The sequence below is a fragment of the Dermochelys coriacea genome, chromosome 22 (assembly GCF_009764565.3).
Source record: "Dermochelys coriacea isolate rDerCor1 chromosome 22, rDerCor1.pri.v4, whole genome shotgun sequence".
In the NCBI taxonomy this organism is placed as follows: Eukaryota; Metazoa; Chordata; order Testudines; family Dermochelyidae; genus Dermochelys; species Dermochelys coriacea.
This window is the reverse complement of record NC_050089.1, coordinates 13,083,087-13,227,265: the sequence shown is the minus strand read 5'-3', so window position 1 is coordinate 13,227,265 and position 144,179 is coordinate 13,083,087. Positions and strand designations below refer to the sequence as shown.

The following is a 144,179-nucleotide window of genomic DNA, read 5'->3' as shown; positions in this document are numbered from 1 at the left end:
CCAGGGCAGACCGCCTGAGGGCTTTCCCGCTCAGCGCCTTCTGCATACCCAGGGCAGACCGCCTGAGGGCTTTCCCGCTCAACGCCTTCTGCATAGCCAGGGCAGACCGCCTGAGGGCTTTCCCGCTCAGCGCCTTCTGCATCACCAGGGCAGACCGCCTGAGGGCTTTCCCGCTCAGCGCCTTCTGCATAGCCAGGGCAGACCGCCTGAGGGCTTTCCCGCTCAGCGCCTTCTGCATCGCCAGGGCAGACCGCCTGAGGGCTTTCCCGCTCAGCGCCTTCTGCATCGCCAGGGCAGACCGCCTGAGGGCTTTCCCGCTCAGCGCCTTCTGCATAGCCAGGGCAGACCGCCTGAGGGCTTTCCCGCTCAGGGCCTTCTGCATCGCCAGGGCAGACCGCCTGAGGGCTTTCCCGCTCAGCGCCTTCTGCATCCTCAGGGCAGACCGCCTGAGGGCTTTCCCGCTCAGCGCCTTCTGCATCGCCAGGGCAGACCGCCTGAGGGCTTTCCCGCTCAGCGCCTTCTGCATAGCCAGGGCAGACCGCCTGAGGGCTTTCCCGCTCAGCGCCTTCTGCATCGCCAGGGCAGACCGCCTGAGGGCTTTCCCGCTCAGGGCCTTCTGCATAGCCAGGGCAGACCGCCTGAGGGCTTTCCCCGCTCAGCGCCTTCTGCATCGCCAGGGCAGACCGCCTGAGGGCTTTCCCGCTCAGCGCCTTCTGCATCGCCAGGGCAGACCGCCTGAAGGCTTTCCCGCTCAGCGCCTTCTGCATAGCCAGGGCAGACCGCCTGAGGGCTTTCCCGCTCAGCGCCTTCTGCATCGCCAGGGCAGACCTCCTGAGGGCTTTCCCGCTCAGCGCCTTCTGCATCGCCAGGGCAGACCGCCTGAGGGCTTTCCCGCTCAGCGCCTTCTGCATAGCCAGGGCAGACCGCCTGAGGGCTTTCCCGCTCAGCGCCTTCTGCATCGCCAGGGCAGAACCGCCTGAGGGCTTCCCGCTCAGCGCCTTCTGCATAGCCAGGGCAGACCGCCTGAGGGCTTTCCCGCTCAGCGCCTTCTGCATCGCCAGGGCAGACCGCCTGAAGGCTTTCCCCGCTCAGCGCCTTCTGCATAGCCAGGGCAGACCGCCTGAGGGCTTTCCCGCTCAGCGCCTTCTGCATAGCCAGGGCAGACCGCCTGAGAGCTTTCCCTCTCAGCGCCTTCTGCATCGCCAGGGCAGACCGCCTGAGGGCTTTCCCGCTCAGCGCCTTCTGCATCGCCAGGGCAGACCGCCTGAGGGCTTTCCCGCCTCAGCGCCTTCTGCATCGCCAGGGCAGATCGCCTGAGGGCTTTCCCGCTCAGCGCCTTCTGCACTGCCAGGGCAGACCGCCTGAGGGCTTTCCCGCTCAGCGCCTTCTGCATAGCCAGGGCAGACCGCCTGAGGGCTTTCCCGCTCAGCGCCTTCTGCATCCTCAGGGCAGACCGCCTGAGGGCTTTCCCGCTCAGCGCCTTCTGCATCGCCAGGGCAGACCGCCTGAGGGCTTTCCCGCTCAGCGCCTTCTGCATAGCCAGGGCAGACCGCCTGAGGGCTTTCCCGCTCAGCACCTTCTGCATAGCCAGGGCAGACCGCCTGAGGGCTTTCCCGCTCAGCGCCTTCTGCATACCCAGGGCAGACCGCCTGAGGGCTTTCCCGCTCAACGCCTTCTGCATAGCCAGGGCAGACCGCCTGAGCGCTTTCCCGCTCAGCGCCTTCTGCATCACCAGGGCAGACCGCCTGAGGGCTTTCCCGCTCAGCGCCTTCTGCATAGCCAGGGCAGACCGCCTGAGGGCTTTCCCGCTCAGCGCCTTCTGCATAGCCAGGGCAGACCGCCTGAGGGCTTTCCCGCTCAGCGCCTTCTGCATAGCCAGGGGAGACCGCCTGAGGGCTTTCCCGCTCAGCGCCTTCTGCATACCCAGGGCAGACCGCCTGAGAGCTTTCCCGCTCAGTGCCTTCTGCATCGCCAGGGCAGACCGCCTGAGGGCTTTCCCGCTCAGCGCCTTCTGCATCCTCAGGGCAGACTGCCTGAGGGCTTTCCCGCTCAGCGCCTTCTGCATCGCCAGGGCAGACCGCCTGAGGGCTTTCCCGCTCAGCGCCTTCTGCATCCTCTGGGCAGACCGCCTGAGGGCTTTCCCGCTCAGCGCCTTCTGCATCTCCAGGGCAGACCGCCTGAGGGCTTTCCCGCTCAGCACCTTCTGCATAGCCAGGGCAGACTGCCTGAGGGCTTTCCCGCTCAGCGCCTTCTGCATCGCCAGGGCAGACTGCCTGAGGGCTTTCCCGCTCAGCGCCTTCTGCATCCTCAGGGCAGACCGCCTGAGGGCTTTCCCGCTCAGCGCCTTCTGCATCTCCAGGGCAGACCGCCTGAGGGCTTTCCCGCTCAGCGCCTTCTGCATAGCCAGGGCAGACCGCCTGAGGGCTTTCCCGCTCAGCGCCTTCTGCATAGCCAGGGCAGACCGCCTGAGGGCTTTCCCGCTCAGCGCCTTCTGCATCGCCAGGGCAGACCGCCTGAGGGCTTTCCCGCTCAGCGCCTTCTGCATAGCCAGGGCAGACCGCCTGAGGGCTTTCCCGCTCAGCGCCTTCTGCATCGCCAGGGCAGACGGCCTGAGGGCTTTCCCGCTCAGCGCCTTCTGCATCGCCAGGGCAGACCGCCTGAGGGCTTTCCCGCTCAGCGCCTTCTGCATCCTCAGGGCAGACCGCCTGAGGGCTTTCCCACTCAGCGCCTTCTGCATAGCCAGGGCAGACCGCCTGAGGGCTTTCCCGCTCAGCGCCTTCTGCATCGCCAGGGCAGACCGCCTGAGGGCTTTCCCGCTCAACGCCTTCTCCATCGCCAGGGCAGACCGCCTGAGGGATTTCCCGCTCAGCGCCTTCTGCATAGCCAGGGCAGACCGCCTGAGGGCTTTCCCGCTCAGCGCCTTCTGCATCGCCAGGGCAGACCACCTGAGGGCTTTCTCGCTCAGCGCCTTCTGCATCGCCAGGGCAGACCGCCTGAGGGCTTTCCCGCTCAGAGCCTTCTGCATAGCCAGGGCAGACGGCCTGAGGGCTTTCCCGCTCAGCGCCTTCTGCATAGCCAGGGCAGACCGCCTGAGAGCTTTCCCGCTCAGCGTCTTCTGCATCGCCAGGGCAGACCGCCTGAGGGCTTTCCCGCTCAGCGCCTTCTGCATAGCCAGGGCAGACCGCCTGAGGGCTTTCCCGCTCAGCGCCTTCTGCATCGCCAGGGCAGACCGCCTGAGGGCTTTCCCGCTCAGCGCCTTCTGCATACCCAGGGCAGACCGCCTGAGAGCTTTCCCGCTCAGCGCCTTCTGCATAGCCAGGGCAGACCGCCTGAGGGCTTTCCCGCTCAGTGCCTTCTGCATAGCCAGGGCAGACCGCCTGAGGGCTTTCCCGCTCAGCACCTTCTGCATCGCCAGGGCAGACCGCCTGAGGGCTTTCCCGCTCAGCGCCTTCTGCATCCTCAGGGCAGACCGCCTGAGGGCTTTCCCGCTCAGCGCCTTCTGCATCGCCAGGGCAGACCGCCTGAGGGCTTTCCCGCTCAGCGCCTTCTGCATAGCCAGGGCAGACCGCCTGAGGGCTTTCCCGCTCAGCGCCTTCTGCATAGCCAGGGCAGACCGCCTGAGGGCTTTCCCGCTCAGCGCCTTCTGCATAGCCAGGGCAGACCGCCTGAGGGCTTTCCCGCTCAGCGCCTTCTGCATAGCCAGGGCAGACCGCCTGAGGGCTTTCCCGCTCAGCGCCTTCTGCATAGCCAGGGCAGACCGCCTGAGGGCTTTCCCGCTCAGCGCCTTCTGCATAGCCATGGCAGACCGCCTGAGGGCTTTCCCGCTCAGTGCCTTCTGCATAGCCAGGGGAGACCGCCTGAGGGCTTTCCCGCTCAGCGCCTTCTGCATAGCCAGGGGAGACCGCCTGAGGGCTTTCCCGCTCAGCGCCTTCTGCATAGCCAGGGCAGACCGCCTGAGGGCTTTCCCGCTCAGCGCCTTCTGCATAGCCAGGGCAGACCGCCTGAGGGCTTTCCCGCTCAGCGCCTTCTGCATAGCCAGGGCAGACCGCCTGAGGGCTTTCCCGCTCAGCGCCTTCTGCATAGCCAGGGCAGACCGCCTGAGGGCTTTCCCTCCCAGTGCCTCCTGCCCAGTCAGTGTGAAGCGCTGCAGGGGCTTTTCTGCTCAGCATCTTTGCCCAGTCAGTGCAAACTGCCCAGAGGCTTCTCTCACCCAGTGACTCTTGGCCAGTCAGCTCGACGCAGCTCTGGGCTTTCCCATCCAGCACCTCTTGGCCAGCCAGCGCAGGGCTCCTGACGACTTTCCCGCCCAGCGCCTCTGCCCAGTTAGCTTGACCCACATCCGAACTTTCCCACCCAGAACTTCGTGCCCAGTCGGTACAAGCCTCCTCAGTGGTTACCCCGGCCTCTTGCTTCTGCCCAGTCAGCACAACCCGCCTCTGGGCTTTCCTGCCCAGCGCCTCCTGCCCTGTCACTGTAAGCCATCACACTGGTGTTCCCGCCCAGCGCCTCCTGCCCTGTCACTGTAAGCCATCACACTGGTGTTCCCGCCCAGCGCCTCCTGCCCTGTCACTGTAAGCCATCACACTGGTGTTCCCGCCCAGCGTGTCCTGCCCTGTCACTGTAAGCCATCACACTGGTGTTCCCGCCCAGCGTGTCCTGCCCTGTCACTGTAAGCCATCACACTGGTGTTCCCGCCCAGTGCGTCCTGCCCTGTCACTGTAAGCCATCACACTGGTGTTCCCGCCCAGCGCGTCCTGCCCTGTCACTGTAAGCCATCACACTGGTTTTCCTGCCAGCACCTCCTGCCCTGTCACTGTAAGCCATCACACTGGTTTTCCTGCCAGCACCTCCTGCCCTGTCACTGTAAGCCATCACACTGGTTTTCCTGCCCAGCGCCTCCTGCCCTGTCACTGTAAGCCATCACACTGGTTTTCCTGCCAGCACCTCCTGCCCTGTCACTGTAAGCCATCACACTGGTGTTCCCGCCCAGTGCGTCCTGCCCTGTCACTGTAAGCCATCACACTGGTGTTCCCGCCCAGCGCGTCCTGCCCTGTCACTGTAAGCCATCACACTGGTTTTCCTGCCAGCACCTCCTGCCCTGTCACTGTAAGCCATCACACTGGTTTTCCTGCCAGCACCTCCTGCCCTGTCACTGTAAGCCATCACACTGGTTTTCCTGCCCAGCGCCTCCTGCCCTGTCACTGTAAGCCATCACACTGGTTTTCCTGCCAGCACCTCCTGCCCTGTCACTGTAAGCCATCACACTGGTTTTCCTGCCCAGCGCCTCCTGCCCTGTCACTGTAAGCCATCACACTGGTGTTCCCGCCCAGCGCCTCCTGCCTTGTCACTGTAAGCCATCACACTGGTTTTCCTGCCAGCGCCTCCTGCCCTGTCACTGTAAGCCATCACACTGGTTTTCCTGCCAGCGCCTCCTGCCCTGTCACTGTAAGCCATCACACTGGTTTTCCTGCCTAGCGCCTCCTGCCCTGTCACTGTAAGCCATCACACTGGTTTTCCTGCCAGCGCCTCCTGCCCTGTCACTGTAAGCCATCACACTGGTTTTCCTGCCAGCGCCTCCTGCCCTGTCACTGTAAGCCATCACACTGGTTTTCCTGCCCAGCGCCTCCTGCCCTGTCACTGTAAGCCATCACACCGGTTTTCCTGCCCAGCCTTTCCTGCCCTGTCACTGTAAGCCATCACACTGGTTTTCCTGCCCAGCCCTTCCTGCCCTGTCACTGTAAGCCATCACACTGGTTTTCCCGCCCAGCGCCTCCTGCTCAGTCAACATGAGCCACCTCTGGGTTTTCCTGCCCAACACCTCATGCCCAGTCACCTCTGGGCTTTCTCGTTCAGTGCCTCTGCCCTGTCAGTGCGAATTGCTTCCAGGCTTCCCCTGCCCAGCGACTTCTGCCCTGTCAGCACAAGCTGCCTCTGGACTTTCCCACCCAGCCCCTCCTGCCCATCCTACCCAGCCCTTCTGGAGGTGGCTCAGTGTGAACCATCTCCAGGCTTCTCCCACTCAGCACCTCCTGTCCAGTCAGTGCAAGCCATCTCTGGGCTTTCCCACCCAGCGCCTGCTGCCCTTTCTGCATGAGCCGCGTCTGGGCTCTCCCACCCAGGTCATATCTAAAATACAGATTCTCTTCGGAGCAGAGGCTGGGGTTCTCTAGACTTTCTCCAACACTAGGGAGATAGGAAATAAACAATAATAATCTTGATTCACCCCCACTACTGGGGAGGAATGGGTGTCACCCCTACAAGATAGGGGAAAGCATGAAGGAAATGAGGGTCACGCACCCCTAGTGCTCTCACAGGAGAGGGCACATAGGGGTCTCTGTCAATGATGAGAAGGGGTGTGGGGGCTCTCTCCCCAGTGCTGGGGGGCAGAGGCAAGGAATGTGGGGGGTGACCCCATAAAAGAGGATGTGGGGAATCTCCCTGCAGTGCTAAGGGGATATGGGGGGATGCAGAAGGTCTCTCAGGGGTCTTGAAACTGTGGTCCCCTGGGGCTTAGGCAGGACTCCAGTGGTGGCTGCAGGGTCACCGAGTTCCAGAAGGCTTTGGCAAAGGCCATGTCACACTCAGAGGAGCTGGCGAAGACCAACTGTCTGGCCAGTGCAAGGGAGGCCACAGAGCCCCGGGGACTCCCCTGTACTGTCTCCTTAGAGCCCAAGAACCGCTGCCCCCAGGCTGGTGGGTGTTTGCACACTCAGCCCAGCTCCCCAGGGGAATCCACTTTGCAGCCAGTCCAGCCCTGCCCGGTCCTCTGTGTGCTGCAGGGATAAAGGAGAGACAGATTGGGTTGCTGCCTCTGACCCACAGCTGCAGGAAGCTTTGAATGTTTGGGTCTAGGCTGCTGGTGGGCAGGAATTTGGGCAATGCAGTTTCCTACATTACTTTACATTAAAGTGGTGTTGTAAGAGACATTTCTAGTCTAAAAACATGGGGCCAATGTTACCCTGTGCCTGGTGTTCTCATTTACACCTATGCACTATGAAAGCAAAAGGATTCCAAGGTAGCCAGGTCGCATTTCACATCCACCTGTCACTGCTGTATGTGGGTACCCCATGGGCAGGCAAATGGTGAATTGGGGCCTGGGTTTAATCTTTTTTTAAAATAATTGATTTTTAAGAGCTGGGCCCAGTGCATTAATCTGTGCATTAATCCAGCGCTGGCAAAGAGCATCACAGATTTGCCTGTCTCCCCTAGTGCAGTATTTGACCCAGAACTCTGTTCTAGGGAGTGCTGCCCTCGGTTTGTAGGCAGTTGGTGATATTATTGTACCCCTTAGCATATCTGGCATGGACAGTATCCATCAGAGGACACTGCTGATCTGGACACATTATGGGAATACAGGTATTTGTCATATGTGATGAGGCTCAATTAGAATATTGCTGCTGGAAATAAAACTTTAGACCTGACAAGTAGGGCACCATAGCACCATCAGCTGGTAGTTTTCAGTCACTACCAACCCAGGAGCCAGATTTCAACAAACTCTCCTGAGGTGATCTATACCATGAGATGATCAGACAACTAGTTCCCCACCAATCTAGCACTCATTAGTACTGCACAGTAGAATTCTTATCATGTTTTGTGGTTACACAAAACTCAAGGCACAGTCTCTTTGGAGTCAACAGGAGTTTTGCTGAAGTAAGGACCGGAGGATTTAGTCCAGAGTGTTCTATACAGGAATAGCACCACTGCTGTACAGTCGAAGACAAGTAGTGTTGCAATTGAAATGTTTACCATGATACTTTTGTTGTGCTTGCCACAATTCCCTCTCCCCTCTGAATGCCTCCTTGCACCTGGGCACAACAATGTCAGGGTAACTGCCTCAGCTTCCCCTCTCAGGCTCCTTAAAGATTCCACCAGACAGTCTCTTGTGTCCACTATTACCCCTTCCCAGGGCTAGGTTACTATTCTGCATAACACACATAGTCCTTGGAAGCCCCAAACACAGTTTATCCCACACACAGAATGCATGTAGTCCATGAGAGTGCCAAACCACAGGCCGCATAGCGCAGCTCTGGCATGTTCTGCCACACCCAGGCTGTTCTTTATCAGAAAATCCATCCTAGTCGGAGTACTTCTGCAGCTTCTCCGTGGCTTTCAAGCCATCAGGATAGTCCCTCTGCTGGTTTCCTAGGGTACAGCTCCCCTGCAATAATAGACTTCCACCGGCCCAGGTCAGCTGAGTCAGGCTCAAGCTGTGGGTAATAAAATTGCAGTGTAGACGCTCAGGCTGCAGCGTCAGTTTTGGGACTCTCCCCACTTGTGGGATCTCAGAGACTGGGCTCCAGCCCTGAGCCCAAACTCTACACTGCAATTTTATAACCCTGGAGCCCAAACCTGAGTCAGCTGACCTAGGCCAGCTATGGGTTTTGTACTGCAGTGCTGACATATCTTTAGCCCTTGTCAGCCTCCGAGTACTGGCTCTCCTTTTCAGTTCTTCACGAACACAGGCCCCAAGGCTGCTTCCCTAGAGCATGGCCCTTGTTCCATTCCGGTAGATGTCCTTCCCCCACTGACCTCCCGTCTTCTTTCAGGGACCTTCCCCTTGCTTAGAGCAGTCTTTCACTCATTTATTAGCCTCAAGTGCCACACCACTCTCTTAACTGAGTCACTATAGGACATACCTGTGCTGGCCCAGGTATGCTGGATCCACTTTTCTTAAAGGGGCCAGCCACCTTGTGACAGTGCTATTTCTTGCCCTTTTAAATTTGATTTATATGACCCTACTTTAAATAAATTAACAACTTCATTATATCATTCTGTATATGATAGTTACAGTTTGTTACAACTTGTTGCATATTAACTGTAGACAAGATAAACAGATGAACAAAAATAGAGGGACATCTAATACATTACTTCACAAAAGACCAAGGGAAAAATATACGAACAAGACAAAGAAAGATGGTTCACATGAAAAATATTACTTCACCTACCTTGTCTGTATGAACAATCAGCCTCAAGCTCACAATCTATACTGAGTTGTAGGTACGTAGGCTATATGGACACAGGCAAATCCCATGCCCTGTTGTTCACATGGGACCCCATTCTGCAAGGGGTGTTGAGCAGCCTGAACTTCTAATGAAGTTTATAGAAGTTGAGGGTGTTTTATCACCTTCCAGAGAAGCTCACCACTTCATAGGATCAGGCCCATGGTAAGGCTTCAGGTTTTGCTGTGGAGGAACTTCCATGTAAAGTTCCTCCATTGGGGAAAGTGAAGAGGGAGGTGATTCTCCTGAAGCAATTATAAGGTTGATTCTATTTCACTTAAATGGGTATAGATGGTGAGTAACTCCACTTAAGTCAGTGGGGTTAGACAGGTGTAAGGTTGGTGTGAGTAAGATTTGAAAAGATCTGCTCTAGGAATTATTTTGGGGCAGTTCCATGGACTGTGTTATACAGGAGGTAAGACTAGAAGATCACAGTGGACCCTCCTGGCCTTGGAATCCATGAATCAGAATCAGACCCTATGTTTGAAAATTGCAAAATAAAAAGATTTTCTTTCTGTATCCAAGGGTATGAAACATTTTAATATGCAGCTTTATTCCAGTTTAACAGCTATACAATATTGAGCTGACAATTAGATTGATGTCACTTGCATGTTTATGGGGAATCCATTATGCTTCATTTGCTCTGCTTTGTCTCTGCATTGTGCACCTCTACACAGGAGCCAGACTAAATGCCTTTTGTGTTGTCGCAACACTTCAGTATTCCAGACTTCCAGCAAGATGTATTAAATACCTTTTTACCTGGCTGTGTGGTTAGTGATTGTTACCTTTAGCAATCAGCTAACTACACTGCCTGGTAACTAGGCTAATGTACAAGACAGTTCATTTCCAACATCTGATTTTACTAAGAGCAGGTCTTGCCACTGAAATATGGCAGACTCTTGTACTATTAAGCTGAATTGATATTTCTTGATAATTAGTTCTTATAAGTTCACCAAAGTGGATAGGTGACATATGCTAACATGGTGAAGATGTATTTACAGAATAATACGGCATATGATCTCTAAGCATTTTTAGAAGTATCTACATGTTTTTAGTTTGTTAAATAAGAACTGATACATACATGAAGTGAGCTGTAGCTCACAAAAGCTTATGCTCAAATAAATTTGTTAGTCTCTAAGGTGCCACAAGTAGTCCTTTTCTTTTTACATACATGTTCATATCTTTAAGATAATTTTTAAAGTCTAATGAATTGGACTTGAATTCTTTGGCCTATTTTCTTTGCCCTTAGAATGCTTGTTGGTCAAATCTTGGTACATAAAGAATTGAATGTTTGAGATGTTTTCAAAAAGCCAAATTAAACACAACAGGTGAAATCCTGGGGCCACTGAAGTCAATGGGAGTTTTGCCACTGACTTCAATGGGGCTAAGATTTTACCTAAATTCTTCAACAATGCATTCTTTGTTGAACAGCTGACATTTCTGAAAATAAAGTTGTAAATGAAAGATGTGATGATTTATTCTGTGAGTTAGACATCAGCAGCTTGTAAGACGTGCTGTTCTCTGTGCCGAGGCTGTAGCAGGGAATTCTGTGCCTTGTTTTGATGGCAGTAAAGTTAGTGATTGCAAAGAGATGGATACAATCAGCTAACTACACTGCCTACAAACCAAACACTACTTCTGCGAGGAGAGCATTGCAGCTAAACCTAGAAAAAGACAGAAAGTTTCCAATAATTATTTGATCTCTCATTGAATTTCGTTAGATGCTCCTGTAATGCAAACAGTTAATAATGACAACTGAAACTCTGGGCCATATTCATCCTTGGTGTAATTCCACAGACTCCAAAGGAGTTACTCTAGAAATAAATTTGCGCCAGTAATTCCAACATGAAGTTGACTCACCACAAAGGAGTTAGTGCAAAGACATATTGAATCAGTGAAATATCATAAGTTAAGTGAGGAGAATATACAAAATGGAAATTGGAGACCATAACAACCCGATTGTACAACACTCAATCATGCTAGTGAGCATGAGATAGTCAGAGATTTTCCTCATGTGAGTAAAGGCACCCACAGAGGGAGAAGGCTGCAAAATTTGGGCCAAAGTGAAGTGTTTGAATGTAAGTAACATCCTACGTGGTTTATGGCAAATGAATACTGAATTTCTGAGACTTACTGAATCAAATTCATCCTTGTTGTAATTCTAGTGGCGTCAATGGCGTTACACTAGGGATGAAGTTCGCCAAATGTATTAGAATTGTGCCACTTCCTGTTAAAAGGTTCTTAGCAGATCATAATTATAATGACAGCACTAATGAAACAGCAATAATAATGGTAGAACCTTACCAGTTCTCAATTTGCTGACCGCCTAAACCTGATAAGCCCCACATGGGTCTCCCCCATTTCTCCAGAATGCTGAAGAAGCAGAGATTGTGCTTGAAGTGGCATTGGGGCCTCAGACTGCTATGACTTTGTTACTACTACAAACTACGCTACAGCATATTTCCTAGGAGAGCACAAAATATCATCCTAAATAATTACACCTAAATTATGTTCATCCAATAAATTAACAAACTCTGTGCAAAGTGCATGTGGGGTAATACCTTTGTTCTTTTCACTTGTATTCCTTCATGCTTGTTCATTTCATTTGCTTGCTAATTTGTATGATTATGTAATTTACAATGTCTCCTAATCTTCAATGCAAATTCTATTTTATTAATAATTTATCTGTTCTGCCCAATTAAACACCATCTTTGAAATGATAATAGGCTATACCTTATGTCTCAGACAAGATGTATACAATTAATAATACAATAAAATATTTTATGCAGGTTTACCTGACTCTTCCTTGTTTTGCAATGAGAGACACAATGGAGTTACCCCATGAATGAATTTGGCCCACAAAAGAGTAATATTTTACACGCTGTCCCTCATAAATGCCTCAGCTTCAAAGTATGGAAAAAAATTCAGGATTTGCCTATAAGGAGCTTACCTTGTAATAATCCTGATAATGAGTATTGCATTTATAATAAAATACTTCCTTGAAACATTCGAAGCTGGAAGAAAAGTGCTGGTAGCATCTGCTTTCTTCATTTTAAACATTTCCCTCCTTTTTTTCAGCCAGTAGCCCAGCCACCTATTCATTCCATGCATTGATTCTGAGCACTGTTTTAAAGGATGAACATGCAAGCTGGAAATTCTGGGGGTGATCCCAAGGCAGTAGCAGACCGTCCCATGTCTATCCATGAGAATCCTCAGCTAGACTGTCCACAGCGTTGGTTGTGGGGCAGCCCTAGGCCTGGAACCTTTGTATACACTCTGTCGTCATGGACACAGGTGGGGCTTGTGAATGGAGGATGGGTCACTGCTCTGAAATGGATGGCTTGACTTTATGATGGGAGGCTTTATTGTGCAAGAAGTTTCCATGGATAAAACAAATACGGAACCTAGACTGAACAGAAAGAGATATCACCACTCTCCTTTAATGGAGTGGCTACAGCTCGGGAGTTACAACTGGGACAGTCTGGGCTATGGTATTCAACATGATTCTTAACTCAACATGATTTCTGAGACTAGTTCATAGATTGCTTCTATCTAAGACTGGTGCTTCCCCAGTGCTTGTCTTCCTAACACCTTGTGTGCCAGCCATGGCTGTGCTCACCCTTTCGCTTTCCCTAGTTTAGTTTTCCATCCTCATGTTAGGTTTTTAAACAGCTCTGATCTCCAAGTGGAATATGAAAAAAAGTCTTCTAGGGCATAACAAGAGATAACGGTGGCTGCAAACAAAGTGGGAGAACCTAGGAATTAGATTTGGGATCTCAGTTACCCAGATGAAAATCCAGTGTGATCCCAGAGTGCTAAATAGAGAGGAGTGAGTCTTGTTTAGGACCAGAGTGAGTTCTGTGTAAATGGGGATGGGATGGACCTAAGGGGGCCACTGGGAATCAACCTGATTTTGTTAGACGTGTACAAGGTGCTCATATACTGTGTGGTAAGAGGCACATTAGAAAGAGATTGACAAATATATGGATGCACAGAGTAAGAGTCTCCCATGGAGACCTGATTTTATGGCCCTCACCCATCTGCAAAGCAAAAGCACCCAGGATGGTAGTAGCCCCTGGACCCACAGCATCTCCCTGCCCCCATCACCTGGTGGGCCCCTTCCCTCCTCATGCATCCTGTCTTCCCCACAGAGACCTCCCTTAGGCCTGGGCTCCGAGGGATAAGCCAGAACCCCTCAGGGTGCACACAGAGCCTCTCAGATCACTGTGGCATGGCCTAGCTCGCTGCAGAAACAGAAAGCAGCCAGCACTGGGAACTCAGACAAATGCATTAGACTCCACGACTCACTTTCCCCTGTCTTTACTTGAAGTGTTTTCTCTCCTCCTCTTCTCTCTTGGTCCCAACCTCCTGTCTGGTTCTTTTTTATTGTTGTTGTTTTTCACCCCTGCTGTCTCTGTCCTTGCCCATCACCGGTCCTGTGTACTCCACATTTCCCCTGAGCCTCTCCTGCTCATTGCTCCAGTCTCATCACTGCACTATCCTTCCCCAGTATTTCTTTGGCACCCCTCTGGCCTTGTCTCTCTCCCAGGTCCTGCATCCCACCCTTGTCCCCAGTCCTGTTCTCCCATCCGACCCTGTCTCTTCTACCACCATGTGCACCCAGCCTGCTGCTGCTGAGGCGCTCAAGGGCAGGAGGCAGGTGGGTAAAGCCAGCATGGCCCCATGGCCTATCCCGCTGCAGGCAAGGAAGCCAGAAGGAGGAGCAGCAAGGAAGGATTTCTAGCTCTGCAGTGCCCCATAGTAGATGGGAGGTGAAATTGCAGGAGAGAAAGTGTGCTTGTAAGTGGAGCTGGGAGGAGAGATGCTTGGCAGGTATGTGTCCACTGGGTAGGCGGACACTGGAGACACTAAAGATAACATTTTCAAAAGTGACTGATGACAGTGAGTGCCCAACTTGAGATGCCTTAACGGGCCCTGATTTTCAGAAAGTGCTAAGCACCCATCCTCTGAAAATCAACCCTTTAAGGTGTCTCAAATTGGGTGGCCAAAATCACTAGTCACTTTTGAAAATCATGGCCTGAAATGAGAATATGGTGTGAGTGTGTGTGTGTCGGGGGGTGGGGGGGAATTAATAGGCATAATCACCAAATTATTACAATAGCAGAAAAATGGCTAATGCTAGAGCATGGCATGAAGACTCTGTTTAAAGAAAGCCAACTATCAACTCTATGTTCTGTTCTTTGTTGTTTAATATAGGCTATGCCAAACCAGCAACAAACTCTTTGTCTTTTTGGTTTAAAAGTTTATTTGCATTTTCAGTTTCCAGGGACTGAAGTTCACATTTAAAGACCTAGCAATACATGGTGCATAATGGATTAAGACCATTCCCATGATGAGCAAATCACAATTCTTCCCTGATCCTTACTTTATAGTGTGAGTTGAATTAATAATATTAGAGGCCGTTCAACATTGCTACATGCCTGCATACAAACCTCATATGATCCCTTCTAACCACGGAAAACACAATCCAACTCACAGATATGGAAGTACAAACAGGCCTCAAACCTAAAGGTTTACAGCTAGGGCCATGGTACATTCATGTTCCCGAAGAAGAACATGTTCTGTGTTTGTTGAGCCCATCCTAAGTTAGTGGAATCAGCTCCACTATATCCTGTCTGAAAACTACCTTTATTTCTTGTACTGTACGCTTTCTTACACAACTTGAGCGCTCTTACATAGCAGGAGCCAAAGCCCACTGAAGTCAGTGGGAATCTTTTCCTTGACTTCAAAAATCTTTGGATCAGGCCGATATGGATCAATGTAATTAGCTTGGCTGTATCGCTTTATGCATATTGCATAATAAAGTCTACTATTTATGTTAATCTAATCTATCTAAAGCATCTTTAAATGTTTGGTTTATGGCTGCAATTAAAAATAATTTCTGTGTTGCTTCAGGAAGGAATTTTTTGCATTGAGATTGTTGAGAAGATTTAAATGAACGTGGCTTTTGTTAGCATCCTATTACCCACAACAATGCCAAAGTTACCCTGCCCTGCAGCATCCTGCTGCTCACAATTGAAACAGCACCTTGTGAAGGTGACGCTATTACTAACACATTATTGTATCTAGAGGCAGGTCAAGTTGTGTCTGAACAACAGGCTGAAATGCAGCCAGGACAAACAAATGCAAATGCCCTCCTCCCACAGGGATAAATTAATCTCTTAACCAGCAAGGATTTTTTTTCTCCAGAATGGCTCTTGCTAACTGATTTTATACCAAGATCATTAATTATAGGTCAGATGCCTTACCTGGAGTAGGGATCTCTCGTGCTTTATCAATCACACCTGTATGGGCAGATGCCTCAATAAATAGACATATGAAGTTTTCTTCCAAATAAAAAAGATGTGTTCTTTTGAAAAAATAATTCAGAACAGACAGAAGGAAGGTTCTTAAAAGTAAGTTACACACAGAGTGTCAGCTCCATATTCGTTAGCAATGGACTCTGTAAAATAATGTAACTGCAAAAATTCTACTGGGATGGCCCTAACCATAAATGTGTTTAGGAAAATAGTGCTAGCACTTGGTTTGGCCTGCAGTTACTAGAGAAACTGTGACTGACTCTTTTCCCTTTGTAGTTCATGCCTAGGCTTGCCTGGTGATCAGGGAGATCCGTAATTTAATCTAACTAAGAATGTTTGTGCTGAGTTAGGAGTCTGATCCAAAGCCCACTGAAGTAAATGGAAAGATTCACATTGATTTTAATGGGGTCTGGATCAGGCTTTATGTGCCCAGAAAGAGGAATGCAGTATTTTTCAGACAGTGATTTCAATAAATCATTTTTTTGTAAAGGGACCAAATGTTTCCCCATTTATCTCCTATGACTTGTTAATCAAAATATCTGGCTAGTCGTCATTCTTTACTTCTTTGCAAAAGCTGTCAGGATTCTAACAGTTTCTGGTAACATATAGCTAGAGTGGCTTTTGCTGGCTGGATCTTTCATGGGAATATTCTTTTCAAACTTTCTCTTTGAAGCTTGGTTTCTTAGCTGTTTATTATCCAAATATAGAAAACCAGGGCTGCCTCTCCTGTAAGTAAGTCAGTGACAAGTGGCGACAGTATAAATGATTTGAAATCAATGAATCTGCCTAACTTGGAATGGCAGTTTTCTTTCTCGCTGAAATGGGAAGCCAGCAAGTTGAAAAATTCTAAACTTTTCTGGCTCCCATTCAGTGATATAATTAACAAAAAGTGCTTCTATATTACCAAGTTGGCGGATGCTGTTAGAAGTGTTCAGTCAAGAACATTTAATACCTTTTATCTAAATCAGTGATAACCTCAATATTTTGAGTCATCAGGATGAATATAAAGTTGCCAAGAACTTTACTTAGTTGTCTTTTCTGTTTGACACATTACCTCTGAAGTGGCCAAGTTTAGCTGAATCAAGAGCCAGACGCTTCCGCCTTGACTCCCAATGAGTAGAAGCTTACTCTCTGAATAGTCCCATTGCTATGTGCTCTGTTGGTTTGGTTTCTCAGGTGCAGAGTTTGTTTACAGCTGATTTACAGTTTGCACATTAAATATCAGCACAAATAGCTGAACAAAAGGAGGTGTTGAGGGAACTTAGACTTCTGTTTGATTGTCCTTTTGTGGAATCCAGGCATTTGATTATTCTGCTTCACTATTTCATAACTCTCAGGGCCTGCCTGGACAAGTCAGAGAAAGTAATAGCCAGGAGACGGTTCAAAGTTCCATCAGCTGATGTGCTTCACCAACCCAAAACGAAACTGTATTTCAATGGGGAAGCTCAAAGAGAGTACCTGAATGATTGTTGAAATCTTACTGGTTTAGGATCTGATCCAGTGTTGAAGCCAATGACAAAACTCCTATTGATGTCAATGGCATAGGGCTGGACCCTGTACTATTATGCATACTGTATAATTTTAGATGGTAAATATCAGTTTATCTTTAATACTTACCCTAAATTAAAATAGGTTGAAATTTTACAGGGATGACCTAACCTAACTCCTAAACTGTTCTGATGTTACTCCATTTTACTTTGTCTATGCCTAAAATAAGATAAAGGTCCCCATGGGAAGGGCAAATATTTTTTTAGTTGCTAGAAGCTAATCCTTGTTAATTGTCTCTGTACAGTAGTAAAATGTTATCAGCAAGTGGCAGATTCCTGCCCTGAAGTATCTAGAGTAAAAGGTAGCAATGGGCACTACAGACCAAACCCAGGGTTGTCAGATGGCAGTCTGGGTTAAGTACTGAATGTGATAATACCAAACTTGCTTCCCCACCTGTTTTTCTCTACTACAAGTCTTCCCTGCTGTCTCCCTCCACTTTTGCCCACCCCTCCACCCTGTCCACAAAGGGCAGCCCTCTGTTCCATTTTTGATCCTGTTAGCAAAATCAGTGCAATTAAAAGATGCCCTCCATTTGGAACCTTCACACAACAGATATTTAGAAACAAAGAGAAACTGATGTGGTTGCAACTTTTGTCTGAGGCATTCAGCCCAAAAAGCTACCCACCAAAATCTTGCCTCTTTAAAGCTGTTTTTAATCTTTAGAATGCAGTTAAGGCCTCTGGCATGAAAGTCCAGTGTGCCACAGACAGTTGTGTCTAAAGGTGCCTGTTTGTGAGTGTCTTACTCCTTGCCCAGTGCAAATTTTGGTGTGTAATGTGCCATGGGATCAACTGAAAGTGAAATTCCCTACGGGCTCCACAGCAAGGAACTAATAGATTCCTGTCAATACTTGCAGGGAATTAGGGAAAATCAACATGGTAATACATTTTAATTGTTTCCTGCTGTCAAGCACCATCCTTCAGAAAGCCCTGAACTGACAGCTATTGCCATTTTATGTTATATGTGAAAGAGAAAGAATGACTCAAGCTTTATCCATATAACAAACAAAATCAATATTTGTCATCACACGTTGCTCTATGCATTGCAGGGCATTTCCTTGGAATGAAGGCTGTGGATAAAACATTCACCTAGGCTAGAGAAGATGGGGGTTCAATTCCTGGCTCGAAAACTGACTTTCTGAAGAGTCATTTCCCTTCCCTCTGCTTTAGGTTTCTCCATGTATAAAGCAGGGATAATAATACCTAGCTTTTACATAATACTTTTCATGAGTAGATGTTGAAGAGCTTCACAAAGGAGGTCAGTGTAATTATCCCCATTTTAAAGATGGAAAAACTGAGGCACAGAGAGATGAAATGACCTGTCCAAGGTCACCCATGGGCCAGTGGCACAGCCATGAATAGAACATAGGTAATCTGAGTCCCACTCTAGTACACTAGCTACTAGACTATACCACACAGCTATTGCGATGTGCTTAGGTGATATGGTAATAGAAGTCATACAAGTATGTAAGCAGGAAAGAAATAGGAAATGGAAAAATGATAAATCAGTGGAGGCTTATCTTCTCCTTTTCTATTGCTGTCTCTTTATAACAGGAGTTTAAACTGAAAACACTGGCCTTTTAAGTGGTACAAGAGGACATTAGTATAAAACAAGGAGTTATTTGTAAGTGGCAAAAGAAATCCACAAATACAAAGCCATGCATAAAATGCAGGTATAGGCTCCTGTTCTGCAAAGGCTTGGGAACATGCTTCACTTCACATACCTGACAAACCCCACTGATGTCAATGAGACCACTCATGTGTGTGAGGTTTAGCAAGTGATTAGATCTTTGCATGACTGGGACCTTAGATTTCTTCATATTTATGCATTTTTTATTCTAACCTGTTTTTTACCTTAGTCTTTCCTTTCTTGCTGTCAGACAATGGCAATGCACATCTTAGAGATAGCAATAGGTCCCAAACAGACAAAGAGAATCAGCTTCTTTCTCTATGTGCTATTAGCTAATTATCCAAACTCCTAAACAACAAAGGACTCACCTTTGAGAAAGTGCCTTCTTCTAAACCCTTTAAAAATAATCTCTAGAGCTCTTCTTTATACAAGTGTTTCAAAAATATCAATTATTATAAGTAACATAAAATATACATACTATTGATAGAAGTAAACAGTATGTTATTTTTAATGATAAATGCAGAATAATACAATTTTCAAAGATATATAATGACTAAGTTCAGGGTTACACAAGGAAAATAGCTAGTCTGTTTCAATTCTGTGTTAGCAGTTATAGAGAATAACACTAATGATTAATTATTTAATCTGGTATTGCTTCTCTTGATTATGTATATTCCCCACAGATACTAAAATTAATGGGTATTACATAGATAAACATGACTGAAGAAAGTACTGAATTAATCAAACGTACTTCAGAAAGGAAGCCTCACTGGTGTTGAAAATAGATAAATTGACAGTAGTTTTGAATGTTTGTAGTGTTGTTGTAGCTCCTTTGGTCCCAAGATATGAGAGAGACAAGGTGAATCAGATAATATCTTTTAATGTATTAACTCCTGTTGATGGAAGAGACAAATTAAGGAGCTGCACAGAGCTCTCTTCTAGCCTGGAAAAAAGCATCCAGAGTGTTACAGCCTTGGAAGAAAGCAAGTTGTACTCAGCATAATGGAACACACCTGTTCAGTTGTTAAACTCTTAACAGCTAGTTGAGTTCTAGTTCTATATACACCTGAAGCAGAAGATTGTTGAGTAGAAGATTGCAGCTTGTAAGAATAGGAGGTGATAGTTGGTATGTGTGATGGTGGCTTTTTTACTAAAACAACAAACAAGTTTTTGTCAAACCTATTTTGAATTGTTTATTGTAGTTAAAGTATATCTGAGAGTTTTAAAGTAACTGGAATTTTATCAGTTTTTATTGGATAGGGTTCATTTTAAAGGTAATATTTACTCTTTTATGGCATGGAAAAGGACTATATTACTACACAGCCTGTGTGGACTGAGGGTTAATGAAGTGATATAACTCCCTAATATATGTTGTTGACCCTTGACTCTAGCACACCAAAAATAATTGTTGGGTGGGAGCATTGCCTAGTCTTTTATTTCTCTAATCTGTATCTATTCTTGTACTGTGCTTAATAATTCAGTGATGAGTAATGTGAGTAGCATCTATAACTAGGTAACCTCTCTGTAAACAGGAACAATTTATTAGGCAAGACTAGATTACCTGAATATCAACTTTCCTGTATTCTACTCTAGTGTTTATAAGCTCGTTAGACCGACAACTGGTACTTGTTAAAGTAATGCTCATTCTTGGAGTGACAGTCTTTCTATTGGATTGCTCTAAATAAACTGAGACCACTAGCCTAGCTAAAATCCTTCATTATTAATTCATACAACTAATTATAGTGGTGACAACTTGTGACTCTTACAAGTTTTGAGATTTGGTGGCTTTTTTTTTAAATCCAGCTCCTGGAATTGTAATTGAAACTTTGCTTTTTAAAAAATGCATTTAGCTGGCATGATTGCAGAGAAGCTTGAAAAATCACCTGAGTGCACCCTAAAGGCTTCAAAAATCAAACCCCCATCTTCTTAAAAATCTCAATCTTTAAAGCAAAATGGTGGCTTGGGGGGAGGATCTGATTCATGAAGGTTGAACACTGGGGGCTGGCAATAGTGTAACTGACAAGTCTTCCTTCTGCTAATAAGGATGAAGAGGACAGTCATGCTGTTGCTTAATATTTGAGCCTTGTGTGACCAAATACTGCATTGTGACTTCCTGGTCTCTAGGATGTCTAAGATCTTTTTTTTGGCATTGCTTGTCTAGGCCTCACACCATCTCCCCTTATTGAAACTTAATTAGTACCTTAATGCTAGTTAGAGTTTCTTCAGCATAGTTCTCTCTCTCTCTCTCCAGTGATGGTCTAACAGCTAGTACATCCTCCTGCACTCCAGATTAAAAAAGAAAATGAAAGATGAAATTGCTGCCACAGTCTTTTTTATCACAAGGCTGGTGAAGAAGCAAGACAAACTGAGCAAGCACAAAACTGAGAAATTTGCAGCTAAGCTGACAACAATACTATTTGAAAAGTATAAGAACCACTGGTACCTAGACAACCCATCTAGGGGACAAGCCTTCAGGTAACAGACTTGGCCCTGTGCTTTTGGTGCTATGGTAAAAAGGGGACCAGTGTCTAGCAAGCTGGAATAGACAGAATGTAAGGCTCTGGGAACATCCATGTAAAGATGTAGGAACTACTCCAGGAATAATAATACAGGCTGTAGTAAAGGAAATGAGGCAAATGCTGAAAAAGCAATGAGCTGAAGAAGGTTTATGAAGAACTTTTTCTTCCTGTCAAGCTTGATAGGAGGAATGAATGGCCAAGGAATAGAGTAGATGTGGTAATGCAGGCTGGCTGCACGCTTAGGGAAGCTAATGATTTCTTGATAAGAATGCATGCATAACTGAGGGCTTGCTCTCATGGCAGAGTTAACTCAAGTTAATCTCCACTTGAGTGAAAGTGGCTACACTGCAAAATAACAAACGAGCAACAATGGTTGTGTTGGCAACTGATTTGTGCTAACTCAGGCTTCAGCCTGAATAGCCCTTGGGGCCCAGATAATCTGAATTTAAAATACCACCACACTTGACCTAAGGGTTTTGATGTGCGAATAGCATTTGAGTTAGCTGCAGTAAACCTAAGCCCTGTGGCATAATAGTCTCCCTTATTTCTTCTCTCTCTAGGTGTATACGGCTAAACAAACATCAGACAAGAGATCCTGTACTGGAACAAGCTTGTTATGAGAGTAATGTGGACTTTGATAACCTTGGCTTGCCAAGAGAGATCACCATATGGGTTGATCCATTTGATGTGTGCTGCAGGTGAGGCCTGAACTCAGGTGACTGTTACATCCTTGCTCTCCTCACTGTCCACAGCTACACTGCATACAGTAAAAAGAAAAGGAGTACTTGTGGCACCTTAGAGACTAACAAATTTATTAGAGCATAAGCTTTTGTGAGCTGCAGCTCACTTCATCGGAAGCTGTAGTTCACGAAAGCTTATGCTCAAATAAATTTGTTAGCCTCTAAGGTGCCACAAGTACTCCTTTTCTTTTTGCGAATACAGACTAACGCAGCTGCTACTCTGAAACTTCCTTCTTACAGTGTGTATGATAAAACCCAGTGTGTGTGTGTGAATCTCCCCACTGTATTTTCCACTGAATGCATCCAATGAAGTGAGCTGTAGCTCACGAAAGCTTACGCTCAAATAAATTTGTTGGTCACTAAGGTGCCACAAGTACTCCCTTTCTTTTTATAATTAGAAGGTTCACTTTGTTCTATTCTAAACTCTCAGGGGACTGGTGCTGGCTCCAAGTTCTCAAACTAAGGGCTTGCCTACACTGGCACTTCATAGCGCTATACCTTTCTTGCTCAGGGGTGTGAAAAAACACCCCCCCCTCAAGTGCTACAAGTTTCAGCGCTGTAAAGCGCCAGGGTAGACAATGCACCATTGCTGGGAGCCACGCCCCATGTGGAGGTGGGTTTTGTTTGTGGTTTTTTTTTTTTTTTTTAAGAGTGCTGGGAAAGAACTCTCCCAGTGCTCTGCTGCAACTCAACAAGCCATGTTAAAGTGCTGCCATGGCAGCACTTTAACATTGCCAGTAGAGAAGTTTTAGGGCTAGACTACAACTCTTCACCAACCCCCCTGTAGGAGATTCCTCCTACAGAGGAATCTCTTCAGTCTAGAATACAGCAGAACTGCCTGAATTAGTATCTTGCTGAGACACAAACGGGTAATGGTGACCTCTTGCCACTAATGGGAAAGAATAGCAGAATACTAAAAGCCTGGGGTTCTACCATAAAGAGGTATGTCATACCTGTGGGTCGGTGAGTAAATAGCAGTGGACCTCTACAGTATTAGTGCTAAGCTGTATTATGCAGTAAACTGCGCAAACACATTCTCTCTTCTCTCCCCCCCCCCCCCCCCCACTCTAGGTATGGTGAGAAGAATCTGCCTTTCACGGTCGTTCACTTTGAAGGTTCTGAGGACGACCGAGAACTCTCTCAACGCATCAGCCACGCTGTTGACAAAGCAACCTCCGATTATCATTCTGGCACCTCCTCAGATGAGGAGGGCTATACCAAGGAAGCTAAAGCTATCCCTACAGTCAGCAATCCAAACAGTGTCTATCAGGTAAGATGCTGGTGGTGTATCCTAGCCTCCTCCTTTCCTCCTCTAAAGGAGGAAACAGCTAGTGTCTGGCCTATAATATGACCTACTGGGGAAGACTGACCAAGCTATCCCACTCGAGTTCTTCTGTCAGTACCGCTGTAGACACCTGTACTGCTCTTGATCCTCCTGTCACTCCAAATCAACAAATGTGCATGAATAAGCAGTGACTTTATCTCTACATTAACTGTAATACCTGAGAAGGAACTTGAGGCCAAGCTCAATACAAATCTCTAATCTATTCTTATTCACCCCTTCTTGTGAACTGTTGAGAATAGGCTACTTCCACTGTAATTGAATTGTCTCATTAGCACTGACCCGTGTCCCCCCCCCCCCCTTACCCCCACTGGGTAAGACAACTCCCGTCTTTCCATGTGCTACAATATGTATTTTTTTTTTGTTTTTTTTTTTTTTTTTTTTTTTTTTTTTTTTTTTTTTTTACTCCATGCATCTGATAAAGTGGGTTTTAGCCCACACAAGCTTATGCCCAAATAAATGTTAGTCTCTCTAAGGTGCTACAAGGACTTCTCATTGGTTTGTTCTTAGTTCAGTGACTACTGCAAGCTGCCCATTCAACCATGGTCTCGGTATCCTCACAAGAAGACTACACAACCACTGGACTTCATCAGGCAAGTGTTTACTATCCCCAGCCACAAGGGCCTTCAAATGCTACTGGCCACAGCTGTTTTTTCTGGGACCTCGACGGATCGATATCATTGGGTGAATACCAACCGATAGAGCAGTGCCTGTACCACTCTGACCTGGCTCTTATGGGTCAGTAAAATACTGGACTCTGTGGTAGGAAGCTTGATGTTTCCACAAAACCAATCCAAACAAAAAAGCACTTAATTCTGCCTTCTCCTGTCTGTTTTATTTCTCTCTCTCTCCCTAATTTTATGGACCTGAAATGTAAAGATTTTATTAAACTTTTAAGTATTTTATATTGGTCTGAATAAGAGACACTGAAAACTAGTAATTCTATTTTGTAACTTAAAAAGGGAAACATGGAGATTAATAAACTTAGTTGTGGTTTTTAAAAATATTGCATTTGTGATTTATCACCAGGTGTGTGAATGGTGAATGCCCAAAAGAGTCTTCCTCCTCTACTGAAAGCTCTTTATAAGATCATCCTAAACTGATATTTTCTTAGGATAGAACTCACCAGAAATTTGTATTTTTTTTTAAGAGATTTAATGACCAGTAGACAAGTATATGGGACCTAAACATGCTTTGTGGTGGAGATAACGCAGAAGCCTACCTCTCTATCACAGCTACAGCCAAAAAAAAATCCTGTATTTGATCTGGAATTCTCCTGCAGCTCCCAGATGTCTGGGAGGGTCCTTTTCTTGTGCTCAAATGTAACCAAAACAAATCCTGCTTATTACATAGTGTTTCTTTGGTGTGTGCAGCAAGGATAGACACTGGCCTTGACTCTCATCTATGCATAGATTTTTCTTTTACATATATTTTTAGTCATGCAATTGTTTCTGAAACAAAGTTTGCTGTTGATTAATAGGCTCCACTTGATCCCTCCACAGAAGGTAGGGAGACTCCATCTTTTGTTGTAAATTGGGCAGTATTTCTATTTAAGTCCTCAAGGGGCCTACAGAGTTAATATATTAACAGCAATCTAACAGAGTGCTTCAGGAAACTATCCAATAAATTAACAATCTCAGTCTGGTAGGTGATTTACTTACAGTAGCTGGGAATGCCAGTGCAATGCTTCCTTCACTTCTGTAGTACACTTCAGAGCAGGGACACATGCCACTTCAGTTCTGACCTGTTCAGGTTTTTTTGTTTTCAAAAACTTGTTTGCATCTTCACAAATTAATGCAATTTATAAATTACAGTTTAGTTTGATCTAGGAACTCTAAAAAGGTATATTTTAATAGGACACTACAATCAAATCACCCAATTAAGAATATAGAAGCAATTGGATACAGTTGTGTCAGCTGTTTGACCGTTTTAGAGCAGAGACAGTCAATGATTCACAACCACTGCAACAGAAACAAATCTCATTCAAATCCATATACAAAATGCTCTTCTGTGTTGCTGATCTCCTGTGTGATGCCATCTGCTCCTTTTCCTTCATATTCTTGTTTGTATCACACCAGTGTAAATTAGGGGCTGACCCTGCAAGGAGTTGAGGGCACTTGAGCCCAGAAGCTAGGAGCTTAGATACCTTTTGAGGCTCTAGCCTTCAGCTCACACTGAAGTAAATCTAAGCGAGAGGTACTCAGCACCTTTCAGAATTAGAATTTCTATGGGACAGGAAACTGTCTTCCTATAAGTTTAAAGGCTATGGATAAGTGTGACTGTCTTCTTCAATGTTTTTAGTGGTTAAAACAGAACTGAGGGGAGTTCTGTTTTAAAACCCCACCTGCATTCCTTTGCTAAGTTGACAGTTAATGGAGATTTCACATGCTTGTGCAATGACAATAACCAAGATATCTTGACTGCTTATTAATGGATATTTCAGAAGAAATCAAGGAGTTGATTAGCCTTGGGTCCTGTCTCTTAAGGTACCTTACATTCTTTTAAATCAGATTTAATAATGAGTGAGTTTGGAGGAGAGGAAAACAAACAATGCACCTGTCTTGGAATAAACTTTTTTTTTTTTTTTTTTTTTTTTTTTGCTTGGTGTAAAGCCAAGCTTGAAGTAAGTCACTTTTTTTTCCTTTGTTGTTAATATTACTTAGAAACCTCTCTGCCTTTTGCTATTTTCCCTTCTAATATTTCCATTTGCTTTACCAAACAGTCTTTTTTTAAACTAATTATCTCAAACTGACCAAAGAGCAAATCTTCACTGGCTGTATATTTTAAAAAACGATGTTCTTCCTCTATGACTTTCACCAACTCCTCAGTTAATGTATCCAACTTATCTTCCACTTCCGAAAGGCTGAAGTAAGAGCAGCTTTCCTCTTCTGAGCTGAAGCAATAGAAGCAAATGCTTATGACTTAAAATAAGACACAGAATTGCCACAGCTAAAGCAATATCCCTGCTTCTGCCATGGAGCGGGGGACTAGGATGAGGACTATTTGGCAGAAACTTAATCTAGATAAAACATTGGTGGGAGGATGGAGAGAAACAAAGGAAAAGGTTGACAAGTCACTTTTTGTGACTTAGACTTGAAATTCAGAGCCCAGAATTGCTGCGGCATGTTCACTGTTGAACTGTAAGTCAGTGAAGTTCTACCAGCAGAGCATTTGGCCTGCTGTTCTTTATTCATCCCATTGTGTCTGAGACTCTCAGACACAGAAGATCAGATCCATATCACATGGTGAGGGCAGGACCAAATGAGGGGTCTTGGAATAGACTTGCTTTGTTCCAGAACACTGAGATTATTTGCATGGCACTTATTAAAACATCTAAAAATCATTCTCACCTTATCCTTGCACCAAAGTAGTTCTCTTTCCTGCCCGCTGAGATGTGGGTGAAACACTCTTTCTTCTTTACAGATGGTTTATTCTTCAGCAAGTTCTCAAGATTTGTATGGAGTAAGAGGTTCCTGTTCCTCTTCATGCACCAGATGATAAGGATACAAAGAGAGGACACGTCGGCATTGGTTTTAAAAGCCCTTTATGGACTCTGTCTGAAGTTTATCTTCAGACATCACTTTTTACACTGCCCTGGGATATTCTGAATTCCTTCCCACCCAAAACATTTTCAGATGAAATGTCGGCTTTTGAGGCAGTCTGAAGAAGACTTGCAACAGAAACAATGATTCTCTCTTCCGTAACCCTGCTATATCTCTACGTCTAACGAAACCTGAGTCATTCTAGTTAATCCCTGCAGGTTTGTCCATTCAGAATGTAACTTGGGATGTTAAGATGCTAAGCAAGCAGATGAATGGAATTTACCATTCCTTTTAAAAAATACTGGGCCAGATCCTTAGTGGCTGTAAGTCAGCATAGCTCCAGCGACTGCAATTGACCAGCTGACGATTTCATCCACTGCTTGTTTGAAATACAACAGCCCTTCAACCATGTCAAAGATGTTGTGACAGGCCTTATTTACTCCGGTAGAAAACTGGATAGAAGGAGACCTTTATATTGGGGTTTTTTTTTGTTTTTTTTGAGCAAATATTCTTAATGAAAGTCCGCCAGCAAAGGTTATTTGACATGGAAAACAAAAGGAAGTTGCTGGGGTTAGAAGCTTCATATGATTTACAGTGTGTTTATGGTTCAGTTGCATGACTTGAATGCTAAGATGTCACATTTATTCTTTTAAATACTGAATGCAGCAGGGGTTTGTCTGCCTTTGGGACATTGTTGCTTGCTTTAGTTCTGAAATTTATGTGACAGTAGCTTTAAATAAACCCAGCGTACAGATTGGACAATTGGTTAGTTCCACTGCTGTTAACCCTAACCCTAAGGATGTCTTAGCAAGCTCAGCACTGAGCAGTCCTCTGACTATATTGAATATGTACAGCATTTAGGGTGAAATTCACCTCTGTGCAGAGCCAAAACTGAGCACAATTTAAGTCCCACCTGAGAGCTTAAATGGTGCCTAGAACTAGTGCTGGCCCTCTGCACAAGGCTGATTTTAGTGAGCAATGATGTGGGAAATGTGAGTTTAAGATCTGATTTAGAATTCCAGTCTGTGAAGCAGTAAGAAGGTTGGGGACACTGAAACATATCAGGGTTCATAACCTTTCTACTTACCTCCTCTGATGCCTTGATCTCCTTGGAGGATTTTACTTTTGCAGCTGAGAGCTGAGAGATGAGATTTAATTTCTCCTCAGAGAATGGTTCTCCCTTCAGCAGAATCTCACTTATCTTCACAGAGGATTTATTGTCCTGGAGAACTGCTGACATCTGGAGTCTAAGGGAGAACATTTCACTGAGACAGGCCTTTAGTGCCTAGACATGGAGATAAATTATTTTTAAAAACCTGAATGCATTTGTCCAAGAAATATTTAAAACTAACATTCATAAAAGTAATAATTAACAAGGAGAAGGGAGAGGAAAAGGAGAGTAGATGGACAAGGGTTTAGAACAATAACTTTTCAGCTCCGGAAGCCTAGATTCAAATCACAAAAGAAATGAGTTTATTTGCTTTAAGTTAGTCCTTGGAGAACGTGTGTGCAGATCACAAATGCACCACACAATGTGGGTTAATATGGCATTCTTAACAGTGTCTCTTTAGGAGACACTCATGATTAGAATATCAGGTCAGGCAGGAGCAGAACTGGCAGAGTTGCGTGTAAGGTACTTGCACTGTGCTGGGATCTGGGCAACGCTGCTAGTCCAACCTTTTGCATGAGCACCAGGCAGTCCTTTGGGGAATCTCCTCTCTATTTGTGTGCCCGAGGTGATATCTGGGTTGATAACTGGTATCTCCAAGATCCAATGGCTGGAAATTAAAGCTAGACAAATTCAGATTGGAAATAAGGCTAAATTTTTAACTGAGAGTAATTAACCTTTGGAATTATTACCAAGGATTGTGATGATTTCTCCATCACTGCCAATTTTTAAATCAAGATTGGATTATTTAAAAAAAAAATTCTAACTTCAAACAAAAATTATTTTGGAGAAGTCCTATGGCCTGTGTTATCACGGTGGACCTGTTTGGCCTTGGATTCTATGAATCTCCAGTGGCCCAAGCTGAATCCCACACACACAAATCTAGATAGCGGCTAAACTCTCTGGGCCAGGAGTGGCAATATGCAGGTACTATTTTCCAGTGCTACCACAGCTCAGAACTCTGCATATGTTTCCCCAACCACTTGAGACTTCCTTGCACTGAGCAGTAGGTTGCTAGAAATATAGTTGTCCCCAACGCTACCACCCAATGACAGAAGCATGTTGCAGGTATTTCTGAATCAGTGTTTGTATTGAAGGGATGAGTATACATTGCTTTGGAGCTTTCTGCTGGTTTACAATACGGTGCCAGGTAGTTTGAAGCAGTGTTCTTTGGATGCTTTTCCAGCATTCTGTTGATAGCATCTCCAGCATGATCGTCATATGTTATGTTATTAATGTTCTCCAGGAAACCCAAAGACTTGTTTGCATTGCAGTCAACAGGTAAGCATCTTATCTCACCTCCCTCCTTACTGCTTATTATTCCAAGCAATACCATAAGGTGCCAAAGAGAGCCCTGGTTTTAATAAGGTAAATCTTTGCAAAGAGTTCATGCCTTAATGTAACTGGATATATAGTGTATCATTATACCTGATAAAACAGTCTCTGAAACGCAGGGCTGGAGTCTTGGCTGAGGTCAGCAGCAGTGATGTGAGCCAGACAGTGCACCAGCAGCAGAATGAAGCTGCCCACACAACCCAGATACTCTCTTAAAATGAATAATTTGTTCTCTGAAATCTGAGAAGGAAATAAAAATATCCAGAGCAGAGACAACAAGACAGCATTAGAGATGTGAGGTGATGTTTACAGTTGGGCTGCTACTTTCACGGACATTGGACAGACTATTTAGAGTCCATTGGGGATAAACATATGCACAACTGCCAGAAAGTGCAACTATTAAAAGGTTTTATTCAGGAGAGGCTGGTGTGTACCCTGACATTTTTCTCTCATGAGAAACACACTTTCAGATTATTTTAGTGGGTGTGAAGACTTCTAGGGAATTTCCTCTTCCCCAACTATACCGTGATACAAAACCTCACCTCTTCCCTCAGAATCCCTATATAGAAATAAGTAGTAGTTACAGGTCAGATTTTGTCCCCTTTACTCATAGCACTCTTACTCCACTGAGTTCAATCAAGGCTAGTTGCAGAGTAAGGTACTACCCAATGTGAGTAAGGGTGGCAGAATCTGAATTGAAAAGGTTTCTTTCGAAAACTGAAACTGATTGTTGTTAGTTTCAGAGGGCTGGTAAAATTATTGTATATCTATGAGTATGACCCATCTATGACACAAAGTCCCCTGACCACTATCTTAAAGAACTCAATAAGCTTTACATCAAACACTAACTGGGACATATCACTGGCAGATGAGAGGTGGTTCTTTCACAGTGACATTTTTTGTTTCTTGGTTAAGCAATCTTTTCCTAGAAGGAATCAAATGTTCCATGACTTGATAAATATGAAGTGTATTTGCATTTCACTCCTTAATCCACAAAATGTAATAGATCTGAAAATATTGAGGATGGTGACAAGGATCTAAACTGACATACCTGATGATAGAAAGAGTTTTGGAAGGCATTGCCTGTGGTGTTACTGAGAGGTATGCTGGAGGCAACACACAGGTTAATTTCTGGAGCCTAAAGGGAAAAATAATTGTTTCTGTAAAAATGTGTATGTACTTCATATCTTCAAAGTCAGATGGATTATTGGGATATAAATTAAATGTCAGCTTTGATTTTCAATAGAAGCAGAGCCAACAAATAGTGCATGAAAATGGAGAGTGTTTAAAATGTCCCCAGCATATCACTGGAGTTCATCTTACCAATTTTCTGATTAAATAAATCAAAGGGTACTTGAGCCCAGCAGCTCTGGTGGTTAGCACACCATTATTATTATTTATTTATTGTATTACAGTAGCTTCTAGAAGCCCTAACCAAGATCTGTGCTAGTGCTGTACAAAGACAGATATAAAGGTATGTCTACACTACAAATACTACAGTGGTCCAGCTGCAGCTACACTACTGTTGCTCTGTCGTGTAGACGCTTAGTCCAGGGATAAAAGGGTTTTTTCCATCACTGTAGTAAATTCACCCCCTCAAGAGGTTGTAGCTGCATCTACAATAGGTTGATCTAACTATGCTGCACAATTAAATTTTTCCCAACCCTGAGCTAAGTCAACCTAAGTTTTTGGGGAAAAGCAGGCCTAGGAGATCCCCTGTATCAAAGTTTAAAAGCCAGACAGACAAAGGAAGTATTATGTCCATTTTATAGTGGAACTGAAACACAAAGAGATCAAGTGACTTGACCAAGGTCCCACAAAGAGTCTGTTGCAGAGGCAGGAATTGAACACAATCCCCTGAGATCCAGTCCAGTACCGTAGCCATTCTTCCAAGCTACTGTAGCTGAAACACGGCTTTGACTCTTTTGAATCTCTTACTCACTGAGCATTCTCTATCCATCCTTCACCTACAATGGATGGGTTTCCTGCAGTCCATTGCTGGTTTTATTGGTGCTTTTCTACAAATGCATGCTTCCTTCTGAGAATGGAAATATTTTCTTGTAGTATATTAAACTTACATTGATATGAGGCCTGAGAAACTGGAGAATGGAGATGCCATATTGGTATATTACAAACTCTCTTGCAGAAAGTGTTGGGGGATGAACAGGTATTAGTTCACCTTTGTGAGTCATCAAAGCATCCAATATATCCTGAAAAGAACTTCCTCTGTCTGCAGAGAACAACAGCATTTCAACAGACTCACTTATTTTTGTTTTACGTTTGTATTTAGCTCCAATGTACATTTTCTTTTATCATGAAATATTAAGGGACAAGAAGAATGTGCAGGTGGAGCTTTCTGGGCAAGACTGATTTCATTGCAAACACTTTTAAATGACACACACCACATTTCTGGACTATTTATACAACATTTAGTAATAGAAATGACAAAGACAACAACAAAACACACTAGACAATTCCACCGCATACTCTTCTCTCCTGGTAAGAGGATGAAAGAAAACAGAATGTGACAGATATTAGTCACATCCTTCAATGCATTACTGGAAGGCACTCAGATGCTGTGGTGATGAGCATGGCGTAAGAACTTATATAGAATAAAATACCCAATTGTCTATTATCTATTTATTACTGTTGTTTTATTTAATTCTGGGGCTATTACATTTGCACTCAGACTCTGCATTATACATTGTGATTATTTAGCCCTAGTCAGTGGAATCTTTCTGTTCCTGTTAGAGAGAAATGAAGTAAGTTGTTTACTTGAAAGAATGAGAGTCGTTAAAAGGTAAATAATAAGAGCACTTTATGCATGTAACCTGTGTCACAAAGAGAAGATGGCTAGATCTGCAGCAATGCCCTCAGATTTACTTAAAACATGACCAGACTTACCCCTGTATTAGAAAAAAGCCCAAGGCTTGTTAAGCACATAATTGGTCAGTGAATGATCTACTACAGGTTTCAGAGTAGCAGCCGTGTTAGTCTATATCCACAAAAAGAACAGGAGTACTTGTGGCACCTTAGAGACCTTCAAATTTATTAGAGCATAAGCTTTCGTGGGCTACAGCCCACTTCATCAGATGCACAGAATGGAACATATAGTAAGATATATATATATACATATACATACAGATAAGTTGGATAACTTCTCCTAATGTTTATAGCATCGATGTTTAATAGGAAATAAAGCAACTCTGATGTATCATGCCTTCCATCCAAGGATCTCAAAGTGCAAAAAGCTTTACAACTAACCAAATTTCATCCCATCTAGTAAAACTGGTAAGTGTTATTATACAACCAAGGCACCGAGAGGTTAAATGACTTGCCTAAGGTCACAGAGTAAGTCATTGGCAAAAGCAGGAATTGACCCCAAACTCTCAGATCCCCCTATATTTACCATTAGTCCATTCTTCCACCACAGAATAAACGTAAGTGACATTAGGACATCTGCCCTGCTGAAGATGAGTTAATCCCAATACATATGAGTAGTGGCCAACTCTAAGCTTATATACAAAGGCATCTGATGAAGTGAGCTGTAGCTCACGAAAGCTTATGCTCAAATAAATTTGTTAGTCTCTAAGGTGCCACAAGTACTCCTTTTCTTTTTGCGAATACAGACTAACACGGCTGCTACTCTGAAACCTTATATAGAAAGATATCTCCCAATGTTTTACTGAATTGTGCTAAAAATGTACATTAAAAACAGAAGTGAAGGAAATTTACCTTTTTCCGGCAGATGGCTTTTCAGAAGCCCAACTGCCATTGCATGAGCTTGGAGCTGGTCATTCACATCTTTCAGAAGAGTGAGAAGTGGAGAAGATTTCATATATTTGGCTTTATCATCATCTACACAAATAAATATAAGAATGTAACTGTGAAAAATAACTGTCTTTTACAGTGTGTGCATGAGGCAAACAGTAAACTCATATCCTGGAATAAAACAATTTACTGGTGCAGGGTTGAGAAACCCATTTAATTGTTTGCCCAAATATAAGTGCTGGTTACTAAGAGATTTTAATATAACTTGAAAAGAGAATTCTCTTCTCTGCAGTGTTTGTTATGAATAAAATGGGTAAAATAAATATCTCTTATTTTCCACAGCTCCTGCTTAGAGTGCTTAGAAAATACTCCTGGCAATTTATTAAATTTTTTATTAAAGGCACTCTGTTTGTCAATGATACAGTTTGATTGATGAAAAGAGAAAAGAAATTTGATTTAAAACATTTTAAATATATTAAAAATGATTTTCTATAAGAGGACCAAATTCTGTTTCCTATCATATTAATGGGAGTTTTGATAATTAAGGAATGCAAAATTTAGCTTCATGTGTTTATGTAACTATTGTCTACACCATGGCTACTTTTTGTAGATAGGGAAGCATCACACAAAGGTCATAGGATACTCGTTTGATACAAAATGATGTAGCATGGATGGAATTACACCGAAGGAAGTATATGACTCTCAGGGGGCTATATTATTCAGATTTACTGACTTAACAGTAGTCTACTGTGTAAAGGGCTTACCACACAGAAGAGGTGACCTGAACTGGGGATTCAGGAGAATAATCCTTGATGCCAACAACTGTTCAGTTTGCTTCAGTATCTTGACATCTATGAGGCCAACATACATGTGTTAGTGAAATTCTCAAAAAAAAAATTGTAGAGATGCTCATACTTGCTTTACATAATTATTCCTTCTCTTATTCCATAATCGAGCTATGATTTTTCTATTTATAATCTAGAGTCACTTTATTAGTAACTAGTTTTAAGATGGCCAAATCTTGATTTCTTGACTGGGTTCTCTCACTTGGGAAGATTAAAGATACAGGAGTGGATCAGAGTCTACCAAGAGGATGGGGTGGGATATCCTTGTGTGGAGCTCTGATGATTGATGGATCTTGAACCACTCCTGGAAAGTGCATAAGGTTCCTGACAGGGCTGACACGAGTGCACTGGGGCCAGTTTGACTGAATGGTACATTCCAAATTCTTATTTGTTAGCTGAATCTGCATATGCTGCTGCACTCAGGGGCCTTTGTGCCTTGCAATTGTTTCCAATCTCTTACCCTATTTACTTATATTCCAGACTGTAGGTGACACAGAGAAAAGGACTTTATATCATCTGGACCATTTATTTGTACTTATGAGATTATGCTAACTCCTATCACCTGTAATTGATGAATGAATACAAATGACTGGATCTTCTCTAAAGAGGGAACAAGGAGAAGACAGGAAAGACTTAGTGTATTGCCTAGTGGTCCCTGGAACCATAGGCAATTGGTCTTGAATGATTCATTCCCCCAATCCTAATGAATGAACTCTGCTCATTGTTCCAAGGAAGGTGAAACCCTGGTACCCCTCAAGTCCCTGTTAACTTCTCCTATGGCAGGTGCGAAGGGAACCTTTCTAAAATTTGGTGATTCAGTTCAACTCTATGGAGGTGAGTGAACCACACCCTGGTTAAATATTTAATTTATTTGTATCATAGATACTTCTGGCATCCAAGCAACTGTGCATTCTCACACCTAAATCTTAAGTCATGCAGATTCTGCCAGTCCAGTTCAATCTAAACTCTGTTTAGTTTTTAATTTCCAAGAATGCCCATGTGTTTTTTCCCTTACGCCGAGAGCTGAGAGACTGGCATCTCTTCAGATGATCACATAACATCTCACTCATCCTGTACTGTACTTGTGATCTGAATGTTTATTTCATTACAAAAGCATCAATAACACCCAGGATACACATTACTTGCAACGAGGAGTTATGGATCAGCTACATTTTCTGTTGAAAAATCAGACCTACTCTCTGCTAAGAGAGAGAGAACCTGGTCTTCTGCCTGGCTGGGTTTCTCTTTGGCCAATAAGGATGCAGCTACAGATGATGGAGGGCTGTTTTCTTGCTGCTTCTCTTTTTTCTTCTCTGCCTGCTCTAGCCTTCCTCTCAGTTCTCCTGGGGTGAAAAGCCTTTTGCAGGAAGGCCACAGTTTCATTGTGTTTCTCATCATTTTCTAACAAGAATTGTGAGAAAAATGTAAATGTTTGTAAAACATAATGGGTGAGATCTCTGGGAAATACAATCTCACGCTCCATAAGACTCTCCCATAGGACACTACCCTGGTATAAGGCTTCAGGCTCTCTCAAAGTATGTTAGAAACTCCCTCTGTATAGCATGCTATAAGACATATATCTGCGCCTCAGAACCATCATACTATCACTCTGCATATGGATGAATTTCATAACCATACTTATGGACAATTACCAACTACTGTAACCCACTTATTTTCTGCAAATTTCATTCATCCATACATGGTAATCATAAAATTATCTATCTATGGCATTTCTGGAGCATCCATCATCATCATCGTTTCTAAGGGATATAGAACTTTAAAACTTAAGTATCTAAGAACTCCCTATGGGGGATTTCCACTGCATATGTTGTCATACTGCAAAATGCATATTTTGGGACTACGGCATACATCCTTCATCCAGCTCCTGAGCTCTCCATGATCCAGCTGATCCTGCAGATTCACTCTTTCATCTAATATTTGGCATTGGTGAGACTCTTCCAGCTGCAGCTGCTTTGCTTGGAAAATCTCCCAGATAACGTTCCCTTTAAGTATTTTATCTTCACTTTTAAAGGTGGATTTTTTGATCTGCAGGGAAGAACGTTTTTTTGTCAAACACCTATGTTTCTTCCTGTAAAAATTTTACCACTGATGACCACAATACTTCTGCTTATTGGCAGTTAAGATAGTTTTCCTCTAGATTTCTTAAACTATGAAATACCTGCCCCCACCCTTAAACTGGAGTTTATAATTCAAGCATTAACTGACTGTATGATGATGTAATGGAGCCACTGTGACATCCAAATCTGTATCATGTTGTCTGGGACAGATACGGGGGGATTCTGAGCTAATTCATTACCATTATGTCATGAGGATGGTTGATACAGCTCTATTCAAACACATCTGGCTTGGCCCTTTATTTCTGAGCCAGTTTCAAAAAAATGTGGCCTCTACACATGTTGATTGTGTAGGAGGCCCTCACTTTCCCTAATGTTTTAGGCTATGGGGCAGAACTTAGAAGCACTGTATACAATCAGGGCCAATAAAAGGCAGGGAGTGAGCAAGTGTGAAGCAGCACTATTTAGAGTGAGAATGGTTATTACTAGAGATGGGACAACCAATGACAGAAAATCCGTGTGTTTCCCTTCAAAGGAGAAGGAGGCGCCATGGAGTAGAAAGGCCCGAACTTTTCTTCCCACATGTCAATGTCTCTGTTCTCTAGTGGTAGAAGTCAGTCATGTGTATATGGCCAGGACAAGGCACATGCACCACTGAAGTCCTATTTTGAGGGTAGATGTGCAGCTAGTTATTATAAGCATGGCTCACTTCCCAGAGCAATAAGTGGGGGTATGGAAGAAAGGAGGCAGTAAGCATCATCATGACCCACTGTAGCCTGCGCAGTTGAGGGCTTGCCACAAGTATCTGAACTCCAGCATCACAAGCTTTAAGTCTCTGTTACCAAATGATCAGATTGAATTAAGCCCAAAGGGGATATATAAAAACAACAACATAGTATACAGTATAATCTATATTATATAGGCTGCAGTTGTTACTTAGGTATCATTACACTCCTGGACATGCATGTGGTGCAATCAATTCAGTTTGAAAAGATACAGAATTTGCTGTTTTTCTACCTGTAGTGGATCAAGATTGCTTGAAGTATTCTTAGTTCTTTTATCACCCAAGAAGATCTTGAGCTGTTCTTTCAGCCCCCTTATTTTCTGCTTTCTGAATTCCTGTAGATCATTGGCTGTGAAGCCAGCTTCATCCACAGGCTGCAGAGTATACATACAGAAAGGCAAAAAAGAGAAAAACAGGAATTTTATTCACAGAAAGAATGTTGTTATTATATAACAGTAACAAAGATAATTGCTTAGCTTCTTTCATTTAGGGATCTCAATGTGCTCTGTTAAAATAAATTAATGCAGACTCACAATATCCCTGTAAGTTGTCTTCAGTGTTGTTGTAGCCTTGTTGGTCCCAGGATATTAGAGAGACAAGATGGCTGAGGTAATATTTTTTTTATAAGTTGGTCCAACGAAAGATTCACTTCATCTACCTTGTCTCTATAATATTTCTGCAAGATATTATAATGCCATTCTACAGACATATTAAAGGAGGCACAGAAAGGCGGGGTATGGATCAGCGTTCATGTTGTGCTCCCTGTCAGTACCTGGCCCGGGCCAGGGAAGCTAATGATCCAACTACTGGACCAAATTCAGTGATGAATCCTGGTCACGTGCCACTTGAGGCACGCTGCGCATATGCTAAGAAGAAGAGGCACAGACAGATGAAGTGACTTGTAAGAGACCACGCAGGAACTCAGTGGCAACTCGGGGTCTAGAACCTAGAAGCTCTGACCACCCGTCCCTGACTCTAAAACTGAACATAAGCCCCTCAACAGTTTTGGTTATTTGAAGCCCAGTGCAACATAATTGATACTGATCCATTTAGATTGTTGTTCTCACAAGTTGAAAGTTTTAAATAGAGCCATGGCTCAATATAAAGCTATACAAAACCAGATCTGCACAAACAATTGTGCTCATTTCAAATTATCGCATGCATTCTATTGTTAGGTGCCAAGATGTTACTAAGAACTTTGTATTGGCTGTTAAGAAAAATGTTGGAAGCAAACAGAACTTGAGAGTGGATATTTTGGTTATTATCATTAGATAATTTATTTTCAATTTTACCTTGTTCAAAGAGTGGTCTTTCAGACATTTGGTTATTTCCAAAAACTGTCTCTCTCTCAGTTGTAATAATCTGGCAGCTTGTTTCAACTCCAGCCCTGAAAGCTTGTACTCTATGTTATCTTTCAATGATGATGCCCTTCATATCATCATCAACCAATAATCCCTGAAACACAAAAGGCCCATGTGTTACATGGATACAGCCACCCACCATTACCTCAAATATTCCACAGCATCCATAACATGGAACATAAGTAAAACACCCTGCTCCTTTTATTGGTCATTTTAGTTTCTAGAAGCCAGCTCACTGAGAACTTACAGAAAGGTATAGGAACTGCAGGATCTTCCAAAATTCTATCAAGCACAATTGGAATCAGATTATAATACTTACCACTTATATGGCACCTTCTGTCCATAGATCTCTAAATGTTTAACAAAGGTGAGAAAGCATTATTGTCTCCATGTCATAGATGGGCTAACTGAGGTGGAGGCCTGCATTTGCATAAGTGGTTTCTAATTGTGGATACCTCCATTTTTGGGTGTGTAGAAACCTAGGCTGGGATTTTCAAAGGAGCCTGACATAAATCTACACATAAATAAATTATTAAATAAAAATAAAGGAGGTAGGAGCTTAACTCCCATTGAGACTCATTTGACAGTCCCAGCCTTAGGGGCTAGTTTTCAGAAGTGCTTAGCATGCACAACTCCAGGTAAAGACAACAGCTGTGAGCGCTCAGCACTTCTCAAAATTAGAACTTTCCTAAGTTTATCTGAGAGGCTACTACCTCCTCCACATTCAGATCTCTCCTGATGACCCCCCAGCTGCCATAGTGCCTATGAGAAGTGTGATGTTCACAGCTTACACACAGAAAAATTAGATACGAACAAACCCTCATGCTGGAAGGTTGCAACGTAACACTACTTTATTTCTTAGAATTCAGAATGACAACATACAAGACCCAAAACCAGAGAGAGACAAAGCAGGCTACTCCCTTAAACAGAGAGGCACAGCTCACCCCATCTTATTCTAGGCTATTTGTCTATAAGCTGATTCAGACAATCCAGATCACAAGGCTTCCCTCAAAACTACTTATCCTGCAGTTAGGATAAAAAAATCCCTCACACTTAAAATGATAGCTTGTTATTTTTCACACAGTTTCCAATACATCTTGGGAAGTTTGTTGATGCCAATGACGAGCTTAATGAGTAATTTGAGACAAGTTTACACATCATATATATATATATTTGTTAACATAACTGTATATATGTTGTGCCCCTTCCCGCATCCTCTGTTTGTTTGTTTAGGCTGTGAGCTTAGTGGGATAGGGATCATGTATTCTCTTATGTTTGAAAACACTTGCACACTGTTGGGGTTGCCAGGTATAAATAACAACTAGGGGTAAAATTTTCAAAAGTGCCTACATGATTTAGAAGTGTAAGTCCCACTTTCAAAAGTGATTTAGGCACTTTGGAGCCTACATCACATTTCATTTCTATGGGATTTAGGCTCTCAAATCACTTTTGAAAATGTTACCTCTTAGGCATCTCTAATTGGGTACCCAGAATTAGAAGCCACACTTGAAACTCTGGCCCAAAGTAACTTGCTCATGGGCACAAAGCACGTTACAGTTGAGAACAGACCGGAGATATCTTGAATCCCAAACCTACATCATATACAGTGAACCATACTACTTTTCAGAAGATTTCAGGTACAGTTTGGCATGTGTAAATTGTTACAGAAATGACGATATGATATCCTGTAATCTGGAGCCGCACATTTCTATGAAAGGAAACAATCCTTGAAAAAAATCATAGAATCATAGAATCATAGAATATCAGGGTTGGAAGGGACCCCAGAAGGTCATCTAGTCCAACCCCCTGCTCAAAGCAGGACCAAGTCCCAGTTAAATCATCCAGCTAGGGCTTTGTCAAGCCTGACCTTAAAAACCTCTAAGGAAGGAGATTCTACCACCTCCCTAGGTAACGCATTCCAGTGTTTCACCACCCTCTTAGTGAAAAAGTTTTTCCTAATATCCAATCTAAACCTCCCCCATTGCAACTTGAGACCATTACTCCTCGTTCTGTCATCTGCTACCATTGAGAACAGTCTAGAGCCATCCTCTTTGAAACCCCCTTTCAGGTAGTTGAAAGCAGCTATCAAATCCCCCTCATTCTTCTCTTCTCCAGACTAAACAATCCCAGCTCCCTCAGCCTCTCCTCATAAGTCATGTGCTCTAGACCCCTAATCATTTTCGTTGCCCTTCGTTGTACTCTTTCCAATTTATCCACATCCTTCCTGTAGTGTGGGGCCCAAAACTGGACACAGTACTCCAGATGAGGCCTCACCAGTGTCGAATAGAGGGGAACGATCACGTCCCTCGATCTGCTCGCTATGCCCCTACTTATACAACCCAAAATGCCATTGGCCTTCTTGGCAACAAGGGCACACTGCTGACTCATATCCAGCTTCTCGTCCACTGTCACCCCTAGGTCCTTTTCCGCAGAACTGCTGCCGAGCCATTCGGTCCCTAGTCTGTAGCGGTGCATTGGATTCTTCCATCCTAAGTGCAGGACCCTGCATTTATCCTTATTGAACCTCATTAGATTTCTTTTGGCCCAATCCTCCAATTTGTCTAGGTCCTTCTGTATCCTAACCCTCCCCTCCAGCGTATCTACCACTCCTCCCAGTTTAGTATCATCCGCAAATTTGCTGAGAGTGCAATCCACACCATCCTCCAGATCATTTATGAAGATATTGAACAAAACGGGCCCCAGGACCGACCCCTGGGGCACTCCACTTGACACCGGCTGCCAACTAGACATGGAGCCATTGATCACTACCCGTTGAGCCCGACAATCTAGCCAGCTTTCTACCCACCTTATAGTGCATTCATCCAGCCCATACTTCCTTAACTTGCTGACAAGAATGCTGTGGGAGACCGTGTCAAAAGCTTTGCTAAAGTCAAGAAACAATACATCCACTGCTTTCCCTTCATCCACAGAACCAGTAATCTCATCATAAAAGGCGATTAGATTAGTCAGGCATGACCTTCCCTTGGTGAATCCATGCTGACTGTTCCTGATCACTTTCCTCTCCTCTAAGTGCTTCAGGATTGATTCTTTGAGGACCTGCTCCATGATTTTTCCAGGGACTGAGGTGAGGCTGACCGGCCTGTAGTTCCCAGGATCCTCCTTCTTCCCTTTTTTAAAGATGGGCACTACATTAGCCTTTTTCCAGTCATCCGGGACTTCCCCCGTTCGCCACGAGTTTTCAAAGATAATGGCTAAGGGCTCTGCAATCACAGCCGCCAATTCCTTCAGCACTCTCGGATGCAATTCGTCCGGCCCCATGGACTTGTGCACGTCCAGCTTTTCTAAATAGTCCCTAACCACCTCTATCTCTACAGAGGGCTGGCCATCTCTTCCCCATTTTGTGTTGCCCAGCACAGCAGTCTGGGAGCTGACCTTGTTAGTGAAAACAGAGGCAAAAAAGCATTGAGTACATTAGCTTTTTCCACATCCTCTGTCACTAGCTTGCCTCCCTCATTCAGTAAGGGGCCCACACTTTCCTTGGCTTTCTTCTTGTTGCCAACATACCTGAAGAAACCCTTCTTGTTACTCTTGACATCTCTTGCTAGCTGCAGCTCCAGGTGCGATTTGGCCCTCCTGATATCTTTCCTACATGCCCGAGCAATATTTTTACTCTTCCTCTGGTCATATGTCCAACCTTCCACTTCTTGTAAGCTTCTTTTTTATGTTTAAGATCCGCTAGGATTTCACCATTAAGCCAAGCTGGTCGCCTGCCATATTTACTATTTACTAATAAATCATACAACTCCTAAAACATAAACACATGCAATATAACAACAAAAAAGGGCTTTACATCTATGACAAGCTCGCACAGGTTTCTTTCTTCAGACTGTGTCCAAAAGTCTGCCTTTTGAAATCTGCAGCTGTCTTGTAGCACTATTACTGTTTGCCGCAAGTGTCTCTGAGATAGGATAAAATATGCCACATGCTCAATATGATTTGGTAACTCCTGTCTTTCAGCCTCCTGGATCACTTGCATTTCCTTGGCTTGCACCTAGGAAGAAAACATTGCAAACTCTTTAAGACTAGGTTCCCTGTAAATTACTGAGTGCTCTGAAGTATTCAAATTCTGCCGGCAAAAGTTTGAACATAGCAGTCACAGAAAAAAATAAATTAACTGTACTGAAGGACAAGGGAATCTATACAGTTAAAAGCCCTGCAGAATTCACTCTTACTAAATATAGAAACCTGATGGAGCTGGACAATCCTTGTTACCATTTTTTTGTGTGGATAATACATGAATCAAATGTTTGCAAACCACAGACAACGTTACATTTGACACAATGGCCAGATACATGTGCTTTCCCATTACTTTAAAGCAGCATAAACAGAGAGAGATTAACACAATAGCAATTGTACCTTTTCTTCTGTCTGGATTTGAAGCTCCAGTCTGAACTGTGTCTGCATATTCCTCAGTTCAGTCGCTGACTCTTCCTTTACACCAATAAGTAAGTCCCCTTCTTTGTGGTACTTCTGGAGAAAAGCCACAGCTCTCTCCATTTGCTGCTTCTCAGTAATCTGGGCCACCTCTTGGGCCACAGATTCTCCTGTAGCTCTATAGTGTAAAGTGTTCAGAATCCTTAACACACCTTCTGGACAGGTCTGTCTCTTAAGAGAGAAAACATAGTGATATGGAAAAATAAATGTTCCTTGGCTGCTACACTCAACATTTTGTTTCCAGCACTGAGTTGTGTAACTCATGAGGCAGAGTACATTATACTGTAACCCCCCCTCTGTGGACATGCACATTCTATCCCACGCTTTCTGATTGAAGAGGATCAGGGTGCAGAATATGTTTTGTGAATTTATGTGTACACAGTAAGCATGCACAGTGTGTAGATGAACTCCTAAATGTGGAATAAGCATAGATGTAAATGGCACTACAAAAGGAGTCAGGGAGTAGCTCAAACTTTGCACATGCCTGGCAAATCACGCCCCAAACATGCCTGGCTTTAGAAGGAGGGAAGATGGTTTTGTGGTTAAGGCATGGGAATCAGGATTATCTGGGTTAGATCTGAGTTCTGCTAAAGACTATGTGTGGGTCACTTAATTTCTCAGTGCCACCGTTTTCCATCTGTAAAATGGGGATAGATACTTCCTGTCTCTCTTTTCTGTCTTGTTTATTTCAGATAAACTCTCCAAGACAAGGACTGTTTACTTTGTGTATACATGGTAGGTAGCACTATGGGGACATAAGGTACTACTGTAATACAATTACATTATAATGAATAAAAATAGTTCTGATAGTATTTTTGTCAGCAAGTAGCTGTCTCAGGAATTCTCCCAGGAAACTCCTGCTGCCTCTAACTGGCAACTGGCAACAAGACGTGATTGTCTCGGGTGCAGATATGAACCCCAGAGACAGGAATCATACTGAGGAAAATCTGTGTGGAGAGATCTGGGAAGTTGGGGAAAACTTTTAGAGGCACAAATGGCAATTAGGCACCAAGCTCCCAGTGAACAGCAGAGATCTGGGTACTTAAGTCCTATTTGTAACTTTGAAAATGGCACCTGTTGTGCTTAGCTTGTGACAGCAATGTGGCTGTGAGGTGCAGCGAGCTTTATCCTTTTGTAGCTGAATTCTAAACAATTCAAGTCTCCTTTATATTTTCGAACTCTGACTGGAAAAGGTCTGAATTTGAATGAGCCTTAGCATGTTCATGTAGCATTTTATATTCTCAAGGTATCATGCAGACCTTAGCAAATTGGCATTAACTTCTCATGTGAGGATAGCGAAGTGGAGGGATAATGAATGGGATATACCTGAAGTTCATTATAGAGATCCAATACTCTATAGAGACACACTTGTTTCATAACTTCTAGCTTTACTATTTTGACTGCTGAAGCTTGTAATATTTGAGTTGCTGAGTCTGTAGCTAGCTCTGCTTCCAAAGACTGTGCTTCCTGTTGAGTAAAAGAGACTAAGATGCTGAGAGCTTTCAATGTAAAAAACATAGAAGTTCATTCCACAACCAGATTATCTTGTGGATGGATTTACCTCATTGTACCATAAATACATCAAATACTTTCCACAAATTGTTGTCTGTGATGGGGTTAATTTTTGGATCAGAAATAAAATTACTGTTTGGCAAAACTAAAGGCTGAGAATTCAAATCATGTTTTTCTGACACATGCAGTCAAATCCAGAACCTGCTTTTTTACAGAGAAAAGAACAAACTATTAAAGTGATAACTGACTTACAGTTATGTAAATAAGACCCTTGAACTCACATCTTTTTTTTTAGTGACATATCTGATGTGGGAATCTGTGATTTGCAAATCAGCACCAAGCAGTGATAAATGATGTAGAATTTCATCTAGAGAACGTAAGTGGTCTTTGGGTGTTACTAGATCCCAGCTGAGCCCTGACTGCTTTATTTCTTTCCAATGCTTCTGATAGAGAGCTTGTTCAGCACACTGGTGGCATTCAGCTAACTCCTTCAGAAATGTGTCCCAGTCGCTGGTCACATCCATTTCTTTATGGCTCTTCATTCCCTGAAACTACAGAGATACTTCTTCTTCAGCTTAAGACCACGTAAATGAAAATAATCAATTAAACTCTAGCCAAGATTTTTAAATATATGCACCATACATTAACTCCATATAAAAAAAGGTGTTCAGCACCCTGAGGCTTATATTGAAAATCAGGCCACTTAAGTAGATGTCTATCTATAGATATAGAAGCCTAATTTTAGACCCTCAATTTTTAAAAACATTGGCCTCCAAGTTTTGCATTGAAATGGCCAGAGCTTCAGGTTCCCATGTGCTATGGGAGATACTCTATCTCTGTGAAAAAAACGAAAGCCACTCAGAAAGGAAATAAGAAAACTCTCATTTGTCATACTCTGAATGAAAACTTCGGGCTTACTCAGCACCAGTCTCACCCAATTTTCTTTACATTCTTCCTTTTCCTTAGCTTTGGCTGATTCATAAAAGTAGCAGATCATGTTTATTTCTTCCATCATTAAGGACAGCTCTAAATGCACCAATTCACTGGCATGCTTTTCTAAAAATAACCTGCCAAAACAGCAGAAATAAATTAAGCATGACAAGAAATGATCAGACATTTATATGCAGCCTTTATCATGAAGGATCCTAAAGCACTTTGCAAGCTGATACACATTCTATATGGGGGACAAGTGTCGTCTACCAATAGGATGGATTGCAGTGACTGTTCAAGTTCAAACAGCATCACCACATAACACTTCAGGATGAAACGCAAATAATACCCGTAACCAATTAAAACCACAAGGAGGATTTAAAAAAGAAGAATTAATATTTCTCACCTTGTCAGGATTTCTTGCTGTACATGGGATCCCCCTGGTAAGAAAAAAGAGGGCAGCACAGGTGACAGTGTGGCAGTTGGAGCAATTTCCTGGTTTTCTGCAGTCCTGAATGCCTCAGACTGAGCTGTAGATGCCTTTAAGGTGCTTCTTGAGGAGTATCCTTCAGGAAAAAACAAAAAGAAGTAAAGGACCTTTACATTTATTTCTGAATTCCGGGCTCTTTTCAGCACATTCAAGCTCCCTCTCACAATTCTTTCTACTAAATATATTGAAAATATTAATATCTGTCACTCTGCAGTACTCTGTCCTAATCCAGTAACAGTCTGGGACAGAAGATAACCTATCTAGATTTGTTCACTTTTCTGGTTATCTGCTCATTCTAGTTTTACCACTCAGAAGAAACATTTGTAAACAAGTCATTTTACAGAATACAAGTAACTTTGTAGCAAGAGAAAATGTACTATATACCTGTCACTAAATCCTGCAAGGTTCACAAACCTGGATGTAAAAGTTCCTGAAACCTTTATTGCTTTTTCAATCAGGAAAGCAAATCTTGTTTGGAACACTTGCCTTTATCTAATTGCATATAAATAAGCTTCAACAGCATGTACTAGCGAGCACTAGTCCCAACATTTGATATAAGGCTCATTCAATCTAATTTCCATTGTAGTGAAGATGACACAATCATGAATGATTAATTGCATATGAAGAAGAATTGGAAGGGCACCAGTCAACTGATGTTGAGCTACAGACTGATGAATAAAGAGGTAGCTGATGTGACAGATGCAGATCGAGTACCATCTGGATCGATCTCTAGCTAGGTCCTTTAGGATGGTCTGGCTGGATGTTCACTATATGTCTATGGTGCTTGATCTGCAAAGATGCTACATCTCTTTGGAATTTGCCTTAATGATGACGACAATTGTGAGATAGATGTTGCAAGAAAACACATTAGGTTGTTATAAGGGAATGGAATTTGTGAGCCCATGCTTATCTATTCTGACTCTCTTTCTTGGCAATTCTTAGCACTCTATGCAAGCTGATCCCTCCTCTTCTTATCTTGCAAATATTATGTGACGGTTTTCTCATCCATGCTGGAAATAGTCAAGCAATGTTAGCTGAAATATCGCTACAGAAATGGGAATCAGTGCTGGCTCAAGAAAGAAGAGGAATGGCCATTTGATTCTTCTTGCATTAATTATTTTAGTGCAGTCTTGGTATGTATATAATCACCAATTCTTTCAAAAGTGCTGACAAATCTTAAGGCTTTTTTGGCTGCTTCCACGTTTTAACTGAAATTTTCAGTGTGTTCCAAAGAGATTGATGAATGATAGAGAGTGAAAGGAACTAGACACTTTAGCTGCCATCATTTCGGCCCTGATTCACCAAATTACTTAAGTACATGCTTAAATTTAAGCCTGTGAGCAACCGCATTCCTATGCGTATGTTTTTCTCCTATTGACTTCAATAGCATGTAAGCACATATCAGGTCCTTAATCAGTGATTCATTACTAGTTACTTCAGTATTCATAAAACAGCTATACCTTTCCAGTAAAAGAATGAAACCACACTAAATCTGATTATACTGAAGATATTACATGGAAGAGAAGACCTTTGAAAAACTAATCATTCAATTCCCAACCTTACAGTTAATGATCTTAGCAGAGACTGTGGCTGATAGGAATTAAGAAGAAAATATACTCGTTACAGATCTAAAAAAAGAAGAAAAAATCTTTACATTTTAATTTGATCATTCATATTGAGAGACTGGAAAGGAAGTTGAATTATGAGAAAGGGGAATAATAAAATAGAGGAAAGAAACAGTTATTAAATTGCTTTGGAAATTCCACTGTTTTTCTCTCTCAGTTTGCAGAGAGACATATTCTATATTGACTAAATGTTTGCATCCTGAAATGTATCCAACATTTTGACAGCTTGTATATTTCAGCTCTGTTTGTCAGTAAACAGCCCTTAGAACTTTTATGTAACTACAAGTCTGGTTACATCACAATTTACAGAATGCTCACATGAGGGAAAGTAAAAGCTTTGCCATTAATTTCTGTGTTTGCACAAGGCTTTTTACTGCCAAGCTGAGGGTAGGGCCTACATTCTGTAGCAGCCTCTAGTTATACCACAGAATGAATAGAGGTGGAATGGAGACAGATGCACAAAGATTACATCTTTCAAGATTTCCCAGGATTGAAACCTTCTAGATAGGGAAAGAAGACCAGACCCTCAAAGGTATTTAGCCATCTAACTCCCATTGATTTAAAAGATCTTGTACAATCCAATAACTAAACCAATCCTCAGGCCTGAGTAAAGATGCAAGAAATCAAGTACTCTGTCTGTCATCATGCTCCTAATCTTGTTCTCTTGCAAAAATGTGGAAGAGGAAACTGCCATCCCCCAGAAGTTAATACAATCTACTGTACATTATGATGAATTCTCAGCATATACATTATTCTGCTCAGAAATCTGCAGTTTCACCTTCCTTTACCAGTAGAGACTGAAAATCTCTAAGATTTAGACCTTATTTTTTCCTTTGAATTTTAACTGACAGTGTTTTGATTCTGACTGTCTGGCCTATAGCAAGAACATCATTCTGATGAAAACTGACTTTTTGCCTCTGGAAACTTCCAGAAGGATGGGAGATTGTGAGAGAGAATGTTCACACAATGCACTTCAATTTTTGAATAGTCTAATAAAAGATTATCTGAATTTTACAGACTTTTATGGTTGTAAAGACAGGCTCTGATCCTGGAAACAGTTGACACAAATGCTTCATTTTACACATCTGAGCAGAACCTTTGATTCATGGGACTCCTCAAAAGTATAAAATTAAGCACATGCTTAACTTCCTGCTGCAGATTGGAGCTTCAGTCTGTAGCACATCATAACTTATTCACTCTGGCAACAGTTTTTCAGTTGGAATAAAATGAAATTATTGACTGTACCTTTACCTGATTGAAGAATCAGTGTCTCAAGTGACCTATCATGCCTTTTGTTTTCCTCCAGTGTCTGAACCAGAGACTTTAACAATGGAATCAGTTTTTGATGGATGACTGCCCGTGTGCCGTGGGGGACACCAGCAATACCATAAAATCTTGTCCCTTGGTAGTTTTCAAAGCATTGTGATGTCCCAGAGAGAAGAGCCTGAAATAGCACAGATCAGACAATGACAAACACACTTGCTGTTCGCATGTGAGTCATTAATACCACTGGAAATGCAGCCTGTCACTCTTAATATTTCCACACAATCCTTGTACATGCAAATCACTTTATAACAGGACTAGGAGGTGCGCACTGTGCTACAAGCTTGCCTAATCACAAACAGTTTAAAAGCTTTGGGGACTCCTAATGGGTGTCTGGTGGGTGGTAATGGGCCCACAGCTCCCATCTCTTTAAACTGTCCACGTTCCTGAAGCTAGTGTAAAGGGTTTTAAGACAAAAAAAATAAATTTTATTTCATGTGTTTAATGTCCCCAGTTTACGTGGGATGCATCTGCAAGTGCTATATACATGGTCAAACTCTCCCTCTCCAACACTGCAGTATAATAACCTTATTTCATTTAGAGTAATAAGCTGGAGTTCAGATATAGATGACAGACTCATGGGGAATGAAAAGAAGCTGAGATGTAAGGGGAAGGGGAACTTCCGGAGACCAAACAGCATAAGGCATTTTGAAGTAAGGGAAAGAGAAGAGGGGAGGTGTTCAGACATGACCACCCTGATAACTCCAGTGATCATTTTTTTAACTGAAGTAGCCTAAAATAGATAGGCTATGTAAACTGGCCACTCAAAAGGACAGAAAGCCTGAACCAAACCCCTTGAAATCAATCGAAAGACTTCAACTGATGTCAACAGGGTTTGGTTCAGGATCTAAATTTTTCTGGACACAGCCCTGAATTAAAACATTATAGATACCAAGGGTGGGATTTTCAAAAGCACCTCTGTGATTTAGGACCACAAGTTCCATTAAAAGTCATTTGGATTTGTGTTTCTCAGTCATGCAGGGTATGTCTGGACTGCAATAAAACACCTGCAGCTGGCCCATGTCAACTGACTCAGGCTTGTGAGGCTTGGGTTGCAGGGCTATAAAACTGCAGTGTAAACATCTGGGCTCGGTATGGAGCCAGGGCTCTGGGACCCACCTCCTGGGTTCCTAGCAGGCACTGTCACGCTTTATGGGAGTACCTTTAGGAGGAGGATGTTCACCTGTTATAAATGTACATCCAAACTGACATTGTGCACATCATTCTAACACTGCTGCCAAAATATTACATTTTTTAATTGAATTTTTATTTAGTACAAGTTTCAAAGTCCATGATAAAATAATTTTTAAACTAATTCTTCCAACTCTCAAATAGGGTGATTTCTTTTTCTGGGTGTCTGATTCCATGCTAAGATTTTATTCTAAGAACATACTAACAGCCTGTTGTTGCTGGAAAATTTGAGTAATACATAACATTATCTCAAACCTTCAGCTGAAGTCAGTACCTTTGCCTGCAGAGCCTGGATGTCCAACAAGTCCCTGAGATATTCCAGTCTGCTGTATGCAGACTCCACACTGACCTGTTGTTTCATTATATGTTCCTGAAATTCAGCAACATGATGTAGTATGACCTAAAAAAATGGTATGAAATATTAGCAAATGAGCAAGCAAGCTGCCTAAATTAAGGATTGCATTTTTCTTATGATTAAAATAGAACTTTATCTATAAAGCCTGTGTGACTGTATCGAGAATAGTGCACTCAGTTCTGGTCATCTCATCACCAAAGCTATCCAGACAAATGCAGAGTTCAGGGAATAGTAACAAAAATGATTAAGGGGCCTCAAGGGACTAATTTAAGAGAAAGACTGAAATAAATAAATATGGCAGCTGGGCCAAGCAGTGACATGGGACATTGGTAAAAGCCTGTAAGAATTTTAAAGGTGTAAACATCAAGGAGGTTTGTTTTGGACAGAATAAGTCGGAGTAACAGAGTAAAACTAAAAGGAAAAGCTTCCACTCAATGAAATCTGATACGTGTTGGATGAAGACCTGACCAACACACACACACAAGAACGGCCATATTGGGTCAGACGAAAGGTCCATCTAGCCTAGTATCCTGTCTTCCAACAGTGGCCAACGCCAGATACCCCAGAGGGAATGAACAAGTAATCATCAAGTGATCCATTCTCTGTCGCTCATTCCCAGCTTCACGCAAACAGAGGCTAGGGACACTATCTCTACCCATCCTGGCTAAGTCACAAGTCAATAAAAAGAGAAAAAGAGTCCTATTTATGTAACTAGTCACTCGACTGAGCTATGGATAGCGGTTGAAGCTTCATCTCTACATACATGTAACAAATGACTGGGAAAGCTTTTGACAATTAGTCCCCAGGGGATGATCTTTCATGATCTAATTGGTCTTTTCCAACTCTAATATCTATAATGCCATGTAACAGGTTTCATGTTTTTTTAAACTGCTAACATGAAGAGGTTCTGTACCAGTCAGAAACATAATGCAAAACATCGCATTTGACAATTCCTCTAACTCCTAATTTCAGTCTGGCCAGTTTGACTCCTAACTAGCACTGTTTCACAATCAAACTGGATTTTTTAACTCAAAGGAAATATGGCTTTACCACTGGTAACAGCATCATGCTATATTTTTTTGTACAAGTTTAAAATTGATTATCTGAGCAGTAGCTGTATAGGGCGACTGACTTTTGTTTAATATCATTCTGCTCATTTCTTCTTCAGCCTGGTCTGTGGATAAGGGAGGAGAAGGCCCTATATGAGATGAGAGGTTCTTTGGGAGTTAAAACTGGCTTAATCACAGTTTCATATTTTAAAATGTGCTTTCAAGGGAAACCATAGTTTCCTGTAGAATAAGGTTAGTGATATTTACCTCAACCTGTGACCTCACCTTTCTGGGCTTGAATCTGGGTGCTGTCTCTGTGTTAAAGTTCTTGCTCCTTTGCCATGCTTTCTCCTTCATCTGCCATTGTAATCGGCCTTCCTCCAGCTGCATCTTTTTAATAAATTGAACAATTTTTTCCAGTGCCTTCCTGATCACCTGTATGACTCGTACTTCTTGCTCTTTTTCATCTCTCTCGGCTGTAGGTACAGAATGTTAGCAATTACTCTCAGCTTGGAAACTGAGTCTCAATGAGTGGTTATATAGGGGAAGCCATTGAATTTCTGAGACAGATGAAGGGCATGGATTAAATGCCCTAACAGGAATTTTTAATTTCTGATTCTGTTGACTCTGTGGCATGCTGTACAAAAATGATTTATCTGTCAAGTCTGTTCACTTGCTATTTCCTCTTTCAACTTTTTGGACACCCCACGAGAACTTGCTTTAGATTTATTCAGAGTGTGAGTTCTACCAATCACAGTGCAGTAAAAAACAAAACAAAAGAAAACCCAGCCTCAATGAGTCTGACATACAGAGCCATTGCATGGCAATTGGCAGGATTTTGCATGGGATTTTGAGATTCCAATAGAACTGAAGAGACACTGTTCAGGTCTGCAGTGAGATTTCTCAAGATGAGTGAAAATCACCCCTGTGCAGACCGTCAGCACAAAGTCTATGTGTAAGCGGGAGAATGGTCCTGCTATTGTGGGGAACTTTCCTAGCTTCTGCACTACCCCGGTGGAATCGGATAGTGAAAGGATCTGAGTGCTCGCTCCAACGCCCTTTACCCAGATGCCTGCCTGCCCTTGAGGACTCCCTTTTCACTCTCCCATGTGGCAGAGTCCTCATAACCCCGATAAGGCAGGGCCCAGGATTCTGGAAGACAAAACCCCCAGTCTCGTCGTGGTCACTTAGGACAGGGGCAAGGGTGTCCCCACTCCGGGGTGCTCTCTCCACACCGGCCACTTCCTCAGCCCAGTGAGCACGACATTCAGTTCAAACTAAATACAATTGATTAAATGGCAAAGACTGGTATGAAAAATAAGGGAGAGGAATGGGAAAGGTTCGAGGAAACCAGGCACGGGGAAACTGCCAACAGCCGTCTCTAGGACGTTCACCGTCTGTTCCTCACATATCTCAGGCCTCCCCATCAGGCCCTGGCTGTGCTGTGGTGATACCACGGGTCAGACACCTTCTCTGGCAGTGGCCACATGCCCTCAGGCTCTAGGTGACAGGGGCTTTCCCCCCAGCATCGCCCCGCCCGCCCTCTGAGTCCGGCCTGCAGGACATCTTGCCTGGTGCCGTCTCCCTGCGCTGGGCCGGCTGCCCTGGATCCCCCTCGCCCTCCCCAGCTGCTCACCGCCCCCGGCTCTGGTGTGACTGGTTGCACGGCCGGCGTCCACCCCCCAGCTCTGGCCCCGCAGCTCCCCGCTGTAGCCCAGCCCCGGCTCACCATCCCGCTCCAGTTCCCCAGCTCTGCCTCCAGCTCCACTCGGCCTTCTCCGGCTCCCTCTCCCCTTAGCTCTGCTCTCAGCATCCCTCGCACGGGGGACGGGAGCCCAGGCCTCCCTGACCTGGAGGGCGGGCCTCTCCCCATTGGTCCTGGGCACTGTCCGTCTCAGGATCTGGATTTCTCATTGGCCCTTCCGCTTTCTTTTGGTATTGAGAGAGGACCAACCAAAAAAACCTCACTCAGTTTAGTAAGGGCCCAACATATGCATCACTTCAGTCCCATTTCAGCTCTATTTTGAGTGGTTAAGTGGGACTTAAGTATTGTACCAGCCTTGCTCCAGCCCTCTGCACAGGGGTGATTTTCACACAGTATGTACAAAAGAGCCTCACTTTCTTCCCCTGAAAGCCTCTGCTTCCTACCTTTAGATAACAAAGATAGTTCAGAGCCCAATAGGCTGCTCAGATCCCTGGCAGTTCTTCTTTGAGCTTCCTGAAGAGAGGATTCCTCAAGGAAGTGACAGGTTTCCTCAATGTCTTTTAATTTATCCTTGTGCCTTATCTGTGAGAAGCAGGACAGAAAATATGAAATAAAATTACAGCCTCACCAGATGTTCCCATAATCACTGATGTTATCTCCTGTGACAGAGAAGCCTAAAAATCCCACCTGTTCCAAAACGTTTGTATAAAGCTACAGATAACAGGAATAACTGTGATAGCCATGTTGTGAATACATAGTTAGAAAGAATAAGGCTTTTATCTATACTTTCTTTTCCTTCTAACCTCCTCCCTTAGCTAACAGAGCATACACAGTCTGTCCTAACATCTGTCATCTCATTCCCCCTCTGTCTGTTCTTCCCTTCCCTAGTCCCTTTCTCTTTCCCTGATTGCATTTTGATTGATTGATCCAAAACTCACTGAAATTATTGGGAATTTTTCCATTGATTTCAGTGAGCCTTAAAACAGATCGATTCTGAGTTTTTACTGGAGATTACTCTGTTACTGTGAGGCAACAGCTACTAAAACAATAACGACTGCAGGAATGGGCTTGTCTACACTGGGGATTTTTGCACAGGTATAACACACTAATGTAGCTGCACCAGTGAAAATACCAAGTGTATTGGTGTAAAAAATGACTTGGACTGACAATTTGCACTAGCACAGCACCGGGTACATTGATGGAAAAATTCAAATGTAGATGAGCCCACACAAAGCATACATGTTGAGTCAAAAAGAGATCCAACTATATTTCTAAACATCAGCTTGAAAATTTGGCAGACAGTGGATTCCCTTAAGCACTTGAGAAAAAAAATCCACTGAAGAATTAGTTGAAGCCAGTTACAAAGAGGATCCACTGCACCTTCTGTGCCTTTCCTTCCTTTACAGCATCAAGGACATCAAGAAATACAAAGTTTAGCTCTTTAAGAAGCTCTTCTTCCCTTTCTCTTTGGTGGTGCCAGTACATTTGTCTTGAATTTATCTCCTTTTCCAGAATGCTCAGCTGAAAAACAACAAAAGCAGCAGCTCAGGTTTTCAGTGTTCTGAAGGAAGGTCAGAAACCTCTGTATCGTGTGTGATTCTCTGTGCCAGTGAGGAAACCCTTGTTCCACGATTTCTACAAATTCTTCAGCCTGACAGGACAGGCATTTGCTTTTCGTTAGAGAGATGAATACTTTGCAATAGGAAGTTTGTGCAGGTTTACAGCTTTCACTTTAGAAGTTTATGCTTCAAAGCTGTAATGAAGGTACATGAATTTCAATAGGGGACGTGACAAAGTAGATGGAGAAAGAGGGGTAACAAAGAAATGAGAAAAATAAAGTGCAGAGGAAGGGAAAACAGTAGGATATTGGGAGGGTAGGTGGGAGCAACAATTAATTTATTTCTGATCATTTTCAAGTATCAAGTGTTATAAAACATGTAAATTAACTTTTATTGAACTGTGGGAAAATATAAACTGGGAAACAGACTTTACAGTTTCCTGCTCCAGAACTTAAAACTACCTGCCACAGAATGGATCCTTAAGATGTTACAGAAGTCTGTCTACCCTGGTAACACCTATTCAAAAATAAAGATACTAAAACTAGGAGGCCTCCAATACCCTCTTTAGAGAACTATCTGCCCTCACCCCCAAACGCCACTCAGTGCCCCCAAATCACATAAAACCATCCCAAACCCACTCTCAGAAATGTTTGGTAACCAAGTCCCTTGTAAATAGGTAACAAATGTCTAAAACACTCTAATTACCAGATCTGGGTCTGCTGTTCCTCTTGGTAAAGCTCCTAGGGACTGAACAATAGGAATTACAATGTTTGTCCAAGGATCGGTTTGAGCACCTATAACTGGGCCAGTATCACCTGTAATAGGATCTATGGTTCTGGCACCAACTGTGATAGGGACAAGACCTACAGAAAGACAAAATAAATAAATATATTTTTTAGAATTCAGAGGATGAGGAGAGTGAGCCATTTAATTTTTGTGCATCCAGTTCAGTGATTGACATTTATTAAACCACAAAAAGAAGTGACTATGATCTTAAATAGCCCCTTGATAAAACAAATCTCTGAGCTAGCCCTGCAGCACTGAGCTGCCAAGTACATGGCTGAGTTCAGGTCCTAAGCAAATGTCTCTTGTCCTGAACTGGCATGAATTGGGAGCACTGTGGGGGCAGTGCCCCCAGCCCTTGGGGCTGTATCTCTAGTTATCCCCTCTGGCCCATTCAAGCAGTCATATCCAGCCCTCCTGAGTCAGAGACAAAAGTGGGGACTTTTAGATCACCCACTGGGACTAAAGAAGTACAAGGATGTGCAGGCAGAATACGTTTCCAGAAGTGAAAGGCCACTGCAATGGCCTAACACTCTTTCACCATTAAGTTGAAGCTGACTGTTGTGTACAGGTCCACACCACACCAATCAGAATTTTGCATTCAAATTTGTATGAATGCATTAACTTTTTCTTTGTCACTGCATGTTACTGATTCTGAAAGTAACACAGATATTGGTGACAGTCCTGCCACTGCCTCACTATGGCTTTATGTTGTGTGATCCGGTTTCTTCCTCCACCTTTTCCATCTGCATCTTCCATGGTTCCTGCTAGTGGGGTTGGGTGCCCAGTGTTCCAATCACATTCTACTCCTAGGATGGGCACCATCAAATCTGACCCACCAGGATCTGGGATTTTCATTCCAAACACTGCAGGAATCCACATCTCTGTACCAGGATATTTGATAATCCCTAATTCATTTGAAAAAGAAGAGAGGAAGATATCAATATGTGCTGCTAAACTGAATGGGAATTGTTTCTTGATGGAAATAGCCATTTAACTTTTAGCGGCTGATGAATGCACAATGAATCTCGTTAGTTTGGCTACAGTATCCAAATGAGGCCTGGCTGAGCTCAGAGTGTAAAGATTTGCTAAAGACAGCAGGTATTTGGCATATGTTTCTCATCCCACTTTAGTCCTAATATGGCACAGAATGCTTATGCTATTTTGGGCCAACTTCTCTGATTATGTGATTTGCTATAGCTCCATTGATTTCAAAGGAATTTCATCCATTTACATCAGTGAGAATCTGTCTCTCAATCATTAAAATAGGCTCAGATTACTTTTGTTCTAAACGATTGTTTTTCAGTAGTTTTTATGCAAAGTACATACCCAATTTGCCTCCATTACTTTTGAGGCTTGAAGCTATTTCGTGTTGTTTCTCCAAATTTCGCAGCCAGTGCATTGCATGATAGAGCCTAATTGACAATGACTTTTTCATGTCTTCTACTGCAGCCTTCAGGACTTCCTGCTTGTCTGCTGCTAAGGACATATCTTCACAAATTGAGTCTTTATACTGCCTCAGGGCTTTAATCACATGGATCTGGGCGACAAGAGTGTTCGCTTCCAACAGCGCCTGATAACCTCCTGCATGGGGCAGCACTTTATCTTGTTTAAGGCAAGCTCCATGTATCCGAGCAGTCTTCCTACTCAGAGGTTCAGAGAAGGAATCTCCAAGAAGCAAGAGGCTTCCTGAGGGTCCCATCAGCCCCCCAACTGGGACCAAATCTCCTGTAGTCAGGGAACAGTGAAAAGAAATCAGAACAACACCCGACTTTATGGACACTGATCCTGTTCCATTAAAATCAATGGCAAAAAAATCATTTATTGCAATGGGAAGAGGACATGGTCCTAAATGAGCATGTAAAATAGACTCAAATGCTGATGTCCATTGTTTACAATGATTTATAACTTTAAAATATCTTAAATGTATTGTTACTTTGACTCTAGAAAATTGTGCTGCATTTGTCAAATTCAAATGTTAACAATAAAGTTGGATAATAATACATAGCTCTATAGTGCTTTTCATCTGTAACTCTCAAGTTCTTCACATAGGGAGATAAGTATCATTATTAGAGGTGGCAGGAAACTGTTTTTGTGTCCTATGGATATTTTTGAAAGTTTGAAAATTTTTATTGTTCTGAATCAGAAAGAAAAGTTGAAATCCTGAAAATTTGTGTGAATGAAAAACCAACAACTATTTTGGTTCAGGTCAATCAAAATGTTTTGTTTTGATAATTTTGAAATGTTTCTTTCTTATTTTTATCTTCTCTCTCTTTTTTTAACAACTTTTTAGTTTAACTAAATTAGATTTCAAACAAAAAGTTGTTGGAACCAGAAAAATGGACTTTTTCATTTAAAAATATCAGAATGAACATTTCAATATTTTGAAGCTTTTTTTCAATATTTTTTCTAGTATTTCACAACAGTTTTGGTTTCAATGCAAAGGCATTTTTTGAGGAAAAAACAATTTTCAAAAAATTCCTGACCAGCTCGAATTATTATGCCCACTTTATAATGGGGAAACTAGGCCGATTTGTCGTAGACTTGTCCAAAGGTCACCCAGCAGGCCAGTGGCAGTGCCGGAAAGGTATTGCACATTCCAGGACACATTTCATTTGCAATTATCTGATGTATAGTACTGCAATATGATATGAGCCAACAAGGCCTGTGTTCGACATAGCCTGACTCCCTGAGACAGAGAATAAGGAAAACGTAATTGTGGCTTTGCTGTTTGATGTTTCTGGCATTTCTATGCATCTTGTTCTGTAATACTGGCTGTAGAGTGATATTCCCAGCAGAGCCTGTGGGATATGTAGTGTTTTAGGTAACCATTAAGGTGCATTAGTGTTGAACTTTAAGAACTGACTTTCTAAATGAACAGTCAATCAAGAGAATAACTTCCCACGCACTAAAAACCGCTGTAGAGGGGTCTCTAATCATGGACTAGAACACGCACCCTTAACTCCACTGTAATAGCAGGTATGAAACCAAAAATTTGCAACATCTTACAAGATCCTGCAGGGAAATCCTGTGTCCCCTACAGAGAGTGATTGGAGATCTCTGCTCTTGTTGAAATTACAAATATTTTCACACGTATCTCTGAATCTCAGGAACTCTTCCTGCTTCTTTGGTAAGGAAATTCATACAGACTCTGACTATACTTTTTTGCCTTCTATCTAAAGGGTCAGATCCTCAGCTGGGTTAATCAGCATAGCTTCACTGAAGCCAGTGTAGCTATACCGATTTACAATAGCTGAGGATCTGGCTCTAAATTATGTATATTGTACCACCCCTTACTAAAGACAAAAACAATTCCACTTTGGCTGCCTCATGCCTTCAGTGTGGATACAACTTGTTTGCTCTATTTTTGAGTATGATATGTTTTCTAAAATTAGCTATGAAGAACATAAGTGTTTGGAAAATGCTTTCTATAAATCTAGAGCTTTTGGCCCCAAAGACCTAAAGAATGATTTCGTGCTGTTTTATGATATAATAGAGAAATTGAACTATCTCCAAGAGTCAGATCAACGTTACTAGTTTTTGTCATATAATTAATGACTACAGCACCTCTTAGTCGTCAGTCACAGCTTCTCTTTCTTTTTTTAGTCATCTTTATGGAAAGTGGGGCAGGTTATTGATTTTTAGGACAATAATTTCTGAAATAATATTCTGGGAAAGTGCAGGCTTTCTGTCTGTGATACTTTGAGTCCAACCTAAGCCGCTATTCATCTGCTTATGGTAGTATCTCATTCATCAGAAGAAACCAAATGTGGGGAGGTGAGGTTAAAGGTTTGAATCTAACGCTTCTGCCATTTTCAGGATTAGTAAATTGATGATAGGTTGCATCTGCACAATGTGTCACTTTGTGCTATACATACACATACAGCAGAACTGTCAGTGTCGCTAGTTGATGTTGGGGTATTTTGAACAATATTTGAGGTCTTAATTGAGCCACCATGGTGGGCTATTGAGTTTCTCTGTCCTTTTTTAACTGTTTGACTATTCATTGATAGTTCCAGTGGGAACTACAAGTTCTATAGACCTTATAGATGGGACATCTTCCTCCTCAATAAGGTTATTGCAAACATCCACCCAGTGACGAGCTATGGGAGAGGTATGTGAGGGATGAGGGAAGGAAGAAACAACCTCACTTTGGATTTCCATCCCAAGAAACATGAAGATCATTTACCTGTGTTATTATCCAAACTGACTCCAAGTATTGGGACAATCTTTCCTCCCTCTGGTTTCAATCATAGCCCTCCAATTTCAAGAGGCATCACTGTTCCTGTAAGGGGATTCATATACGTCCCACCCAAGGACAGTTTTTGTCCTGTCTGGGGATGGATTGTAACTCCTAGCACTGGGACTTCTATTTCTGTAGCTGGATCTAGCATGAGTCCTCCCAGTTTAAACACTCTGTCAGGTTGTAAGCTAGGCAGGTTAGTCTTCACTGGTAAGCCAGTCCTTGGAGAGACAGGATACGAAACATAGGGGAATATGGGTACTTCCGATTTACAAAGCTCACCTAAATTTTGAAACAGAAGAGATTTGACACTTTTACAAACTATTTTACTCTTCAGTGGATAAGAGAATTAATCCCCACACTAATACCAGTCTTCTGCATTAGAGCTGGGAACAGAGGCATATTGGGGATTTCAAAGGATGATCATTTTTACAAACTTTCTCTTTCTTCATATGAAGAATTTAAATGAAGAGAATGAATTCCCTTTCTGTGGTTGACATACTTTCCAGCTTAATTCCTGCTTTTGCCACTTACTTAACATGAGAGTTCTTTAGCATATAATATTTTGTACAATTGAATGAACAGAAAGGAGAGAAAAAAAATAATCAGAAACAGGAAATATTTAAACATTTTGCTCTATATAAGCCTGGCATGCTCAGTAAATCCTGTCCATGGCAAGGCCCAATTCATGGTGAACAAAATCTCCTTCTAGTGCCAAACAGGCAATGAGGTGGTCACAGGTCAACCTGCATGTAAGGTTTTTGTTATAAGAAAAAATATAGGTAAGTGTATTAGGCTTTACTAAAATCCCTACCATGGATGCATTCCTCATGTAGGTAAGAGGATATATTAATTATCCCCATGTGTCCCTTACCTGAAGCGGAGTCAACAGCAGAGATCAGTTTAGAGCTAACTGGATCATATCCAACATTACCAGCCACAGGGAGCACTTTTCCAGTCTCGGGGTGCAGGAACTGATCCCTAGACACAGGCATGGGGCAGTGATTGACCAACAGCATGACACAGTCTGGGCTGGGAGTTAAGAGTCCAGTTGTAGGATCCATGTAGATGATGTCAGGTGCCCTCACATAGCCATCTGAGTCTGAGAGCAATAAGTGACAGATGAGAAAAGCAAATGAAAAACACCATCAGATCCTCCATTAAACCCTAGGGTTCTGAAATTCCAAATCTGTCTGTCTACAGTGGGATTCCAATCTTAGGTTCAATCAGAAATCTATGGCTATTTCTTTGTGATAGGTTTCAGAGTAGCAGCCGTGTTAATCTGTATTCGCAAAAAGAAAAGGAGTACTTGTGGCACCTTAGAGACTTACGAAAGCTTATGCTCAAATAAATTTGTTAGTCTCTAAAGTACTCCTTTTCTTTGTGATAGTTTGTCTGTGATCAGAGATCACATGTAGGTCAGAGAGAGTAAGGAAGGAGAGTAAAGGCTTACAGACAGATCTTTTTATCAACGTTAGCAAATGTTTTGTATGGGAAGAGAGTTACAGTGTCTCCAATCTTTATTCTTCTCTCCCCTCAATACCTATGCATGACTCCCATGAGGCTAAAGGGACTTATGCAACCATATGAGTGTGGCTAATAATCTCAGATTTCTGCACATAAATTCATGTTGCCCTAATCTGCAGTATACATGGAATGTCCAAGGTAGATTTTATGTTTTAATTTTATTTAAGAAGATTTAAATAATAGCAAAAAAATGCCTATAGTAGATCTCTAGGCATCATAATATTTAATTAATTTCACAACAGCAAAACACACCCAGCAACATTAAAAACAAACAAACATTCAAACAGGAACAAATTAACTCAGCTCAGCTACAAAATAGTTCCTTTCCCTCTCCACTGACATCGAATCACTAACAAAGGACATACAGTTATACACAGACACCTAGCAGTGTGTTTATCAAAAGCCTAAGGAAGAAAAATGAAAATGTTATGTGGCAGTTATCAGAAATGTTTATCTGAAGAAATTCCATAGATGGTTATGCTTGCATAACAACACAACAAATCCTCTTTTTTGCTACATGAGCAACTGAATTAGCCAGCAGCAATGGTAGGCTGTTGTCCTATTATATGGACCAGCCACGAGAAGAGGGCAATGAACCCGTGGGTTACTGGTTCATTGCCCACCTGTATATTTTCACAGTTAAAGTGATAATAGCTCTCTTTGAACATACACTAACTAGTTGCCAGAGTTTGTAGTTACCCAGTAGCTCCTCCTTGGTGAGGAGCCTGGTTTTATCTTTGTTCATGAGATGAGCTCCTGTTCCATCTCCCAGCACACCCCATGCCTTGAGTCTGTGACTCTCCTTTATTACTGCACTTGACATTCTGTTGCTTGCAGCGTCTATCTGGGCTAATAACCTGAAACTCACAAGATAAAGATGGATGTCAGTAATCTAAATACAAGGTAAAACTGTTTCAAGGCAGAATGGCATCCATTTCAGGAAAATCCTGGAGCAGGCACATAATCCATCTCTGAACATCAGCACCATCACAAAAGGGATTTTAAGGACTGAGGAAACATATGCTTTTTATCTTCCCTGCTTTTAAAATCATTTTATTAATATTTCCGTGCTGATTCTGACACAGGGACCAGGCTACTCAGACCATTGTTACCTGGTTTTCTGGGATGGCAGGCATGACAGGACAGTTCTTTGGAAGCTGAGGTGACATGGCAAATGGGAACAATTCATTAGGAAGCATGGAAAGGAACCAGAATAATTTTGGACCTTAAGGTCTAACTGGGCTCTTCTGAATATCCCCAACTCTCCTTTTCCATGAGTTTTCCTAGCTCTGCTTTCCATTAATATGATTTCAATAACCTTGTGGTATCAGTACTTTCAGACCCATGCTGGTGCTGGTTACAAACCAGCCCACTGACTCAGTACTATACAACTACTTTGTCTGTCTAAAAACAACAACACTTTAATGCAAAGTTCTAAATCAAGTTACTCACCGTTGGTAGTCTGGTTTAGACCACATGGCTCTGTTCACTCCACAAGCCATCTTCTCTGTCAGTACCTCCACCAATCTCACTGCCTCTCTCAGGGCAGAATTGAACATGACACAATGCTCTTCTTGGCATTTCAAATCATGGTGTAATAAGTTAAGTTGTTTATTTACAATCTCATCATATTCAGCAGCCAGCTGTTTTCTGTGCAGTATCTCATCTTCTGCCTAATTGTAACGTAAAATGCAGACACCACTGTTTTTCAAGACATGAACTGAGACTGCAGCTGCTCTGTACTTTACTAAAAAGGTAACAACTGGAGGAAAAAGAGTAAATTTTGGCCAATAGCTCCAGTAGGTTGGGTAATAATTACCAGGAGGTGTCCTCACTTGAATGGTCTAGTGATTCAAAATATTGGTCCGTACCTGCCAGCTAGAACTTAAGGGATCAAGTTCACTTTGTTTCTATAGCTTTGAACTATATGTTTGTACATATATGTGTCTCTCTGTGTGTGTGTGTGTGTGTGTGTGAGAGTGTGTTTCTATTTATAAACTGCAAAATCGTTACATTTCCTTCACAGGTTTTTCAGAACAATACAGCCAAACACACTATCTGTGAACAAGATGGAAGAAGAAGCTGCAACAAAATATACATATATATACACACATGAATGACATTTCCAAAACTGAAAGCTTGGTCATTGCAAGGGAGAAGATATGGTCTTCCACAGGTGGGGAGAGAGTAGCATCAGACACTAAGTAAAAAAAAAAAAGCACACACCAGAAAAGTGAGTAACCTTCAGAAATATGTCTCTGTATTAACATTGAATTTTGTTCCAACAATTTTAGAGTTTTTAAATGATCTAGTATATCAGTCACATACTTTGCAGAAATATTATTTGCCTGGTAGTTTATGAAAATATGATGCCATTACACAACAACAAAAATGAAAGAATCCACATGACCATGTCTCATATTATGAAAATACACGTAGCCAAGTTGAGGTTTTCAGTTTCTATGTCTATGTATAAACAAATCTAAGAAAAACTGAGCTCTACCTGATATTTTGCTCTCATATAGGTCCCCATCATTATGCTGTCATAAGATTTTGCCTTCTCTGGGATTATTAACCTCATTATCCAAAGCTCTCTGAGTGAAGCTATTTCCGTCATAAGTTTGTGATACAAGATTTTCAGCTGAGAAGGAAACAAGATGAAAAATAAACAAATGAAGTTGTAGCTGTTGTTCTGGACCCTTCTTAATGCTCAAAGGCCACTGAATTTCTAGCACGAAATACATCTTTGAATGATTATATTCCATACAGGCATCTGATTTTTCTTTAAATATACCAATACTAGATGACTTCACCTTGATTGGAAATCTTTGCTGCCAATACAAAACCCTCTCCATAACAATTATACAGTAAGGCAATCATTTCGCTGCCTGATTTTGGGAGACTAAGCTGTTTGCAGCAGGGATTGTATTTTTGTTCTGTGTTTGTACAGCGCCTAGCACAATGGTGTCCTGGTGCGTGAATAGGACTCTTACGTGCTACTTCAGCACAAATAAATAATAATAGTCAGGACCTCACCATACTTCGGATAAAATTCCTGAAAGTAATCTTCATGAAATGATCATCCTTAGATGGATGTTGCAGTATTAGAAATGCTGAGTGGCTGACACTACGATGCCATTCCTGGCAAGACCCCCTTCAGGAAATGATGTCAGAGCAAAGGAGTTCTTGGGGCTGTCTTAGGCATGTAGGTAATTTGGGGCAACAAGTGTTTTTCAGTGTGTACCCTCTTTATGTGCCTTTCTTCTCACAAGATCTTTTTACTAAATATCATATTATTTAGTAAACATTTTAGTATTTCCCACTCTTTAGTGCAGCTAATGTGGCCTTAAAATCAAAATGAACTATGTGCATTAAAATATATCTACAGATACAGTAGCATGCAAACATTTGTCTTATACAATTCTCTCATGCTACACTGTACCCACAGACTGTAATTCTAGCTCCCCCTGCTGTTCTTAATCCATACAGATGCATGCTGTCATACGCTGCAGATCACTGGCCTGAATCATCATCATATTAACCCCACTGATTTCAGCTGTGTTACACTGGTATAAAACTGAAGTAACATAATGCATATGGTTCATTTTGATTGTAAGGCTACATTAGCTGCACTAACTGCATTAGCTGTCTGTCCACATCAATGTACCGTTTTAATTCTCCTAAATTTTATCTATGGCTCTTAACCCTTGTTACAAAGAAAAATAAGACATCATTACTCCAATTTTTCCAATAGAAATTGAGGCAGAGAAGTGAAGTGACTTGTCCAAGATCACATGTTACCTCAGTAGCACAACTGGGAATAGAACTGAAATTACCTGACTCCCAGGCAAATGCCCTAAACACTGGCCTATGTTTCATAAATACAGCTTATATGAATGATTATTATAACATATTAATGACTTCATGGTATAGAAGATAGAATTTGGAGTGAAGTATATGCCTTACAGTCATACCCTAATATAGCAGTAATACTGCACATGGTTGCTACGATCATCTGTACATACATGTGAGTATGATAAAAAAAACAAATAAATCAGTTACCTCTTCTTTAAATTGGCTCAGTTTGGCTGTGACTGACAGAGACTGCATGTGCAGAATTTCAAAGAAGACCTTGGTATTGAATGAATCCAGGTTTATCTGTTCTTCAGACTCCCAGATTTCACCTGTTTCTAGGAAGAAAGCTGAAATGAAAGTATTTATTATTACTTTTTAAAGAGGATCTGGAATAGAAAATTAAATGACCACAAAATCTATCTCCAGTGATCTATTGTAATTCAGAGGAGGGAAGGAGGCAAGTCAGAATATACAATCCAATGAACATAATTAGAAATAGGATTCTGTCATGAATACGTCAAATAAATTTGATTCAGCTCTTTGCCTGAATAACTGTTTATTATGTACTTTAAAAAAAATTATCTGACCTTCTGTCTCATCAGCGTTGCCACAGTTTTCATCCAAGCTGCCTTTGTTCTTTAGCCTGGGATGACATTTTTTAACTGAAATCACTGTGGATCCTTTGGAGGAATATTTGTCAAGATTATATTTCAGCTGCAGCCTTCGAAATGGAGGGCAGGTAGTTCCTTCTTTGGACCAACCCAAGTCTTGACAGAGAAGCTACAAAACACATTGAAACCAAGTGAACAGGTTACACTATTACATATTACTATTTTTATACCATTGTTCGTTCAACCAACAGGCTACATCATCACATGCAGGACCAGATCCTTCGTTGGTGTGAATCAGCATAGGTCCATTGAAGACAAAGAAGTTATGCTGGTTTACATCAGCTGAATATCTGGCCCACAAATTCTAATCTAAAGCATTCACATGATCTGTTCTAAAACCCAACAAATGATTAGTCTTAATAGATACCACATGAGTCAAGAGACAGGAATTGCAGTCATCAGCAGTTTGAATCTGCTGACATATGAATTAATAAATCATCTCCACTTTTCCATCATTATCCTTTATTTATTTATTCACTAGTAGCAGCAACAGGCCCCAATCAGGATGAGGACTCTACTGTATTAGGCACTGTGAGCATATGGAATATCCCTGCTCTGAACAGCTGCTACTCTGAAACCAATCTAAAAGACTGTATCACTGTTTTTTTTATTGTGGTCCTAATCCTGTATTTGTTGCTATCACTGGGAGTTTTCCCCTAAGGAGCCCAGAATTTGGCTCTGTGTTCACTGGCACTTGAAAGGCTGATTCATTAAAGACAAACCTTAACAGTAGCGAGCTAGGGTTAAGGTGTAGGCCTCTCATCTGTGAAACAGTCATGCAATTCACGAAGAAACATCTAAAAACCCGCTGACTCCTGCCAGCCTCTGGATGATGAACTGGAGAAAGGGAGCCACTGGTAAAAGAATTCTCCCTGTCCCCACCCACCCAGTGGCTGGATCACATCATTGTTCCCAATTTAACACAATCCTTGTAACAGAGAATGAGCATTAGGGTAGTGGCTGAATCACTTGTATCTTCTGGGACCATAAGCATGATTTATAACCCCAGGAACTCTCAATATTATCCACTTTTTATCTATCTCTCTGCTATATTGATAGTGCCAGTCAGCGTAGCATCTAGGTCTTGGTCTACTGAACTAGGAAGCATGAGTGAAATTCACCCTTCTATGCAGCTCTTAAATACTACTTAAGCCCTTGCATTAGGGCATAATTGGTGCATAGGGCTATGCGGGACCTTTGCGCAGAGATGAATTTCAAAATGTGTATGCAACATGTAGTTTAATCCTAAATCCAAAATCTGGAAGTGGTGCAGTGGAAAGAGGTATTATATCATTTTTACTTACAATCAGCAACAGGCAGGTAATAAGGAAAATGAGAAGTCCTGTTATTAATCCAATAATAGCTGGCCAGTCAGGTTTCAGAAGAAGGTTTGGGATTCTTGCAATGCCCACTTGTATGACATGCCTGGGAGTTGTTGGGAAGAACGGCCCATCTTCATAACACTGTCCACCATACGGCATGACTCTAATATACTTCATGGAATGAGCATACATGTAAAAAGAGCAGGTCAGACATATGCAACTTTGGCTCTATCCATCTGAATGCAAATGGTAGATTTGTATTTTAAGCAGAGGGTCAGATCTTCACTGACCCCTACCCCCACCTCTTTACACTCAAATGTACTTCATGAACACACACATTCACAAGCCTCTGTACTCCTACATGTGCACACACCCCAACACACTTTGTACCAACTCAACAAAATGTACGTAAAATACAAAGAGACTCATTATCATTTTGAAGTTTCCTCTGATACCATACCATTGTGTGGAACTTGAGACACTCCATTGAAAATAGCATGATAAAAACAAAAATAGAATTTCCCAAAACAAACCATTTTTTTGTCCTGGTTACTACTGAGCCCAAGGACATAGGTGCCAGGATGCTGGAATTGGTACAGGAAAAGGAGGAAGTTGGTGGAGGTCAGTTTGATTTCCTCTGCCAGGCTGCGGAATCCTCCCCAGTCAAATTCATTATTTGTGTTGTACAAGTTGTTTCTAGGAGCAGAAACAAAAGTTGGCTCTTGACATCATCTGTTTGTAAAATACTCTGCAAATATTGTGCATAATTACAGCAGAAACTTGCTAATGCACAATAATGACTGGGAGACAACTTGCAAATGACTCGATCCCATGAATAGGTAAGTGTAAAGAATGAGGGAATTATATATAGTACTTTTTACAAATATCATATGCCCGTCAGGTTATCTGCCTGAATGCCAGAAAGTATTGAATCAAAGGAGGAAAAGGGGAAATCACAGGAAATGAAACAATGACAAAGATAATGTTTGGGCGATCAGTGGAAAGAAACTACCTGTCTGGCTCCATGCAGACTAGAATGGTTTATTCTTCATAAGGCTAAAGCCTGGGATCAAAGGGGATCTTAAATCTCAAAGAGAAGGGATTCTGGTGTTAGTTAGTAGAGAGTAGTGTCCAGGTTGTGACAGGGAAAAGCTGGCAAGAGTGCAGTCTACTTCTCCCTGCCAGAGGTGGAGTTGGTGGGATTGAGTGGTGCTTCCAAAAGCTGTCAAGGAAAATTTAAGGTTTAAGTCAGACCCAGGCATTTCAGCCTTTTTCTGTTTTACCCTTTGCTCTATATGCTCTGTACCTTTAGGGAATGTTTTGTTTTGAAGACACTGTCTGTGTCACTGTGAACTTGTACTGTCACAGGCACCCAAAGGAAAGCTTGCAGAGGTGCCTAACTGAGATTTGTCCTATACCATTAACATGATTGGGAACCAGGGGGCTGCAGTGCAGAGATCCAGTTTAAGAGTGGCTGGACCATGTGGTCCCTCCCAGAGAGAGGTGCAGGGCATCAGGCCTGTCATCTTAGGGGTGCAGTTGCGAGGAACTAAAAAGGGTCTACAGTGCAGTTCGCCTTGTACCCATGTGTAACAGGCCAGCCTGACCCTTTAAGGCCAGAAGGCTTTGGGCTGGTCAGCTCTGATCCATTAGCCCTGCCCTGCTACACCTGTGCTGGCTGAAGTGGCAAGCACAAAGCAGACATAGGCCTGTGGAAGACTCCAGGTAGAAAGGCCTAAGAGTGGCAGCTCAGGAAAGAGTAGGGAGCAACCAACAGGAGCCCAGGAGGGGCTGAGTAGAGAAAAAGACAGGAGCCTGGGAAGGGTGAAAGCTGAACCCAGAGGGAGGGCAGAAGAGTGTGTGAATCAGAGAGAAGACAGACCCCTTTGGAAGGATGAGCTGGGGCCAGTTGGAGAGTGGGTCAAAGACTTTGTGTTTTGTTTGTTTTGGACTTGCATACCCTGGAAGGGGTGGAATTCTCTTTATGGCTTAGCCAGAGGGCCAAGTCACTGCAGCAAGATTGTTGTGGTAAAACTGAGGGACAGATGGCTGCAATCCCAAGTCTTCCTGTGAGGGGGCACTCTGAGATGGTGAGTGTTGTAACACTGTGACAGTGAGTAAGGATGAAATTCATCCCTGTGCAGGGGGCCATCAGAAAGCCAAAGCAGGGCTGAAATGGGAGTTAAGTGGTGGATAAGACTTGTGTTGGCCTGCTGCACAAGAGTGAAGTGAACAAACCCAACAATAAAAAAGCAAAGAGATAGCATCACAAAATACACTTTGGTCACTTATTTTGATAATTGCACTTTAGTTTTAATTATTTGTGAAGATCTTTCCTTAAGTACCAGTATATATTCGCAGCCAGTTTTGTAAAAAATAGTGCAGATTTAATAATAATTGATTCCACTCCCATCCACTTAGTTTTCTGTTCTTAAATCTGTGTTGAGAGATGTGGAAAAGCCAACCATGTTTTCTATGGATCAGATAAATGTGGATTAGCAAAATTCTATTGGGTTTCGAATGTGTACTTACACATCATACACTGGATAATGTTCTTTGGAAACAATGAAGAGGATGGTAACGTTACCATTGATGCATGTAGTGGGATTTAAGATGCCTGTAAATGTGATTTGCAATGTAGAGTTGGAAGGCCTCTGGCTTTGAGTCCAGTAAAACTGAGGATCTTCCTTGCCAGTCTTTCCTGTGGAAACAGAGATCTCAGTGGGCTAGGATCTTACTCTTCATGGCTGTTTGTATACATAATGGTCACAGGATATTGTATTTCCTGCTTATTTTACAGTTAAACTCTATAGAGCTGAATCTTGTTTCCAGACTAAACCAAGTTTACAGTCAGGGTGGCAGATAAATGTTGATTCTCTCTCTGGCTCTTACCTGACTTTGTGAAACTGTGCACTGTTCTTTCAACCTTGCTAAAATTGCTCTTCTAAAAATGAGGCATTAGCTGCATGATTTCCAGCTCTTATAGCATTTCACTGTGTAACGAAATGATACTCTTGCATTTTACTGCAATTGGTTCATCCATAGATTTGAGGCTGGGTAAGCATGAGAAAACTGACTGTGAGCACCCCTCTTGCAAGGATATAGGGACCAGGCAATTGCAATGGGAGTTTTGGGTGCTTAGAAAATAAGGCTTGTTACTCAGATTCCTCAATAAGGATTTAGATGCCTAAATGTAGGCACCCATGTTTAAATTGTTGACCTTAATATTTTGAAAATAATAATAGTTCCAACTCATGTAGAGAATCATTTTGCCAACAGAATCACTAGGACCTTAGGATGTATAAGCCAGAGACTCCTATATCAATTTTGCAAGGGGCTTGTGGAACCAATACAAAATTTACTTGACATAGTAACAGTTAAAAGAAAAGGAGTACTTGTGGCACCTTAGAGACTAACAAATTTATTAGAGCATAAGATTTCGTGAGCTACAGCTCACTTCATCGGATGCATCCGATGAAGTGAGCTGTAGCTCACGAAAGCTTATGCTCTAATAAATTTGTTAGTCTCTAAGGTGCCACAAGTACTCCTTTTCTTTTTGCGAATATAGACTAACATGGCTGCTACTCTGAAACCTGTCAGTAACAGTTAAAGTGAGAGAGAAGGAAGGCATAGATTTACTGTAGGGAACACAGCTGTGGGCATTCTGCATGTGGTGATATCTGACCTGGGGGAGAACGGCTTGGCAATACTCTAGTGAAGACAGGGGATTGATTCAGAGCCCACTTAAGTCAATTGAATTCTTTCTGTTGATTTCAATCAGCTTTGGATCAGGCTTAGAATGAGGGAATCTCTCAGGGGATATGATGAGGTGGAGGAGGACAAGGTCTATATGCTTTGAATATAGCTATTAACTGTTCACTGCAGACACAGTTCAGAATAGCAGAGAATTAATGTTGGTAACCAAAGGCAAATCTTACAGAAACTACGTTTTGCAGCCTTGCCGCATAGCCTCACCTGGAGTTGCTGCTGACAATAGTACACTTTTGTCAGGAGATGAAATTTTGTTTGGCACAATGAGCTTGTGCAGCAGTTCAGGGTCAGGATTGTACACACCCAAAAACCCTTTTCCTGAAATGATATAAAAGCATCAGTCATCCGCATTTTTATCATACCAGAACCCCTATTTCCTCCCCCTCTGAGGAGGATCAATTTATCTCACCTCAAAAATCAAGCTTAGAAAAACTGAAATAGAACTGTATCCAGAGTGCACTGGGCCCTTTTTGGCTCTGTAATTTCATTCAGGGCCTGTGCTCTAAAAGGCATGTGCAGTATCCATGTGCTTCAGATTCTCTTTGGCACTACAGGGCCAGATCTTCAGGTGGTAATTGATGCAACTCAGCTGAAGTCAATCGAGCTATGCTGATTTACACCAATTGAGGATCTGGCCCAGATGGTCAAATGCACCACTCGTGTAAATGGGCACAATTAATGCTAATGGAGCTTCGTTTGGTTACACAAATAATGCATTTGGCACACAGTTTTTATTCCAGAGTAATGGAAAAATATACATGCATATGTACATTTAAATCTACTTGCTAAATGCACATTAAAACATGAGGCATAAGCATCCCCAAGCAGAATCTCTACAGACAAAGGATCTGTGAAAGGGATCGTCTGACATGTAAACCTAGTGTTCTTCATACTTTGCGTATGACGCTTTAGGGAAGCCGAAAGCTTAAAAAATGTCTGGTCTTACATGGTATTTAACAAGTACATAGGTGGGATCTTTGCACAGGGGTGTGAGTTTCATCTAGAGTGCTGACACTTTGAATTAAACTTTTGAGTCTGAGATCTCCATTCTAGGAAATAATCCATTGAGGCTCTTTAAAAGGTATTTTGATGAGTACCTTGTTGTTTGCCATGTCCAGTTGGTGTGGTTCTCTGTCCCATTCTAGTAATGGTCAGGCCACTGAGGGTATGTCTACATTGCACCCTAAGGGCTGTGGGACCTGGGTTTGTAGACTTGATGCTTCTAACCACATCCTTGAGCATCCACAGTGCATTGTAAAACTGGGTTTATAATTGCTGGACTCAGGTCTCACAGCCACGCTAATGTGTCCATACTGCATTATGCTGACCTTCTGACTCAGGTCACTGGCTTGTCCTGTATCCACCTGAAAAATGATAGGGGTTGGACCTAAGCCTCAGTGGGATTTAGGTTCTGACCCACCCCCCTAGCAGAGACCTCAGATCCAGGTCTTGAGTGCTTGTTTACTTAAGTTGGACAGATTTCTGTGTGGATGGAAGAAGGGCTTGGGCTCAAACCCGAGTCAGAGCCTGGGATTAATGTGCAGTGTAAACATACCCCTAGAGTGACAAGCCAACTACAGCCTTGGCTCACAGAGATTGGTCTTTTAGCTCAGGCAGTACACACTTGTACATCAAGATCCAGCAGTCTCAGGTTCAATCCCTGCTGCCAACAACCCCCCAGGGATGTCAACATTAGATTTATAAAGGCCATTCATTACCTATATAATATTGTGAAATCTGTCATCCCCTTCCTTACCATTTGTTTTCACCATGTATACAGGATAGGAAGACATACTGTGCTCAGTAGGGCAGGGATTCTTAGCTGGGGAATGCAGCACTTGTAGAACTGCTTTTAATTGTTCCAAGAAAATGGCAATCTGAAAATAAAAGTTGAAGTTGGAGGTTTACTAATATAATATCTTAGCCATAGGCCATTCCTCATAATACAATAAAGAATTACAAACTGCAAATCAACACAAATCCAAATAACAGATTTTAAACACACGAATTAAAGAAACAAAATTAACTCTTCCCTAAAATCAGTTAAAAGAAAGAGTACTTGTGGCACCTTAGAGACTAACAAATTTATTAGAGCATAAGCTTTCGTGAGCTACAGCTCACTTCATCGGATGCATTTGGTGGAAAAAACAGAGGAGAGATTTATATACACACACAGAGAACATGAAACAATGGGTTTAACCTCAGCCTGGTCCAGTCCACACAAGAGATCCACTTCCTGGACACTACGGTGCTAATAAGCGATGGTCACATAAACACCACCCTATATCGGAAACCTACTGACCGCTATTCCTACCTACATGCCTCTAGCTTTCATCCAGATCATACCACTCGATCCATTGTCTACAGCCAAGCTCTACGATATAACCGCATTTGCTCCAACCCCTCAGACAGAGACAAACACCTACAAGATCTCTATCATGCATTCCTACAACTACAATACCCACCTGCTGAAGTGAAGAAACAGATTGACAGAGCCAGAAGAGTACCCAGAAGTCACCTACTACAGGACAGGCCCAACAAAGAAAATAACAGAACACCACTAGCCATCACCTTCAGCCCCCAACTAAAACCTCTCCAACGCATCATCAAGGATCTACAACCTATCCTGAAGGCCGACCCATCACTCTCACAGATCTTGGGAGACAGGCCAGTCCTTGCTTACAGACATCCCCCCAATCTGAAGCAAATACTCACCAGCAACCACACACCACACAACAGAACCACTAACCCAGGAACCTATCCTTGCAACAAAGCCCATTGCCAACTCTGTCCACATATCTATTCAGGGGATACCATCATAGGGCCTAATCACATCAGCCACACTATCAGAGGCTCGTTCACCTGCGCATCTACCAATGTGATATATGCCATCATGTGCCAGCAATGCCCCTCTGCCATGTACATTGGTCAAACTGGACAGTCTCTACGTAAAAGAATGAATGGACACAAATCAGACGTCAAGAATTATAACATTCAAAAACCAGTTGGAGAACACTTCAATCTCTCTGGTCACTCGATTACAGACCTAAGAGTGGCTATCCTTCAACAAAAAAGCTTCAAAAATAGACTCCAACGAGAGACTGCTGAATTGGAATTAATTTGCAAACTGGATACAATTAACTTAGGCTTGAATAGAGACTGGGAATGGATGAGTCATTACACAAAGTAAAACTATTTCCCCATGGTATTTCTCCCCCCCCCCCCCCCCGTTCCTCTGATATTCTTGTTAACTGCTGGAATTAGCCTACCTTGCTTGTCACCATGAAAGGTTTTCCTCCTTTCCCCCCCCTGCTGCTGGTGATGGCTTATCTTAAGTGATCACTCTCCTTACAGTGTGTAGGATAAACCTATTGTTTCATGTTCTCTGTGTGTGTATATAAATCTCTCCTCTGTTTTTTCCACCAAATGCATCCGATGAAGTGAGCTGTAGCTCACGAAAGCTTATGCTCAAATAAATTTGTTAGTCTCTAAGGTGCCACAAGTACTCCTTTTCTTTTTGCGAATACAGACTAACACGGCTGCTACTCTGAAACCTAGTACGTGTGGCACCTTAGAGACTAACAAATTTATTAGAGCATAAGCTTTCGTGAGCTACAGCTCACTTCATCGGATGCATTCTGTTTTTTCCACCAAATGCATCCGATGAAGTGAGCTGTAGCTCACGAAAGCTTATGCTCTAATAAATTTGTTAGTCTCTAAGGTGCCACACGTACTCCTTTTCTTTTTGCGAATACAGACTAACACGGCTGCTACTCTGAAATCTGAAACCTAAAATCAGTTACATCTTTAAAATCACCACCCCGAAAATATCTGAAAATTAGATTTAGAAAAATTAGAACTCCCTCATTTCATTTAAGTCAAAGGTAGCCTTCTTCTCAGACACTTTTTTCTCACTTCTATGGCCTACCAGGCAAATAGGGTGACAGCCAATACAACTGAAATATTTTCACTATGTAGCAAGTATTCTAATTTTGAGGTGATGTGGTAAAAGGCACCAGGCCCAGGAAGAGAGAGAACCATTTGTTTCTCAAGTAGCAGTACAGGTTACAAGCTTGCTAAGTCTTCAACCTGGCCAGACCCATATGGACAAAGACAATTATGTCTCTCAGTACCAGCACACCTCTTTTCCAAATTGGCCGTCTGCATAGATTGGAAATTGAGACCTACAGACCCCACCATCATATTGTTCAGAATATCCAAATACTGAAAAGTTTATAAGTGACATGAATTTCACATACCAGCTACAGCTGCAATACAAGACCAGATGCAAAAATACATCAGACATCTAAAGCAGAATTTATTTTTGTTTTGCTCCTACACTTTAAGACATCACTCCTTTTTTTTTTTTAAAAAAAAGGATGATCTTCAATTATAAGGCTGACTGGATATTAAAAAGTCAATATAAATAGATGCACTGGAAAAGTTACAAGAGAAGCACATTTACCTGGCTCCCATTTCTGTAAGTGATAGAAAGTTGAGCATTTTTCCCTTTACAGACAAACTGCAGAATGTCTCTTTGTTGTCTTCTACACTGAGAGTTACACACAGTGTTCAGATTGTCTGCTTGACAAACGCAGAGGCCAAGAACCTTGTCATAGCCTCGATAGTCTTCAGGAAGGGCACAAACCTGCAGAGAAATGAACAAAGAAATTCTGCCATAAAAGTGTGAAAACAATCTGAATGTTGGGACTCTAATCAGGACCTCTTGGGGAAAAACAGAAAAATGCAGAAGGAAATTGGGCAGTTGTTTTGTCATGCTGAAAGAATCTGAACTTCTTATTTCAGGTAGGACAGGAGCAACATGCAGGAATTCAGAGCATGTTGTGAAAACTCCAGTGACACTCTTTGTTCACGCACAGTCTATATGCAATGCAGAAATGGTCAGAAAGTTATGCATGGTTCCAGGATTTCGATGAAGTGAGCTGTAGCTCATGAAAGCTTATGCTCAAATAAATTTGCTAGTCTCTAAGGTGCCACAAGTACTCCTTTTCTTTTTATAAAAAACACAGTACCTTATTTGTACAGTATTTCATCCATTCTTTCTTAGTCAAGCACTGTCCTTCCTGGTTTCGGGAAGTTGTATCTCTACAAATGTCATATACTTGTCTAACACAGTGTCTCCTCCCATCCATTAAAGTCTTATAACCTGGAGCACATGGACAGTGAGCATCACTGAGCTGTAAGAAGAAAGAGATTTATTCAGCATGTGTGGTCTTCCAGGCAAAACTGCTTCTACAGACTACTTATATCAGGATCTCACTTTATTGGACAGATGTAAACTGAACCTTCGGCTTTCAAATACATGTTCTTTACCTTCCATCAGAGGAGACAGAATAATGCAACCAAGAGAAACTCAAAACAATACAGAGTTCCAGAATGTGAACAGGGAGACATGGGGTCTGCATATGAATAGTCGGTTGTAGGGTTGAAGGGTATAGCCAGTAAAGAAGGAGAATTATTATGTTTAGTAGTGCATACTAGGTATATTGGCAGGGTAATGTGAGAGCCCAAGGATGAAATAATAGATGGTGCTTTGGGCAGGATTGAATTACATTGGTAGGTGTGTGTGAGCACTTAGGACTAAAACAACAGTGGTCCTGAAATGCTTTGGCAGACCTTTGTCTAGAAGTTTGCACAGTGTTTGACCAATGCTTGGATCTAGCCAGTTCTGCCATTTTCTCACTTTCATGAGTACTAAAGTTCTAGAGCTCAAAGTAACAAAAACCCCTTATTTTGTTTTAAAATGAAGCATTTCTTAAAGTGTTAGCGTGATTAAGCATGATGTAGTCAAAATTCTCAGTGTGATTTGGTCACAATAGGTTATTAGGAAATAAAATTGAAACCCAAACTGATGTTTTTAAGTGTAAGCTTTTTGTGGGCAAGGTCCATCTTTTCATTATTTGAGGGTACAGTACATAGCACATGGGGGCTTCAGTCTCTGAATGGGTCTTGCGAGTGATGCAGCAATTCAAATAATAAGTAATAATAAATAATAATAATTTAGTTATTTAAGAAAATGGTAGAATCTTTTATTAGAAATAAAACTAAATTTCAACCCTTCCACTTTAAATTGTTCTTTCACAATCAGAAGGAGCTGGTCCTATACCTGAAACACACGGCCTTCCCCATGGCAGACACATGTTTCTTGACCCTCCTTGGGTTGCACAGCTTCTGAGCCACATGGAAGACATGCCACTTGACCAGGTGTGGGATTAAAGAAATTCACGGGGCAGTTCAGGCAACTGTGTGAAGTCAGAGGTCCTTCTACAGAACGGAAGGTGCCAGCTGGGCACGGGACTGGTAGAATGCTTCCTTCAGGACAGAAAAAACCTTCGGAACAAAGCAAAGAGTAAAACTTCATAATACAGGTACATTAATTAGTGTAGTTACAGTATAAATGTATTGTAATTAAACTGTAGTTCTAATTTTTGATGCAATTAAGCATATCCCAATTCTTCAATTAAAAATGCTTGCCCATTGCATAAAATAAGAAAATGAAAATGCTTGACCCCCCCCCCCCACCCCGTCTTGCCGGCCTCTTTCTCTATGGAAAAACAAAGGGCCTCACTTGTCTGGCCCTTAATTTCTGATTCTAAAGCCTTTTGTATCCACAGTAACACAGGTAGGCCAAAAAGAATGCCTTTCCAATGAGATCAGAAATACTGAATAAATGTGGAAAGCTTTACTTATTCCTGCAGTAGTCATGCTAAACCTTCCAGCCAATCATGGATTCTGTCTGTTACCTAATCATAGTGATAATGATCAGATGCTATGTCAGAAGAATTTCACTCTTTTGAAGGATATTTTTTAAAAATTCAAGAAAAAGGATTGTGAGAACATTTAAATAGTTTCTAGCAAATGGATATTAGCCTATTTCAAAATACCTGCTGGACAGACTGACTGATTGTGTTGTCTTCTTGTACAGAAGATTCCATTTTCACAATTTTCATTGTTCTGAAGAAGTTGCAAATCCCCAGCACAGCAAGACAAGCTCAAGAATATGGATAAAATAAAGATGAGACAGGCCATCTTTCAGTGGCACAGAGCAGAGAAATGATCAGTCCTTTAAACCTTGGTTACTAACATGCATACACCCTGGAAGGCTTTTGCTTCAGCCATTGAATATTTTATAGGGAGCGAAAGTTAAGACACATGAATGTATTAATATAAAACATCCATGGAAGATACCTGATCTTATTGTGTTTCCCTCAGGGTCATATAACAGAAGCAGGATCCTGTCCAATGCAAACAGCTAGCAAGTGAAATATGAATACAGTACTGGGCTGGGGACAAATGCTTAGCTGTTTTTATCTGCAATTCCTCACCATTCTAGTCCAAGGATCTCATTCCTAGTTGCTGAACTTTGTGACTAGAACCTGAGCTTTTGGGGAATGATCATAACTGTCCCTCTTCGTCTTAAACTATGAATCCCCACTCTAAATAAATCTGAATTCAAAGTAAACTACCATAAATTTAAGCATGATGAACTTTGTTTTAGTTTTGGGGCAGGCTACATACTTTACACCAACAATTCATTATTATTACCTTACTTTATCTTTCTTCCCCCTCCATCTTGGCTAGATTTGTCACCCAAAGTCATTGGCATAGATTTGAACACAATACAGGAGTTGTGTCTCCTGTCTCCCAATGCTTTGTCTTTTTGCATCCTTTTACACTTTTTAAACAGCCTCATGGAAAGTTTTGCAGGACCAATTGTCCAGCAAAAACTGGATTTTCATCCTCTTAGTAGGTTTCCACAACAGGTGGCAGCATTGCTTCTTGTATAGACTGGTAAAAGATCATCTGCGCCACAATTAACTAAAGATTGAAGTGGCTGCATGCTTACTATAATTAGTGATAATTTAATTGCTTTAAACATTGTCAAAACAAAAGCAAACAAAAATAATTTGGATGGTTCATCCTTATGTTTTATTTCTGTTGTTTATTGCAACAAGCAGATCTAGATTATAGATTCTCTTCACCTTTGCTGTGACAAGTGTAAGGGTAATATTTTAAAAAGCATCTACGGGCAGGATTTTCAAAGGTATTTATGCTCCTAAAGATGCAGATAAGCACCTATTGGAATTTTCAAAAGCACCTGAACACCTAACTCCCCTTGACTTTCAATAAGACTTATGCCCCTAAGTGCCAAAGTCAAAGTCCTATTACCAAAATGACTTGGGCACGAAGGCCCAGATCCTCAAAGGTATATAGGCACTTTCAATGGGAGGTTCCTACATATATTTGAGCACCTGGGCCTACAGTAACATTTTCAAAAAAGTCTCAGTCCCATTTTCAAAAGTAATGTAGGGCTTGTCTACACAGGGACACTCAGGAAAATGAATCCAAATTAACTGAAGGCCTGAATTTAAAGTGGATTAAATTAATAACGCATGCATTTTTAACAGTGAGAGTAATTATCACTGGAACAATTTACCAAGGGTCGTGGTGGATTCTCCATCACTGACAATTTTTAAATCAAGATTGAATGTTTTTATAAAACCCTAAGAATTATTTTGGGGAAGTTCTCTGGCCTGTGTTACACTGGAGGTCAGAACATAATCACAATGTTCCCTTCTGGCCTTGGAATTTATGAATCTGTTCCAGCGTTGTATGTGCATTTCCTAGGGTAATTTTTAACAAATTCCTTCTTGGGAGACTTTGAAGGTCTCAACCAGTCATTGTTCCATGTACATTATAACTGAAAGTATTATTTTTATTCTAAAATGTTTGATATAAAACGACATGTCGTCTTCCAACAATTGTGACATATTGATTGCAGTGGTGAGACAATGACTTCTGGTACCATTAGTGCTTCTGGCTCACTTATCTTAAATTAAAATTATTTTATTTTTATTACAATGCTGTCAAGAGCCCCCAATTGAGATCAGATCCCTATTATGCTTATTGCCATATGTGTACATAGTAAGAGACAGTGTTTGCCCCCAGAAGCTTATAATCTAAAACCAGGTCTACACTACAAAGTTTGTCAACATAGCCCTGTCAGTCAAGGGTATGGGAAAAAAAAGATACACATAGCTGATATAGCTATGACAACAAAACTCCCAGAGTAGGCATGATAGACAGAAGAATGATTCTGTTAGCACAGCCAATGTCGTTCAGGGAGGTGGTGACAGAAAAACTCCTTTCTGCATAAGCTGTGTCTACCCTGGGGGTTCTTCCAGTATATTTACACCAGTATAGCTATATTGGCAAAGCAAGTCGAGGCCTCAGTAGAGAAGAAAGAAAAGGGTAGTATTATTATTCCCATTATATACATGAGGATCTGAGGTACAAAGAGATCAAAGTCCCAGTCCACAAATCTGAGCGTGCATGTAACTTTACACGCGCAAATACTGCTATTGATGACTGGGCTAATCAAGTGTATAAAGTTATGCACATGTTTGTAGGACTGGGGTAAATAACTAGCCCAGGATCGCACAAGAAGTCTGTGGTAGAGATAACTGAACTCAGATTTTCTGCATCCTAGCTGGGTGCCTTAAATGCAAGACCATCCTCGTTAGCACTATTTTAAACAATAGAATAGTGGAAGCTGGTTATAACGTTAGAGATTTTTTTCTCCTAGGAAGGGTTGTGCTGGACGGGCCTCCAAATCATAGGTATGGCAGCAGCATCTGCAAACATAATGCGTATAGCATCAGATGAACAGACACTGAGAATCTGGGAGAGATTTGGTTTTATAATGAAGAACATGGAATAACTCAAGATAGTGGCTTATACAGGTTTCAGAGTAGCAGCCGTGTTAGTCTGTATTCGCAAAAAAGAAAAGGGGTACTTGTGGCACCTTAGAGACTAACAAATTTATTTGAGCATAAGCTTTCGTGAGCTACAGCTCACTTCATCGGATGAATTCAGTGGAAAATACAGTGGGGAGATTTATATACACACACAGAGAACATGAAACAATGGGTTTTATCATACACACTGTAAGGAGAGTGATCACTTAAGATGAGCTATTACCAGCAGGAAGGGGGGGAGGAAGGAGGAAAACCTTTTGTGGTGATAATCAAGGTAGGCCATTTTCAGCAGTTGACAAGAACATCTGAGGAACAGTGGGGGGTGGGGTGGGAATAAACATGGGGAAATAGTTTTACTTTGTGTAATGACCCATCCACTCCCAGTCTCTATTCAAGCCTAAGTTAATTGTACCAGTTTGCAAATTAATTCCAATTCAGCAGTCTCTCGTTGGAGTCTGTTTTTGAAGTTTTTTTGTTGAAGAATAGCCACTCTTAGGTCTGTAATCGAGTGACCAGAGAGATTGAAGTGTTCTCCAACTGGTTTTTGAATGTTATAATTCTTGACGTCTGATTTGTGTCCATTCATTCTTTTACGTAGAGACTGTCCAGTTTGACCAATGTACATGGCAGTAACTCTTTCATGATTATATCTCCTTTCCGTCTCTGCAGCAAATATCAATACCTGAGGCTATGGGCCTGAACTGATGAGATAAGATTTAATTGTGGAAAAGCTATCAACAATTGGTGCTAGGTTACTCACTGTACAAACAAAGATACAATGTCTCATTTCTCCAGAAGTGACACAAGGGGCTGTGGTGTGTGCCAATCGGTCACTTCCCTTGCTTCTGCTGAGAATGCTGGAAAGAAAATACTTTAATGGGAGGAGGGAAAGCTTAGATCCCAGTGGAGATGGATGCTGTTCTAAGGGTGGAGGTTGATTCTGTTTTAGGGAGCGCTTCTTCTGGTTGTTTTTATTCAATTGTTTTATGTCCAAGTTCTCTTGAAAATACTAAGGCGGAGGGGAACAAAGAAACTAAATAGGAATTTTTGTACCAGGAGGGAGTGCTTTTGTCTTAGAGCAGCAGCTGTCATTTAGCCTTCTTCCCTTATTGTCTCTAGTATGCTGGAGATCAAACCTGATATATTAATCTTGATTGCAAAACAAACAAACCACACATGTACCAAATTGCCAAACCCTCAAGAAACACATTTGCAGTGTTGACAACCTCAAAAGTTCAAAAATCAGGAGTCATGCTCCCCAGAATCATGAGATTGGCTTAGAAATCACATTTTTTATTTGTATTGTGTTTTTGTTTTTAAATTGGGGTTCTTTTTATGGTTTTTGAGCATTTAGCATGCCCTAGAGTCACATTTTCAAGCTTTCCTTTGAAACCATGAGTGCTAGAAACTCACTTTTTTTAAAATGCAAGCTGAGAGTCTCACATAATCACGATTCCAGAAGTCAGAGATTGAAGTAAAACATCACATATTGTGAGACTTTTGCTAAAAGTCATAAGAACAACAACATTACATTTGTTCTGTTCACATAAGCATCAAAAAGCTCAGACTCTTATCCAAACCTCTTGGGACTCCTTTCCTCTCCTCTCCTGTGATCTCCCAGTAAGTTCCTGGCTCCTTTCCTTCCCCACTCCTGACAGGGCCTTCTGATTCCTAACCAAAGACCAACTAGAGATGCCCCATATTATTTGGGGTTTGGATCGTATTGGGAGCTGGGGGTGTCTGGGTGCTAGAGACAGGAGCACTTGCTAAGCTGTTTTCAGTTAAGTCTGCAGCTTTGGGGGCATGCATCAGACCCTGGGTCTGTGTTGCAACAGATTAGCATATCTGGCTCAACAAGACAGGATTCCGGAGGCCCAAACTGGCAGAGAAAATGGGCTCAGAGGTAGTCTCAGCACATCAGGTGACAGTCCCAAGGGGATCTCTGTGACCAAACCCATCACACTTCCTATCTTTCCTATGCAGTGGGATAGTTTCCTCTTGTGCCCTTAATAATGTCTCTTTGAAAAACTGCCAACTGTCTTCAACTGTTTTTCCCCTTAGACTTGCTTCCCATGGGATCTTACCTACCAACTCGCTGAGTTTGCTAAAGGTTGCCTTCTTGAAATCCATTGTCTTTATTGTGCTGTTCTCCTTCCTACCATCCCTTAGAATCATGAACTCTACCAGTTCATGATCACTTTCACCCAAGCTGCCTTCCACTTTCAAATTCTCAACCAGTTCTTCCCTATTTATCAAAATCAAATCTATAACAGCCTCCCCCCCAGTAGCTTTCTCCACCTTCTGAAATAAAAAATGGTCTCCAATACATTCCAAGAACTTGTTGGATAATCTGTGCCCTGCTGTGTTATTTTCCCAACAGATGTCTGGGGAGTTGAAGTCCCCCATCACCACCAAGTCCTGGGCTTTGGATGATTTTGTTATTTGTTTAAAAAAAGCCTACTCTACCTCTTCTGCCTGGTTAGGTGGTCTGTAGTAGACCCCCGACCATGACATCACCCTTGTTTTTTACCCCCTTTATCCTCTTCTACCTCTTCTGGGGTCACCAACACTTTTAAAAAATCAGCAATCCAAAACTTTCACCCCATCTCTTTCCCCTTTGAGAACCTGTCAGTATCCTTCCCTTATTGAACTCCAATGAATACACATGGTGGTGGTCAGACAGAGAAGCTCTCACGCTCCCTCTTCTATGAGCTCCAGGCCTGGGGCCTTAAACAATGAAGCAGCTGTCAAAGCCATCATCAGATTATCCTTGCTTTACTTCCCTTCCATGCAGAAGAAAAGACCCTACCTTTATACAGCTTCCTTGGTCTACATGTCCCCTGTAATATAACCATCACAAGGACTGGTTTCTTGGCTTAAATCAGGAACAGGGTGCAGCTAGAACTTAAATTGCTCTTGAAGGGAGAGCTCTCCCAGAACTGAAGAAGAGCTTTGTGTAAGCTTGAAAGCTTGTATCTCACACAAACAGAAGTTGGTCCAATGAAAGATACTACTTCATTCACCTTGTCTATCAGGATAGGCCCAACAAAGAAAACAACAGAACGCCACTAGCCATCACCTTCAGCCCCCAACTAAAACCTCTCCAACGCATCATCAAGGATCTACAACCTATCCTGAAGGACGACCCATCACTCTCACAGATCTTGGGAGACAGACCAGTCCTTGCTTACAGACAGCCCCCCAATCTGAAGCAAATACTCACCAGCAACCACACACCACACAACAGAACCACTAACCCAGGAACCTATCCTTGCAACAAAGCCCGTTGCCAACTCTGTCCACATATCTATTCAGGGGATACCATCGTAGGGCCTAATCACATCAGCCACACTATCAGAGGCTCGTTCACCTGCGCATCTACCAATATGATATATGCCATCATGTGCCAGCAATGCCCCTCTGCCATGTACATTGGCCAAACTGGACAGTCTCTACGTAAAAGAATGAATGGACACAAATCAGACGTCAAGAATTATAACATTCAAAAACCAGTTGGAGAACACTTCAATCTCTCTGGTCACTCGATCACAGACCTAAGAGTGGCTATACTTCAACAAAAAAGCTTCAAAAACAGACTCCAACGAGAGACTGCTGAATTGGAATTAATTTGCAAACTGGATACAATTAACTTAGGCTTGAATAGAGACTGGGAATGGATGAGTCATTACACAAGTAAAACTATTTCCCCATGGTATTTCTCCCTCCCCCCCCCCCCACTGTTCCCCAGATATTCTTGTTAACTGCTGGAAATAGCCTACCTTGCTTGTCACCATGAAAGGTTTTCCTCCTTTCCCCCCCCCCCCCCGCTGCTGGTGATGGCTTATCTTAAGTGATCACTCTCCTTACAGTGTGTATGATAAACCCATTGTTTCATGTTCTCTGTGTGTGTGTATATAAATCTCTCCTCTGCTTTTTCCACCAAATGCATCCGATGAAGTGAGCTGTAGCTCACGAAATCTTATGCTCTAATAAATTTGTTAGTCTCTAAGGTGCCACGGGTACTCCTTTTCTTTTTGCGAATACAGACTAACACGGCTGCTACTCTGAAACTTGTCTGTCTAATATCCTGGGACCAATATGGCTACAACACTGCATGCAGTTCTCTCAGTGGCAGAGATAAAGGCAAATTTCTTTCTAATAGTTATTTTTCTTGACTTTACTCTTTACGGAAATAAAATGAGAGAGAGCATCCAATGTAACCAGGGAGCTCAAGTTCCATTGCTCCCTCTTCTTTTTAAATGAGTGAAGGAAAGTGGATGGGAGAGCAGAAGAGACAATTAAATGCAATATCTTATTGTAAAAAGGAGAGAACTTAGTAACTAATTACATTGTTTAAGCCTGCTCAATGTATCTCTTAAGTGGTAGAGCAAATACCTCTTATGGGACCACCCCACTCTATTCCACTGTGGAGCTGATAATTCAGACCTGTTCTTAGCCCAGTTGTTGCTCTAGTATAACTATTTCAGTTAGAGTGTGTGTTTTAACCAAAATTGTTAAATTGGAGACAACCTCTAACACAGACACAGTTGTATTAATATAAAAATACTGTATATTGGTGTATCTTATTCCCCTCCCTTTGTTGATATGACTTTACTAACATAAAACACCATTTATACTGCTTTCGGCAACCATATTAGAGGAGGTAGGACCTCTTTAACTATAGTGGTACAATTAAAACAGTAGAACTTGTGTGTGTAGACAAGGCAACTGAAGGATGTAGTGATGTGAGTGAAACCTAAACAAAGATGATTTCTGCTATATTCGTATTGCATTTCTGGGAATTATTGTTCAAAAATAATTTGTAATTCTAATTACCTTATTCTCTGCATAACAAACTGAGTGAGATGTCAGCATGTTTGTAATGGCTTATGGTTAATAGGGCAGTTCAAGAAGATTGGTCTAGTTTCCTGTATAAAAGGTTAATTAGGGTTGTTAAAGAAAGAAGAGAACTTGTTCACATAGCTGCAGGTAGGGTAACACCCTCTCCTAGAGGCACATATGCAGACCTATCTCTGAGTCATGTTCACATACATTATTACTTTCCATCTAAATGTTATTTTCCAGATAATGTTTACAAGAGCTTGTGGCTTTCCTTGTAAAGGAAGCCAATTAATGCTAGATGCTGTTCTGTTTGCATTGCACAAGTTCACTGAGGGAATATTTAGGAGAAGCTTATGTATGTCAAAAGCTGACCAATTTAAGAGCTTGATTGTGACATTATGCACAGCCCTGAGCCAAGGATGGTGTATAAGTTGCATCACTAAAGAGTAGCACTGGAAGGCATTATGACTCTGAGAATCACAATCCCCCCCCCCCACTTCTCCTACCCTCAGAATGGAAGTTTCTGTTATTGGCCTTTGGCAGCAGTAAATTACTGTTCCTTCCCCTTCTCTGGCTCAGCTGTGCTGGCCATGGCATTGGGGGAGGTAGGATCAACATTCCATGTACTCACCTCCCACCTATTCTGAAAAAGAGGTAAGCAGGTGCATAGTCCCCTTTAGTTCTGTGTGTTGGACCCAATGTCATGTTAGCTCATGTAGAGGTGTAAAGGGAGTTCTTACTTGGTATATAGTCCTAGTCAAAATCTGGCTTGTACAAACCCCAATATACTTTGTGATGAATTCATTATGGATGCATCATTGTCATTACAATACACAGTACATTGTTTTGCCATTGAGTTTCTGTGCTAAAGTGCATCTGATAATATTAGCAAACTAGGGAGAAATTCTTCTCACTATAACCGTTCATATACATGGCAAGTGAAAATCCAACATCAGACATATTGCATAGTTTATGTAAATATACTTGACATGCACTTTAACTGTGTTTGTGTATTTTATTATAGGCGACAACATGTCTGGCTGAGAATTCTAAGAATTGCAGAGTTCCAGAGAAGCTGATTATCTGGCATTCGATCATGGCAGAAATGCCTTTATGGGTGAGTAATGATTCCAGAGAAATGGAAAGGTCACATTAGCTGTGACTCAAACACATACACCTGCAGACATTAGAAAATGATTCCTCAGCGGTTGCCAAAGTACAAAAGCCCTTAGCACGCATGGGTCTAATTACTGTTCATCTCAAGATCTGAGTTTTCTAGTGTCTTACCAGCATGTGAGCAAAACAATTCATAGCCAGGTATTTCTTGCTTGATTAAAATGGGACTTCACCACAGACTGTAGAAAGGTATAAAAATATGTTTATGCCCTCACTTCTAGTAAAGTATTATATAAAGAGAGAGATCTGTACAGGAGGCATAACCTCAGCCCTTGTGATGTAATAGGTAGAAATAAACAGGATAAATTAAGGGAGCTGTGGCAGATTTAACTCTCAGTTTCCATGTAATTGTGTATTTAATGCATTGTAAAAACTCTGGTTTAGTTTCACTCTTTTAATGCTCCAAAAATGTGTGTGGTTTGTTAAGGTCAGGTTGTAAACTGCTTGCTCCCACTGGTGTCCAGTTACTCATGTGAGCAACTGTTCACCAGTGAGTGGAAAGGCTCACACTCAGGCCATTAGTGAGCAGCAGTGAGAACTGGCTGGTTCCATAAAATAAACATATTCATAATGAATGGCACCTAAAATTCAAAACCTGCCACTAAACTTTGTATTAATTGATGTGGCATACTTTCCTGTGCTTAGATCTCTGTCACTGGTGAATGTTTGAGTGAGGTCATACAATAACCAGGAGACAATGGCATTTTGGTTCCTATTCTTTGCTCTCATCACGTGAAATGTGGTGGTTATTTTGGATACCTCATTGCACTCCAGCTTTCCAAAATTAAAGCTCCTTGGAGACTTATGGGATCATCACAGCTGGATCTAAATGACAAAAAGGCATAAATAGAGGCTGGATTTGACCCCCCAAAACAGACTCCTCCTCAATATGACAGTGCAGCAAGGCCTAGAGCAATACCAAAGAGCCTTCCTGGTAGAGAAATTGGACAACATTTTCACAGACCCTCCTTCCCTGAGAGATGATATCTCAGACATCACATCCCAGATGGCTGACTCGGAAGATGAGCTCCAGAGAACAGCCATTGAAATAAAGGAGAGAAATGTGGAAATGTCTGCCCCAAAGATGACAATGAATAGAAATTGGATGACTTGGAAACCAGGGCAAGAAGAAATAATCTTCATATTTCAGGCATCACAGAGAGTTTAGAAGGTAAAAACACCCTCACTTTTCTTCAGCAACTGCTCCCAGGTCTCTTCCAGATAGACCCACTGCTGACCGCTGCCCGCTTTGAGGTAGAGCTCAGCAAGTGGGTTTAAAAAAAAAAAGGCGGGAAAATGTTCAGCTCAAGGCTGTGGTACATAAACTGCTAGTAACAAAGGCAACTAGTTCACATTTGTGTGTTGAATCCTATCGCCCAGTCACAAAGACCAGGATCTCAGACCTGAATTGATGCATTTAGGACTGAATCTTGCAGGCCCTTGAGTGCCATGGAACCAAGCTGTGCAGTGACTCTCTCCTCAGGAGTGCTTGGAGGAGAGCTTGTGGGAGATTTAGGAGGAAGGGGGGAATGACCAGTGGGTCTATGAACTGTGTGGAAGCACTGTATCACAACACGGTGTGTGGGGGTTTGTGGTAGGGTACATCATATCATAGCCACTCCTACAAGCTAAGGGACTTGCTCTCTGTTCTGGGTGGAAGAGTCTTTCCTCCCAACACAGAGTCCCCGGGCGATGCTCTGGAACTGCTCCCTATGAAGCCAGTCGGACTCTGGGGAAGTCTTCTTCTGGGAGCAGACTGTCTTCAGGACACACAGCTCACACAACTTCCACCTTCCTGGGTCTGACCTTGGAGCATTCAGCATCCTCTGCCCCTCCGTGTACTTCCCACAGCGAGTCCACCCAGATTTGCATGGTTCCCCCACTCAAAGATCTCAGCTTTATTCAGGAAATTAGAATTTCAGCCCAAATGCCTCCTGCCAGCCAGTTCCATTCTCAGTGCATTTCATCAGGCCCTTCCGTGCAGCCATAGAAACACACTTTGCTTGAATTGAATCATATCGTTTCCAAGTTTCCTGAATCACAAACGAAGCAGAAAACAAATATTGTCCGACAGCTCCAACAGAATCTGTGTTAGCCAAGACCTCAGCCTCCTCCCTGGCTCAGAACCTTGTCTCTTCTTACTCTCTATGCAGATGAGCCCATCTGCCCTCATCTAGTGCAGCTAGATCTGGGGTGGAAAAGAAGGGAATGGGGAGCTTATGCTCAGGCTGTCTTCTCACAGAAATCCGTGGGTAGACTTTTCCTCCTGAAAGACAGCTGCTGTCTGTTGTTCTAGAAGTGGCAAAGAGAGGTTTTTATTATCATTAACGTGACTTCCCATGATGCCTAAGGTTTTCTAAATTAATGTAAATTCTCCTCTTTCCTGACTTGCTTGTGATTTGAAAAAGTAAATCCTCTGTGCTAGTCAGGAAATTGTTTTTTTTTTAAAAAAAATCATAATATTGGCTTTTGCTTTGCAGTTGATTATTTAGGATATGGTATTTTTCAACTGAAGTTGGTTGCATCAGGGAGATGCTGTTAGTTTTGGCACTGGTCACTTGTCATATAGTGCTTTGTACATCAGCTGTTCTGTATACATTACAATGCATGGTCTCCAGGACATATTCTTTGGGATGAAAGGAGAAAGGGATCTGGATTCTCTTCTGAGAACAGTCCCCCTTTCACCATGCTGGTATTACAAGGGGGCCAAAAAACTGCCAGATCTCCCCAAGGGGGGATTCCCCAGAAGGCGCAGAACTGGTATAGCCAGGTTCTGTACCACCATGCCTGCAGCCCTTGGCATAGCATGTGGGAAAGGGGTCTGCCAGAGCACAGTTCCTGGGTGGGCAGTTCCGTGGTGGAGGGCAGAAGCAGTCACTGTAGATTAAAGCAGCTCTGAGGCTGCTTTCTGCTTGGCTGCAACTGGTATAAAACTGATTATAAAATCAGGGAACCACAGGTGGCTTTTTGTTGCTGAACAGAACTGCATGCTGCTGAGAATGTGGGTCAGAATCTCTTCTCTGACATTTCTTGGTTCCACTTGCCATATTGCATCTTCCTTCATGCTGAACCTAATGCCTGGAATAATGTCTCTCTTGTTTGCCATGCACCCTCTCACTCCTCCGTGAAATCCCTCCAGTCTTGTCATCCTCCATAATCCCCTCAGTCACCCCCTCCTGAACCATTACCCCATAACTTGTGAGTATTTGTCTAGTAGTCATAGATAGACTGCAAGCTGTTTGGGGAGCCAAGAATATGCTTATCTCTTTTTTGCAAGGTATTATGGAAACAGATGGCACTATACGTGTATGTTAATAATATTTTCTGAAGATTACTAGAATGACATCCCTGTGAGCCAAGGAAGCTATTCTGCAAATATCTGCACCCTAGCACTGCTAGGGAGGGAAGGATTGTATCTGCAAGGGTTATTACATCTGTGATTGTGTGAAGTAGCTTCACTGCTCCTCCATGTCCTTAGAATAGGGCGACCAGATGTCCTGATTTTATAGGGACAGTCCCAATATTTGGGGCTTTGTCTTATATTGGTGCCTATTGCCCCCACCCTGTCCTGTTTTTTTTTCCACACTTGCTATCTGATCACCCTAGGTTGGAAGGGGAGGTTTCCTTCCTCCGGCTGCTCTTGCCTACAGTTCCCACGGTGTGGAGGGATAGACAACCTCAGGACATTATTCTTATAGGAGAGAAACTAATATTAAATACTAAATCTCCGTGAAAGGAGACAGCCGTGAACTGACTCAAATTACTATAGGATTTTGTAAGTCAAAGGGGATCATATTCACCCTGTCTTTTGTTTACATTGCTCGTCTTTTTCTCCCAGTCCTAACCTCTGAATGCAAATAAGTCCAGTATGTAATAGTGCTGTTCTGTAGGTATATAAATCCTCTGCGCAGAATGCAGCAGTTCACCCGACTCTTCTTCAAGTCATAGCATGTCTGCAACAGTTACGTAATGAACATCCTCTATCCTGATGCAAAAATTCCCCAGAAGGCATTTAAAGCATTACATCTGATCCAGGTGCTTGTTTTGTCGCTTTCTGTGCTACAGTTTGACTTTTTTTTTAAATGCCAGGCCCCTGCACTTTCTCTTTGTCTTAAAGTAATACTGTGTGCTGGTTGGACTTATATGGTGCTTTTATATCTGCAAAGGACTTTAGATACACAACTAATCGGTCCTCACAACAGACCTGGGTGATAAGTCAGCAAGTGATGATATCCCTATTTTACCAAGGGGGAAATGAGGCAGAGAAGCAAAGTGACTTGTCTAAGGCCTCAGAGGGAGGCAGTGTTAGAGCCAGGGTTAGAACTCAGAAAGTCATGGCTCCCAGTCTTTTTGTAGCTAATGTGGAATAAAGATTTTATAGACAAATTTGAGTAGTTCCAGAAAGGTAGGCAAATGCCACAATGGAATATGTTATATGAACATCTGCAATTTGAGATAATTGACTATTTATTGCCCACTACTTATGCCATTTGAATGAACCCCAGTCAGAAACCCGCTGCAAGTGCAAGGAATTTATAGAACTCTTTTCCAGCCAAAGATTTTCATTCTTGGAAGATAATGCCTTTCAAAAAGGGAATGCCATCAAATCCAGAGGAGGCAGATAAGAGAGTAGGTGTCAAAATGCCTCATAAACTTTAGCGTTTAGCTAGTATTCCTCAAGATAACCCATTCAGGAAACATTTCTGCCTCTTCTTCCATTGCATGGTATTCACCCCAAAGCTAAAAAGGAAATTTAATTAAAACCAGAATATGGCAACTATGTGAGGCAGCTCAGAAATCCCAGGGTAGCTTTCCATAGCTACAGGAATTGGAAGAGTCCTGCAAAGCCTACCATAAAACATCCTTAATGAACAATCTGGTCAACACTCCTGTTGGAACCTTAACAGGTGCACTTCTTGGCTTCCTGCAGTTTTAACTATGCAACCTTAATGTTGCTTGAAAATGGCGTTTCTTTGTATTTAAGAAAAAGGAGTACTTGTGGCACCTTAGAGACTAACAAATTTATTTGAGCATAAGCTTTCGTGAGCTACAGCTCACTTCATCGGATGCATCCGATGAAGTGAGCTGTAGCTCACGAAAGCTTATGCTCAAATAAATTTGTCAGTCTCTAAGGTGCCACAAGTACTCCTTTTTCTTTTTTTGCGAATACAGACTAACACACCTGCTACTCTGAAACCTTTCTTTGCATTTAATAGTTTGTTTGATTTTTGCGCTGTAAATCCTGAACCTATTTTTGCGCTGTAAATCCTGAACCTATATTGCAAACCCATCTTATTTCTTTATTACAAAGTCTTGGGAGGGGCTATTTAGTTAAGTTCAGAAAGACTATAGCACCTTTTGATGTGATCCTCTGAATCAGTAATGAATCTGTACCAAGCATAGTGTCAGGGAATTGCATTGCCAGAGGGTGTCTTTTTTCCAAAGAGATGTAAAAGAGAAATGTTGAATTGGAACAACTGTGGTCATTAAAGATCCTATACTCAACTTCTGTATGAATCAGGGAGTTAACGTAAGTGTCCTGGCCGGATTGCAATATTGGTAATTATGTACTGCCTCCCCAAATTCCGCAGTTAGATACTGTGTTCTTCACTTCCTGTCAAACTATTGTGTTCTTCACTTCCCATCAAACTATTGTGTTCTGTGCTGGTGTTAAAGATCTACAATGTTCTACACAGACAGGGTTGCATTTCAGTGGTAGAGAAAGTGAGCCCTTTATATCTCATATCTTACCCAATAGAATTGGTATGAGGCTTTATAAATGTTTGTGAAGTATAGAGATGATTAGATAAAAGTTATAGAAGTGCAATATATTTTTATGAAAGAGAATTCCCATTCTAAGCCTTCTTCTTTCCCAGGAATGCCCCCTTTTGGCCTGAAATATTTTATGTGATTGATAGTTAAAACAGCCTCTCGCATTAATGAAGTCTCTGTTTCCCTGATTCACAGATTAGTTTCTGATCTGAAGCTAGAAATTTTTAGACATGATTATAAAATACATTTAAGTGGGTGAGACAAGGGAGAGAAAAAAAATCTTTTTAAAAGAACATCTTTCCTATTTCTATGTTCCAGTTCTTTAGGAGGTTCTCATGTAAAAGTGTGAGGAATGAAAAAAAGGAGCACATTAAGATCAATTTTATTGCTTGAATTTCACATAATATAAGTAAGTTATAAGAACTGCATTATTTGAAGAGTTGGTATAGGAAAGTTTATAGGTTCCAAACAGATTCCTTGCAAGAGTGACTATCTAAAAACCAAGACTCTCTGTTCAGACCAAAGTCTGGTTTAAGAATGGTTTCAGAGTAGCAGCCGTGTTAGTCTGTATTTGCAAAAAGAAAAGGAGTACTTGTGGCACCTTAGAGACTAACAAATTTATTTATTAGTCTCTAAGGTGCCACAAGTACTCCTTTTTCTTTTTGGTTTAAGAATCTCTCTCTTCACTTTTGGTAACGGTGCTATTACCCCTTTTTAATAATGACTAATTTAAGCAGATTGTTAGTGTATCAGATGCTCTTATTTCCAAGTTCCTAACTATCTTTTACTTTATAATGTAATGCAACACTGATACCAATAGGTAACACAGTAAATACATGGGTGTGAAAGTATCAGCATTTATTGACAATGAGAAATAGTGGAACATAATTCAGTGCACATTAGATAAAGTTCTCACTGAGTCTTCATGCAATTAAAATACAGCCTATAAATTATATATTTTACAATGGTTAATTCAGTTTTGAGCATAATATTTAATAAGTGATACAAATCAAAGGTTCAAGTTCTGCCCTCACATATATAGATCCCATGGAAATAAGGACAGTACTATGTTCTTATTGTACATCTTGATTCTGTACAAGTTAAAATCTCTATTATTATGCTGCCTCATTTGTACTTTTTTAGTTGTATTCCAGGATTTAAAGGCCATTGAAGTCAATGAAAGTCTTTCCATTGACTTCGGTGGGGGCTAGATCTAGTCCTTAATTCTTATTTCTCAGTTTAATAAAGTGATACAATATTCCTGAGTTCTATCATGCATGTGGTATAAGAAAATCAAGATTTATTGTATATAGTGGTCTCTGAAACATTCACCATGATCTCTTCTTTTAAAAAGCAAACTAAAATTTCAAAATTTTGCAAATCCTAGAAAAGCTTAATTCCACTGGTAGGTTCAGGTTCTCTGTCCCAAAGCCTAGAAATGAATCCTGCCATCCTTCATCCAGGCTAGAGTTAAAGTGCAAACAATAGTAAAGATTGATGAAATAAAATAGAAAAGAAACCAAATTAAGAAAAATAGTTCTATTTTGGGTAAAACTCTGCAAGAAAGACCTCATTCAATATCCAACACTGAGGAGATGTATGGAAATCAGGGAGTGAATATTCAACATACAATATAATACAGAATAATTTATTTTAAATATACGCAGTTATAATTCTTATTCAGACTGTTCCTCACTCTGCGGGAAAATACAACCTGAATATAAAAAAATCCTGATATAGGAAATTGTTTAGCTGATTAAAAGGTAAGAAGTTTAGGGCCTGATCCATCATCCATTGTACAGTAGCTCTCAGAGTTTTTAATACTCAAAAATATTCAATGAGAGGAATGAGACCCTTTAATAAAAACAAAATGCAAAGACATAATTCACATTGGGGGAAAATAGATCACATTTGTAAGTACTTGTTACCTGTACCCTGATTGTACAAGTTTACACATGAATAAAATTTCTCCCATTTATTTCAAAGAGGGAGGGATATATGAATTGATTGCTGTGGATCAATCCTTTTATGAGTTATATATTGCTCTATATGAAGCAAACAAAGAAGTTTCATAGAAACCAGCTAATTCACAATCAGAGTTTACCATAAAGTGAGACTAAATCTGGAGATAGGTATTGAGGTTTTCTGGAAGTAGTTACTAAGTCTCTAAAATTTCCTAACAGATCCCCAATTATTCTGTGATAACAGTTTTGATTTTTTTTAAATTGAAAGTTATTTGGTATAAAGATGACACTGAATATTGTGAATAAATATGGAAGAACATTTTCTTCTGTTGATCATATAACTTAATAGTTCCAGACTACTTACATATAAAGTCTTCTACTGTTATAAACTCTGATTGTATCTTTAAAAAACTTGCCCATAGTTGAAAAGACGTGGTCAGTTACAGGAATTTTTTTCAGTGCGTGCCTTAAAAATCTGTGATAACCCCATCCTTGGAGTTCCCATTGACTTTACATGCCATTGCAGGTGTGTAGCATCTCTGAAAATTAAACTCATATGGTAGGGAATAATCTTGTACTGGCACTTAGAGGGTTGGACTCCAGAGATCTATGGTCAATATTTTCAAAATTAGGCACCTATATTGTAAGGCTCAATTTTCTGAGCTCACACAACTTGAACTGGCTTCACAGGGAGCTGTGAGTGCTCAGCACCTTTGAAAACTAGGCCTCTCTAATTTCTGTGAGTCCAATTCTGGGCTCTCCGGGGGTGTTTTCATCAGCAGCTCAAGTTTTAACAAATTCAGAAGACTTTTACTGTCTGTTTTCTGGCTGTTCCTCAGCAACAGCTGCGGAGCATGAGATGGGGATAATGAACCTACTGGCACATCCCTAGAAGGCAAACAAACAAACAAAGCATTCAGTTCAATAGTAGCTGTCTTGTTTTATTTATTCTACATTATTTTTCTGCTTGTCTCTGCAGGCAAAGGTGATTTCAGTGAAGTGCGGAACTCTGGGCCTGATCCAAAGTCTTTTGGAATCAGTAGGCATTTTTCTCCTTGACTACATTGGCTCTGGATCAAGCCATATGATGCTAACATAAACTTACTCAAGTTCCAGGAAGGTGGGTGTGCGCAACCCTGCCCACAGCTGAAGGCACCTTCCCCAGCCTAAATGGAGAAACCATGAAGCCCATGGTTCAGCTAAGTTCAGGGGACAGCAAATGATCAAACAGGAACAAGAATGAGGGTTACAGAGCGGTAAGTAAGGATCCTGGGGTGGGAGGGTGGAAGACTATTCTACAGGTGAGCACTGGGTTGCCGACTTTCTAATTGCACAAAACCAAACACCCATGCCTTGCTACTGCCCTGCCCTACCCCTTCTCTGATACCCCGGCCCCACTCACTCCAGCCCCCCTCCCTCTGTCGCTCGCTCTCCCCCACCCTCACTTACTTTCACTGGGTTGGGGCAGAGGGTTGGGGTGAGGGCTGCAGCTGGGGGTATGGGCTCTGGGGTGGGGCCAGGGATGATGGGTTTGGGGTGCAGGAGAGAGTCTGGGCTGGGGTCGAGGGGTTTGGAGTGTGGGAGGGGGTGAGGGGTGTGGGCTCAGAGAGGGAATTTGGGTGTGGGACAGGGCTCAGAGCTGGGGTAGGGGGTTGGGGTGAGGGAGTGGGTGTGGTGTGTGGGCTCTGGATGGGGTGCTCAGGTCTGGGGTAAGGGATTGGGATGTGGGAGGGGGTGTGGGCTCTGGGAGGGAGTTTGGGTGTGGGAGGGGGTTCCGATCTGGGACAGGAGGTTCGGGCTCCAGCCGGGCGGCGCTTACCTCAGGCGGCTCCCGGTCAGTGCTGCAGCAGGGCTAAGGCAGGCTTCCTGCCTGCCCTGGCTCTGCACTGCTCCTGGAAGCAGCCACCATGTCCTGCCCCTAGAGGGAGGCACAGCCAGGCAGCTCTGCACGGGTGTGGCTGCCGTGCCCGCAGGCACTACCCCCTCAGCTCCCATTGGCCACGGTTCCCGGCCAATGGGAGCTGCGGTGCTGGCGCTGAGGGTGGGGGCAGCACACAGAGCTTCCCTGATTGCCCAGCACCTAGGAGCTGGACATGCCGGCCACTTCCAGGAGCCACGCAGAGCCAGAGCAGGCAAGGAGCCTGCCTTAGCCATGGTGCACCACCCACTGGACTTCTAATGGCCCAGTCAGTGGTGCTAACCAGAGCCGCCAGGGTCCCTTTTCGACTGGGCATTCCTGTTGAAAGCCAGACACCTGGCAACCCTAGGTGAGCAGCTTCTACACTATAGCTATTCAGTTAGGATGCCCTTAACTATGCAGCACAGTTGCCTTCATCACAATTTACCTTTAACAACATGGCCAAAGTGATTTGAGGATAAAGAGGAAGGAAGCTCAGACATTTCTTGTAAATGTGGAAGGGTCCCTCCACTCAGTACATGCGGCAAGCCACAGTCCTGTACAAATGAAGCATCCAAAACAGTCAAGCATTTTCGGTCATCCTCATGAACTCATTTCCTCACTATGGATACGTTCAGGTCCTGACATGCAGGGGCCAGATTCCTTACTCTACTCTAACCCCAAGGGGACAGAAGATGCCAAGTTCAGCAGTCTCTTAATTTAGTGATAAAGGAGTCCATTAAAATCTGGGTTGAAATTATTTTTATTGCCCCCTCCACGTTTATTTCCTAAGGAACACAAATATTAAGGAGGCATGTTTACTGTTGTACATACACATACAATGAATAATCACATGTATTGGCTTCACATTATTATTATGTTAATTGTCTTGCTAGCTTTACAGGAATCTTTGCAGACAAGAGGCTCTTATGAGGCATATTCAGTCAATGAAAAAGTCAGAAAGGGACTGAGAGGGATTCAGAATTATTATTATTAAGTAAGTTCTGATGGTTTGTTGCTCTGCCCTTGGCAAGACACAGACAGATTTAGGGTGAAATTCTGGCCCTACTGAAGTCATTTGCAAAACTTCTATTGGCTTCAATGGGGTAGGATTTCACCGTTGGACCCAATTCTGCAGACAGTTAAGCACCTGAGTTAGTGTTTGCAGGGTTGGAGCCTTGGTTTCCACCCCAAGGCACTTACAACCTAAGAGTCAGGCAAAAATTTTACAAGATGCACTAAGACCCAGAAGATAATTTCAAATATTTTCTATTTTTGTAGTGTGGGTTTTGGGTGGTGCTGATATTTCAGCGACAGGGGTTAGAATAAATATTAACAAAATAACACCTTGTCTGTATTAAGACAATATCTCTTATAGATAACTGTTTGTTATGGCAACTTATGAGGACATGAAAGTCAGCAGGAAAGAATTATCCTGGTGCAGCTTCCCTGTGCTGGCCTCCTCAAAAGCCTAGGTGCAGAGTGTGGTCAAGGAGTGGGGATGGAGACTCTGCTGCAGCCAATGCTGCAACCCATTGGCAGTCCTGGTGGGGAGGGGGAATGCTTTAAATTTGAGTAGGCCCTACAACAACCCAGAATAGGGAGGATACAAAGGTACATTAAAGCCACCATAGTGCCCTTCCCCCTGAATTGTACCTTTTTTGGTTGGGCTCCCTAGATGCACAGCTCGAACCTCCGCCATTGTGTTTTAGACATTTATAGCTTAACCTATGGTGGTTTCCTTATTGGATATTAACTCTATATATCCTGTGCAATTATCTTTTCACCAAATTAATGGAATTACCTCCTGAAGAAAGTCCTCCCTTTTGGGGCCATGAGATTGGGGGAAACATGTCATTTCCTTATTTTCCTGGAATTTTACAAAGTGAGTGACAGTTTGATATGATTTTGGTTTCTATGAAAAAGGGAATCTAAAATTAAGGGAGGGAAATGAAAGCCACCCACAAAAACAAGCAAGCAAGTCATTTACCCTGATATTGACACTCACCTGCAGCCCAGAGTTTGCTCCCATTTGTAATAAACAATTAATTCCCTCAAGAATTTGATCTTTGCGCATTTGCAGAAACTTTCGCTTGTCAGTGTGGTTGAGGATTTTTTGAGACTCCCTCGCTAATGCAGTGTGAGCAAGAACTGCACAGTGCAATGGTGTTAAACCTGGATAGGAAGAACCACAATGACATCAGTCACTTGCTAGGGACTAAATCCAAATGCTTGGGTATTTTGACTTTAACAAAAACACCAACAATTAGATAATATTCAGCTCAAGCTTTCTTCCCAGGCTTAGCTATTCCCAGGGGTCTTCTGCTCATCCCTCACCCTGAAGCTTCTACCTGTAGAGAACCATTTCTACCTTTTTTATATCCCAGTGGCATAGCAAAGCACTAGCTTCAGTGAGCTGGAAGAATTCAGCCCTTCCCAGCAGGATCAACACAATGGGGTTGCCAACTTGATATTTCCTACCTAATTTCTGGGGTTTAAAATTACTTAGGTTAGAGTAAAGCCAGAATTTGGAGCCTTGGAGGAGTCTGCAGTAAGCTTCACTGTGGTTAAAATTGCATCTCTTACCGTAATCGTCAATTTGATCCACTTCCACATGCATGCCTCCTTCTTTACATTTTTTCAGAACCTGAAAGAAGGAGGATGCAGAGATTGTAAATATTGATTGTGGCCTCTGGGCACTGCCACAGTACAATAAAACAATAACAATAGTGACACCAGTTCATCTCTGCTGGGATGGTTTCTCATATCTATAGAGACGTCTCACGTTTTGCATGGCAGAATATGCATGTGTCTCCTGCAAAATGCAGGCAGAAAAATCCAGTGCATATGATAGTGTAATTACACTGTATCTCTAATTAAAGCTCTACTTACATCCAAAACCCTTAAGTACCCATTCTCTGCACACAAATGGAGTGGTGTTTTCCCAAAACTGTCCTGTTCATTGACATTGGCTCCCAGGGAAATCAAATCATTGACCATCAGGTACTGGTTCTTTTCAGCAGCTAGATGTAAAGCCGTCTAATAATAAGAGAGAGAGGGAGAGAGACTTTACAGTGGAAAAAAAAATGAAAAGTCTTTAACCAGCATGGATTAGCAGCTAGGGGAAAACATTGGGAGTCAGGACTTCTAGGGTCTATTCCTGGCTCTGGGAAGGAAGTGTGGTCTACTAGTGGAGGGGAGTGGTGTCAGGACTCCTGGGTTCTATTCCTAGCTGTGCCACTGACTTGCTGTGTGATCTAGTGCAAATCATTTCACCTCCCTGCACCGCAGTTTCCCCATCTGTAAAATGGCAGTAGTAATACCTGGCTGACTGGGGTGTTAGGAGTTTAAAATCAATGTTTGGAAAATGCTTAAGGATCCTTTAATGTGTCAGAGAAGTGCCCGATTTTCTTTTCCAGTTAGTGTCCTACCCGTTTTGCTGCATCCTTCTCATCAATTTTGTTTAGAGATGCAAATCTCTGTGCAAGTGCATAAGCCAGTGCTCTCCTTCCTTGAGTGACAGCCTTATGCAGGAGCCTGGAATAGGACAGGGTTTGTTATGCATTAGAACATTCAGCAAATGTGGGCAAGGTTTCTCAAATAACTGCAGGGATGGTATCTTAAAGCAAAAGGAACAATTTTTTTCAGTGTGTAAAATAAGGCATCAACAACTTTGGGGACAGTTCAGTATTTCAGTCATTTATTCTTTACTCTCTATTAACTGAGAGGGTGAGGGTGGGCACACACACTTTATAGGTCTGTAGGCTGAGATCACTGCACATACCAGGGGCTAGTTGCATCCCTCCATTTCACCCTACATGCTCCCTGTGCACCAGTCTCCCATCCCTCTGTATTTCAGAGACACACTCCCCCAAACTCCACCCTGCCAGGGGTTGTGCGTGCACCGCATTTCCACGTCCTCCCTTACCAGGGTTCTCTGTAGGGTTGCCAATTGTGGTTGGACGTATTCCTGGAAGTTTCATCACATGACATAATCTTTAATGAAAGATTAATCTTTAATTTCTGGAGACTCCAGGACAATCCTGGAGAATTGGCAAACTAGGTCTCTGGTATGGGACAGGTGGGGAAATGTAGAAACTTCCGTCCAAAACCAAAAAATAACTCCTAACTCCGGCTGCAAAACAATGTTTCTCTTTTTAGGTGAAATTCACCCCTCTGCAGAAGCAAGCTGGGAATCACACCCCTAGCTTGCTGTGTAGATTTAGTCTTTGTGTAGAACAAATAGATCCTAGAACATGCATGTGGTTTTTGCCATATCCAACCTGGCATTTGCACCTTTTGTGGACATAGTTAAAGATTACCAATGAGAATTTGGCCCTTTAGGTCCCATATGAACAGGAATTGATGAATATTTTAATTTCTTGGTCACAGGACATTTTGTGCATCTGTTTAGGGGGATGTAAAAAAAGGATTGCAGAAGATGTTGGCGCTTTAACAGTGGGTGGCTTATTGTAAGTAATGGTAATGCAATTATAGTAACAAAGGTAAACAGAAAGAAAAGGAGTACTTGTGGCACCTTAGAGACTAACAAATTTATTTGAGCATAAGCTTTCGTTAGCTACAGCTCACTTCATTGGATGCATTTGATGGAAAATGCGTCCGATGAAGTGAGCTGTAGCTCACGAAAGCTTATGCTCAAATAAATTTGTTAGTCTCTAAGGTGCCACAAGTACTCCTTTTCTTTTTGTGAATACAGACTAACACGGCTGCTACTCTGAAAGGTAAACAGCAATTTCTACAATGTTATTGCTGTATTCATGAGCACTCTTCGGCATAGCACTTGGTCCACTTGCTACGTTTTGTTTCCTGTAATGTTGCAATCCTGTAAAATGAGATTGTGTTTGGATCCCTTTGATTGTGTTTTAAAGACAATCAAGAAGTCTCATCCCTGCTGAGACTAGGCCAGTTTTAAGAAAGGTGGCATCTGTTTTACATCAGCTTCCTTAAACTGGCTGAGCTGTGAAGGAAATCAAGTTATTGGGGTTTTTTTTGGGGGGTGGGCTGGGGCGGGAGGTCTTGTTTGTTTGCGTAAACAAATATTTGCTCTTTAAACACACTTTATTCTACTGAAATGGGTTCAATAACCTTGTTGTCTTCGAGTCAGTTCCAGAGCAGCAGCCGCTCCCAATTCTTTGGAAGTCTGCTGCCTGCACACTACATCAAAACTTACATACATTGCTAATCTCCTCACCCATTTTTGTTGCCAGCTACGAAAAAAAGTAATTATTCATAGTCTGTTTGCAGCTTGGTAAACAATGTTAAGGAGTTTTTTTTATTGCAAATCAGTTTCTCAGGAGCATAAAGTAATTGTTTCAGAACAGGTGCCTTTGATTACATTTTCTTCTCGCTGCTCACAATTCAGTCCTTGGCCTTATTTACACTGGGATGCTGTCCTGACTTCAGTTGTCAGTATCCAGAAAGTGGGCTAACTACACCAGTGCAAACCTCTAGTGTGGACGGGCAAAGTTACTATCGGCACCGGTAGAACTTGGCCCTACCTAAAAACAGGTACATCTGCACTGATGCAAATTACAGTTTGCGCTGCCTTCACTGAAGCTTTGTCTATGCTACAAGTAATACTGCGGGACAGCTGCAGCTACATTGCTGTAGTATAGATGCTTGCTATCGCATTGGATGGTGTTTTTCCACTGCTGTGGTACATTTACCCTCTCAAGAGGCAAGGGTGGTGTCTATACCGGGGCTTAGTTTGGCTCAACTATATCTCTAAAGGGAGTGAATTTTTCACATCCTGAGCAATAAAGCTAGGTCAACCTAAGTTTTAGGTGTTGATCAAACCTAAAGGTTTCCACAACACCAGTGGCTGGAATTGGATCAACTCCCCATTGTCAATAAGATTTCAGAAAAGAGAAAGCGATATATATATATTAAAAACAGTCACAGACCTGTTCCCATTTTCATCAGGTGCAAGCAACTTGTCCACTGGGATATTTCTCAGGAGACTCTCCTCCCAGTATAGTTGGAACTGGAAGAAAGAGAGGGCAGAAAAGTCCTGCTCTTCAAAAGAAACAGAGGTTGACTTTAAATGTCCCACATAGTCCTGGGAGGTTGCATCAACTTCCAGGAACTCCTCTGAATGATGTCCTGGTGGATTGTAGCAGAAAGGTCTGTCCTGTGCAGAAGGCTCTAGGAAATGTCCCTGGGGACTGATAAATGGATCCTGCATCTGCCAGCTGTTCTGTTCCTCATTTTTACTCGGAAATGATATTTCCAGGGAGTCTGGGTGTTGCATTTTTTTATAATTGGGTAAGTAAGAATTCTCCTTTTGTCCACACACTAGTTGGTGGCAATCAGGAAACGAGCAACACAGCTGTGATTTGGTCAGGTTCTTGCTCCTTTCCAGCAGGCTGCCAGCTGGTTGTTTTCTGCCGTTAGCTTCCCACCAAGAGGTCTGAATATCAGGGGGAAAGCTGTGCCAGCAGCAAGCTGGCATAGGGCTCAGAGACTCTAGCTTAGAGTGGCTCTTGTTCAGGTCTTCCTCCAGTACCTCAACCAAGATATCAAGGTCCTCCAAGCCTTTTAGTGCTTGCTCAGAACTTTGCTTTTTCTAAAACACCAAGAAGAAAAACAAAATTCAGTCATCAGGTGTCCTGTTCAGCCTCAGAACCGTAACATGTGATTTGCCTGGAGAGTCAGAAATCCTGAAGCAAAAGGTGTCATGCATACCTGTCTGAGCTGTTTTTCTGAATAAGGGTGAGCTTTTCTTCTTGCTATTGGAAACAAAACAAAAACATTTGAGTTAAAAAAATATAAATAATATTCACTCCAATATTTCTCCCCATAGGATACACGGGTGAGAGGAAGTATACGGTGAAAATGCCTCAAGCCTGGTTTATAGCACAGAGGTGGGCAAACTACGGGCTGCGTCCAGCCCATCAGACCTTTAAATCTGGCCCTCGAGCTCCCTCCAGAGAGTGGGGTCGGGAACTTGCCCCACTCCGATGCTCCAGCCAGGGAGCAGGGTCAGAGGCTTGCCCCACTCCATGCGTGCTGTGGCTCTGCATGCCTCTTGGAAGCAGCAGCATGTCCCCCCTCTGGCTCCTATGCATAGGGGCAGCCAGGTGGCTCCACACACTGCCCCTGCCCCAAGTGCTGGCTCTGCAGCTCCTATTGTCTGGGAACTGCAGCCATGGGTGCTGCAGAGGCAGTGCCTGCAGATGGGGCAGCATGCAAAGCCGCCTGGCTGGTGCCGGGCCTCCACATAGGAGCCGTAGAAATGTTGCTGTTTCTGGGAGCTGCTTGAGGTAAATGCCTCCCGGAGCCTGCACCCCTGAGCCCCTTGCCCCATCCCTGATCCCCCTCCCACCCTCCAAACCCCTCTGTCCCAGTCCGGAGCACCCTCCTGCATCCCAAGCCCCTCATCCTCAGCCCCACCTCAGAACCTGCACTTCCCGCCAGAGCCCTCAACCCTTCACGCATCCCAACCCCTTGTGCAGCCCGAAGCCCCATCCCACACCCTGAACTCCTAATGTCTGGCCCCACCCTAGAGCCTGCACCGCCAGCCAGAGCTTGCACCCCCCTTCTGCACCCCAACCCCCCAATTTTGTGAGCATTCATGGCCCACCATGCAATTTCCATACCCAGATGTGGCCCTCAGGCCAAAAAAGTTTGCCCACCCCTATTATAGCAGCATATCTCTCAGCTTTGCAGCCCTGCTACAGCTGCAGTGTTGCTGGTGCAACCATGAAGAATTTAAGAAACAAAGCTAATTCTGACAAGGACTTTGGAGTACATGAAGGTGCATGTATTAATGTGCATTTGTGTGAGCATAGACGTATTCTGAGGGTGGATCAGTGTGTGCTTTAAGGGACATTGAGAAAGCTCTTGCTAGATGAATGGAGGGTGCAGAAGAAGAGAAAAGCTCCATAAAACTGGCTGGATCTAAGTCTACAGAGGGTTTTTATTTGTTTGTTTTTTTTAAAAGGGTACAACTTTGAAATATATAGGACCACAGCATCATCTCAGCATAGCTCTGTCAAAACAAAATAGTTATGCCAGTGTATACCAGCTGAGAATCTGGCCCTATATCTTTAAACAATAGGTAGCCAGTGGAAATGTTTGAGAGTCTTGTGACCCAATTCTTTGTGTACATGTGCTTGTGAGAGGGCATCAACCTATAGGAAGAGGAGTTTGCTTTCCCCCCAGTGGGTACTTTACCTGTTGTTCCAGAAGATCTTTTAGTTGTAGTTGCCCTTATTGATTGTGCTTCCTAAGGAAACAAGCAAATAAACAGAAATTAATATATTTTGAGATGGTAACATTTACTAGAAAAATTTAACTAGTGCACAGTATGTGACTTGAGCAAAATAATTCTGATACAAACAACTTTTATCTGATAAATTTTTTTGCAGAGCATGGAAACTGATCTCTTTTGGATGAGAAAGATCCTTGCTACCATGCTCTTGAAAAAATCTCCACTCTAGTCCCTCAGTAATGTTTGAATTTGGGATGTACAGCACCAGATTGCAGACCTCTACCACTTCACCTAAAGGAGTAACTCTATTGGATGGAAGCAACACCATGCTGGTATCATCTGCACAGTAGCCACAGAGAGAGAACATGTAACATACTTTGCCATCATGTTACACTTTCATATGTGGTGACTTCTCCAAACTCAAGGAGATTCTTACCTTTGTGTCACTGGGGTCCATCCCTTTGGAAAGCCGGACTTTTCTCAGCAACTCCCGCACTGGCATTTTCACCCGCACACCAACATACCGCTTCTGAAGGGGGAAAGTGCTCAGCATAGAGTCTGGAAAAAGTCAAAATAAGGTACTTGAAAAAGAAATTACCACAAGATAAATTCTACAAGCCATTGTGTGATAGGGAGAGTAGGAGGTAGTTTTGCCCTAAGAGGATGTGCATAGTTTCAGGTGGTTTGTTAGTTGGGGAAAATTCCCACTTTGAATTATATGTTCTCTAGTTCTGAATTTTCAAGAATTACTCTTATTTAGTATTGATAAACATGCTCTAACAGTTCAGGGGGCTTCTCAACAGGTAAGAGACAATCAATAAAATAAAATAAAAATCTGACTGAAGAGCTTACAACCTGAGGGCATGAATGGAAAGAGAATACATATGTAAGCAGAGTCTGAATGAGCTCTCCTCTGCCTTCTGTGGTTGAACTGGGGAGAAAGATCTCAGGAGCAGACTATATTGGCACACACCGGGGATTGGCAACCTTTGGCCCATGGCCTGCCAGGGAAAGCTGCTGGTGGGCCAAACCGGTTTGTTTACCTGCAGCATCTGCAGGTTCAGCTGATCGCTGCTCCTACTAGCCATGGTTCATTGTCTCAGGCCAATGGGGGCTGTGGGAAGCGGGGCGGGCCAAGGGATGTGCTGGTTGCCCTTTCTGCAGCCCCCATTGGCCTGGGACGGCAAACCACGGCCAGTGGGAGCTCCTATCGACTGAACCTGCAGACGCTACAGGTAAACAAACCATCCTGGCCCACCAGTGGCTTTTCCTGGCGGACCTCAGGCCAAAGGTTGCCAATCCCTGGCATAGACAAATCTAATTTGTCTAGGTGATCAGCAGACAGACTTGCTTTGCCAAGTGATTAGTTTTGGCTGCTTCAGATTAAAGTTCACTTTAATCTTGAATACAGGGAAAATGAAATGTTATTTTTCAGAGTAGCAGCCGTGTTAGTCTGTATTCACAAAAAGAAAAGGAGTACTTGTGGCACCTTAGAGACTAACAAATTTATTTGAGCATAAGCTTTCGTGAGCTACAGCTCACTTCATCGGATGCATTTAGTGGAAAATACAGAGGGGAGATTGATATACACGCACAGAGAACATGAAACAATGGGTTTTATCATACACACTGTAAGGAGAGTGATCACTTAAGATAAGCCATCACCAGCAGCAGGGGGGGGAAAGGAGGAAAACCTTTCATGGTGACAAGCAAGGTAGGCTATTTCCAGCAGTTAACAAGAATATCTGGGGAACAGTGGGGGGTGCGGTGTGGGGGGAGAAATAACATGGGGAAATAGTTTTACTTTGTGTAATGACTCATCCATTCCCAGTCTCTATTCAAGCCTAAGTTAATTGTATCCAGCTTGCAAATTAATTCCACTTCAGCAGTCTCTCGTTGGAGTCTGTTTTTGAAGTTTTTTTGGTTGAAGGATAGCCACCCTCAGGTCTGTAATCGAGTGACCGGAGAGATTGAAGTGTTCTCCAACTGGTTTTTGAATGTTATAATTCTTGACGTCTGATTTGTGTCCATTTATTCTTTCACGTAGAGACTGTCCAGTTTGACCAATGTACATGGCAGAGGGGCATTGCTGGCACATGATGGCATATATCACATTGATAGATGCGCAGGTGAACGAGCCTCTGATAAAAGAAAAGGAGTACTTGTGGCACCTTAGAGACTAACAAATTTATTAGAGCATAAGCTTTCGTGAGCTACAGCTCACTTCATCGGATGCATTTGGTGGAAGTGAGCTTTAGCTCACGAAAGCTTATGCTCTAATAAATTTGTTAGTCTCTAAGGTGCCACAAGTACTCCTTTTCTTTTTGAAAATACAGACTAACACGGCTGCTACTCTGGAGCCTCTGATAGTGTGGCTGATGTGATTAGGCCCTATGATGGTGTCCCCTGAATAGATATGTGGACAGAGTTGGCAACGGGCTTTGTTGCAAGGATAGGTTCCTGGGTTAGTGGTTCTGTTGTGTGGTGTGTGGTTGCTGGTGAGTATTTGCTTCAGATTGGGGGGCTGACATCTTCATCATCTGGAACCATGGAAAAGAAGCCCTTGAGGAATTCCACCATGATTTCAACAATTTCCATCCCACCATCAACCTCAGCCTGGACCAGTCCACACAAGAGATCCACTTCCTGGACACTACGGTGCTAATAAGCGATGGTCATAAAAACACCCTATATCTATATATATATATACCTACTGACCGCTATTACTACCTACATGCCTCTAGCTTTCATCCATATCATACCACAAGATCCATTGTCTACAGCCAAGCTCTACGATATAACCGCATTTGCTCCAACCCCTCAGACAGAGACAAACACCTACAAGATCTCTATCATGCATTCCTACAACTACAATACCCACCTGCTGAAGTGAAGAAACAGATTGACAGAGCCAGAAGATTACCCAGAAGTTTCCTACTACAGGACAGGCCTAACAAAAAAAATAACAGAACGCCACTAGCCATCACCTTCAGCCCCCAACTAAAACCTCTCCAACGCCTCATCAAGGATCTACAACCTATCCTGAAGGCCGACCCATCACTCTCACAGATCTTGGGAGACAGGCCAGTCCTTGCTTACAGACAGCCCCCCAACCTGAAGCAAATACTCACCAGCAACCACACACCACACAACAGAACCACTAACCCAGGAACCTATCCTTGCAACAAAGCCCGTTGCCAACTCTGTCCACATATCTATTCAGGGGACACCATCATAGGGCCTAATCACATCACCCACACTATCAGAGGCTCGTTCAGCTGCGCATCTACCAATATGATATATGCCATCATGTGCCAGCAATGCCCCTCTGCCATGTACATTGGTCAAACTGGACAGTCTCTACGTGAAAGAATAAATGGACACAAATCAGACGTCAAGAATTATAACATTCAAAAACCAGTTGGAGAACACTTCAATCTCTCCGGTCACTCAATTACAGACCTGAGGGTGGCTATCCTTCAACCAAAAAAACTTCAAAAACAGACTCCAACGAGAGACTGCTGAATTGGAATTAATTTGCAAGCTGGATACAATTAACTTAGGCTTGAATAGAGACTGGGAATGGATGAGTCATTACACAAAGTAAAACTATTTCCCCATGTTATTTCTCCCCCCCCCACCCCACGCCCCCACTGTTCCTCTGATATTCTTGTTAACAGCTGGAAATAGCCTACCTTGCTTGTCACCATGAAAGGTTTTCCTCCTTTCCCCCTCCCCCCCCCCCGCTGCTGGTGATGGCTTATCTTAAGTGATCACTCTCCTTACAGTAAAAAGAAAAGGAATACTTGTGGCACCTTAGAGACTAACAAATTCATTAGAGCATAAGCTTTCGTGAGCTACAGCTCACTTCATCGGATGCATCTCCTTACAGTGTGTATGATAAACCCATTGTTTCATGTTCTCTGTGTGTGTATATCAATCTCCCCTCTGTATTTTCCACCAAATGCATCCGATGAAGTGAGCTGTAGCTCACGAAACCTTATGCTCAAATAAATTTGTTAGTCTCTAAGGTGCCACAAGTACTCCTTTTCTTTTTGAAATTTTACTGTCCTTACTGTATGTCTAAAGGGCAGCAGAACTGCCCTAGCTGAGGGATCACCCTCACTTGAACCTCATGTTCTGAGCCATGGGGAGTGATGTGAAAATGAGTGGGAACAAGTGTTCGTCCTCGCTGATGGGGTGACCTGTTTAAAGAGTCTAAGATACCATTTAACCTTTCTCCTCTAGTGTTTAAAGACAGAGCAGACCAATTGAGAATTGAGAATCCTTGGTTCTGCTCAGCAATCGCTAAAGCTGAAGTCACTGATGAGCATCCTTGGGAGCTTGAACCTTAGACTTGGTGTCGGTACAATGCTGCAGTGAAAAACAATGTAAAGGATGCAGCAGAAAGTTCCCCACTATCCAGTGAAATCACTAAGACCTGAAATCACTAAGAACTGGGCTACATGGTGGAAACTCTGAGCACAGCATCATAACTAGAGGCAGCAGCATGCAAAGATAGTGGTAAGCAGCCCAAAGGCAGCTGCAGAGACAACAGTGACAGCAACAGCAGAGATTGAGGCAAGCAGAGGTGTTGCATGACCCACCCTCTCCCTTCAGCAACACTTATTTTCCCAGCATTTAGAAAAATCTTAAAAGTACCAAATTTTATATTTTATAAGTCTTTTATCATGACAAAAATTTACTGATGTGAAGAGTCCATTGTCCTTTGGGGTTGTGGGCCAATCGAAAGAGAACACAGGGCCACAAAGAAGGCCTAGGTTCAGGAGAACCCTCATATGTCAAGACTCACTGCGTGGGCTGCTGAAAGCTGAGAGTTTGATAGAGGCGATGCTCACTCGGGCAGTGGTGAGCTGCTGTAGCTCCTAGAACACCGCTTTGTGATGCATATGGAGCTAAAGCAAAAAAGGAGACGCGATTATGATTAAATACCAAGACCATGGTGGCCTAGAATGATAGGGATATATGTGACTCGGGTGAACAGATCCTGTGGTGATAGGAGTAATATATAGATAAATATAACCTGAGGGTTGCACTGCTAAGTTTTCTCCATGGACTAGATTTTCAGCTGGACCCAATAATCACTGCTGTACCCTGGCTGGCTATTGCTTCCAGCTGAGAATAGCCAGAATTCAGTAAGCTCTGACTATGCCCCTTTCTGCCCTTGACATGCTACCAGATCAGAGGCTACAGGGGATGGGGAGTGACCTGGGAATTGGCTACATAAACTACGGACTCAGGTCACATGGTCCTGTTTTTGCTCCCTGTTTAAGAGTTTGAAATATTTTCAGCAGGAGAATAATGGATACTATATAACAAAAATTGCACTTATGATAGGAGCTTTGAGATGACTTGTCATTTTTGCTAAAACTTGTGAATCCTTTGGAATTTCTGAATGCTTAGCAGGTGACAGAATACCCATGAATAATATGACCTCAGAAGTCAGTTGTTTACTATTCAAACAGCTCTAGAAGTGGGACTAATACCTGCTTCTGCCAGATATTTTAAGGCTTAATTAATTACTTTTGTAAAGCACTTTGACACCCTGGATGAAAGTACTATCGAAGTGCAAAGTTGTTATTAATTTTATTGTTCTCTTTCAAGCTATTAATAAAAATGCTGGATGATGCATCAATTTACCTGTCCAGGTGCAGTCTTGAAGCTGAAGCATTTGGTAAAGGCAATAATTTATTATACATATTTGTATACAATTCTATAATTATTCACCAAGTCATATATTACTATTACACGCAGAACCAAACATAATTAAGAAAATATATGAGCAGCAAAATGTTACAGGTAAACAAATCATGGAATATAACTACAACAATCTGCAAGACATTGAAGAACTTTTGCCTTTAGGAATAAACCACATCAAAACCAAAAATAAGCTAACTACATAAACTGATCATATTTCTCCATTTGACATTATTACTGCACATACCTAAAATGCACTGTTCTTTCAACAACTTACTATATTGCTTTGCAAAGAAATGCAGTATTGTCGTACATAATAGTTGAAAGTATGTGAAAAAATTTTAATCTTACCAGTAAGACCAGACATCTCCTGGGTTTTTACTGGGGAAATATGACAGATCTTGGGACTCACAGCATTAAATTCTGTTAATCCAGAAGCTGGCAAAGATGTTTTGGGGCTGGCAGTTTCCCCAGGCAAAGGAGATCCTTGGCCCGTGCTATAACCACCGATTTCACTTTCGCTGATGTTTTGATTGGTGAGAACTTTAGGACGCATTCTGATTTTTTGCAGCATTTCCACCATACATGTGAAAAAAATGCTTACTTGATTTTAAGGAAATATGTAAATCCAAGTTTTACATTGAGAAGTTGATAATAACACAGTCGGTTATTCCCCAGTGCAATTAGCCACTGCTAGCTGAATCCAATTTCCCTATTCTCCTTAAAAGGAAGATATAGATAAAATCAGTCTTCAAATCCCAGCAGCCTGTGGAAACTACTTTTGAGTATTTCATGGTTCATTACCCCTCTACCTCCTTTATAGTCAGGCATGGCTCAAAAGACGTCACAGCATGAAAATACCACACCCTCTTTCTAACAATCTATTGTAGCAGCTGAAGGTGAAGTAACTTTTCCTAAGAAGTGCTCAGTGGGATTGAGCAGGAAGAGGTGAAAATAGAAAACTGAAAAATATGTTTTTTCCAAACATAAAAAAGAAAAAATAAACAATGATTAGTTGATTTTAAAAGAACATGGGAGGGGAAAATGGTTTCCCAGGAATTCAGTTAATTTGCTCAAAGGATTAAACTGTGCAAAGAAGAATAAATAATCTGGCCCTATATCTAAACAATTTTATTAACACTTTTTATTTATATTTTTTTTCTAAAGTTACATAAAAAACAGCCTTACATGCGTGACATTTAATCCTGAAAAAAGGAGCAAACACTGACACCCCCTTGCTTCCACAAATCCCTTGGGGGCGGGGGGGAACCTCAAAGAAACTCTACCCGCTCAGAGTTTTGATTCCATAAAGAGAGAAGTGCCAGAGAGTCTATGAAGTCCACTAGGGACTTTGCTATTGCTATTGATTTTACATTGAAGACGGTCAGATACTGTGACGATGGGTGGTGGGTACGAAACCCTGAGATAAACAGATATTCTTTTGAAAGTAACTTTTTTTTTTCAGGTTTCAGAGTAGCAGCCGTGTTAGTCTGTATTCGCAAAAAGAAAAGGAGTACTTGTGGCACCTTAGAGACTAACAAATTTATTAGAGCATAAGCTTTCGTGAGCTACAGCTCACTTCATCGGATGCATTTGGTGGAAAAAACAGAGGAGAGATTTATATACACACACACAGAGAACATGAAACAATGGGTTTATCATACACACTGTAAGGAGAGTGATCACTTAAGATAAGCCATCACCAACAGCAGGGGGGGGAAGGAGGAAAACCTTTCATGGTGACAAGCAGGTAGGCTAATTCCAGCAGTTAACAAGAATATCAGAGGAACAGTGGGGGGTGGGGTGGGAGGGAGAAATACCATGGGGAAATAGTTTTACTTTGTGTAATGACTCATCCATTCCCAGTCTCTATTCAAGCCTAAGTTAATTGTATCCAGTTTGCAAATTAATTCCAATTCAGCAGTCTCTCGTTGGAGTCTGTTTTTGAAGCTTTTTTGTTGAAGGATAGCCACTCTTAGGTCTGTGATCGAGTGACCAGAGAGATTGAAGTGTTCTCCAACTGGTTTTTGAATGTTATAATTCTTGACGTCTGATTTGTGTCCATTCATTCTTTTACGTAGAGACTGTCCAGTTTGGCCAATGTACATGGCAGAGGGGCATTGCTGGCACATGATGGCATATATCACATTGGTAGATGCACAGGTGAACGAGCCTCTGATGGTGTGGCTGATGTGATTAGGCCCTATGATGGTATCCCCTGAATAGATATGTGGACAGAGTTGGCAACGGGCTTTGTTGCAAGGATAGGTTCCTGGGTTAGTGGTTCTGTTGTGTGGTGTGTGGTTGCTGGTGAGTATTTGCTTCAGATTGGGGGGCTGTCTGTAAGCAAGGATTGGTCTGTCTCCCAAGATCTGAGAGAGCGATGGCTCGTCCTTCAGGATAGGTTGTAGATCCTTGATGATGCGTTGGAGGGGTTTTAGTTGGGGGCTGAAGGTGATGGCTAGTGGCGTTCTGTTGTTTTCTTTGTTGGGCCTGTCCTGTAGTAGGTGACTTCTGGGTACTCTTCTGGCTCTGTCAATCTGTTTCTTCACTTCAGCAGGTGGGTACTGTAGTTGTAGGAATGCATGATAGAGATCTTGTAGGTGTTTGTCTCTGTCTGAGGGGTTGGAGCAAATGCGGTTATATCGTAGCGCTTGGCTGTAGACAATGGATCGAGTGGTATGATCTGGATGAAAGCTAGAGGCATGTAGGTAGGAATAGCGGTCAGTAGGTTTCCGATATAGGGTGGTGTTTATGTGACCATCGCTTATTAGCACCGTAGTGTCCAGGAAGTGGATCTCTTGTGTGGACTGGTCCAGGCTGAGGTTGATGGTGGGATGGAAATTGTTGAAATCATGGTGGAATTCCTCAAGAGCTTCTTTTCCATGGGTCCAGATGATGAAGATGTCATCAATGTAGCGCAAGTAGAGTAGGGGCATTAGGGAACGAGAGCTGAGGAAGCGTTGTTCTAAGTCAGCCATAAAAATGTTGGCATACTGTGGGGCCATGCGGGTACCCATCGCAGTGCCGCTGATTTGAAGGTATACATTGTCACCAAATGTGAAATAGTTATGGGTCAGGACAAAGTCACAAAGTTCTGCCACCAGGTTAGCCGTGACAGTATCGGGGATACTGTTCCTGACGGCTTGTAGTCCATCTTTGTGTGGAATGTTGGTGTAGAGGCTTCTACATCCATAGTGGCTAGGATGGTGTTTTTAGGAAGATCACCAATGGACTGTAGTTTCCTCAGGAAATCGGTGGTGTCTCGAAGATAGCTGGGAGTGCTGGTAACGAAGGGCCTGAGGAGGGAGTCTACATAGCCAGACAATCCTGCTGTCAGGGTGCCAATGCCTGAGATGATGGGGCGTCCAGGATTTCCAGGTTTATGGATCTTGGGTAGCAGATAGAATACCCCAGGTCCTGGCTCCAGGGGTGTGTCTGTGCGGATTTGTTCTTGTGCTTTTTCAGGGAGTTTCTTGAGCAAATGCTGTAGTTTCTTTTGGTAACTCTCAGTGGGATCAGAGGGTAATGGCTTGTAGAAAGTGGTGTTGGACAGCTGCCTAGTAGCCTCTTGTTCATACTCTGACCTATTCATGATGACGACAGCACCTCCTTTGTCAGCCTTTTTGATTATGATGTCAGAGTTGTTTCTGAGGCTGTGGATGGCACTGTGTTCTGCATGGCTGAGGTTATGGGGTAAGCGATGCTGCTTTTCCACAATTTCAGCTCGTGCACGTCGGCGGAAGCAGTCTATGTAGAAATCCAGGCTGCTGTTTCGACCTTCAGGAGGAGTCCACCTAGAATCCTTCTTTTTGTAGTGTTGGCAGGAAGGTCTCTGTGGGTTAATATGTTGGTCAGAGGTGTGTTGGAAATATTCCTTGAGTCTGAGACGTCGAAAATAGGATTCTAGGTCACCACAGAACTGTATCATGTTCGTGGGGGTGGAGGGCAAAAGGAGAGGCCCCGAGATAGGACAGATTCTTCCGCTGGGCTAAGAGTATAGTTGGATAGATTAACAATATTGCTGGGTGGGTTACGGGAACCATTGTTGTGGCCCCTTGTGGCATATAGTAGTTTAGATAGCTTAGTGTCCTTTTTCTTTTGTAGAGAATCAAAGTGTGTTTTGTAAATGGCTTGTCTAGTTTTTGTAAAGTCCAGCCACGAGGAAGTTTGTGTGGAAGGTTGGTTCTTTATGAGAGTATCCAGTTTTGAGAGCTCATTCTTAATCTTTCCCTGTTTGCTGTAGAGGATGTTGATCAGGTGGTTCCGCAGTTTCCTTGAGAGTGTGTGGCACAAGCTGTCAGCATAGTCTGTGTGGTATGTAGATTGTAATGGATTTTTTACCTTCAGTCCTTTCGGTATGATGTCCATCTGTTTGCATTTGGAGAGGAATCTATCATGTGGTGTGTGGTTGCTGGTGAGTATTTGCTTCAGATTGGGGGGCTGTCTGTAAGCAAGGATTGGTCTGTCTCCCAAGATCTGTGAGAGTGATGGGTCATCCTTCAGGATAGGTTGTAGATCCTTGATGATGCGTTGGAGAGGTTTTAATTGCGGGCTGAAGGTGATGGCTAGTGGCGTTCTGTTCTTTTCTTTGTTGGGCCTGTCCTGTAGTAGGTGACTTCTGGGGACTCTTCTGGCTCTGTCAATTTGTTTCTTCACTTCAGCAGGTGGGTATTGTAGTTGTAGGAATGCCTGATAGAGATCTTGTAGGTGTTTGTCTCTGTCTGAGGGGTTGGAGCAAATGCGGTTATATCGTAGCGCTTGGCTGTAGACGAGCGGTATGATCTGGATGAAAGCTAGAGGCATGTAGGTAGGAATAGCGGTCAGTAGGTTTCCGATATAGGGTGGTGTTTATGTGACCATCGCTTATTAGCACCGTAGTGTCCAGGAAGTGGATCTCTTGTGTGGACTGGTCCAGGCTGAGGTTGATGGTGGGATGGAAATTGTTGAAATCATGGTGGAATTCCTCAAGAGCTTCTTTTCCATGGGTCCAGATGATGAAGATGTCATCAATGTAGCACAAGTAGAGTAGGGGCATTAGGGGACGAGAGCTGAGGAAGCGTTGTTCTAAGTCAGCCATAAAAATGTTGGCATACTGTGGGGCCATGCGGGTACCCATTGCAGTGCCGCTGATTTGAAGGTATACATTGTCACCAAATGTGAAATAGTTATGGGTCAGGACAAAGTCACAAAGTTCAGCCACCAGGTTAGCCGTGACAGTATTGGGGATACTGTTCCTGACGGCTTGTAGTCCATCTTTGTGTGGAATGTCGGTGTAGAGGCTTCTACATCCATAGTGGCTAGGATGGTGTTTTTAGGAAGATCACCAATGGACTGTAGTTTCCTCAGGAAGTCAGTGGTGTCTCGAAGATAGCTGGGAGTGCTGGTAATGTAGGGCCTGAAGAGGGAGTCTACATAGCCAGACAATCCTGCTGTCAGGGTGCCAATGCCTGAGATGATGGGGCGTCCAGGATTTCCAGGTTTATGGATCTTGGGTAGCAGATAGAATACCCCAGGTCGGGGCTCCAGGGGTGTGTCTGTGCAGATTTGTTCTTGTGCTTTTTCAGGGAGTTTCTTGAGCAAATGCTGTAGTTTCTTTTGGTAACTCTCAGTGGGATCAGAGGGTAATGGCTTGTAGAAAGTGGTGTTGGAGAGCTGCCTAGTAGCCATCACCTTCAGCCCCCAACTAAAACCTCTCCAACGCATCATCAAGGATCTACAACCTATCCTGAAGGACGACCCATCACTCTCACAGATCTTGGGAGACAGACCAGTCCTTGCTTATAGACAGCCCCCCAATCTGAAGCAAATACTCACCAGCAACCACACACCACACAACAGAACCACTAACCCAGGAACCTATCCTTGCAACAAAGCCCGTTGCCAACTCTGTCCACATATCTATTCAGGGGATACCATCATAGGGCCTAATCACATCAGCCACACTATCAGAGGCTCGTTCACCTGCGCATCTACCAATGTGATATATGCCATCATGTGCCAGCAATGCCCCTCTGCCATGTACATTGGCCAAACTGGACAGTCTCTACGTAAAAGAATGAATGGACACAAATCAGACGTCAAGAATTATAACATTCAAAAACCAGTTGGAGAACACTTCAATCTCTCTGGTCACTCGATCACAGACCTAAGAGTGGCTATACTTCAACAAAAAAGCTTCAAAAACAGACTCCAACGAGAGACTGCTGAATTGGAATTAATTTGCAAACTGGATACAATTAACTCAGGCTTGAATAGAGACTGGGAATGGATGAGTCATTACACAAAGTAAAACTATTTCCCCATGGTATTTCTCCCTCCCACCCCCCCACCCCCCACTGTTCCTCAGATATTCTTGTTAACTGCTAGAATTAGCCTACCTTGCTTGTCACCATGAAAGGTTTTCCTCCTTCCCCCCCCCCGCCCGCTGCTGGTGATGGCTTATCTTAAGTGATCACTCTCCTTACAGTGTGTATGATAAACCCATTGTTTCATGTTCTCTGTGTGTGTGTATATAAATCTCTCCTCTGTTTTTTCCACCAAATGCATCCAATGAAGTGAGCTGTAGCTCACGAAAGCTTATGCTCTAATAAATTTGTTAGTCTCTAAGGTACCACAAGTACTCCTTTTCTTTTTTTTTTCATAAGCAGTAGCATGCTGTCATGGTTGATATATGAAAATAAAATGTTACATGTGGCTAATAACATTCCTCAAGTTTTTGACAGAACAGTCAAGTGCAGGAACTAAAATCCATCTTTATTTCTCCAGGGAAGATATTTGAAGATGTATACCTATCTCCAATACTGCAAGTGCAGACCAAGGGGTGAAATGTAGAACAAGCTCATCAAGCTCAGTAGCTGTTAAACATTCTAGCATGAGCTTCCACAGATAAAGGTGAGGAAAGACCAAACTGAACATGTGACGCTAAATTGTTTACTTGTGCTTTAGCCAATCAGAAATCAGTCCCTACAACTCAATTATTTGGGGCGGGGAGGGGACCAACGTATGTTTGTGTCAAGTAGAGAGATAAGGTGGGTGATGTAATATATTTTATTGGACCAGCTTCCGTTGGTAAAAGAGACAAGCTTTTGAGCTACACAGAGCTTTCCTTCATGTCTGGGAAAGGTACACAGAGTGTCACAGCTATACAAAAGGGGGAACAGATTGTTTAGCATAACTGGTTAACACATATTGTAAGGGACCATTCAACATGAAGTGGTCCGCTAACATCTCTGCAGTCATAGGACAAGAAGGGGGGAGGGGTTTGTGGGTTACAGATTGTTGAAATTAGCCATAAATCCAATGTCTTTATTAAAACCATGATATTTAGTTTGAGCAAAGTTATGAATTTAAGCTCCGAGGTTTGACTTTTGAAGTTGTTGTGCAAGTTTCCTTTGAGGACATGGACTAAGAGGTATGATATGGAATTATCATTTTCTGAAAAGTATTCATCCACATGTATGACATGGTATTTTTGTCTTTTATCATTTTTCTGTGCGAGTTCATTCTAGAGCATAGTAATTGCCTGGTTCCACCCACATAGGGCATTATTGGGGCATTTACTGCAGTGGATGAGGTACATCGCATGTGATAGGCATGTGTAGAACCAATTGATCTTGAAAGGTGTGTTGTGGGGAATACTGTTCATTGTAGCAGTAAAGACATGTCCACAGGTTTTGGATCTGTTGTTCTGGCAGTGTCTGGTGCTCCTTTGAGTTACTGTGTCCTGGTCTGTGGGGAGCTTGTTTCTGATGGTGAGCTTGATGAGGTTTGGGGGGTTGTTTGAAGGCCAGAAGAGGGGGTTCAGGACAGGGATGCTGGAATGGGGGGCCAGGGGGCATGGCTCCATCACTTTTTACTGGCTGTAAGGGTGAGCGATAGTGGAAGGGGGTGGAGAAGAGCAAGCAGGGGCAGGGTCTTGAGGGAAGAGGTGGCATGGGAGCGGGGCTTTGGGGGAAGGGGCAGTGTGAGGGTGGGGGCTCAGTGAGAAGGGGCAGCCTGGGAGCGAAGCCTCAGAAGGAATGGGTGACAGGAGGGCAGGGGCTCGGGGGCAAGGGGTAGTGTGGGGATGAGACCATAGTTCAGGTGCCTGTGGGCTCCCCACCCCCCAACTTGTAGATGGCTTCCATTGCTCCTGTTCAGGAAAGATTTATTTTAGGATGAGGTCCCCATTGAGTATGGGTTGTAAAGTAATTATTTAATGATACCCTGTGTATCAAGCACACACAGATGGGATTTAGTCCTTAAGTGTGCTTTAGCCGTCATCACAACACCTTAGGGATGGGGATGCAGAAGTGGCATTATATCTACTTTTCGCTACTTTAAATCCTAAACCACCTAGGTGTGAGTTTGGTCCTAGCATAAATTACAGTAACCTCCTCTAATCTACGCCAGTGAGGCTAGATCCCCAGGAGCTGTTCTGATGGGCGAGGATTGCTGGAACACCTGGCCTCTTCACCTCATGTTGTGGGAATCCTCAGCTCGCTGGAGCAGTGTAAACATGATTTTTTGCAAATCAGGACTGAGCACTTTGGTCCAGATTCCCAAATGATGTAAATCTGACTAACTGTATTTACAGCATGTGAGGATCTAGCCTTTTGTGTTTATAACAATAGTACCTAGTTCTTATACAACACTGCTTTTCACCCATTAAACTCCAAGCTCTTTACAAAAGAAGCATGTATTATTATCCTCATTTTACAGTTGAGAAAACTGAGGAACAGTGAGGTAAAGTATTGCTCAAAGCCATATGTCAGTGTCTATTTGCCAGGTAACCTCAATGTTATATAGAAATATGGCTCCACAAGTTTGTAACTTGAGAAAGATTAACAAAACAAAGTGAGTGCTAACTCTCAAATTTCCCCGGTGCCAGTATATTTACAAAAAGATTTCTGTGAGAGAAGGAGGAGCCAAATCATTGTGGTTGATCAACAGAATTATATTGCAGGTAGATTACAAATAGGCTAAACAGAAAGAGATATGGTCTAGTGGATTGAGCATAGGAGTGCTGGGGGTGCGGCAGCCCACCCCCGGCTTGAAGTGGTTTCCATAATATACAGGGTTTACAGTTTTGTTCTATGGCTTGCAGCACCCCCACTATACAAATTGTTCCAACACCACTGATTGATCACAGATTTATATACCAGCAACGCCTGTATTTTAATTCCAGTCTTGACATTGACTCCTCCATGGCCTAGGGGAAGTCAATTCACTTCTCTCTATCTCCGTTTCTGTACAATAGGGATAATAATTCCGACTTCGTGGGATATTCAGAATTAATTTGATAATATTTGTAAAGAACTTTGAAGGTGGAGAGATTCAGTGTTGATAAAGAGCGGTTATAGTAATGGCCAGACTCGATATGAATTCAAATCCCTATTCTGCCTGATTTGGAACAGGGACTTGAATGCGGGTCTTACGCATCCCCCATGAGTGTTCTAATCACCAGCCCTTTGGGCGTTCCAGGGTGGGGCTCTTCCAGTCTCTGCCTTTGGAGCTGTTCTACTTTGCATTAAAAAATTAACTATGAATTGGCCAGAGAGAGAGAGAAAGTGAGTGTGTGGTTCTATCGCCTGTTGGGTAGGGCACTGATGTAGGAGAAATTCCAGTTGAAGTCCTGGCTCCAAGAAATATTGAATTCCCTATTTATAAAAAGAGGAACAGCTGCAAAAGGAGAGAGAAAGAGACTGACCCAGAACACCCAAGAGGTTAGAGCACTCACCTGGCATGCAGGAGACTTGGCTTTAAGTCCTGCTCTAAATCAGGCAGAGGAACGATTTGAACTTGGGTCTCCCATATCCCAACTGAGGGCCTAATCGCTGGCCGATTGGGTATCCTGGAGACACATGCCTGTCTGAATCTGAAAAATTCCAGACCTGCTTCCCTGAGGCTGTCTTTTCCTGTAAGTGTGCCCTGAGGGTTCCACATAGCTGCTTAGTGAGGGGAGGAGCGGCATCAGAACTCGGGTGGTTTTGCATATGCCTATGTGTGGAAACTTAGGTGCAATGGGGACTTTAGATACCTACAGGATTAGCAGCAGCTGAGCAGTGGGTTTTGAGAATGTCTGTGGCACCTAATTGTTGGACTAAGGCACCTAAAGACGCTGGTAGGCACCTACGTAATTTTGTGCATCTAACCCCTTATGGCTTCCACCTCTCCCCACTCCAGCAGGTACATGATATTTTATACAAACAGCCTAATGCTGTAATCTCAAATATCTCCAATAAGTTTGGTCCCACAAGGAAGTATTGTTGGAGATATTTAGCGCAGGGAGTGAGATGTACATTCTCTGTTGAATCCAACACCATATCAGTAACAGCTTTAATTTAAATTTACTGGGAGTGTTATAATGCACAACCTGTCATGAAAGCAAATTCCAGTATGCAAAATGAACAAAGAAGCTGTGTATAAAGCTGGAACTGCACAAGCCACTTCAGTTGGCACCATTTGGTTTCCACAGCCAGGGTCAGAACCATTTAGCCAAACACTTACCCAAGGGAACCTCAGGGATAGCAAAGAAAATTCCCTGCTCAGAGGCATATGATATTTCAGTAATATCCCACAACTTAGAATGGTTTTCTGCCTGTCTAACCTGCTGTGTACCATGTGCTCAAGGAAAGGGAAAAAATTCCAAGCATTCAGGAGGTCTGGGTCAAGGATACAAATTGGGCATTTAGGAGGTTAGTTTGAAAAGACCATTGGCAATGAGGTAAGGAGTAGGAGAAAGTAACATCAGAGATTTAGGCAGGACCAGAATTGTTAAGGAGTTTAGGAAGGACATTATGAAGGAAGGAGATTGAAAGGAAGAATAAACAAGAATTCAGATGTCTACTGTATGGTACATTTTCTTCTGAAGATTGAGTGGATTTTGGGAAATATAATGAAAATTGGGAAAGTCATTATTTATTTATTTATTTATTTTATTTATTATAGCAGCTGAAGGCCTCAACCAGCTAGGTGGTATATGAACACATAGCAAGAGACAGCCCCTGTTTTTACGAGCTTATATCCTAACTTGGCAAGACATAAAAAGTAACTGAGATAAAAAAACAAACAAACAAAAAAAACGCAGGCATATTGAGTTAGATTTCTTGTTACTAAAATTAGATACTTATCTTACATCTGTGCTTTCAGGTACAATACTTTACCCACAATAGCCAACATTTTTTTACATGTTTCAGGTAAACGTTTAATTTTTACAAAGTTTGATTAAAGTATGGGGAAGGAATTTCTACAAAAGGACATGCAAGAAAAAGTGAGTAACTTGATTATGCTCCAGCATCTCCTGCCTTTCTTATGCCATTGATGGGATGCCATTCACACCGCACATTTCATGGAAGTCTGCACCCCTTTTGCTTAGAAGAAATTTCCCAGAGAAAGGAACTTCTCTCTTCAGAAAGAAGTTTGATCCATCTTTGCAAAATACAGTAGAGCTATGCCAATTTATACCAGCTCAGGTCTGGCCTTTCGCCAAAAGGTCTTTTCTGAACCTACTGCTGATGGAGGCTCTCTTGCTGAGAAAAGACAGTCAGTCAGCCACCCCTGGGCAACTGCAGCTACTTCATTATTTGTGATTACTGTACACTGTTTGCACTGGGATTGAATGGGTGTAACTGAGAGCAGCATGTGGCCTTCCCAGCCTGCTGCTGGAGTTTCTGAACTGGTTTCTTTGCTTTGCTTCGTTGCTGGTTTAAAGTTCAGTAGAAGAATTTTGGGTCAAGACATTTTCCAGTGACTAATAACGTTGAGTGCCCCTGTTTTGGGAGCCCAGCTGGAGATACCTTATAAAGGGACCCGATTTTCAGAAAGTGCAAAGCACCCACTCTCTGAAAATTATGGTCCTTTATAAGAAGTCTCAAGTTGAGCACTCAAAAACTGAGGCAGTCAGAACTACTAGTCACTTATGAAAATCTTCACTTTTTTAGTGTGTTAGGATTTTTATTTATTATTATTTATTTATTATTTTATTAAATCTTCATTTTAAAAAATAATAAAACAAAAAAGAATCACAGAAAACTTCATCTGCTGATTAAACCAATATCAGAGCCAGGTATATACCAGTTTCCATTCTCTGACTTCAGGCCCCTCCCATCACTATCTGTGTTTCAGATTCTATTCTATATAGATTCTTATACTGTCCTCCTCACCATAGTATCTGAGTGCATTAAACAACATGACTGACATCTCTCTCTCATCCTCTCCTCAGGAGGTGTGCAGTGTAGTGTTTTGTTTTGGTAGGGTTTTGTTTTTAAATGTACACAGATAATGACTTCACCAACAGGAGTCCCAACGTGGATAATTGTAATTCAAATCTTTCCTCTGAAATACATTTCATGGTTGTATGCATCAAGAACTTCTCTCCATGTGAATTTTTGAGGTATATTGATGCAGGGTGCAGTTGCCTTATATTATTTAATGCAAGATAAATTTTCTATCGCTTCCTTCGCTCCTTGTTGGTACAAGTTTCCCTACTGCACACACCCACATTTATGGCATTTGCTGGACTTTCCAAGGGATTCCCGTCCCCCCTGTAAATTTTGTTGCTTTGCCAATAATTAATCCAGCTGAGTATGAAATGCACCTATTGTGAAGATTTCTTAATAAGATTCTTCTTTGTTTAGACTGTGGGTGAAATTTGCCCCAGTGAAGAGAGCCAGCAGAAGACCTGTCTTCCACTTATGGAAGTGGAATTTAGAATTTAATTATGACATAAGTTGTGCATAGGCCTTCTTCTGGTTCTCTGCACAGAGGTGCATTTCATGCTGTGTGACTAAATTTTTAAGCAAATAGATGTTTACGAATTAACAGGTTACTCACTGAACAATGATTATATCTCATGTTTCAGGCTGATGCATGTCATTTGTGGATTCAACGGTATGAGATGGATGCAACAGCAGATGGATGCAATAATATGAGGCTGACGCTGGATAGTAGTCACAGCCCAGGGTTTATGCAAAATCTAGGGAAGTATGTTGAGTACACCAGAAAGATACAGTACAATGCTTCCCCCTAGTGAGTAGAATCATAATGCAAGGGTGGGGATCCCATTTCCCACAGTTTACATTCCAATAGAAGTCTAAAATGCTTTTATTATAGCTATGCATATTCTCCCCATCCCAGATTTTGCATCAGTGCAGGGTTGTGACTATCCAGTGTCGGGCTCATATTGTCATAGCGAGCATGAATATCTGATTTGCTACACCAGGACAGACCATTGGGTGATCCTGTCTGGGGTCTGTTCTGGCAGTGGCCAACACCTAATGTTTCAAAGAAAGGCAAAATATATTCACCAGTAGTTCAGTGCCGCACATGGGGCAAACAATTCTGTCTTGTCTCTTAGAGTGACCCCTTTATTTGTGTGTAACACTGCAAATATTGTTAATCATAAAATGATTCAGGCCCTTTTAAAACTCCATCTTCAGTATCTGACTCTGCCTTCTTGAGGCTTTGAATTCTGTAGGCTCATCATAGGCTGAGTAAAGAAGTATTTTTACCTGTTATAGACTTACTTGCCTGCTGTTAATTTAATCTAGTAACCTCTCCTGTACCTGTCTTGCCTTTGGATGACAAAATACTATAGAAAGAAGTTGAAGTCAGTTTTCACTATATTGCATCTTCCTCAGTTTTAAATGTCTCATTTGAGCCATATTTAGGACATCCCCTTTGCAGGTTAAATTATCCTAGTTTTCAAGGTCTCTGCTGTATCTCTAATCATCTTTGGTGTCCTTCTCTAGGGAGGTAGGATAGTTTTGTGGCAAGAATGAGAGTTGGGAGACCTCAGTTTGTATTCTCAGTTCTGGCACAGGCTTTCTGAATAATCTTGGGTAAGTTTCCCTTCTCCATTTTCCCATCTGCAAAATGGGGATGGTAAGACCTAGCTACCTCACAAGGGTGCTGCAAGGCTAAATGCATTAGTGCTTGTGAAATGCTTTGAGATCCTTAGATGGAAGTCACTGTAGAAGTACAAAATATTATTAAATTTACAGTTAAATGTGAGGTCAACAAAACTGGACTTAGTAAACCTAATGATAGTGTAAGTGTCTTTCACAGTATTTTCCATATGATCTCTATTGCAATACACCCAAGCATATTCTTTGTTTCCTTAACTGCTACTGAAACATATTTACTGACAATCCATGGCAATTCCTAAATATTTTCCCTCTGTTCAGAGCCCCTCAGCATGTACAGTATGTGATGTTTGGACTCTTAGACTAGTTGCTATACCCTTTGAATCACTATCCTCCATAGTTATTAACTGAAACAACTTAGTTCATCAGCAAACTTCACCAGCTCTCTTTTCACTTACTCTTTCAGATCATAATAATTAAAGCTGTTTCCCAGAATTCTGTTAACTTTTATCATCATGCTAAAATGCACAGCCACAGTTGATAATCAACAGGTCTCTGTTCTCTTCTGATGTGTGTGGTGATCTTCAGGGATTGTGTGTTGTCCATGTGATCAAGAAACCATTTTACAAAGCCATCAGTGGCTGTAGGTACATTTTATTTCCTGATTCAACTGTGCGAAGTAGCAGTCTTCACTCAAATACATTTCTTTTTATGTTCATTGTTTGGTATTTCTGGCAAATGCAACCAAGAAGTGGTGCTTTGAGCCAACGTAGATGATGCAGAATGTTAGAACTCCACAGCTGAATTATGCCATGTACCTAAAATAACCACTTTTAGAGGAATCCTATGCTTTAGTGTTTATAGGTGTCTTCTGTAAAGCAACAGCGACCTCCTCTGGGTAGGTAAGATTCTTCCCTGTATCTCGCAGAGGAGTTAATTGGCTCATTAGGTATTTGTTCCGTTCTAGTGAGTTGACAGCTGGTATGATAAAAATCAGTTCTACCCAAAGAGTTAACTCAAAAGAGCAGGACCTGTGTTGCATACATTAAGAGGTCATTTAGGGTATGTCTTCACTGCAAAAAAGAAAGAAAAGAAAAGAAAAGAAAAGGGAATGTTCTTAACTTGGGTTCACTAACTCAGGTTAAAATAACAGAGAAGGAATAGTAACTTGGCTTTTAACTTGGTTTAGCAGCTTGAGTTCAACCTGAGGCTTTCACTTGAGCTGTTAATATGAATTAAAAATGAAGTTACTGTCATCTTCACTGCTTTTTTAACCCAGTTAGCCAACCGAAGTCAAGAACACATCTTTTGTTTTGTATTGTTTTTTTCAGTGAAGACATACTCTTATACATCCAACTTTGTATTATAGATTTTCAAAAGTGATTTTCCACAGGTAATGCCTGTTGGTGACATCCTAGTGCACCTAAATGTGAAAGTATAAACTCAGGAGCCTGGTCATCTGCCTCGATGGGTAAGAAAAATTTGTAACTCCTTGAAACTGTGACTGATCACTCAGTGAGAGCTACTATGGGCACTAATCATAATTGCTCTTCCAGGCCACCAGTGAAAATTGTGTGGCTCAGGATTTTATGCAAACAATACTTGTAAGGTAAAGCAATGTTTCTGGCTATTTCCTCCAAATATTTTTCTTCTCTGATTTATGCTAAAGAAAATATTCTGGAAAGGAGAGAGAGTGGATCTGAACTCTAAGCCTAGGGTGCTCTGAATCTCCCAGAGAAAAGGAACTGCAGGACAATGGTTTGACAAAGTAGAGCTGATTTCTGTGGGAAGCTAAAAGTGGATTTGTAGGGTCAAATGCACCATGTTCTGGTGTTACTGGTAGGTGAAAGGTTTTGAGATTCCTAGTACACCTAAATTACCATCTTACATACCATCAATATTATCCAGAGCGCCACCTGCTCTAGTAGTGACAAGAGTCTGAATGCTTATGGTTAAGGCACTGACCTCCCAGAATAAGGGCTTAGTTGCTGGCTCTGCCATAGAACTTCTCTGTGTATTTGTGAATGATCCAGTCAGGGGTGGTCAGATATTTTGCTGGAAAGAATTGAGGGGGAGCCAGCTCAGGTGTTTTACAAATTTGCAGGCAAAAATAGGTGTCTGCTTCTTAGAAAGTCAGATTATCATAGCAATTACTGCAAGAACTTAAATCAAACATGGTTTAGGCTGATTGATTTTTGGAAAGTAATAGCCTGCTTACTGTGATACATCACCTACATACCATGGTGCTGGCTGCTTCAGAAACGCTAGATGGACAGACAGACAGATTTGGTAGATGACAATGACATATATATATATATTTGTAAAGCAAATATATATATTTGCTTTACAAAAAATTAAGTGAATTTAGTGCTGGTAAAAGATGCTATGTTGACCGCTGTGCTGACGAAAGCCCTCTATCCACAGAATAGCTTCAGCATGGGCAACAGCAGCACAAGCCGAGAGACATCTTGTGGTTATCCATTTGGTCCTTTATTGCTCTGTTGAGACTGCCTATACTAGTACCATATGTGGGGGTGGCTTTGTGTTGCAGACACCTGGCAAAGAACTAGACAGAGACAAATTAACTTCAGAGAGGCCTCTGGACAGCTGTCAGGTGGTAACACCTTCTGGTTACTGACCTGAGCAAGGTTGAAACTGGAAATCTGGAGGTAAGAATGCTTTTCTAAAATCCCATTGCCAGTCCCCTGAACCATCCACTTTGCTCTGAGTGGTCATCATACTTGTGTTTGTGGATCACCTGTTGCATTGGGTATCAGCTCGCATATCTTATATATGCAGAACATCAACTAGGCAGGCCCTCATGATTTATAAAATCTCTCCCTGATAAAACATTGTTATATTAATACAATATGTACTTGGGTAGGCCATGGGTTAGGGTGCCCATCTGGGAAGTGGAAGACCCCAGGTACAGTCCCCCTGCTCGAGGAGAGAAACACATGTTCAAATCCTTTCTCCCCTTCTGGTAGAGAGGGGGAATTGAACCTGGGTCTCCCACATCCCTTGCTCTAACCACTGGGCTAAAAGTGATAAGGTATGCACCACCATCTTGTGTGGCTAGATTTTGAATGGCATCTGACCCAGTCAGCAGCCTCTGAGCACACTGACCGGATTGGACCCCTCCCATGATTTAGGTGGCTAAAGGTCTATCTTCCCCCGGTTTGTAAATCGCTCTGGGGCTTGGGCAGGGGGAGACTGGCGTCTGGATGCCTAGAGAAAGAAACATAGGCACCTAGGGAAATTTTACCCTGAAAACTCAAGTTGAGCCCTTTAAATCCACAATTTATATCCATGGATTTCCAGGAATTTAGGTGTCTGGGAACTAAGTTGCTTCACACAGCACTGCGTATTGAGAGTCACAGTGAGGATGAGGACTGGAAACTAATGGAACAAATGGATGAAGTAGTAAAGGAGAAGAAAAATTAATATACAGAGAAATATTTTCTTTAATCGGTAATTGCCATGTTCCCTTCAGACCTGCTTTGCAGGGAGCTGTAACTGCTACATAAGAGTTTGCTTATGCACAAGGGAACACAGGAAAAACACCCTTTTTTTTGTGTTGAATGGTTTAAAGCTCATTTGAATATAATATTTGCAAACTGACAGTGTTCAGACATCCACAGATTGTTCATCACTCAAATGAATCACCTTTCAGATGCTGAATCAGGTGCTGGTAAAAAAGTGAGAAATGAAGCATTGCCAGAATAAATTGACATATGAAATAATGTTGGTGTCTTCCATGTGACCCTCTGGGATGCATGGAAAAGAACACAAAATAACTATGTTCTCCTGGCAGCTGGAAGCAAGATGCCATGGAGGATGAATACTCACTCACTCTCCCTTATTGTCAGGAGAGGAAGTTAAAAGAACATTTGTTGGTGGGAAAATGTGCTTTGTGGCAGTAAGTGGATGAATGTAGTTAAGGGGTAAATAATTCAAGATTAAATATGAGATATATTCAAGGCAGGATTGGACAACTAGGGACCTATTCAATCTCCCAATTAAACTCCACTGGCTTTCATGGAAATTAGATTATTACTCAAGAACAAAGCCCAATTGTTCTAAGCATTGTACACATAGTAAAAAAACCCCAATCCTTGCCTGGGATTGCAATCTAAATAAATAAGATAAAGGGTAGAGAGGCAGAGAGATCCACAGTGATAGAACAGGACAAGGGCAGAGACAAGACCAGATCCCTGGTGTCCCAGTTCCTAGTCCACTGAATTATACTGCTGTAAAATGTCAGTATGGAGTTACTCCTGAGCCAGGGAAGGGCAACACTGATAACCTGCTCTGTTCTCCCCACCAACTCATTGATGATTTATGAAGATTTCATTTTTTAGCTTTTTCCTTTGTGACTTTTAAAATGAAACTAAGACATTGAAATCAAAGTGAGAAATATGACACAAAATATGGACTCCAAAGTCCGTACTCTAGCAATCCATCACTAGATGGTGCTATGAATTCAATCAAAGGAAATCTATTAGAAATATAATGACTATATGTACTTTGGACACATTGAAATAGGAACACTAGTTCTGCAGGGAGTGTTAAAATTCAGATGAGAAAGGAATTTTTTCTTTTCCTTTGGAAGAATAAAGATAACAGGGTGGCCCAGACGGGGGGGGGGGGGGGGGGGGGCTGTATACCTGCTGTGGGACAGGGACCATCTTTTTGTATGTGCACAATGCCTAGCATAGTGGGGCCCTGACTGATCCCTGGTTGGAGGCGCTAGGTGCTCCTGCTACATAAATTAATAATAGTAGTAATAGCATGTACTCAGTATTGCCACCTCAGGCATTCAAAAATCATGAGTCAGGCCCCAAAAATCATGAGATTGGCTTTTCTTTAATACATTAGGGGCTCATCTTATTAGCCTGTATGGGTTTTCTTTAGGCCTGTATGGGTTTTCTTTGGGGGGTCATGTTTAAAGCTATTCTCCATAACCATAAGAGCTAAAAACTTTGAAAACCCCACAACCTCCACCTCCTCAGATTCTGACATACTAACACAGTTCTAGGAGCTGGGGGATTTAAGAAAAACACCAAATATTGTGGGAGTTGTGATGAAATTGCAGGAGATGGTAATGTTGGTTGCCTACAGGATATGCCTAATTCCATGAAAAACTGAGCAGGTCTTTGATAGGATTGATTGAATGACTGATTTCAGGTGTCCATTTCTTTCTGAAGGAAAGGCTGTCTATTCAGTGTTCTTTCCAATGGTATTTTTTTGTTCTTTCCCCAGTATTGTTGTAAAGTGTCCACCAGTCTATTGTAGTACAGAAATAGCATTTTCACTGATATCCATTATACAATTTGAGAAACAAACTTGAACTGATTTTTTTTTAATTTCTGCAATATTTGGATTAGTGGTTCTTCCCTGGATGTGATCAGAATTGAAAGTGGAGAGGGAAAATGTATTCTGAGAAATGTTGTGATAGTACTTCATGGATATTGGTCACAACACCAGGCTCCAGTTCTAGATAAAGTAATCAATTGGTGTATTAAAAGACAATAGGTGAAAAAAGTGAATACTGCAGAGGACATAGGCTTATCTGGAGAAGGTTTTGAATTGTAAATAAATGTCTCTGTAGTATCTTGCTATAAATATAATTGTCACTCTTATTTCTAACATCTTTGCATTTCTTAATCTCCAAATTGAATTATTCTGCCTCCTGGGATTTCAAAATATTTTTTTCAAATGCATCAGTTGGGGGTTAGGCCCCTCACTTCCATTTGAAAATCCACCCTTTCTTTAGTGGCAGCCTGCAGTAGTAGTTACTAGGGTGAATTTCACCTCTGTGAAGAAGCTCAGCACATAGCTTATGCACCACTTAAACCCTCAAAATGTGATTTAAGTGGGACTTAAGTAATACATCAGCATTTTGCTGGTTCTCTACTGAGGGTGAACTTCACTCTAATACTGCAGAATGAGGGTAAGTATTTTCTGTTAGTGTAATAAAACTCAAATGTATCTAATGTCTGATTCTACACTGACAATTGCAAATAACTTACTTTGGCATTTCTACTCAAATATTTACTAAAGTAGATGACTGTTTCCCAGGGATAAAAATATAACATCTTGCTAAATTTTGTGAATTCCTCTTTAGAACAGATATTTTATCTGATGATTTAAAAATAAATAAAATTTAAAAATGACTCTGTTCAGTAGTTATTATAATGAGATTGAATGGCTGGCAGTCAATCAAATTGCTTGAATTCTCCAGCTCCTCTTATAACATTCCTTTCCCATCTTGTAACTCATATTCCAGGGGTGATGGATGGAACAATTCTCCTGTGCTTGCATTGAATAGTAGTTGCTCCACAAGTGATTTCAATAGGAAGTGTGGTGGAGAAAGGGACTACTCCATGAGTAAAGGTGGCAGAATTGGGCTCAAAGTAATGGAGTGGAACCAAGTGTAATATTAACTTTTTTCTGGTATTTTCTTAATTCTTTCTTTACCTCCCATTTCATCTTGTCCTGGAAGGCTACAAAATTCCTGATAATCTATTTCCTCCACATTTCTAGAGGCTTTATCTCAAATGAGACTAGTACACAAGGTATTCAGGGCCATAATGTAACCCTCGGCTGTATTTCATCTCACTTATCCTATTTGGTCAGCTCTTTCTAGCCCTGATTCAGCAAAGCACTGAAGCATGTGATTTTCAATGACAGTTAAGCACAAGCTTAAAGTTAAGGATGTGCTTAAGGCTTAGATTCTCAAAGATATTTTGGTGTCTAGCTCCCATTAAAGCCAATGGGAGTTAGGGTCCTAAATACCTTTGAGGATCAGGACATAAATTCTTCGGTGAAATGGGACCACGATAAACTCCTTTTTACAGTGGTTTAATATACAATATGGTTTCCTGATGCAGCTGCCTGTCAGTTAACGTCAGCCATATGCATGAAATAATCCTGATTGGGCCCCAGTCCTGCAAATACTTCTGTATGTGAATAATTTAACAAATGCGAGTAGACAGCCTATAGGTCCAATCCATTTCATCGAGGAAAACAGTAAGATCAAAACAGAGCCGATAATTCACTACAGGATTGCATATATGGTGGCCTATTGGCATGGCACCATTCATTGGGTTGAGATAACATTGAGATGGGAATGGCATAAGTAAGCATATTTAAGAAGCCATAGAAGCTTTATAGCAGAACTCCTGTACTTAACAAAGGTCAACGGTTTTGGATCATGCCTACAATGCATAAACCATAATCTTATATGTTGACATTGAAGGCCATTGAAGAGTAGCTTAAACCAAGCTGATGATATTTGGTCCTTGTAGTTGACAATTAGCATAACTTTTTAAATGTTTGTACCTAGGGCTGGTAGTATATCATGATTCTGCAGCTGTAGAAAATGCTGCAGGATCCCACAGGCTCTGTATACACAATACTACAGAAAGTCTCCTACCAATATCTTTCATTGATTCCCTGCTACCAATGGAAAGAATCTCCAGAAACTCCTTCCAATACCCCTAGAGAATGTTGACTTCAAAACGTTATCTGCACACTGCATAGCAGAGAATTCAGAAAAAGTCCACCTTAGACATTGTTCCAAAATATGAGAGAGAGAGACAGAAATTAAGAATTTTTTTTTTCATTTGACAAATGGGAACAGCTACATGTAGTTGCCGTTAAATTTGCTTTAAAAATGTACATAAAATTCCAGTAAATGCAATAAAAATATTAAGGTGAACCACATAATAATAACACTCCTATTAACTGAAACTGAGCTACATAACTTTTAGCTATTTGCTTATTTAAAGTTAATAATTAAAGCAATCAATATGCGAGGAAAAGGAACTAAAGTTCCTAAATCCATCTCTCTTCTCCTGAACAAATATAATGAAAGTCATGGGGAACAATGGCCTGCAATCTGAGGTTAGGTTTCACAGACTTTGTCCCACACTTTATATTTTACTCTTGATTAAGTCATGGGGAAGACTCCCATTGAAGCTAATGGCCACTGGGTCAGGCCTATGAAAGTAGAGCAAAGGGGAAAACAAACTCATTTTGACTAGATTTCAGAGTGGTAGCCGTGATAGTCTGTATCAGCAAAAAGAACAAGGAGTACTAGTGGCACCTTAGAGACGAACAAATTTGTTCGTTTCTAAGGTGCCACAAGTACTCTTCATTCTTTTGACTAGATTGTGACTTTTAGGCACAGCCCGTAGAAAGGGGCAGTGATTTTGCCCCCTACTCCCAGAACCAGCACCAGAAGTCAATGCATCTCAAAGATGCTGCCCTGAGATACAATTCCTCAAGGTCTCCCCTTTTGCACTGAGATTAGGGAAAGTAATTATCTGTAGCCCTTGAAAATGTGTATGATACTCCCTCCTGCATGTGCAGTCAGCCACGGTTCCATCTACTCCAGGAGTTGGCAACCTGCGGCACACGTGCCAAAGGTGGCACGCAAGCTGATTTTTACTGGCACACTGCTGCCAGCCAGGGTCCCAGCCGCTGGCCTCACTCAGCCTGCTGTCTGCCTGGGTGAACGGAACCCCAGGCCGGCAGCGGGCTGAACGGGGCCGGCAGCCGGGACCCCGGCTGTCAGGAGCTGGTGGACGGATCCCCAGACTGGTGGTGGGCTGAGCTGCTTAGCCTGCTGCTGGTCTGGGGTTCTGGCCGCTGGCCCCTTGCCAGCTGGGGGCCCATCCACTGGCCCGCTCAGCCAGTTGCCGGCCTGGGTGAATGGAACCCCAGGCCGGAAGCGGGCTGAGCGGGGCTGGTGGCCAGGACCCCGGCTGTCAGGAGCTGGTGGACGGAACCCCAGACTGGTGGTGGGCTGAGCTGCTCAGCCTGCTGCTGGTCTGGGGTCCCGGCCACCGGCCCCTTGCCAGCCGGGATCCCGGCCACCAGCCCCTTGCCACCCGGAGTCCTGGCTGTCGGCCCCGCTCAGCCTGCTGCCGGCCTGGGATACCATCTGCTGGCCCTGCTCACCACACTGCTGGTCTGGGGTTCCAGCCACCTGGACCCCTACCAGCTGGGGTCTGGGTCTCCGGTCCTGCTCAGCCCTTCGGCTGGCTTGGGGTACTGGCAGCCAGCCCAGGGCTCTGCTCCTGGCCTGGGCCCAGTGCTCTGCAGCCCTTATAAAAATTACACTAAAACTTTGTATGTTACAGTAATTGTTAAAAAATGTATAATGTTAATAAATACATAGGTTTGATGAAACAAAGTAGTTGTGCTTATGTGCCTGCGCTTAATTTGTGTTTTCGGTGATTTACCTTCTAAAAAAATCTTGCATGTCTCGCACCCCCAGAAAGGGCATCTCGCACCCTAGCTTACGAACAACTGCACTAAACTGATAAGATCTGCATTTTAATTTAATTTTAAATGAAGCTTCTTAAACATTTTAAAAACCTTGTTTACTTTACATACAACAATAGTTTAGTTATATAATACAGACTTATAGAATGAGACCTTCTAAAAACATTAAAATGTAGTACCGGCACGTGAAACCTTAAATTATAGTGAATAAATGAAGACTCAGCACACTGCTTCTGAAAGGTTGCCGACGCCTGATCTACTCTCTGCCCAGTTTCTCAGGTTGGGGGCAGGAGGAGAGGGGGAACATCTAGGATGTGGCCCTTGCATTCTGCTTAGAGCCAAGATCCCCATGGCCATGCTGAGAGCTGTGAGAATGGGGGTGGGAGAGAGGACGTTTCGGTCCCTCTCACTCCCCTGTATGGCTGTGTATGGCCACAGCACAATATTATTATTAGATAAATCTGTAATGCTTATTGTGGGCCTGCCCAGTTCCCTAAAATGTCTAATTTCTACTGGCCGTCTCTGATGATTTATCACATTCTAAGATGCGAAGAAAAAGCTTACCCTGAGCATGCACTAAAATCTTTATCGCCAGCACAGGAAAAGGTCCGCGGCTGCTATTATTACAATTTTTTATATTACTTGTCCCCCAGCTGAGATTACAAACCAGTGCCTTATCTGCTGAATCAGCCTGATTCTAGTAGTCAGATAATAATAATGATACCTAGGTCCTATATAGTGCTTATAAATAGTCAATCTCAAGCTTTTTATAAAGGAGGTCAGTGTCATTTATTCCCATTTTACAGAGGTACTGTTCTGTTTACCAAAAATTTTAAACCAGAAACTTCATATAGTTCTGGTTGAAATCTAGATAGGATGCTCTGTTCTGGATATGCTATGATTTCCCACAGACACAAATGGCCCTGTTATCCTGGAGGATGAGGCTCATTACATATGAGATTAAGACTGTGTTGCTACATACTTGGCCAAACTATTCCAGTTTAGTAATACATTGAATATCTACATTACCCTGAAATCCATCCGCATATGTTTTCACAGAGGATACTAAGCCACTTTATTTGTTCAAGGTTGTGCTTTTTTAAATAAGTAATTGTGACATCTGGTTTTATATAAAAATAAGGAAGTAAACCTATTAATCAATAAGGCTGAGAAACTTATTCAATTCCTTTGTAGCAGAATAAACTAACCCCTGAAAGTTTTGTATATGCAAAGCTCAGTTATAATGGGGGCATTAACAACAAAGCTCATACCTACTTTTAAGACCAGGGACCAAATTTATTTCATATATAATACCATTGCAACAATGGTGGGATGTGTAAGGGAACTTTGTGGAGCAAGAGGAGGGACGAATTACACAGGGCTCCTGATTAGGGCTGCAATCCACTACGGCACTTAAACACACACTTAACTTTAAGCATAGGAATACTACCATTGATTTCAATGGGACTGCTCACCTGCTGAGAATTTAACGTGTCCTTAAGTGTTTTGCTGGACTGGGGTTAGTGGAGAAATACCAGGCCTGAGTGCAATTATGATTTATTAATTAGTTACAGTATGTTGAAAATATGAAATGCTAAGCCTTATGCTTAGTAGTCAGTTATCCTTATGAGTGCTTTAGAATGAGGGTCTCTTTTTGCTAGGGAAAGAGAAGGGCTGACCTTAGCAGCAGGCAGTAACACAAACTAAAGAAGATATAACCATCATCAGCTTAGCCTGACAGCCTTTGCACGATGTCTATAAAGCATTTGGTAGGAATAGTAACATTTAGCACTTGAACAGTATTTTGCACATTCAAAGTTATGTGCAGACATCAACTAATTAATCCTCACAACCCCAACCCCAACCCCCCCCCCCCCCCGCCCAGATGGTGGGCAAATATTGTCTTCATTTTGCAGGTGGGGAAACACAGACAAAAAAGGTGAGGTGGCTTGCCAAAGGCTATGAATGGAGTAAGTCACAGAGCCAAGATTAGAATTCAGGATCCTGATGCCTTATCCTGTGCTCATTCCTCCAGGTGACATTGCTTTCAGACTTATTTAAATTCCCAGTTTACACCGCCACACTTTCTTATGTATGATGAGACTTTTTTTAATGGAAAATATTCTACACACAGTACATATAGCAAGTAGAATACAAGATCTATAATGTAGTGCACATCCCTCTTCAGATAGAGTCCAGGAGTGCAGCTGCACCCAATGCAACATGTGCCAACTGGAAATATAATTTATAGGACAAATTTGGAAGCTGTTTCTATTAAGTAGGCAAGTTTTACAGAGATATATTTATTGGTTATATTAAGAGATGTTTACTTTGATTGTTTTTCTCTACATATCGTATAATTTGCTTGATCCACAGATACATGGTTATGTCACCTTTTGAGGTTTAAACTCTAAGACCAAACCAATTTAACTTGGTGATTGTTTAAATTGTTTTTTTGCCACATTTTTTTTTCTGAACAAACTGTTCCCATGAAAATGCCAGCATCTCCCCATTACTATAAGTTAATGCTGCATTAACATAAATCATTCCCTGTCTTTCAGAGTCTGGCCTGGATTCTTCTACATGAAATATAAATCTTCATGTAACTCTTCTTTGTAATTTGCACAGCCAAACAAATTCCAGTACCACTTCCTTGTGCTGCAGTTGTTTTCATGTAAACCATACTTTTAAAACACTTCTTTCATTCTTCAGTGGCATATCTCCCATCTCTATCAACAAGTGCTTAAATCCTCCTAAACACTTCAGGCACCTTCAGAAACGTACACACCGAGCAACTCAAAGAAAGGATGTCTAAAACATAGGATCATATTGGTGCTCCATTGGAAAACAGGAATCAATTGATGGGAATACCCTTAAGAAAAAGAAAAGGAGTACTTGTGGCACCTTAGAGACTAATATATTTGTTAGTCTCTAAGGTGCCACAAGTACTCCTTTTCTTTTTGCGAATACAGACTAACACGGCTGCTACTCTGAAACCTGACTTTAAGAAAAAGGTTACAACAATTCTCACCCAAAAAGTTAAACATATCTCCCCTAAAGACAGGGCTTCTTGGAGGATGAGTCTGGACATATTTTTCAAGTGGAATAAATTAGCATAGCTGCATTGGCTTCCAAACCAGCCGGACGCAAATTATGCATGTGGTGTACACCTACAATAGATTGTACAGCATACTCCAAAAATATTCAATTGAGCATCGAGGACCAGGGTTTAAAGATGCTGCAGTTTAGCAAGGTGTTTAACTTCACCAAAGGCGAGTTTGTATAGGGAAATGAAAGAATGCAAAAACACAGGTGTTACTTGGAATTAACTCCTCTTTATCCAGGGTCAATGGGCTAATTGAAGTCTAACTTGAGCAAGGAGTTCACAAAAATGATTAAATATTTACCCAGTAAAAGAAATGCAGGTCTGCAGAATAAATATGCAGTTCTCTCTCTGTTATCATTCCAATAATTCCATAACAATAACTTAAAGCAGAAGGGACACAAAAAATCTGGTACACACCTGCGCAAAGCAGAGAGAGACTTACTGTCTGTAATTCTCCATAGGAGTATGACCCTCTTGAAGTATCATGATTATTTCTCAGTCCTTCGGGTCCCTTTTTTCCAATGCACTTTTAAAACCTTCAGTTGTACATAGAACTGGGCATTAAATGGTTTTCCCTTTCAGTGAAAATGTTTGAGGTTTCAATTTTGTTTTCTTATTCTGCATTGGGATGAAACCAAGACCTTCTGAAACAGTTCACAAAAAACTGGAGGGGAGGCCGGGGAGGCACTGAGTTATGGGAGATCCAGGCTCAGGTTCTTTTTCTGCCTGATTAATCTCTCTCTCTTTCTGGTTTTGATCAGAAATTCCTTCCCTGGACCCGAGAAACCTTCCTGACAACAATTTTGCCAAAATTGATATGTTTCCACAAAAAAGTTCGTTTTTGACAAATTGGCAGCTCCCAGAAGCAGTGGCATATCTGCCCTCTGGCTGCTACGTGGAGGTGCAGCCAGGTGGCTCTGCACACTGCCCCATCTGCAGGCGCTGCCCCTGCAGCTCCCATTGGCCGCAGTTCCTGGCCAATGGGAGCTGTGGGGGTGGCGCTTGGGGCAGAGGTAGCGTGCGGAGCCCTCTGGCTGCCCCTATGTATAGGAGCCAGAGGGGGGACATGCTGCTGTTTCCAGGATCTGCGCAGAGTGGGGCAAGCCCCTGACCCCACTCCCCAACTCGAGCGCTGGAGCAGGGCAAGCTCCAGACCCCACTCCCCGGCGGAAGCTCGAGGGCCAGATTAAAACATCTGGAGGGCTGGATGCGGCCCCCAGGCCGTAATTTGCCCACCCCTGCTCTAGTGGGATCACAGTTATTTTGGTATATAAGTGCCTTATAGCAGAAAAGCTTATTTCTCTTCTTCTACAGAAGGAAGCTATATCAGTATAAGCACATTTATACTGGCATAACTTCAGCCTCTCTATATTGGTATAGTTAAAGTAGTATAACTTTTGAGCATAGGCAAGGCTGAAGTGAACTTATCATGTAAGACTTACGCTATGTCTACACTGCCGACACAGTTATGTCAGTCAGGGGTGGGAAGAGCTATGATCCTTTATTGACCTAGTGGTGCTGGCAGAAGTCCCTAGTCTAGACACAGTTATAATGGCTAAACTGCACTTTTACTGGTATAGCTTTTTTCTGTCAGGAGAAAGATTTACTATACTAGTACAACAAACAACTTTGCCAGTACAAGCTGCATATTTGTTAGGAGCGCTTTGTTGGGATGGTATATCAGTATTCCTAAACTGGTGTTAGACTGGTGCTCCTAGGGTAGGCATCGCACCAGTGTATTTATCAGCAAGACTCAGTGATCTTATCGTCTCATTTAGCGACAAGGTGGTGCCGGTTTTGCAATGTTGAATGTTTGGGGACTATTTGATCAGACATGACTCTCTTTCTCTTTGTAGTATCATTGCAAAACCCTGACAATTAACCTGTAAAATGGGAAGAAATTCTTTATGCAGTCTTTCAAAGCAAATATTTGAATAATCTTTGTAATACTTCAGAAAAGGAGGGTTTGGTGCATCTTTTCGCTCCTTTTATTTGCTGTACTTTTACCAGTTTGCAGGATTTGTTTTTCCTCTTTTAAAGAACTCTGTTGGAAGCTCCAACAATATCACACAAACAAACTGCAGGTGCATTAGTAACCCAGTAAACCACAACAACCAGAGACCTGGGCTGGAGATAATGTCCATGAATTAAGCACATCAGGTGACACTGAAGCCTTTTCATCTCAAATAAAGGACAGCTATTTGTTTAGAGTCGTAAGCTGGACATTTCATTGATCAAAAGCAAAGGAAAAACTTTTGTGCTCAGCAGATTAAACTTTAAACGCAGCTGAGAAATCTTCCTGAATTCACAGTGGCTTTTGTTGTCCCCTAGTACTGTGCATAATTATATGCAAATAATAAGAAGAATGACTCCTTCCACACTGAAATTTCACCAAAAAACAGTTATCATTTAAGCCCAGCATCTTTATTTATTATGCAGCCTGTGTTAGCAGCTTGGCCATCTTGGAGGAAGCGGAATCAAAAGGCTGCTGTCTCTGGGTGCTGGCAGACACCCCCTCTCCCCAGGAAAAGAAAACCCTATTGTTATGGAACAGGGTCACCCCTACGTGGTTCTGTTTCACGCAGGAGCAGATTTACCATGAAACAACCCGTGTGGTGGCACTGGACCCTCAAAATGCAGGACAAATCTCTGACAATCTGCCCCCCAGTCCCAGCTGGTGGCAGGCAAGTTGCCTGCATGCCATGGCTGGTGGCCCCACGCCGCTCCCGGAAGTGGCCAGCTGCTGCCACGTCTCTGTGCGTCCCTGGCTGCAGGGGGGAGGCGGCTCTGTGCACCCCTCACCCTGATACAATCACTAATACCAGGAACAATAACTCTGCAGAGCTGTAACCTGCATTTGCTGGCTTGTTTGTTCTTCCCAGGGAGAGAAGGGCTTGACACTGTGAGATGGACTGTGCCGTATTGTGTTGCTTAATAAGAGCACTTCTCTGTCTCTCAGTTTACAAACTGAAAACAAAAGCACATGTGATACCATCACCTGGCTTCCTTCCAAAACCTGTAGTTCCTTAAAATGTCAGCATGGCATAGCCACTTTCTTTAGAAACTGCTGTAAGCATTTACTCTGCATGTTCCAAGGAACACCATAGTCCCCACACCAAAAGGTGCTTTACGGTGAATAGTTCCCATAGAAATAAGAAAAGGAGTACTTTTCTTAGAGACTAACAGATTTATTAGAGCATAAGCTTTCGTGAGCTACAGCTCACTTGCATCCGATGAAGTGAGCTGTAGCTCACGAAAGCTTATGCTCTAATAAATTTGTTAGTCTCTAAGGTGCCACAAGTACTCCTTTTCTTTTTGCGAATACAGACTAACACGGATGCTACTCTGAAAAAAGTTCCCATAGAGTTTCCTTTATTTAGATTACCCCATCCTGCAGAAAAAACTCACAGGAGAAGAAAAGGAGTACTTGTGGCACCTTAGAGACTAACAAATTTATTTGAGCATAAGCTTTTGTGAGCTACAGCTCACTTCATCGGATGCATTCCACTGAAGTGCTCTAAAACCAGATTCCTTTGAAATTTTGTGCGTCTTGTGAGGGGGTACAGGGTTTTGTTAATTGTCCAGATTTGGAGCCATTTGACCAAGGGGTTTCCGAGATACAGCCCTGGGGGGAAAAAACAGCTGTTCTTAAAGTTGACAGAATCTGGTGGTCTTTTTTTGCTCACAGATAGAGATCAAACCAGGGCTCCGATCATCACATCAGAGAGTCCAGTGCTCGAGGTTTATTCCCAACAGAGTAAAGGGATCCACCAGCTCTTTGGGAGGAAATAAATTAAAATGTTATTTCAAAAAGATTTTGCTTCTCCAGGTAGGCACATTGCAAGTCTCACCTGCTTATTCTCATGTCTCATTGATCATACTCAGCAGGCTTGGACAGAAGAATTAAAAGGTTTGTTAGCCTTCAGAGTTTCACACCAGTTGGATAGCTCAAGGGAATATGCAGTAGTCCTTTGAACATAACCAAGCCAGTTTCAGTTTTAAGCCCCACCTGGAGCAGAAATGTGGAAGAGGTTGGACGGCATATGGCTAAAATCTGGCTCTGCCCATTTTTTCCCCTTTGGGTAAAATGGTACTGGGTGGTAGGGAAGGTGAAAGGGTTTGGCTCAGGTGTGGGTGAGTGGCAGAGGGACTGGGGGAGAATAGGTGCAGGGGCACCTGTCAGTCCCACATTCTCTCCTGTGCGTGTGCGCCAGGATGTGGGGGGTAGAGCGGGTGAGCCCCCTTCCCCGCCCCAGCAAGCTGGGATGTGGGGTCCCTATCCCTTCTGGTGTCTGAGCCTCACTCCCTGCACCCAATGTGCATGCCAAGATCTGGGGGGTCCTCTCCCAACCGTTCATGTGTGCTTGGATCTGGGAGTCCCTGAACTCCTGTATGTGCAAGGATCTGCCTATGCATGGGGGTCTCACTTCCTCTTTCTGACCACCCTCCTGGGATCCAGGTTTGGGGCCGGGGGGAGGCTGGCCTGACTGGAGGAGTCATAGCCCCTTTCCCTCCCCCCTCCCCCCCCACCCAAGTTAGCCAAGATCTGGGGATGCCCTGCCGCTGTGGGCAGGGAGCTTAGAACACACATGCTTGGAGCACTGCATCAAGAACACACTGCTGACATTGGGGTGAGGAGTTGAGAACTGGCATGTTTGACACATATAGAAACTCTCCTGCACTGCAGAGGGGGGAAGGGAACACCCACTGACATGAATGTAGCAGTTCACATATCTCAGAGCTATTGTTTCAGGCTGTCTTCCTCTTCATCAGGTATTCTCTTTCCAATGACATCTCATTGAGCATTAACTCTCTCTGAGCATTAACTCTGCATTTCCTGGTTTTCAGAAGTTTGAGTTGTGCTGAACTCAGCACTCTGGGAGGGTACAAGCTACCACTGGGCAATCTTACCTCTAGGTTAACAAAGTTTTTTTCCCATTAATAGTCCTATAGTTGAGACATTGGGCTGTGATTCAAGAAATGTGGGTTGATATCCCCCTGGCTCTGTCACAGCCATCATGTGTGATATTGGGCATATTGCTTAAACTCCATGTCTCTGTTTCCCATCTGTAAAATGGGAATAGTAATGGGGACAATGCTTCCTATCTCCCATTCTTGTTTATTTGGAATGTAATCTATTTAGGTAGAGACTTATTATTTGTATGTATAGCGTCTAACAAAACAGGGGGGCCTTGAGCTTGGCTGGGGCTGCTAGATATCACTATGAGACAAATAATAGTTTATATTAACTCTTTCATTTCTGCTGGACTATGTCTGTTTTAACTGTATGAATGACCAAGACCCCAGGATGTATCTGGTATGTACAGCTGCACTGAACAAGCAGGTTTCCTGGAGGGAGTTAGAAGAGGTGTGTGAAACAAACAAAAAAATTAGGCACTGGGAGTGTAAAAAGGTGTTCTGTTTAGCCTTTTATATTACAAGAACAAGGAGCCTTCCTTAATGAAAATAAAAGATAATACATGTACAGTTAATGAAATACAATGAATAATTAGCCCATGGAACTCATTGCCACAAGATATCACTGAGCCCAGACGCTTGGTAGGATTCAAAAACCGATTCACCAATTATATAAATAATAGGTCCACGGTCACATTACATGGGATATTAACCCTCATGGTTAGGGTTGCCAACTTTGGGTGGATGAATTCCTGGAGGTTTCATCACATGATATTATCTTTAATTAAAGATTCATAGAATCATAGAATATTAGGGTTGGAAGAGACCTCAGGAGATCATCTAGTCCAATCCCCTGTTCAAAGCAGGACCAACCCCAACTAAATCATCCCAGCCAGGGCTTTGTCAAGCCAGGCCTTAAAAACCTCTAAGGATGGAGATTCCACCACCGCCCTAGGTAACCCATTCCAGTGCTTCACCACCCTCCTAGTGAAATAGTGTTTCCTAATATCCAACCTAGACCTCCTGCGCTGCAACCTGAGACCATTACTCCTGTTTTCTGTCATCTGCCACCAGTGAGAACAGCCAAGCTCCATCCTCTTTGGAACCCCCTTCAGGTAATTGAAGGCTGCTATCAATCTTTCATCTTCCTTCTAATCATTTGTCAATTCGGGAGACTCCAGGGCAACCCTACTCATGGTTCAAGCCATAATCCAACCATCAACTGCTTGAAGTTAAGAGGAAATTTCTCCTATCTCCTTTTTTGTCACTATTGGGTTTTTTGTGCCTCCCTCTGAAGCAAGTGATATTGGCCACTGATAGAGACAGAACACTGGACTAGAAGGGGCACTGGTCTGACCTAGTTTGGCATTTCCTATTTGAGGCTTTAAGTGGGGCCTGACCTAATATATCTTGTCCACATCCTTTGCGTGGGGATATGTCACCCAGGATGAGGAGACACAAGAGTGTACCAATGTGCCTGAAGGAAAGGGTGGTGGCACGGTCTAACTACAGCGACCACGTTGTATGTGTACACAGGTTGAGTGCTTGTCACTGGTTCCCTTGTGATACCCACAGCATTGCATCTATTAAAGGGACTGACATCTATTTACACCCAATGCCCGCATGAGTCACTGCGGGCCTCATTGCCTTCCTCCTCTTTCACCCTAGCTCACTTACCAGACATGTTTTTCTGCTCTCTTCCAGCCTGCTCTTCTTCTCACGTTTATGTCTCTCTCTCCAGCCACAGCTGTTCTATTATCTGATGGGCAAAGAGCCAGCCTTGTGGCTCTTGAGAGTTACAGAGGGTGGATTAGCAGTGAAACAATATTTTGGGGGGAGGGGGAAGCACCCTTCTTTAAACCACAGCTGGGGTGATTTGAGTTATTATTAAATAATATGCAGATGGGGTGCATGCATGATGACAAAGTACTTCATGCTAATGGAGAGGAAGGTATAAGCCTCTCTCATGGGATCTTAACCTCCACTGGGACTTTTGCTCCAAAATCACTTAGCACTTTGTTAAACCCTGCACTATATTACTTTGTGGACCTGATTCTCAGTTACACTGTACAGCTCTGATATCATGAGAAGGGTTTTAAACTGGGCAGAACCAGACCCTGGAAACCCCTTCCTGCACAGAGGGCCTCTCCAGCCTTTATATACAGCTGGTGTAAGGGCTCTGTGTTAACTCTGTTCCTACCCCTTGGCATAATGGGTGTGAGACTAGAATGCACTGCACTGAAGCTTTTCTCTGCTCCTCATTAGGGCCATAAGGATGCAGAACATAAATTAGAGCAGTGCTGGGGTTGCTGTTGCTTACAGCAGGGCCTGGGAATACAGAATGGAGAAAATGCAAAGGTGACTTAAAGCTGCATGTACACGCATGTGCACACACACCCAGAGTCCCTGCCCAAATGCAGGAATAGAATAACTAAGAATTGGCCCTGTGAAATTTCAGATGAGCTTCTGGGAAGAGAGAGCAGGAATGATTGGAAGGCGTCACTTCTCTGGGCCACAGACCTGCCCCTCCCATTATTCTTTTTATTTATTTATTATTGCTATTTATTATTTTATATGCTGAATATCTTGGTTCAAATTTGCTGTCTGGCATCTGCACCAAGCAAGAAAAACAAACCAAAACAGAGAAAATGACAAAGTAGCCTCGGAGTTTTTGTTTCTAGGACCAGCTGTAAGGATTGGTGGGATGTGAATCCAGGCCTGCAGGGCTAGCAGACAACCCCATACCCACTCAGTGGTATCTTTAACCTAGCTAATCCCTGTGACCCCCAATCTGCAGAGGTTGCACACCATGGGAAATTTCACCTGGAGTAATCTGAAAGTGGTCATAACGATCCCTGATTGGTCTTGAGCCTATATAAGCTCATAGGGAGTACCAGGAAGTGTCTTGGCAACAGTGTGGATTCCAAACTAGTAGCTATGATTGCCTTGCTTCTGAATGTCTGGTACTGGCTTTTGCTCTGACTTGGGTTCTCCCTCCCAATCAACCCCTGGAATCCCAACACGGACCATGATACCTGGTATCCACCCTTGGCCTGATTTCTGACATTCTCTGGCTTTGACCCTTGGCTTGGCTCCTGACTCTGGCTTGTCCGTCCGCTTGGCTCTTGACCCTGATGCTGGCTTTCACTCCTGGCTGCCAAGTTCCTGCCATGAGCTGCTTCCTGGGGATTTTATGAGTACTGATTTTCAGCACTTTTCCTGCTGCTGCTGTCCCCTGAGTAGATCATGATGTTGTAATGTGAATTGCAATAACCATTAAGGGCCAAATT

The 144,179-nt window shown here is 42.5% G+C and overlaps 3 protein-coding genes across 3 annotated transcripts; 1 reads left to right on the top strand and 2 right to left on the bottom strand.

The window, feature by feature from the left end:
• The first annotated feature begins 19,421 nt into the window (after window positions 1-19,421).
• BTG4 (BTG anti-proliferation factor 4) lies at window positions 19,422-24,101 on the top strand. Its single transcript, XM_038380719.2, is given in 8 exon segments — window positions 19,422-19,622; window positions 20,748-20,971; window positions 21,576-21,713; window positions 22,827-23,025; window positions 23,608-23,662; window positions 23,665-23,711; window positions 23,714-23,762; window positions 23,765-24,101. Coding segments are annotated over 7 exon segments (696 nt in total). The 5' UTR covers window positions 19,422-19,622; window positions 20,748-20,798; the 3' UTR covers window positions 23,800-24,101.
• On the bottom strand, window positions 24,064-44,487 carry LOC122457185. The gene is made up of 16 exons (XM_043500762.1): window positions 44,227-44,487; window positions 43,760-43,900; window positions 42,356-42,604; window positions 41,809-41,990; window positions 37,910-38,045; window positions 36,851-36,991; window positions 35,628-35,804; window positions 34,955-35,159; window positions 33,678-33,764; window positions 32,878-33,000; window positions 31,221-31,372; window positions 30,194-30,280; window positions 29,236-29,382; window positions 27,727-27,924; window positions 26,448-26,578; window positions 24,064-25,990 (listed from the first exon to the last, which is right to left on the bottom strand). The coding sequence occupies exons 1-16, from the start codon at window positions 44,485-44,487 to the stop codon at window positions 25,753-25,755; spliced, it is 2,655 nt and encodes an 884-aa protein (XP_043356697.1). The 3' UTR covers window positions 24,064-25,752.
• Window positions 44,488-63,207: 18,720 nt separating this feature from the next.
• LOC122457184 lies at window positions 63,208-110,467 on the bottom strand. The gene is made up of 22 exons (XM_043500761.1): window positions 110,077-110,467; window positions 104,444-104,565; window positions 103,971-104,022; window positions 102,480-102,523; window positions 101,699-102,360; window positions 99,206-99,311; window positions 98,667-98,813; window positions 98,361-98,421; window positions 97,783-97,949; window positions 97,579-97,689; window positions 96,223-96,331; window positions 76,472-76,695; window positions 75,378-75,542; window positions 74,810-74,992; window positions 72,101-72,221; window positions 70,549-70,662; window positions 69,106-69,274; window positions 67,107-67,269; window positions 66,556-66,744; window positions 65,168-65,360; window positions 64,788-64,927; window positions 63,208-63,366 (listed from the first exon to the last, which is right to left on the bottom strand). The coding sequence occupies exons 1-22, from the start codon at window positions 110,306-110,308 to the stop codon at window positions 63,208-63,210; spliced, it is 3,633 nt and encodes a 1,210-aa protein (XP_043356696.1). The 5' UTR covers window positions 110,309-110,467.
• Between the last annotated feature and the right edge of the window lie 33,712 nt (window positions 110,468-144,179).

What these genes read in the sequence shown, in the direction of transcription:
- LOC122457185 (XM_043500762.1), bottom strand. Translation starts at nt 44,487, where the DNA reads ATGAAGAGCCATAAAGAAATGGATGTGACCAGCGACTGGGACACATTT. An exon ending in ATCTCTATAATGAACTTCAG is followed by an intron (nt 42,605 to 43,759) that starts GTATATCCCATT and finishes TTCTCTCTTAAG; the next exon opens with AGACAGACCTGTCCAGAAGG. An exon ending in TCAGGAGCTGGATGAAGGAT is followed by an intron (nt 35,160 to 35,627) that starts GTATGCCGTAGT and finishes AATTCTTGTTAG; the next exon opens with AAAATGATGAGAAACACAAT.
- LOC122457184 (XM_043500761.1), bottom strand. Translation starts at nt 110,308, where the DNA reads ATGGTGGAAATGCTGCAAAAAATCAGAATGCGTCCTAAAGTTCTCACC. An exon ending in AAGATCTTCTGGAACAACAG is followed by an intron (nt 102,524 to 103,970) that starts GTAAAGTACCCA and finishes TGTTTCCAATAG; the next exon opens with CAAGAAGAAAAGCTCACCCT. An exon ending in AGAAGGATGCAGCAAAACGG is followed by an intron (nt 98,814 to 99,205) that starts GTAGGACACTAA and finishes TCTTATTATTAG; the next exon opens with ACGGCTTTACATCTAGCTGC.